This window comes from Ahaetulla prasina, chromosome 5 (assembly GCF_028640845.1).
Source record: "Ahaetulla prasina isolate Xishuangbanna chromosome 5, ASM2864084v1, whole genome shotgun sequence".
In the NCBI taxonomy this organism is placed as follows: Eukaryota; Metazoa; Chordata; class Lepidosauria; order Squamata; family Colubridae; genus Ahaetulla; species Ahaetulla prasina.
Window position 1 is genome coordinate 71,490,671 of NC_080543.1, and position 144,179 is coordinate 71,634,849.

The window sequence follows — 144,179 nt, forward strand, 5'->3', positions numbered from 1 at the left end:
CCGGGTTCGACACATGTGAGGGGGGGAGAGTGGAAGAAGCTTTTGGCAATGGCTTGTGTCAGCTTGCGATGATGTCCAGATGCCCTGGAGAGCCGAGCAACAGTGGGAAATACAACAGCCGGCAGCAAACAGCTGATGGGAGGTTAGATTAAAGCACCTGATGCTGGTTAAGCAGGGCCAATAAATAAAAAGTGCAGAGAGGCAATTGCTCTCAATGCTGACTTTGACCCAACCACTCACTTTGTTCTGCCTTCAGCTGTGTGTGACAAATAAATCTCTGAGACCAGTGTCAGCCTCTGCTCTCTACAAGTTTATTGTTTTATTGCTTTGAGTAGTCTGTCTCCTGATTTATGCATTTACTACTTTGCTTGCCACCACTGTCATGGTAACGGGGGAGGGTTAAGGAGTGCTGGAGGAGAAATGGTGAGTGTTCTTCAGATGTGTTTGGCAGTTGGAAGGCGGGCTGATAATAGTCAAGGTTAACAGCCCGAGCATGCCAGAGGGATGAAACCATCTGAAGATGCATCCCATGTGCCACCTAGGGGGAACGTGGATTGGACAAGACTGACTAGACTACAGGGAGGAGGGCTTGAGGCATATTTCTTATATGTGTATTCTGTGCCAAATAGCTCAGAGCTTGCTTTCATTTTGTTTGCTTCAGTTCTTACTCAGTAAAAGTACCTTTCTCTACAAAAAATGGAGTTGGTTTTTTTTTGTTTTTTTTTTTTTACATTTATACCCCGCCCTTCTCCGAAGACTCAGGGCGGCTTACAGTGTATAAGGCAATAGTCTCATTCTATTTGTATATTTTTACAAAGTCAACTTATTGCCCCCCCAACAATCTGGGTCCTCATTTTACCTACCTTATAAAGGATGGAAGGCTGAGTCAACCTTGGGCCGGGCTCGAACCTGCAGTAATTGCAGGCTACTGTGTTCTTAATAAGCCTTAATAACAGGCTTTACCAGCGTGAGCTAAACCGGCCCGGGTTTTTTGTTTCTTGAGTATTGAAAGGAGGCATTCCTGACATTAAGTAAGCTCTTAGGACTTCAGCCATCCTGGAAACACACCGTGGGGGTTGAGAAAAGGATGTCTGACCAAGGCAGCAACCAGGAAGATATGGAAGCTGCTGGATCCACTCTCCCTCAGGCACAACCCAGCTGGGATGCTTTAGAATGGTTGGCTAAATTATAGCTTGAAGAAAAGTTGGAAGAGACCCATATGGTCACTTGGAGTGGGGAGGCTACTGGACCCGGGGGAAACCCCCTCTCCAGAGTGACAACTATCAGACACCGAGGGGAGTGCTAGCCTGGCAGGAAGATTAGAAGGAAGACCTCCTGATTGCCCAAGCAGTACAGCTACTGAGAGAGGCTTGTGAGAGTCGAAAAGCTTGTGAAAGGTATGAATTGCATGCCCAGGAATTGTCTGTCGGGGAGGAAATGAATGTGCCCAGGGGGAAGCTGAAACTTCTACATGCTTGGAAGAAACAGCTGGAACCTGGGAAGACACAGCCCAGACCCCAGGGACCCTAACATCTGCTGCAGGCCAGGCCCCCCTACTGGGCAGGCATTGCCACAAAGGCAGAAAAAAACCAAAATCCCCCCTTTACCTGGAAAATATGGAGGGGATCCCAAAGGACTGGAGTGCTTCCTAACTCAAGTATGGAACCACATACAAGACTGGGGAGAGGATTTTCTTTCCGACGCAGCCCATGTGAGCTTTAGAGGGGGTGGTGTCTGATTGGATGGTGGGCCTTCACAATGAAAATTCCCCCATGCTAAGAAATTATGACCAGTTTATGGCAGCCCTCAGAGCATGATTCAAAGACACCCTGGCAGAGCGAAGGGCCAGAATCCAGATAAAATCCATCCAACAGGTGCGGAAATTGGTGGTAGAGTATGCCCAGGAGTTTTGTGAGCTAGTGCCTTACATGAGAAGGTGATCAGAAGTAGCTCTGCTGGAAAATTACAAAGATGGCCTCAATGAAGATATAAGGATAAGGATTGCCGTTTGCATGGGGCCCCACGCGATCTGCAGGGCTGGTATGTGCTGGCTGTGGATGTGGAGATTGATTTGGCCAGAGATCATATCCGTGGTGGTTGCACTTGGAGCAAGGCCCCCTCCTCGCCCTACAAGGGAGCTCCAAAAGGCACTGGAGACCCACCAGCTTGAAGCCGAAGTCCACCATGTTCTTTAGATGTGGAAAAGATGGTCACCGCGCAGCTGAATGCATCGCAAATCTGGGACCCAAGGCGGTGGGTGGGAAGAGAGCTGGTGGTGGGAAGAGAGCTGACATACTGCCCACCAAGGTTCGCGAGGTCGCCCTAAAAGGAGTGGAAGTTGTTGAGTTCGCTCCCCCAAAACAGGGTGAGCTGGGAGCTCCAACCGGCACAGATGACAGCGAATCCGAAACTGATTCCAACGAGGACCTCATGGTAAGTCTGAGGGGGGGACCCTTGACCATCCCAGTGGAACTACAAGTCCCTTCTACCGGGACCATGGGAAGATGCTAGCCCTTTTGGACTCGGGTTGAACAAGGTGTGTTATCAGCCCCATTATTGTGGAAAAGATGGGCCTAAGACTAAGATCATTGAGCAGACCCATCGCATTCTGCCAGTTAGACAGGTCGGTAGCAGGGGGTGTCCCATCCATTTCATAACCGAACCAATAGAGATGAGCATGAGCGATCACCGAGAGACCCTGAGCTTTATCGTGGTTCCGGGCATGAAACAACCCCTCCTCCTCGGTCTGCCATGGCTCCAGAAATGGAATCCATGAATAAATTGGAGAATGGGCGTGCTGCGCATTTGCTCTAAACAGCGTAGGATAGAGAGGGAGAACCCCTATTGTGTGGCCAAACTGCCAAACGAAGTGGCTGCAGCTGCAACGGAGCACTTAGAAGGGGAGGAAAGAATTCCTAAAGAATACTGGGACCTTTGGGAGGTGTTTAGTGAAAAGGCCTCTGATATGCTGCCTCCGCATAGGCCTACAGACTGTAGCATAGAAATCCTTCCGGGGGTAAAGCTTTAAAAGCCAAAAATCTACCCCATGACCTCCTGGGAGCTTGAGGAGCTACAGAACTTTATTGATAAGAACCTAAAACTGGCTAGGCAGTGAGTAGCTGCCCCTGTGATGTTTAGAGAAAAGAAGGATGGGTCATTTCTCCTGGCGGTGGACTATAAAAATTTGAATGCAATTTGCGTGGAAAATGTTTGCGTGTTACCACTCATTAAAGACATGTTAGCCCATCTGTCCAAAGGGAAGATTTTTACTAAATTGGACTTGCGGGAGGCTTATTATAGAGTGCATATTACTTTTTTAAGTAAAAATGTATAAATTACTTTTTCTACAAGTGGTAATTTGACACCGCATGGACCTGGAGGTGACAAGGCTGAGAGAAAGTCAGTGTTCCCTTTGAAATCCTATCTCTACAGCTGGTGGTAAGACCCAAAATCCACCAGAAAAGGAGTGTGGGAGGCCCTGAGACTAGCCACCCATGCCAAAGGCCAACGAATGGACAGACAGCCATAGGAGAATGGTGGCATAGTTCAGCTCTCACAGGCAGTGTAGGATGCCAATGCCCCCTCATGGAGAAATCTCTTTTCAAGGGTGGAGGGAGAGACATTGGACAGAAGATGAGGAGGGTGAGTGGAGCTATTCCACAGGCCCTGGCCCCAGCACAATGGATATTCTGCAGGAACAGTTCGGAGTAGCAAGCTTCCGGGATGCTCTATCTTGGCAGCCATGGGCTACTGGGTTGGAACCTCCACCATCTTGGCAAGGAGCGGCAGGACCCAGCTCAGAAACTCAATTCCATCTAGCCAGTCCAAAGTTCCGAATGGACCAAGGAAACGGTCAGCCTCCTGAACGTTCGGTGTCCTGGGATCAGGGTTTGTCAATGGAGGGGGTTGTCAGGGCCATTGAGCAAGTACCACGTAAGACGGTGGTGTTCTTCCCCCCCCCCACCTCACCTAAAAAAACACACATGCCGAAGAAAGTCTGCCAGCAATTTATTCACAAGTTGGCCTGGTTTCCTTTGGCAGAGGAAAGTTCTGGCAGCTATTCTCTAAGTGCCTGCCAAGTTTCTTATCAAGAGTCAGCGTATTTACAGTCCGTTGCCGGAGCAACCAGGAGTCTAAAGAATGGTCAAGAGTTACTCACGAAAATCCAAGCCTTGAATCCAAAAACTGTCTGAAGCTCATGCAATGCAGTTCACCCTTAGTAGCTTTTGTCCGTCACAAGGGCCAGATGGCAACCTCACCCGCTTTTATCCCCTGTGAGGTGTGTCTCAGTGACTCAGCACTCTCTGGGCCTGCCACACCTCTTCCTCTGCTGTGCACGCCTCTCTTGCCGATGCTGCCTAGGGTCAATCCAGGATTGATCCTCCTCGTCCTCTATCTGTGGGGGCTCTGACACACCTTCTTCCTGGCCTTCCGCCAGCACTTGAGGCATTGCCAGGAAGGAAGGACCTGGAGAGGGAGGCCTTGTCGGCTCCTCTCCCTCACTCTCTGAGTCCTCCTCCTCCATGAGGACAGGCTCGGGGGCCGGAGTCACAACAGATAGTGGAGCAGGAGCACAGCAAGATGCCACAGGGTAGCCACCAGGATGGTGCTAGGGGGAGTAGCAAATATGGGAAGAACACCAGAAGAAGCCACTGGGAATGGGGCCTCAGCAGGCAATTTGGGGTCCACCAGCGATTCAGGCCACATTCAATGGAAGCCCAGACCGGGTGGCCCTTTTTCTCAGTCAGGTCATTATCCACATGGACTTGTATGGACAATATTACCCATCACAGTAGGCTAAGGTGGTGGCTATTACAGCAATCCTGACGGGGGAGGCAGCAGATTGGGTAGCTGCCCTGCATAGCGACCATGCACGAGAACTTGTGCATGTGGGTCTTTTCCTGGAGGCTCTTCGATCTATGTTTGAGAATGAGTCTAGTGCCCAGGTGGCAGAGGGGGAGCTCATAGCACTTAGACAGTAGGGTTGATCTGCCAAAGAATATGTCAGAGAATTTCAGAAGATGGCCGCCCAACTGCGAGGGTAGCCAGAGCGCCTTCTGGTTCACCACTTACAGATGGGTTTGGACCGGGACATTCGGCAGACCTGTGTATATCGTGGCTTGCCTCCTCAATTGACTGACTGGTTTTGTGTGGAGATAGATCTGAACGTGGGGCTGTGTGAGCTTAGAGTATGTGGAGAAGGGACTCTGGGACAGCAAAAATGTCATGTAGAGACCTCTGGTCCCGAGGGGAGTAAGGACTGTTGGAATTGCTCCCAATTCTGACTGGGCTCGGAGGCCATCTTTAGGTGCAACCAGATGGGGCACCAAGTAGCTAAGTGCCCTATGCCCATACCCCGAACACCGGCTCCGAAACCACCTCCAAGAGGGGATAGCATGAGGGGAAGACCACGAGCAACATCTGAGCGGTCCCAGGTGACTCAGACCCTACCGGCAGATGCTGAGACAACAACCAGAGATGTTGGGGTTACACCGAGTCCAGGTCGGTTCCCAGTAGTATCGGGGGATAGCGATGATGAGGAACCCGATGACCTGATGGTGAGCAACCCCATTCAACCCTTTGTAATTCCTGTTGTCCTCTCTCAAACTTCTATGAGGATCAACTATGGGGCTTTGGTAGATTCTGGATGCACACGGTGTTTGATCTGACGTGCTGTGGTGACTGAACTGGGGGTTCACATGGTACAGATGAAAACCCCTATTAAGTTTGAACAGATGGATGGGTCTTTACTGGGGGGGAGTACTGGCTACTCATGTAACTGAACAACTCCAGTTAGAGATTGGTGAACATCATGAAAGTATTCGGTTCATTGTAGTCGAAACAATGATTGAGCCAATCATATTGGGTCTAGCCTGGCTACATAAATGGGAACCCACAATATGGTGGGAAGGGGGTCTCCGGAAGCTGAGGTTGCCACTCGGCCCGGAACCACCTGTGACTAACCGAGTTAAAGAGAAAATAGAGGAAAGGGAGAAGTCAAGGTTAGCTCTAACAGAACCGGGATTCCTAAGTATATACGAGGATTTGGCTGCTGTGTTCAGTGAGGAGGAGTGTGAACAGTTACCCCCCCACAGGTCGACCGATTGTGCTATTGAGTTAATCCCAGGGGCAAAGCTGCCGAAACCTTGTATGTACTCAATGACTCCTAAAGAACTAGAGGAGTTAAGACGATACATAGATTAAAATCTAGCATGAGGTTTTATTAAGCCCAGCAGATCCTGAATGGCAGCACCCATTCTTTTCAGAGAGAAGAAAGATGGGGCTTTATATTTGTGTGTTGACTTCCGTGGTCTTAACGATGTTTGCATGGAGTGTCTGTACCCATTGCCATTGATGAAAGACCTGCTGGCTACTCTGGCAACAGGCCGCATTTTCATCAAGCTTGACCTACAAGAAGTTTATTATAGGGTATGGATCAGGCCCGGGGACGAGTGGAAAACCATATTCAGCTGTCACCTAGGGAGCTACCAGTTTCAGATTATGCCGTTCGGGTTGCACTTATATCGCAGGGTCCTTATGTATAACATTTTGTATAACATTTGTATAAAATGTATAACATTTTAAACTACACGCAAAATATGGAAGAGCATACCCATTTGGTTCGCCAAGTACTGGAGAAACTATTAGCAGCCAAACTATTCATGAAACTCTCAACATGTGAGTTTCACCAAATGAAAATAAACTATCTGGGTTATAGACTCTTAGGGGAAGGGGTGGAAATGGATCCCCGAAAAGTCTAGACAATATTGGAATTGGCAAGCCCCAAGGACCCGGAAACAATTACTGAGCTTCCTCAGGTTTGCCAATTTCTTTTTCTTTTTTTTATTAAAAAGTTTTACAAAAAATTTTACCCATACATCCCCTCCTCCTCCCACCAACTCTCACCCTTCCCCTCCCCCCTCCCACCCTCACCCAATCCGCTCACCCACCCCAGACTTCCCAGAGCAATATACAGGGTATAATATCTAACAATCATAAGCTAGAATACACTAACTATCCATAGATTCCCATCCATCCCCTAGAACCTCAACTCCCCTTCTCCATAGTAAAGAAAAAGGAGAAAAGAAAAAAGAGAGAAAAAAGAAAATATACAGTACATTCTATTCATTCATAGGCTATTTGATAGTTCTTAATCCAATATTTGTTTTAAAAATAGTTGATCCATTTTCTCCTTTCCAATATGCATCTTTCTTGTGAATAGTCTTTCTGGTACGCTGAAATTTCTGCCATCTCCAGTAAGTTCACTGCTTTTAGTGTCCAGTCTTCAATGATAAGCAAATATTCCATCTTCCAATATTGCACTGCCGGTAATCTAGCTACTAATATTTAATTTAAAATCAATTTACGCCCTTAAATGTTATCTTCTTCTTCAAAGTATTTTGTATAATCCACCAAATTTATATATCCACCATATATAATAATAAATAGTATCAGCCCAACCAGATCTCCAACATTTAAATTATAAATTCAAATACGTACATGCCAGTGTTTAGAATTTAGATACCATCTCTAAGACATTTTACAAAATTTTCCTCTTAAATTTTTAACTTATATAAATTTAACATTTAACCCAATCCCCTTTTATCATACAATCCTTAACTAATTCCATTTCTTATTCTATTTTTATCAACACCTTAAATTACCCTTCAGTTTTTATCCAGAATAACTTAATTTTTAACAAATCCACCATATATAATCAAATATCATTGCATTTAAATTCCAGATACCATCTACAAAATGTTTTATAAAACTTAACTAGTTCCATTCCTTATTCTATTTTTACCAACACTTTATGTTCCCAAAATCAATTTTTAACTTATTTTCTAACAGATCCACCACTTATAGTCAAATAACATTACTACAAATTCTTCTTCAAGATTTAAACACATACACAGTACTTTTTAAATATATTCAAAAAATTCAGTTATGATTTACCCTTTCCCATAAAAAGAAACACTTTTTGCTTGATATTGCTGCTTCTTTACTCTTTGTTCTTTTTGTTTAACATCTATTCGAGTCAATCTTTGCTCATTTAAATCCCCTACTTTTTCCAGTGTTTTTTCTTCAGCAATTGCCATCCCAACTTTAAGTTGTGTGTGCTTTACTTCCTTCTCCCGCTTTTTTCACTTCCCATCTTAGCTTCTAGCAGTGGTGGACTTCCAGCCTTTAATATATTAGTATAAAAATCTCTTGCTTTAAAAACTGTGTTAAGACGATATTTTCTTCCTTTATAATATACTGTTAGTCCAGCTGGAACATCCCATCTAAACTGCATCTGACGATTTCTAAGTTCATCCACCAAGAAAGTAAACTCCTTTCTAGATCTTAACATTTTAGGAGGAACTTCTCTGAACACTAATATCTCTTGTCCTGATATTTGAATTTTATTTTTATAAGATACTTGTAAAATTTCATTCCAAATCCTCCTAGTTGTAAAATAGATAACAACATCTCTTGGTGGCTGTCTCTGTCTGGCAACCCAGGAATTAACACGATAATTTTTTTCAATTGAGTTACAAATTCTGCTAGTTGTTCTCCAAATATATGTGCAAAAGCATCTGCAAAAATATATTTTAGATTCTCGTGCTTATTTTCTTTGAGACCTCTCACTCTCAGGGCAAACTCCATTGATCCATATTGCAGCAAAACCAACTCTTCATCTGCCCTGTTCATCTTGGTTTGGACCTCCTCTATTTTATTTTACAAGTTCACATTAGCTTGATTAATTTCTTCCACTCTTCCATCCAACTGAACCATGTATTCAAACAATCTTTGAAATATTTCCACCACATCTTCCTTTATATCCTTATTCCTAATTTCGATAATATCTTTTATTTGAGATATTTCCTCTTCAAGCTCCATAAATTTTTGGTCTATAACAGAGGTTTGAAAGTCTAGAGCTTCTTCTAAAAGACCTTCCAAAAATTCCTTCAAATCTTCTTGTAGCTTTTGCATTTGAGCTGGCAAAATTCCAACATCCTTAATAACATCAAGCTTTGTTTGCTTAGAAGCCATTTTTCACTTTAATTTTATACCTTATAGCCGTCTCAATAAGTTCAATAAATCTTTTCATAAACTCTGTATTTGGGTTAGGTAAATCAATTCTATAATCCTTCCACTTTTCACTTAATCTCTTCATGTAAATGTAAAATCCAGCAAATTTAAAGAGGACCGAGAGGGCAACAAAGTTAACAAAGGCTTTCTTAAGTTTCACTTTAACTTTATACTTTGCAAGAAAGTAAAATCCGTTCATAAACTCCTTATTTGGATTGGGTAAATCAATTCTGCAGTCCTTCAACTTTTCTCTTTAACATTTCTTCACATAGGTATAAAATCCAACAAGTTAAGGGCGCTAACGATGCTAGCAAGGACTTTCTTAACTCTTGTTTTCACGCCCTATTAAGCAGAGGCGTCATTTCCTTTCTTCTCACGTACCGTTCAAAGATCGAGTTGAGGTCTGGTGTTTACATCAGCCTGTCCTCTTGCCTTTGCTCCGTCTGCTTAAAGTAAATTAAGATTGATGTTCATCTTGATAGCAGAGATGGTTGCGGCATTTTGTTCTGCATTAATAAATTAATGCAGAGGGTACCGGATCCGGAGCTTTCACCAGGCTTAAATAGGGAGCTCTCATCCTTTTTGCCCCTAGAATTTTTTCTGGGGCTCTCAGGGAGCTCTACCTCCACCTGGCAGCTCACCTTTCCCTCTTCCCACTGATGAGAGCTGTCTGAATGACTTTAATGAGATCACGGGGCTGACGGTCCAAAAGGACCGTCTCCAACACCTGTGGCACCACCCGGAAGCCCAGGTTTGCCAATTTCTACAGGCAGTTTATTCCTTCCTTTGCTAGAATAGCCTTGCCTTTAATGGAGTTACTAAAAACTAAACCCGCAAAGGAAAAACCTTGGCCAGGACAATCACTACGGTGGACCCCTGAGTGTCCAAGGGCATTTGAGGAACTGAAGGGGCTTTTCGCTCGTGAGCCAGTCCTCAAACACCCTGATCCCACACAGTCCTTTATAGTGCAGGCAGATGCCAGTGATGTGGCTGTGGGGGCCATTCTATTACAGAGAAATGATTAAGGCCATTTGCAACCCTGTGCTTACATTTCTCAGAAACTAACCCCAATTGAACAAGGGTGGGCAATCTGGGAAAAGGAAGCGTTTGCTGTAAGGTGGGCACTTCTGACATGGAGACATCTTCTTGAGGGAGCTCCACACCCATTTGAGGTGTAGACAGACCATAAGAACTTGCAAGCATTCCAAACTCCAAGGAAGTTGTCCCCAAAACAGGTTAGGTGGGCGCAATATTTCCAGAGGTTCTTGTTTTATCTGAGGTATGTTCCAGCTGGAAGAAACTTCCTAGATGATGCCTCATCATGAATGCCTCAGTATAACAGCAAATGAGAGGAGATAGTAGAAGCTCTCATACCACCAGGTCAACAGGTGACCGGAGTAATGGTAGATGAGGTGCCATAGAACCTATTACAGGACGAGATAAGAGTGGCATTATAACTGATCCATGACTAGCCAGTAATCAGAACAGAATGGATCTTAAGGATGGGTTAGCTTGATGGGGTGAGAAAATGTATATCCCCAGCAGTTTACAGACTACCATATTGAAACGTTGCCACACTGCCAAGCCAGCTGGCCATTTCGGTTTCTTGAAGACATTGCATCTAGTACGATGACAATTCTGGTGGCCCCCAAGGTGGATAGACATTGAAGAATATGTGAAGGGGTGTCCTGTATGTACAATGGTCAAACCATGAATGGGAAACCCCTTGGTCTGCTACAACCCATGGCTAATCCTCAACGTCCATGGGAGGAGATCACTATGGATTTTATAGTTGACCTCCCAATGAGAAGCAGCTATACTGTTATCTGGATGGTAGTGGATTTGTTTTTGAAACAGGCCCATTTCATGCCATGCAAAGGAGTACCATCTGCGCAGCGACTAACAGGCCTGTTTCTCCAACATATCTACCACATTCATGTGGTCCCAAAGCGCATAATATCTGATGGGGTGTACAGTTCACCAAAAAATTCTGGAGGGGTTTCGTACATATGATAGGATCCACCCAAGGGCTGAGCTCAGCTTTCCATCCCAGCACTAATGGGGCAGCTGAACGAACCAATGTCATGGTGGAATGGTATCTGCAGTGCTACGTATCATACCAGCAGTCAGACTGGTCATCCCTCCTACCATTCGTGGAAGTAGCCTATAACAATATGGTGCACCGCAGCACTAACTTGTCTCCATTCCAGGTGTTGTATGGAATAGAATTTCCAGCGATCCCGGAATTAGAACAAAGATTGACAACAGAAGAGACCCCAGAAGGGTGGGGGGGAAATTTGCATAGTGCGGCCTCAAGTGAGGGCAGCCTTAATGAAGGCTGCAAAAGAATTCAAAGTACAGGCAGACAAGAAAAGGACAGGCACAAATGTATAAAAAATAAAAGGAGAAAGAATTAGACTCAGTACAGAGTCTTTGTCCTTGGATCCAGTGTCCTTGGATCAAGTGGCGTATTCTCTCCTTCCTTTTAGTGGAGGGAATACCCCACTTGATCCAAGGACACTCTCCAGGCTGGTGGAGAAAAAGACAGCCATACCTGTGTGGTCTGTCCAAAGCTGTGACAGCAGAAAAGGAAAGCACGATTGAAGACTTGTGGACAGCATGTTAGATCTAGGTGAGATCGTATCCTTGGTCATTTATTCCAAAAAAAAAAAGAGATAATTTTTGAAGCAAGGAAACTCTTTGAAGGCAAGAGGAAGGGACTTTTATTCCATCCTCTAAAAGGAAGCAGCAACCCAAATACTTAAAGAGATACAGAGAAAAAAAGAATAGAAAATTAAATGTAAGAATATTAAACACAAAGAAGTGGATTGGATTGGCATAATATAGCAACTTAGAAAATAATCAAATAACTGAGCTATGCATTCTTATAAAGCAAGAGTTGCAATGGCAGGGGGAAAAACAATACAACTATACAATAAAGACACGTATTCATAATTCCTAGCTGTTAAATTTGGATATGAAGAGTTGGACTTAATACTGGTAAATGTGTACATCCCTCCAAATACATCCCTGTATTATAACTCTGAATACTGGATGGACTTGGAAGTCATCCTAGATGATATCTTTGTTGATATATCCATAGTGATATTACTAGGAGATTTGAATGGTAGGTTGGGTCCCTCTCTCAGCCTTGTCAACTCCAGGTCCGTGAGGTGTCAAATTACTACTTGTAGAAAAAGCTGGTCTCAGAGATTTATTTGTCACACACAGCCAAAGGCAGAACAAAGTGAGTGGTTGATCAAAGTCAGCGTTGAAAGCGATTGCCTCTCTGCGCTTTTTATCTATTGGCCCTGCTTAGCCAGCATCAGGTGCTTTAATCTAACCCCCCATCAGCTGTTCACTGCCGGGTTTTGTTTTTCCCACTATTGCTCAACTCTCCAGGGCATCTGGACATCATCACAAGCCATTGCTGAAAGCTTCTCTCCTTCTCCCCCTCTTCACATGTGCTGAACCCGGCCACAAAACCAACAATCAATGAAGACCTGGACGGAGGAGGCAAAGTTAAAGCTATAGGCCTGCCTTGACTGCGCTGTTTGGAATGTTTTTGAAAGTACCTCTGCAGACCTGGATGAACTCACAGAGACTGTAACATCATAAGTCAGCTTCTGTGAAGACCTATGTGTACCCACCAGGAACTTGTGAATATACAGTAACAAAAAAACCTTAGTTCAGAGCTAAATGTAAGCAGCTACGTTATTTCAAAGAGGAAGTCTACAGAAAATATGATAAAATGCTGTACAATCAGGCCAGAAATGTATTAACAAGGGAGATCAGAGCAGCAAAAAGAAGCAACTCTGAAAAGCTAAAGAATCAGTTCTCAACAAATGAACCAGGAAACATGTGAAAACTCTTAAAAATATCACCGGCTATAGCAAACCTCCTTCCCAGGCCGAAGGAAATCAGCAACTGGCAGATGACTTGAATGTGTTTTACTGCAGGTTTGAAAAGAAACTACAGCCACCTATCTCCACAAACCCAATTTCAGACACACCAACAACAGCCAAGCCTCCTACAACTGACCCCATCCCATTGGGTTCACAACCCCTAGTGATCACAGAAAAGGAAGTGCAAAACCTATTTCAGAGACAAAAGCCAGGAAAAGCTCCAGGCCCAGACAAGATAACTCCTGCTTGCTTAAAAGTCTGTGCTGACCAGTTGGCCCCCATCTTCACCTGTATCCTCAATAAATCAATAGAGATGTGCTATGTTCCTTCTTACTTCAAATGCTCTACTATCATCCCAGTGCCAAAGAAGCCCACCATTAAGGAACTGAATGACTACAGTCCAGTTTGTCAGCCTCCACTAGCTACTACTTTATTACTCAGTTTACTCTCAACTGAGTTATGCATTTATTGCTCTGCTTGCTACGGCTGTCATGGAAATGGGGGGAGGGGTTCAGACAGAGGGGTTCAGTTCACCTCCCATTTCTGGAAGCAGTTCCTAGGGTTGTTAGGTTCTGCCCAGGGGTTAAGCTCTGCCCACCATCCTCAGACCAATGGGGTTTGTGAAAGAACCAATTCAATGTTGGAACAATACCTTAGATGTTACATAAATTATCAGCAAGACAACTGGGGGGACCTGCTGCCTTTCACAGAGGTCGCCTATAACAATTATATCCATAGTAGTACTGGTTTCACCCTGTTCAATGTAGCCTCAGGTCAGGATTTTGTACCCATCCCGGAATTACCTGGAGAGAAACTGCAAATACCTTCATTAGCTGATTGGATCAAACAGCTACGGAGTACCTGGTCGGTAACATGTAAGGCCCTAGATGAAGCACACTGCGCGCATAAGAAACAAGCTGATAAGAAAAGAACTCAGGCTAGAGATTACAAAGTAGGGGATAAGGTATTCCTATCCACCAAGCACCTACAAACTATCCAAAAGTCAAAAAAAACCTTGGACCTAAATATGTGGGTCCTTTCCCTATTGTATGTATAGTGAACCCTGTTACAATACAATTGGAATAACCAAAAACCTTGAGGAGGATTCACCCTGTGTTTCATGTTAGTTTACTGAAGCCCGAGCATATTTCCTCCCTCCATCCAGAACATAAATCCCCATTGGTCTCTATACTCATAGAAGGAGAGCAGCACTTTGAAGTTAAGGAAATATTGGATTCTATGAAACATAGGGGGAAAGTGCAGTATTTGGTGGCCTGGAAACTCTTCCCATTGGCTCAAGCTGAATAGGTAAATAAGCACGATGAAAGAACTCTGAAGTAACTGAAATTGTTTTATTCTAAATACCGTGATAAACCTTAGTTTACCTTTTAAAAATTTTTTTGTAGGACTAAAGTCTCTTCTGCAGTAGGGCCAAATGTCAGCCTTCACTTGCTACTACATTATTACTCTGTTTACTTTCGACTGATTTATGCATTTATTGCTCTGCTTGCTATGGCTGTCAAGGAAATGGGGGGGAGGAGTTTTCTTGGTTATGAGTAGTGGGGGGGGAAGCATGCTGGTGGATAAGAGGATTAGAAGAAGTTTCCCTTTGCATGTCTCAACAGTTGAGAGGTGTGCTGATAATGGTCAAAGCCAACCATCCATGCATACAACCTCTCATCTCTTGACTGGCAAAATTTGTTCTCAACCTGTATCACTGCCGAAGACTACTACAGAGTTTTCCTACTTGAAATCAATACAATCATCAAACTATACGTACCACAACTCACCACCAAAAAAAAAACAAAAACAAATTACCCATATCAATAAAAAAACTTCAATCCAAAAAAAAAATCCCTCTGGAGAAAAAACAAAAAGGGCCATGTAACAAACTTCAAAAACCGCTACAGAAATATTTGCAACCAAATAAAAACTGAATGCACCATTTACCATACAAACAAAAAGAAGACCTTCTGTGTACAAATTCCAATCGTGCTTTTTATAATTTTGTGAACAATAAACTTAAAGAATCAAGATCCATCCCACCACTAAAGGAATCTAACGGCAAAGAATGTAATGATGAAACAGTTAAAGCAAACCTCTTTAACACATTCTTTGGCTCAGTCTTCGTTAATAGTGATGGCACATATCTGACATTCCCCAATGGTACCAACAATGATCACAACGACTTAACACATATAGACTTCACAGAAGATAATGTTGAAAAAGCTCTTCGCAACCTGAAACCACCTTTATCTATTGGGCCTAATGGACTATGCCCATACTTCTTAAAAAAACTTTCAATTAATATAGCAGAACCACTAAGCATAATCTTTGATAAAGCTTTCACAACTGGTTCCCTTCCCAAACTTTGGTCTCTAGCCACAGTCATCCCTATCTTCAAAAAAGGAGATCCCAGCCTTGTTGAAAACTATAGACCAATCTCACTATGCTGTGTCATCTGCAAAATAATGGAATCTAGTCTCAACCAATCCATTATCCTCCACCTTGAAACAAACAACCTACTCTCTAATAAACAATTTGGTTTCAGGAAAAAAATATCATGTAACTTACAACTTTTCCACTGCAAAAACATATGGACTACTAATCTTGATCAAGGCAAAGCAATAGATGCAATCTACATAGACTTCTGCAAAGTTTTTGACTCAGTAGTACACGATAAACTTCTCTTAAGACTAAAATCCTATGGCATTTCAGGACCTCTTCACAATTGGATAATTGCTTTCCTATGAAATAGACAACAAGTGGTCAAAATTGGCAACGCTCTATCAAATCCTGTTCCTGTCAAAAGTGGCGTTCCTCAAAGCAGCGTTCTCGGACCAACACTCTTCATACTATACATAAATGATCTCTGCGACCATATCTCAAGTTATTGTGTTCTCTTTGCTGATTATGTCAAACTATTTAACACCACCAACAATACTACTACCCTTCAAAAAGACCTTGACTTTGTATCCGATTGGTCTAAAACTTGGCAACTCCAAATCTCAACCAGCAAATGCTCAGTCTTACATATTGGAAAAAAGAACCCAAACACTAAGTACAAGCTTGATGGACATTACCTTACTGATGACCCCCGCGCTATAAAAGACCTTGGAGTTTTCATATCAAATGATCTAAGTGCCAAAGCTCATTGCAGCTACATAGCAAAAAAGGCTCTAAGAGTTGTAAACCTAATTTTGCGTAGATTCTTTTCCAAAAACACTACACTACTAACCAGAGCATACAAAACATTTGCAAGACCCATTCTTGAATACAGCTCACCTCTCTGGAACCCATACCACATCTCTGACATTAATACAATTGAACGAGTCCAGAAATATTTTACAAGAAGAGTTCTCCGCTCCTCTGTAAACAACAAAATACCTTATACCTCCAGACTTGAAATCCTGGGATTAGAAAACTTAGAACTCCGCCGACTCCGACATGACCTATGTTTAACACACAGAATCATCTATTGCAATGTCCTTCCTGTTAAAGACTACTTCAGCTTCAATCGCAATAATACAAGAGCAAACAATAGATTCAAACTTAATGTTAACCGCTTCAATATTGATTGCAGAAAATATGACTTTTGTAACAGAGTTGTTAACGCTTGGAACTCACTACCTGACTCTGTGGTCTCTTCTCAAACTCCCAAAAGCTTTAACCAAAAACTATCTACCATTGACCTCACCCCATTCCTAAGAGGACTATAAGGGGTGTGCATAACTGCACAAAAGTGCCTACCATTTCTGTCCTATTGTTTTCCTTCATTATATGTGCTTGACAAATAAAAATAAAATAAAAAAATACCAGGGGGATGGAGCCAACTGAAGATGCACACCACATGTCCATCTGAAGGAACGTGGATTGGGCAATACTGAACGGAACCAAGGGAAGAGGGCTCTGGGGATATTTCCTATATGTGAATCTTGCGCCTAATGTCTCAGATCTTGCTTTACTTTGATTGCATGCAGTTCTAATCCCAGGATTTCAGTACTTTCAGTAAAAGTACCTTCTCTATGAAAATGGAGTTGGAGTTTTTCTTTCTTGAGTACTGAAAGGAGGCACACCTGACACCAGTTGCTCTAGCATCTGTAGTCATGAAAACCTTTGAAAGGCTAGTGCTGTCTCACTTGAAAACCATCATGGATCCGCTGTTAGACCCCTTGCAATTTGCATACCGAGCAAATAGATCAACAGATGATGCTGTTAATATGGCTCTGCACTACATCCTACAACATCTTGAATCTCCAAAGACCTACGCAAGGGTCCTCTTTGTAGACTTTAGTTCAGCATTCAATACCATCATTCCAGACACTCTTCTAACTAAGTTTAACCAGCTACAGGTACCTGAACACACTTGTAAGTGGATCATAAGCTTCCTAACAAAAGCAGAAGGAAGCATCAGGTGAAGATAAGCAGAATCACATCAGATTTTTCAGAGTTACAATTAGCAATACAATTACAATAGAATACAATTACAATACAATTACAATACAGTTACAATAGCAATACAATTACAATTACAATAGAATACAATTAGCACTTGGCTCCCCCAAGACTGTGTAATCTCCCCACTTCTCTTCTCTCTGTATACTGCAGACTGCATCTCTAATGATCCATCTGTTAAACTACTAAAGTTCACAGATGACACAACAGTGATCAGTCTTGTTTGAGACAATGATGAATCTCCATACAGATGGGAGGTTGAACAACTAGCCTCGTGGTGTGATCAGAACAATTTGGAACTGAACACACTCAAAACTGTAGAAATGGTGGTAGACTTTAGGAGAAACCCTTCCATACTTCCACCTCTCACAATACTAGACAACACAGTATCAACAGTAGAGATCTTCAAATTTCTAGGTTCTACCATATCGCAAGATCTAAAATGGACAGCTAACATCAAAAACATCATCAAAAAGGCACAACAAAGAATGTTCTTTCTGCGCCAATCCGGAAAGCTCAAACTGCCGAAGGAGCTGCTGATCCAGTTCTAAGAGGAATTTTTTTTAATTTTTTTTATTGAAAAAGTTTTACAAATTTTTTTTTTCAACAATTATCCCCCCCACCTCCCTCTGCCCTCCTCCCTCTGCACTCCCCCCTCCCCTCTACCATCCCCCCCTCCCTCAGTTCTCAGAGCAAAATACAGGGTACTACATCTAACAATCATAAGCTAAAATACAACAAGAAGCCATCACCCATAACTTCTCCTTTCCCCTTTGCAACCTTAACTCCCCTTTCCCATTTAAACAAATACACTAATACAATATAATTCCTACAATCACTCATAAGATATTTGATACTTTTTAGTCTGATATTTGTTTTGAATATAATCAACTTCTCCATTCCAATATATATCTTTCTTGTGAATAGTCTTTCAAATATGCTGAATTTTTGCCATTTCTGCTAAGTTTGATACTTTAAGTGTCCATTCTTCAATTGTAGGCAAATCTTCTTTCATCCAATATTGCACAACCAATAATTTCACTGCTGATATTAAATTTAAAATAAGTTTAGTCTCTATTACTGTACAGTCCATAATTATACCGAATAAAAATAACTGTGGTGTAAACTTTATCTTCTTTTTAAAGATATTCTGCATAATCCACCAAATCCTTATCCAAAATGCTTTGATTTTTTTACAAGTCCACCATATATGATAATAAGTAGCATCATCACAATCACACCTCCAACATTTAGCTTGCATATTCGGATACATACATGCCAGTTTTTTAGGATCTAAATGCCATCTATAAAATATTTTATAAAAGTTTTCGCTTAAACTTTGTGCTTGGATAAAGACTTCCGTTGGCTCCGTGGGTGATAGCGATGGTCTTTTAGACCGCCAGCCTCTGGATCACATAGAACCACTAAGACAGCGCAAATCAGCTGTCTAGCGGCTCGGAAACCTTTCCCTCGGGAAAAGAGGGAAAGGTGAGCAAAAGGGTGGAGGTAGAGCTCCCCAAAAATCCCTGGGACGATTCCAGGAGTTTGGAGGGTAGAGCCTCCCTGTGGAAAGCCTGAAGACCTCCGGATCTGAGGCTTTTTTGCTTTTTAGCAGAATTAATCACCGCGACCATCTCTGGGACCAATATTGGATTATAAATTGATTTCACACCAGACGGAGCAGAGACAGGAACACCAGCAATAGCAAGTAACAAGTCTTAACTCCCTAGACATTTTGTTTCCTTTTGAAGATAAGAACGAAAATGGCGCCATTGACTTAATAGGCTCAGAAAACAAAAGTGAGAAAGCTGCTACTGTTTAACGCGTAGAGCTGCCAGAGACTGGTGGAAGTTATACTTAAATGAATAACAAAAGGAAAAAAGGGAAAAGATCTTAAGACTGTGTTTGTGAAAGATTTAAAAAGAACTTTTATTGACTTTAATTATACTAAAGTATAAGTTTAAGAGAAGATGGCAGCTAAACAAATAAAAGCAAGTGCTAGTAAGAGTGCTGGAGTATCCCCAGCTCATACAGCTGACTCAAAAGCACTAAACTTAGAAGCATTACAAGAAAATTTGAAGGACTTTGTGAAAGATTCCCTGAATGATGCTATAAATTTGTAAACTTCTCTCATTGAGGAGAAATTTAAAGAGATGTCAGAAATCAAAGAAGGAAATAAGGAAATTAGAGAAGGAATTATGATAGCAGTTCAAAGTTTGGCATCAAATCTGATTCAGTTGGAGGAAAGTGTGGAGGAAATTAAGCAATCTAATTTAAATCTGGAAAAAAAATGGACGAGGTTCAGATTAAGGCGGAGAAAACAGATGATGAAATTATTTTGGTACAATATAGAGCCATGGAATTTGCTTTAAGAATCAGAGGGTTGAAGGAAAATAAACAAGAGAATTTAAGAGAAATATTTTCTGAGGCTTTTGCACAGATATTGGGGCAGCAACCAGCAGATCTGGCATTTCAAATTGATAAAATCTACCATGTGAATTTTTGGATTGCCAGACAAAAACAGCTACCAAGAGATGTTTTCATTTATTTTACAACTAGGAGAGTTAGAAATGAAATTTTACAAGCATCTTACAAAGAAAAAATTCAAGTAGCTGGTCAAGAAATCTTAATATTGAAAGAAATCCCTTCTAAAATGCTGAGAAGCAGAAAAGGGTTTGCATTTTTGGTAAATGAACTTAAAAAATGACAGATAGAGTATAGATGGGATATTCCTGCTGGAATAATAGTGTTCCAAGCAGGAAAAGTACATCGTCTCAATACAGTCTGGAAAGCAAGAGATTATTATGTTAATGTGTTTAAAGCTGGAAGTCCACCATCACCAGAAGCCAGGAGAGGAAGGGATATGGAGGAGGCAAGCAAGAAGGGAAAAGAGGCGAAGCAGGTACAAGATCAAGTTGGGGCTATAGTTATGGAGGAAGAGTTGTTGCAAGTGTCAAATACTGCTAAAGTTTCAGGGTTAGAAAGTGCAAAAGAACAAAGGCAGACTAGAGCAGCCACCAAACGGATGGATCAAGAAGCAAAAATTCAACAAATTCAAGTGGTAACTCAAGATATTTCCAAAACAGAAGCAGTGGGAGGAGCTAGGCCGAAAACTAAAATCCAGGAGAATTTGCAGCTGATGTTCCAAAAGCTTCCAATTGCCAAAAATGGCAACTAGATTTTTATCCTGGAATGTCAATGGTTTAAATTCACCACAGAAAAGAAGGAAGATATTTCATTACTTGAAACAATTTAGAAATGATGTAAATTGTCTACAGGAAACATATATTAGAACATCAGACCCAAAATATTTGATAAACTCAAGACTTGGCATACATTTTGTTGCATCGGCTCCAGAGAAAAAGAATGGTCTAATTATATATTTAAAGAAGGGGCTAATAGCACAGTTAATTGAGTCGGACATTCGAGGAAGATATATTGCAATTGAACTTTTAATGGAAGGGAAGAAGATACTTTTAATTGGAATGTATGCACCTAACCAACAACAAGAATTTTTTAAAAAATTTTTACATAATAGAATAATACACTGGGATTACAAATCGTATATATTAATGGGTGATTGGAATGGAGTATTGGATACTCAAAAAGATAAAAAAAGGTGTATCTCAAAACATTTCAAGCCGTGCAAAATTGCCTAGAGCCTTTTTTGATATAGAATAGAATAGAATAGAATAGAATTTTTTATTGGCCAAGTGTGATTGGACACACAAGGAATTTGTCTTGGTGCATATGTTCTCAGTGTACATAAAAGAAAAGATACGTTCATCAAGGTACAACATTTACAACACAATTGATGATCAATATATCAATATAAATCATAAGGATTGCCAGCAACAAGTTATAGTCATACAGTCATAAGTGGAAAGAGATTGGTGATGGGAACTATGAAACGATTAATAGTAGTGCAGATTCAGTAAATAGTCTGACAGTGTTGAGGGAATTATTTGTTTAGCAGAGTGATGGCCTTCGGGAAAAAACTGTTCTTGTGTCTAGTTGTTCTGGTGTGCAGTGCTCTATAGCGTCGTTTTGAGGGTAGGAGTTGAAACAGTTTATGTCCAGGATGTGAGGGATCTGCAAATATTTTCACGGCCTCTTCTTGATTCGTGCAGTATACAGGTCCTCAATGGAAGGCAGGTTGGTAGCAATTATTTTTTCTGCAGTTCTAATTATCCTCTGAAGTCTGTGTTTTTCTTGTTGGGTTGCAGAACTGAACCAGACAGTTATAGAGGTGCAAATGACAGACTCAATAATTCCTCTGTAGAATTGGATCAGCAGCTCCTTGGGCAGTTTGAGCTTACTGAGTTGGCAGAAAGAACATTCTTTGTTGTCCTTTTTAATGATGTGTTTGATGTTAGCTGTCCATTTGAGATCTTGCGATATGATAGAACCCAGAAATTTGAAGGTTTCTACTGTTGATACTGTGTTGTCAAGTATTGTGAGAGGTGGAAGTATGGAAGGGTTTTTCCTAAAGTCTACCACCATTTCTACGGTTTTGAGTGTGTTCAGTTCCAGATTGTTTTGGTTGCACCACAAGGCTAGTCGTTCGACCTCTCGTCTATATGCGGATTCGTCCTTGTCTCGAATGAGACCAATCACTGTTGTGTCATCTGCAAACTTCAGTAGCTTAACAAATGGATCATTGGAGATGCAGTCATTGGTATACAGAGAGAAGAGAAGTGGGGAGAGCACACAGCCTTGGGGGGCCCCTGTGCTAATTGTACAGGTATTTGATGTGATCTTGCTTAGCTTCACCTGCTGCTTCCTGTTTGTTAGGAAGCTTGTGATCCACTTACAAGTCTGTTCCGTTACCTGTAGCTGGTTTAGCTTAGTTAGAAGAATGACTGGAATGATGGTATTGAATGCTGAACTAAAGTCTACAAAAAGGATCCTTGCATAGGTCTTTGGAGACTCAAGATGTTGTAGGATGTAGTGCAGAGCCATATTAACAGCATCATCTGTTGATCTATTTGCTCGGTATGCAAATTGCAAGGGGTCTAAGAGCGGATTCGTGATGGTTTTCAGGTAGGAAAGCACAAGCCTTTCAAAGGTTTTCATGACTACAGATGTTAGAGCAACTGGTCTATGTTTGATGAAGACTTAGAATTAAGAGATATTTGGTGAGAACGGAATACTGAAGAAAAAGATTTTACTTTTTTCTCTGACAGACATCAATCTTTTTCTAGGATTAATTTTATATTAATTACTAATGATTTGTTTTCTAGGGTGAAGAAGACCAAGATATGTCCAAGAACTTTGACTGATCATAGTCCAGTTTGGATAGAACTTGATCAGGAAAAGGGACTTAGGAGATCATGGAGGTTGAATGAAAATTTGCTTAGATATGAAAAAAATGTAAAATAATGCAAAAAACAAATGAAAGAATTTTTTGTTATGAATATGCATAAGGGCACACCTATAGAGATGGTTTGGGATGCAAGTAAAGCTTATATGAGGGGAGTTTTTATACACATGAATAATAAACAGAAATAGACTGCAGAAAAAGAGAATGGAACTAGAGGAGGAAATTAAAAAGAGAGAGCAACTACTTATAAATAATCCAGGAGATAAGAAAATAAAAGAATCAATAAATTTACTACGAGGGCAGTTTAATATGATGATGGCAGACCAGGTGGCAACTAACTTACAATATGTTAAGCATAACACATTCAGCAATGCTAATAAACCTGGAAGGTGGCTAGTTTACGTAATAAGGAAAAAACAGAAATTACATACTATTGGTAAGGTAGAATATAAAGGTAAAGATGTATATCAACAGAATCTGATTAAGAAAGCCTTTTTAGAATTTTACACAAAGTTATATGTTAAAGAATCAATTAAAGATACAGATATAGATAGATATTTACAGGAGGGAGGCATTTGTGAACTTACATTAGAGCAAAGGGAAGAGTTGAATCAACTTATAACTTCAGAGGAAATAATTTTAGCAATTAAACAGATGAAAATGGGTAAAACACCAGGAACAGATGGCTTAACGGCTGTTTACTATAAAAAATTACAAGCTGAAATGGTAGATCCGCTTAAGGAACTATTTAATAGAATTCAATCTGGAGGAGAAATGCCCTCTTCATGGAGAACAGCTTTTATTTCGCTGATACCAAAGGAAGAACAAGATTGTAGTAAATCAGAAAATTATAGGCCAATATCGCTTTTAAATACTGATTATAAGATTTTTGCTAAGATATTAGCAAATAGACTAATGCCAGTAATGAGCTAAATGATTCATAGTGATCAGTCAGGATTTATTAGAGGGAGACAAATGAGATACAATATGAGACAAATTGTAAATTTATTGGAATATTTGGAAAGAAACAACCAAGTCCCAGCAGCGCTTTTCTTTCTGGATGCTGAGAAGGCCTTTGATAGACTGAATTGGCAATTTTTATTTAAAATAATAGAAAAGATGCAGTTTGGAGACTATTTTATACAAGCAATTAAAGCGATATATCAGGGACAAACAGCATAAATAATAGTTAATGGTAGTTCAACAGAATCTTTTAGAATTGAAAAAGGGACAAGACAAGGATGTCCCTTGTCTCCATTACTGTTTATATTGACTTTAGAAATTTTATTGAATTGAGTATTGAGACGATGTACTTTCCCTGCATAATATACTATTATACCAGTTGGAATATCCCATCTATATTCAATCTGATGTTTTTTAAGTTCATTCACCAGGAAGGCAAATTCCTTCCTAGCCCTTAACATTTTTGGTGGAATTTCCTTTAATATCAAAATATCTTGACCAGCAATCTGAATCTTCTCCCCCTTATATGAAGCTTGCAAAATCTGATTTCTCACTGTTCTGTTTGTAAAATAAATAACAACATCCCTTGGCAACTTTTTTTGCCTTGCTATCCAAGAATTCACACGATATATTTTATCAATTTGATAAGCCACATCTGCTGGACGAGCTGCTAATATCTCAGCAAATACTTCAGAAAAAATTTCCCTTAAATTCTCTTCCTTATTTTCTTTCAAACCTCGAATTCTAAGAGCAAATTCCATATTTCTATATTGTGTCAAAACTATTTCATCCTCTGTTTTTTCCATTTTACTTTGAAATTCATCCATTTTATTTTCTAATTTTAAATTATGTTGCTTAATTTCTTCAACCTCCTCTTCTAATAAAATCACATTCGTTGCCAAACTTCGTACTGCCATTACAAATCCTTCTTTAACTTCTTTATTTCCCACTTGAATTTCTGATATCTGCTCTTTCATTTCAGACATCTCATCAGTTATTACTTTAAATTTTTCTTCTATAAAGCCTTTTAAGTTCTCTTGTAAAGCCTCTAAATTCAATGTTCTAGTCTCTGCTGTATGAGCTGGAGAGGCACCAGCTGATAAAGTTCCAGAGCTCTTTGTTACAGTAGACTTTAATTGTTTGGCTGCCATCTTCTATAAAATTATTTATTTATTTATTTCCAACTTAATATTCACTTTAAATCTTTTTAATCTCTGAGAAACAGTCTTTTAAAGCAGTATTTAAAAATCTCCCCTAGATTCTATCAGCAGGCAGCAAAGAGTTAAAGAGTTAAAGCAGCAAGTAACATGCAAATTACCAACTGCAGACGGCAAACGCTGAAAGTATCACTTTCGCTTTCCACTCGTTAGCTTGTTAACAATTCGCCTCCATTTTCTTGCTGTTTTCAAGCTTGTTACAAAGTAACGGGGAATCGGCTTGGCTACTTGCATAAAGTTCTCCCACTTTCGTTCTGTCCGGTATAATCCTTTATTGTCCAAAATAAATCTCGGCGTTTGGTCGTGGTGATTGGTTCCGCCAAAGCAGAAGAATCCTCGGATCTGGAGCACTTCGGGTTACTGGAGGGAACTTAACCCTTCAAACCCCTTTTTTCTCAGGGGCTTTAGGGAAATTCAACCTCTGCCCTCAGCTCACCACCTTCTCCTTCTCCCGAAGAGGGGGTTTTCCGAACCGCTGGACAGCAGATTTAAGCTGTCCTAGCGATTCCACATAATCCAGAGGTTGGTGATCATAAAGATCACCACCATCACCTACGGTTCCATAATCCTAAAAACTTTAACCGAAAACTTTCTACTATTGACCTCACCCCATTCCTAAGAGGACCATAAGGGGCGTGCATAAGAGCACAAACGTGCCTACTGTTCCTGTCCTATTGTTTTTCTTTTCTTCTTTCTATATATATGCTTATACCTCCTAATATTTATTCATATATATGTTTATATATATAATATAAGCTTTTGTACGATGCTTATATATATTGTTGTGACAAAATAAATAAATAAAATAAAATAAATAAAATAATTCCCTTAACACTGTCAAACTATTTACTAACTCTGCACTACTAATTAATTGTTCCCATCACCCATCTCCTTTCACTTATGACTGTATGACTGTAACTTTGTTGCTTGTATCCTTATGATTTATACTGATATTGATTGTTTCCGGATTGCTTATTTGTACCCTATGACTATCATTAAGTGTTGTACCTTAGAATTCTTGATTAAGGTATCTTTTCTTTTATGTACACTAAGAGCATATGCACCAAGACAAATTCCTTGTGTCTCCAATCACACTTGGCCAATAAAAAATTCTATTCTATTCTATACATCAGATGCTATGTGGATTACCAGCAAGAGAACTGGGCAGACTTATTGCCATTTGCATAAGTGGCGTACAACAATTCTGGCATTCTAGCACTGGACACACTCCTTTTCAAGTCACCAACGGCATGGAATTTGTCCCCATTTGTGCCCGAACTGCTAAGAGAACCCCCCCCCATCCATGTCGTTGAGTGAATGGATAGAGTCGTTGAAAAGGGGGTGGGAGAATACCAAAAAGGTACTCTCCGAAGCAGCAGCCAAATATAAAAAAAACCAAGCAGATATCCCTTCCTGACTCCATTATCTCAAACAAAGAATATCAAGTTCATCGATCAGATCGTGAAAACCGAAGAGGTGGTGGAGTGGCTATCTTTTACAAAAAGTCACTGAATCTAAAAAATATCCAAGTAGCACATAAACTCTCTCTTCCTGAAACTATTGTATGCGACCTACCCCTTGACACTACTCTTCGATTCTTACTATGCTACAGAGCCCCTGACTATGACATTACCCATGCAAATATGCTAACCTCAATGCTAACATGGGCTACCTCTTGCCCATATCCTCTCATCTTCCTGGGTGACCTAAATCTACCTCTCATTAACTGGACAACTAATGAATGTTCAACTGACCCAATCCATACTACACTATACAACGCTGTTACAAACCTAGGTCTTGAACAACTTGTAACTAACAATACAAGACTCAACAACTGCCTTGATCTCATCTTCTGCAACAATTCAAACTCAATTTATGGACTAGAAATTAAAGAACCTTTTTCCAACAGTGACCACTGCATGATTGATTTTCGTCTCATTATACGTCCATACTTAAATCGTCATAACAACAGTACTCCCAACTACAACTTCAAAAAAGCCAATTATGACCTTATAAACAACGATCTTTCATTTCTGGACTGGCAAAATTTGTTTGCAACCTGCATATCCGCTGAAGACCACTATAGAGTCTTCCTACTTGAAATCAATAGAGTCATTAAACTATATGTACCACAAATGACTACCATGATCAAGAAAAACAAACTACCCATATCAATAAAAAAGCTTCAATCAAAAAAAAAATCCCTCTGGAAAAGAAACAAAAAAGGCTATGTTACAAATTTCAAAAACCGCTACAGAAACATATGCAACCAAATAAAAACTGAATGCACAAATTACCACACCAAGCAAGAAGAGAATCTTCTGCGCACAAATTCCAATCGTGCCTTTTATAATTTTGTTAACAATAAACTTAATGACTCTAGATCAGGGGTGTCCAAAGTTTTTTGAGTGAGGGCCAAATACAGAAAAATAAGCAAAGGCCATGGGGGGGAGGGGGGGGGCTAAATTTTTTGTACCAGTTCTGTGGGCGTGGCTTATTTTGAGGTGTGGCTTGGTGGTCATGTGACTGGTGGGCGTGGCTAACTCCTCATGTGACTGAGTGGATGTGGCTATGGGCATAGAAACTACTCAGAGGGCTAAAAAAAGTAATTTTTGACCAGTCCTCACACTTATGACCATCCTCACATTTATGCCCATTGCAGCATTTTTAACAACCATATCACTCATTTCACAACTGCTTCTCTTCACCACGGTTACAAGATAGGGTGCAAAATGTAAAGATAGTTGTAGGTGTGAGGACCAGTCAAAAGTGTGAGGACAGGTCAAAAATAACTTTTTCAGCCCTCTGAGTAGTCCCTATGCACAAAATGCTGCAACAGGCATAAATGATGACCGGTCATAAGTGTGAGGACTGGTCAAAAGTGCGATATAGTTTTTGTCTGGAGACATTCTGCACACTTCCCCCCACCAACGCTGTTCGGCCCCTCGCCACCTTCACCTGTTTCTCGATGCCGGTCTTCTTCTTTTCCACCAGGGGAGTCCCAGCTGCTTTCTATCAGTCTGCAGGGTGCAAAACTGTCACGCTGGGAGATTCTGCAGCATGCAAAGAAGCCCCCAAGGGTCCCTCGGTTTGGGCACAGGTTTGGGAGCAGAGCCCCCAAAGGGCTTTGAAGCTGCTCCGAGGGGCAGCTGGAGCCCATGTACAGAGTGCACACAATAGCCTCAAGCCACAAGAGTTTTGCAGCCAGCCAGTCCTTCTCAGAGGCAGACAAAATGAAACAGAAACAAGCCAAGCGGGTGAGAGACACCTTCAAAGGCAAACAAACAAAAAAACTTCCCTTTTGGGAAGAGGCAGCACTGTGCTAGGAAGGCCGGCTGTTCTCCCCCTCCGAGGGCCTTGTGGGTCAGCCAGGAGGCTTTGGCCCCTTGGAGGAACGACCCTGGCAATGCCCCATGGGGCACAGGGGCCACCAGCCGGCCAAGCTGCCTTGGGCCCAAAAGACTCTTTGCAAGGAAGGGCTTCATCCCCTTGGGCATCCCGCATCCCAGGATGTTGCCATCTTCCCCAGCTGTGGCAACACTGCGGGGTGGGTGGGTGGGTCTCTTCGGCTCTCTCCCAGAGCCTCCTTGGTCACTCAGCTTCCCGGACAAGGCCCCAACTCAGTTGCGCCCCCCCTCACCAGGCGTCGAGGGATTCCCACCAACTGAGCTGCATTGCCGGGGGAGGGGGGGAGGCGGTGGCTGGAGAGGGACAACCCGCCTTCGCCGCCCCCCACCCAGAGGTTCTCCGGGGAGCAGAAGCGTCCCGTTCCCGCCAGGACCCTCGGCAGCCCCGGCAGCGGGGCCCACTCAGCAGCTCAACCCTCCCATCCTCCTCCGCTCCGCTCCCCCGCCCGTCCAGCCCTGCTCTGCCGACCTGCCCGGAGAGCCTACCTGCGCGGCGCCGTGAGCCGAGGGCGCCCAGAGCAGCGCCGGAAGCTCTGCCGCCCGCCTGCCTCCTCCTCTGTCTGGTGGGCCGGGCTGGAGCCGTGGGCGTCCCGGGCGCCCCCTACAGCCCAGTGGCGGAATGGCCGGCCCACAGCCCCGGGTGGGCGGGGGTAGCCTCAGCGGAGCCTCCCCGCATCTGCAACTGGGCGAGCGGCGGCTTCCTTGGGGGCCAGGATGGGGGCCGCACCCCACTGTCCACCGAGAATTTGCTGCGGGCCAATAAAAACTGACCCGCGGGTCGCAGTTGGCCCGCGGGCCATAGTTTGGACACCCCTGCTCTAGATCCATCCCACCACTAAAAGATTCTAATGACAAAGAATGCAATGACAAAACAGTTAAAGCAAACCTCTTCAACATTTTCTTTGGCTCAGTTTTTGTTAACTCCGATAACACATATCCAACTTTCCACAAACGTACCAGCAATGATTATGATGATTTAACTCATATAGATTTCACAGAAGACAACGTTGGAAAAGCTCTTCACAACTTAAAACCATCGCTATCTATTGGACCCGATGGACTGTGCGCATACTTCTTAAAAAAACTTTCCATTAATATAGCAGAACCCCTAAGTATTATCTTTGAAAAAGCTTTCACTACCAGTTCTCTTCCCAAACTTTGGTCACTAGCCACAGTCATCCCTATCTTCAAAAAAGGAGACCCCAGCTTAGTTGAAAACTACAGACTGATCTCCCTTTGCTGTGTCACCTGCAAAGTCATGGAATCTATCATCAACCAATCCATTACCTCATACTTAGAAACAAACAACCTACTCTCCAACAAACAATTTGGTTTCAGAAAAAAATTATCATGTAACTTACAACTTCTGCACTGCAAGAACATATGGACTTCAAATCTTGATCAAGGCAAAACAATAGATGCAATCTACATAGACTTCTGCAAAGCTTTCGACTCAGTAGTACACGATAAACTTCTCCTAAAACTAATATCCTATGGCATCTCAGGACCCCTCCACAAATAGATATCTGCTTTTCTGTCTAACAGACAACAAGTGGTCAAAATTGGCAATGCTCTATCAAATCCTGTTCCTGTCAAGAGTGGCATTCCTCAAGGCAGCGTTCTTGGACCAACACTCTTTATACTATACATTAATGATCTTTGTGACCATATCTCAAGTAATTGTGTTCTCTTTGCTGATGATGTCAAACTATTTAACATCACAGACAATACTTCTATCATTCAAAACGACCTTGATCATCTAACCGCTTGGTCTAAAAATTGGCAGCTCCAAATTTCAACCAGCAAATGCTCAGTCTTACATATAGGAAAAAAGAACCCAAAAACTAAGTACATACTAGATGGACATTACCTTACAGATGACCCCCATCCCGTTAAAGACCTTGGAGTTTTCATGTCAAATGATTTAAGTGCCAAAGCCCACTGCAATTACATAGCAAAAAAAGCTCTAAGAGTTGTAAACCTAATCTTGCATAGTTTCTTTTCCAAAAACACCACACTATTAACCAGAGCATATAAAACATTTGCTAGACCAATTCTAGAATACAGCTCGCCTGTTTGGAACCCTCACCACATCTCTGACATCAATACAATTGAGCGAGTCCAGAAATACTTTACAAGAAGAGTTCTCCATTCCTCTGAAAACAATAGAATACCCTATCCCACCAGACTTGAAATCCTAGGCTTAGAAAACTTGGAACTCCGTCGCCTTCGACAAGACCTAAGCTTAACTCACAGAATCATCTATTGTAATGTCCTTCCGGTTAAAGACTACTTCAGCTTTAATTGCAATAATACTAGAGCAACTAATAGATTTAAACTTAATGTCAACCGCTTTAATCTAGATTGCAGAAAATATGACTTCTGTAACAGAATCATCAGTGCTTGGAACACTTTACCTGACTCTGTGGTCTCTTCCCATAATCCTAAAAGCTTTATCCAAAAACTTTCTACTATTGACCTCACCCCATTCCTAAGAGGACCATAAGGGGCGTGCATAAGCGCACAAACGTGCCTACTGTTCCTGTCCTATTGTTTTTCTTTTCTTCTTTCTATATATATATGCTTATACCTCCTTATATTTACCCATATATGTTTATATACTATATAATCTTTTGTATGATTCCTACATATATTTTTGTGACAAAATAAATAAAATAAAAATAAAATAAATAAAATAAATAAAAATAAATATACACCATGAAAGCTTTAGAAACCATACTAGGCCGAAGTTTTCCACACGCTGCCACTTTCTCCTGTGTGGGAAAGTAGGGGAGGGGGGTGGTAGTACAAGGGATTGTTAGACATAACAACATTCTTCCTGCTGGTTAAGGTTAGGCTGAGCTCGCATCTGGAGAAGGAGTAGCCAGACTGATGTCTTGAGATGGGACGGTTGAAGATTGGAGCATGTGATCGGCAGAGGGGTCATGAGGGTGGGGATTTTGGAGTTTGTATTACTGAAGGAGGAACCCGGATTCCCAGATTCAGATTTCCACCAACTGTGCCAGATTGCCTATGCTAGTAAAAGAACTTTGAAAGATGTTTGCCCCAGAGTCTTTTCTGCAAGGAGGTTTTCTGGAATGCTGACATACCACTCACTTCAACCCCACTTTCGAATGGGAGATACAGTTTCTCTCTCCACAAAATACATAAAGTTGAGACTGCCTAGCAGGAAATGGGGACCAAAATTCCTAGGTCCATTCCCAATAGTTAAAATAATTAACCCTGTGATGGTGCAATTAAGCCTCCTTTGTATATTAGGGAAAATACTGGGTATTTCATTGTAGCTTACTCAAATGGTCTGTTGGGTCTAGTATAAGACCCCAAACCCAACCACCTCCTCCTCCTATGGTGGTAGGAGAGACTCATTATGAGATCAAGAAAATATTAGATTCCAGAATATATAGGGGTCAATTGCAATACCCAAGACACTGGAAAGGGTACCCTTTGTCTAAGGCCACCTGTGTAAAAAGCTGGAATGTCAAAGCAAATAGGCTAATTAAACAATTCCATGATAAATACCTGGACAAGCCAAAGGGTCCACCTGAGGGTGAGGGCTGGTTAACTGTAGATTACCTCCCCTTATTATTTTATTTATAGGACACATATCTCTTCTGAGGGGGGGCGCCGGTCATGCCTGGAAGCCATATTACCTTTGCGCCTTCAGGGTCCAGGCCTGCCACAATCCTATCATGGGAAGTTGGGAGGCAAAGCAAGAATGAAGTAGATTTAGCCATAACAAAATTCTCTATATGACATATCTAATAAGTTAGCTTTGAGGAACTTCAAGCCTTGGAGTTTGATTTCACTGGGGTGTTACTTGGAACCCTGACACACCCGGTGAATTAAGCAACCCACATAATTCTAGTTTATAAGTCTTAGTCTGAAAGATTGTTCAAACCAGAATTGTCTACTTCTGTTCTAAGAGAAATCCCTGGCATTATAAAGATGGAAAACACTTGTTAAAGTATCTTAAACTATATATAAAATAAAGACCACAATAGGACATGGGAATGAGCAAGTCTAGAACTCACAAACTATGGTCAAATGGTTTGGATGATTTTCTGACAGTAGTCAGTGGCTTCAGCATACACATATATTCAGATTGGATTTCACTATATAAAATTGACCTTTCCAATCCAAACTTTATTGAAATCTTTGTTTTAATTGTTGCTCAAGAAAAATGGGATTTACTATCCTCAACTGTCTATATTCTTTTGAACTACATACCTATTACATGGAAACTAATGGCTGAACACTGAAAACAGATTCTCTATAACCTTATTATTGTTAAGAGATTAGTCTTTCAACACTGAAAAGATAAAGTTAGTTAATCAATGAACTGAAAATCTGAAGTTATTTGAGACATGAAACGAATTATTTACAGATACATATTCTGAATGATTGATTACAATGGTTATCTTTGATTTAAAATTTTGTGTACAACTTTAATTCATATATACATATATTAGTATTTCTTGTTTTCCTGTGTGTGTGTGTGTGAATACAAATGTTACTTTGCTTTTTTCTTCTTTATGTTTTTATTTTAACCCTTTTTCTTAATAAGTCAAGTAAAAAGCCCTTATCTCCCTAAGTATAAAGGATATTTTAATGGATTATAGCTTAAACCAAGGGCACTCAACCTTTTTAAAGTACTGTAGTTTCACAACTGCACAGCAACAAAGCCTATTGTTTTCCCATGCAAAAAAATTGAATAGGATTTTTGTTGAGTTAATAGAAGCTCTGTCTCAGGATCTAGATCAGGGGTGTCAAACTTGCATAGTCACATCATCGCCAGTGACATATTGTGACTTTTTCCCCTTCAGTAAACTGGGGGTGGGAATGGCCAGCGTGTGACAAATCTGGCCCATGAGTTTGACACCCCTGATATGGATGAAATGTGCTAAGAACTCTGCACAGATTTACTTGGAATTAGCATGGTGCAGGCAGCTATGGTATCATAAGGTCTACCTGTATAATATTAATTAGAGACTTCCAGCAGTGGTGTCACACCATTGTGGGGTGAACGAGTGGGGCTCCACTTGTTTTCACCTGATTTTTTGTGTTTTGATGCCTCCATGGGCAAGTGTGATCCTGGAGGGATCGACAAAGTAGAAGGGTACCCTTGGAGCCTGAATGGAGAGTGTTCAGCAAGAGGAACTCTCCGCTTAGACACAGAAGAAATTGGCCTGGTATGGCAAATCCAAAGGCATGATGATCTGATGATTTGAGTAGGAAGAGAAGAGTGAAAAGCAGCTTGAAGGACCAGCAAGAAGAGCAATAATAGAGAAAGAAAGGAAAAACTCAGTGATTGTGAAACAGTGTCAGATACTAGTGGTGAAGTGAATCTTCACGACGGTGAAATAAGCGGTGATCTGGCAGTGGGAGCGGAGACTACGAACTGTCAAATATTGGAAAGGAAAGTAACGTGTGAGAAGTATGAGTGAATGAGTGGATTTGGGCTTTATTCTTTTTATTTTTGAAAGACCAACTGACTTTTGAGAATGGTATTTGAAAAGAGAAAGTACTGTGCATGCTAGAAAATAAACTTTGCCAGAGAGAGTGGTGGTGACTGTGCACTTTTGAATCGAGAAGACATCTTGGAGGGGGGGAAAATCTTCATATACAGGACTTAAAGAGAAAAAAGAAATAAACCAAAAGACATTACGAACCCTGACATGGATTTATTGTATTCATTTAGAAGAACTTTCAGAACTTTCTCTCTCTTAAAGAGTTTCCTCTTAAAGACGAAAAGGATTAAATATTTTTTAAAAAATAAAAATAATCCTTTTGGAACGAACAGAGGCTTGCTATTTACAAACCAGCAAGAACTACCAGTGAAACAACATGAAATATTTATTCCATGATGTAAAAAAGATGTTGAGACTCTAGAAAGAGTGCAGAGAAGAGCAACAAAGATGATTAGGGGACTGGAGGCTAAAACATATGAAGAACGGTTGCAGGAACTTGGTATGTCTAGTTTAATGAAAAGAAGGACTAGGGGAGACATGATAGCAGTGTTCCAATATCTCAGGGGTTGCCACAAAGAAGAGGGAGTCAAACTATTCTCCAAAGCACCTGAGGGTAGAACAAAAAGCAATGGGTGGAAACTAATCAAGGAGAGAAGCAGCTTAGAACTAAGGAGAAATTTCCTGACAGTTAGAACAATTAATAAGTGGAACAACTTGCCTGCAGAAATTGTGAATGCTCCAACACTGGAAATTTTTAAGAAAATGTTGGATAACCATCTGACTGAGATGGTATAGGGTTTCCTGCCTGGGCAGGGGGTTGGACTAGAAGGCCTCCAAGGTCCCTTCCAACTCTGCTGCTGTTGTTGTTGTTGTTGTTGTTGTTATTGTTATTATTATTATATTTATATTTATATCTATATATCATCTATTTATATTTGTATATCTATATTTATTTATTTATCCTATAGACAATAAGTATCGTTTGTGTATTTAATGCTAAGTATATTATTGGATATAAGTTACACTTGAGTGCAAGTGTTTAATTATGCTAAAGATAGTATTGTAAGTCAATGAACAGAAGGATATAATATATATATAACATATTATTTGTTTTCTGAGGTTTTTGCGGGTGTTTGTATGTAGGTCTTTGGTTATTCGGGTTTTCTCCCACGTAAAATATTATTTTATATATTATTTTAACATATTATTTTATATATATATATATATATATATATATATATATATATATATATATATATATATATATATATATATATATATATATATATATATATGGTAGATAGTTTTATTTGATCTTTAAGAAAGAAGGAATTTATTTAATGATTATTAATCAAGAAACAACTCAATTAAGTAATTGTATTAAGTTTAGTTAATTTGGATGTAAAGTTAAAGCAAGTAATATAGAAGAAACATAGAAGTTGTTGGTTGACTGGTGAATTATGGAATGCTAATGACATTGAGGAAATTAGATAGATTGCTAGAAAGATTGCCTTATAGGAAGTGACTACTGGGGGGTATTATAACATTTACGTGGAAAAGAACTTTGAGGAATTAAGGAAGGATAGAGATTAAAAGCAGGAAAGAGAAGAATAGGGGTGGATATAATAATAATAATATTTTAATTTGTATACCGTCCTTCTCCCGAAGGACTATAAGGTACTGTGGCAAAACATTTTTAAAAATATCCAAATGATAAGCATGACTACCACAGTTACAAAAATAGGAGGGGAAGCAACCTTGATAATAGTTTCCCCCTCAGATTATGGTCAGTGGAAACTATTTTGGGAAGCGAGAAATCTGGTTCCATTGTGAATTTACAGAGTCAACTTTGATGGCAATACAAGAGACAATGGTGAAAATGCAGGAGGCAATGACAAAAAATCATGAAGACATCAAGAATGATATTGGAGAAGTAAAAGGCGAGATACGCAAATTAGATGACAAAATTGGTAGAATGCAGGAAATGATAACAAAAAATGAACAAAAGATAAAATCAGTAGAGTTAGTCTTGTTAACAGAACAAATGGGGAAAAAATTAGATACAACAGAAAACAGAATGGTGGCAGAAAATAGAGTTAGAAGAAGCCATAATAAATTTAGAGATGGAAAAATCAATGTTTTATCTCTGATTCCAAAATATTGTGGAAAGTAAGGAAGGAGAACTTCCTAAATTGATGGCCGAACTTCTAGTGGAACCCCTGCAAAAAAGTAAACAAGAACTTGAAACTGAAATAGATGAATTATACAGGATTCATACAAATTATGCGCACAGACACAAACTCCTTAGATAGGTACAAGTCAATTTCATGAGAAAGAAAACTAGAGATGAAGTATAGAGTAGAACAAGAGAGGATCCCCTGGCTTACAAAGGAAAAGAGATTATAGTATTAAAACAGACACCGAAAAGAATAAGGGAACAACAACAAAACTATCACTTTCTCTCTACCCAATTGCTAAAATATAAAGTCATGTTTAGATGGCTTATCCCTGAGGGGATGCTAATAACTTGGCAAGAAAAGAAATTTCCAATTAACTCTTTGGAAAAAGCACAAGAATTCTACAATTGCATAAGTGGGGAGGATGAACAAGACAGCAGAGAGGAAGAAGAAAGCAAAAGCCAGGAGGACCAGGTATCAGAGGAAAAAATCACAGAACAAGACATAAGAGAAGGAGCCAGAACTAGAGCACAAACTGAGACAAGAGCAAGGAAAGGACCAAAACTTACATATAAATAACAGGCCGTGTGGGTCTGGATGGGGAGGAACAGGCTCCAGCTCAAACCCTCCAAGACAGAATGGCTGTGGGTTCCGGCATCCCGGTACAGTCAGCTTACGTCATCGCTGACTGTTGAGGGTGAAGTACTGGCCCCCAGGGGGAGAGTGCGCAACTTGGGCGTTCTCCTGGACGATTGGTTGTCCTTAGAGGAACATCTGACGGCCATCGCCAGGGGAGCATTTTATCAGGTTCGCCTGATTCGCCATTTGCGCCCCTTCCTAGACCAAGACTCCTTACACAGGGTCACTCACACCCTCATTACTTCCCGCCTGGACTATTGCAATGCTCTCTACATAGGGCTCCCCTTGAAGAGCACCAGGAGGCTCCAGCTAGTCCAGAATGCGGCTGCGTGGGTGATAGAGGGAGCACCTTGTTGCTCCCATATAACACCTATCCTGCGCGGCCTGCACAGGATGCTGGTAGCCTTCCCGGTGCAATTCAAGGTGCTGGTCATCACCTTTAAAGCACTCCATGGCTTAGGACTGGGCTATTTACGAGACCGCCTTCTGCCACCGATAGCCTCCCAATGACCTGTGCGCTCCCACAGGGTGGGCCTTCTCAGGGTGCCGTCAACCAAACAATGTCGGTTGGCAGCCCCCAGGGGGAGAGCCTTCTCGGTGGTGGCACCGGCCCTTTGGAATGAGCTGCCTCCGGGGTTGCGTCAACTCCCCGACCTCCGAACCTTCAAACATGAACTTAAGACTTTATTATTTCATCGTGCGGGACTGGCCTAAGCATAATTTTAAATTGAAATTTTTAAATGGGTTTCATGTCGGTCTATGACCGTTTTAGTTTGATTTGGCCTATTAAATATTTGGTTTTAATTCTGTTTTAAATATGCTGTTTGTATTCTGTGTTTTTAAATATGGCTGTAAACCGCCCTGAGTCCTTCGGGAGAAGGGCGGTATAGAAATTAAATTATAAAATAAGGATGGAAGATGAAATAAGGATGCTATCACTATACATCAATGGCGTCAATTCACCTACTAACATAAACAAACATGAACAAGATTCCAAAGAGAAAATATGGCTATCACCTGCCTGCAGGCGGTCCACATTGAAGGTAAATCACAGTGACTTTTTAAATGCCCCAAACTAGGGAAACTGCATCTGGCCTTGGCACAGAACAAAAAAAGAGGGATCGCAGTATACATAAAAGACTGGTTAAATTTGAGGAAAATATTTAGTAATGAAGAAGGCAGAATCTTGATAACGGAAATAACAACAAATTATAAACAAATTATTTTAGTGACAATTTATGCACCAAATACAAAAAAAAAAAAAAAATCTGCAATAAACTACGTAGGAAAATAACTGAATTAGACTGTGAAAATATCTGTACAATAGGCAACTTCAACGCGGTGATTACAGGACTACAAAGAAAAATAAACAGAAAAGACAAAAATTACCAAGTATGTTTTCTGAAATGGCGCAAGAACTAAATCTAAGAGATGCGTGGAGACAATTAAACCCAGGAAAAAACCTATATACCTTCTTCTCCCACCCTCATAGTTCATAGTTACGCATAGATATGGCTTGGATGAATCCAGAAGTGATTAATAATTTAGAAGATATAGAGATATTACCATATACCTGGGCTGGCCACAGCCCCTTAAAGTCGGGGGGGGAAGAAGATGGACTCTAAACCAAAGAATTGTTGTTGTGCCTCGTCCTCCCTCCTCTCCCCAGCCGGGCCCCTCCTGTCGCCTCCTGGGCCTGCTATCAGATTCAGAGTCTGATAATGAAGAGGAACGGCCTGGCATGCCTCCAGCTTCCAGCCCTGGCCCCATGCCCAGACAGAATGTCAGGAATGAACAAACAAACCTCACTCCTACAGTGTGTGAGCAGGGAGCCAACCACATACTAGAATTACTGGCAGCAGATCCAGAGGAAGAGAATTCACAGTGGATGGATCCCTGCTTCCGGAGATCTGAGAGGCATCAGCAGAAGAAAGGGAGGGGCAGGCCTGGATAAGTGCTGAGTCATGAAGTCACACCCCACAGCCTATATAAAGGATCAGCTTGAGTCAAGCAACTTTGAGTCAAGCAAAGTCTCCTTTCATTTGCTGAAGTCACAACTTGGATTCCTGCCTGCCCTGAGAAATCTGAAAGGAATTTGGCAAAGCTGCAGAGGCTTCATGGCCACGCTTGATACGGACTTCCTAGACCCGGTCATCGGAGGGGGAGGGGGACACGACAATTGTAAAATTGCTACATAAAAGCAATGGAAAAGGAATTGAATACCTTCTTCAAGGAGAATAGGAAAGAACAAACAGCACTACAGAACCTATGAGACACCACTAAGACATATATGAGGGGAATAACAATAGCTTATGTTGCGAGGAGAAATAAAGAGAAAAGGGAACAACAAATGTTACTATTGGAGAAACAAAAAAATGGAAATAGCCCTGCAAAAAGAGCCTAAGAATGATAGAAATAAGGAAGAAAGAGACTTAATGAAACATAAAATTAATCTAATACAACAGGAAGCAATGATACGGAATATAAAAATGGTAAAACAAAATTATTTCAAAACAGTGAATAAACCTGGAAGATGGCTGGCCCATAAATTGAAGAAGGAAAAAACTAAAAAGTTGATACAGCACCTACAAGATGAACAAGGGAATCTGCATTACAAGATTGATGGGGGAAAAAAATTATTCAAAATTACTTTCAAGCACTATACCGTCAAGAAAGTTTTGCAGAAGAAAATATTATAAAGTATCTACAAGAGAGAAACCTGCCAAATATATCAGAGGAAGGTAAAGAAATGTTAAATGATAAAATTACCTTAATAGAGATGAAGGAGGCAATTAAGAAACAAAAAAACAAAAAAACACCTGGGCCTAATGGGATTCTTGTGGAAATATTAAAAAAAAAAAAGTTTCAAAGAACCTTTAGAGGAAAATATGTTAGAAATGTATAATGATGTATTAGAGTGAGCTAAAATGCCAAACTCATGGACAGAGGCATTTATAACATTAATCCCAAAAGAAAATACAGATAATCAATTTATCCATAACTATAGGCCAATCTCACTACTAAATGCCGACTATATAATCTTGGTGATGATTATAGTGAAAAGACTCAAAAAGTTACTAAACAATATTATTCACTCGGACCAAAATGGGTTTTTATCCAAATGACAAATAAGAAACAATACAAGAATTATAATAAACATATTAGAGTATTATGAGGCCCACCCTGAAAAATAATTAGTGTTTATACTGGTGGATGCACAAAAGGCTTTTGATAATTTAAATTGGCAGTTCCTAATCATACAATTAACCACTATGAAATTTATCAGAATGATTAAGGCAATATATTCAAATCAAACAATGAAAATAATGGTAAACAGCCATGTAACAGAGAAAGTCATCATAAATAAAGGGGTTAGGCAAGAATGTCCACTATCCCCCCAATTATTTATTCTTTTGCTAGAAGTTTTACTGATACAGGTTAGGGAAAATCAGGAAATAAAAGGATTAAAAATTATAAAAGAAACTTCCGGTGGCGCCATTTTCCTCGCCGGGCACCTAAACAAGGCGCTCCGTGCTGAAACCTCGTAAATCCGGCGAAACAGCGAAAATCAGCTGTTCACCAGCTTCAAGCTCTCTCCCTGGGAGAAAGGGAGAGACCAGAGCAGCGGGAGAGTGGTAGATCTCCCCAGGGGCTTGGCTTTGTGAAGCAGAGCCCCGGAGGGTTGAGTCCCACTGAACCCCGCCGAGCTCCGAATTTCAGTGCGCTCCTGCAGAAGCAGGAAAAGAAGAAAGTGTCCATCTCTGCCTAATTGATTTTCTTTGTGGATTTCTATATGCAGACGGAATGAGCGTGAGTGAACAATTACTGGATTGCAAGTATTTCTGACTTCCTGACTTCTACCCTTTAAAAAGAGAAACTTTTTTTTGCTTTAATTGACTGTTTAAAATGGCATCTGAGAGGAAGTGAAAGTGGAAGCTGGCTGTGTAACTACGAAACGTTATTTGTGGATTGTAACAAATTGAGCTCTCCTATACTCAAAGGGAAAAGAAAAGTTTTAAAGTAAAATTTTCTGACTTTTAAAATTGAAATGGCTACTAAACCACCTAAGACTGCTGGCAGAAGGGGATCTGAAGTAGCTTTGGAAGATATGCTTAAGGAGCAAGGGAAAATGTTTGAAGAGAGGTTTAAGGAGATGATGGAAAATAATGAGAAAATAAGAGAAGAAATAAAAGAGAATAATAAAAAAATAAGAGATTTTGATGGCTTTTCAAGGTTTGGCAAAAAGACTGAAGAGGTTGGAGGAGGAGGTGCAAGAAATTGCTCAGTCAAACCAACAATTAGAAAATAAAATGGGAGGAATGCAAATAAAATTGGACAAAAATGAAGATCAAATGGTGGTGATGCAGTATAGGATGATGGAAGGAGCTCTGATAATTAGGGGATTACAGGAGGAAAAAGATGAAGATTTAAAGAAAATTTTATCAGAAGCCTTGGCTGAATTTATTGAATCTGATCCACAAGAGGTTGCTTATCAAATTGATAAAATTTACAGAGTTAATTCCTGGATTGCTAGGCAGAAGAAACTTCCTAGAGATACTGTGGTTTATTTTGTGAAAAGAACAATGAGAAATCAGATCTTGCAAGTTGCATATCAGAAAAAGTTGAAAATAGGAGAACAGGAGTTGAAGGTTTTGAAAGAGAATCCTCCCAAGATGTTAAGGGATAGGAAAGACTTTATATTTTTTACACAAGAACTTAAAAAGTACCAGATTCAATTTAGATGGGAGGTAACAGTTGGTTTGACAGCGTATTATCAATGAAGAAGATTTCGTATTGATACTGTTCTTAAGGCCAAAGATTTTCTTTCTACTGTGTTGAAAGTTGAAATAGAAGTAATAGAAAAAAGAATTCAAGGGAGTCAAATGAGTGTGGAAGCTGAGGTGACCCCAGTCATGTTATCATCTGAGGAACAACCACAAGAACAAAGAGTGAAAAGGGGAGCCCTCAAGCATAAAGAAAAGGAGCAACAAATCCAAAGTAAAGGTCAGGATTTTACTACAGAAGTGGTGGGAGGAGCAAGGCCGAAGATACGGGAGGAGGATCTTCAGCTGATTAATGGTTTGAATTCAGCTCAGAAAAGAAGAAAAATATTTCATTATTTGAAACAATTTAAAAATGATGTGATTTGTTTACAAGAGATACATATTAAACTATCAGATCAAAAATACTTAACAAACTCAAAATTAGGTAAACATTTTGCTGCTTCAGCTTTGGATAAGAAAAATGGCATAGTGGTATATTTGAGAAAGGATATACCAGCTAAGTTAATAGAAGCAGATATTCATGGAAGATACATTGCTATTGAATTTACATTAGAAACAAAAAAGATTCTTCTGCTTGGTATATATGCACCTAATCAGCAACAAGAAAAATACTACAGAATGTTTTATGATAAGTTGATTCTATGGGATTATAGATCATATATTATATTAGGAGATTGGAATGGAGTAATTGATACACGAAAGGACAAGAGAATTTCTTCTAAGAAGATACCTGCACATGCAAAGCTCCCTAAATCCTTTTTTGAGATGATAGAAGATTTTGAGTTGAGAGATGTATGGAGATTGCAGAACTTGGAGGAAAGAGACTATACTTTTTTCTCTGATAGGCATCAATCTTTTTCATGTATTGATTTTATATTAACTCCTAATGATTTGCTTTCTAGGGTAAAGAAAATTAAGATGTTTATCTGATCATAGTCCAGTTTGAATGGAATTGCAGTATGAAAAAGAAGGCAGAAGAACATGGAGATTAAATGAAAACTTGTTTAGATATCAGGATAATGTAAATCAATGTAAAAAGCAGATGAAAGAATTTTTTGATTATAATCTGAATAAGGGAACATTGATAGAAATGGTTTGGGATGCCAGTAAGGTAAAGAGCGATATCAACAGGATAAAATTAAAAATATTGAATATGGATATTGATAATTATTTGAAAGATTATAAGGTTAAAAGCTTAACTTCAGAACAAAGGGAAGAATTGAATCGGCCTATAACTTCTGAAGAAATTATTTTGGTAATTAAACAATTAAAAATGGGGAAAATTCCTGGTACGGATGGGTTGTCAGCAAGTTATTATAGGAACTTACAGGATGAGATGTTAGGTCCACTTAAGGAATTATTTAATCAGATACAATTAGGAGGGGGAATTCCCCCTTCATGGAGAACTTCTTTTATTTCACTGATACCAAAAGAGGAACAGGATTATTCTAAACCTGGGAATTATAGGTATAAGATTTTTGTTAAATTAATAGCAAACAGATTAATGTTAGTTTTACAACGAAGAATTCATACTGATCAGTCGGGATTTATTTATTTATTTTGATTTTTGATTTTTATAAAAGGGAGACAGATGAGAAATAATGTTAGGCAGATTGTAAATTTATTGGAATATTTAGAAAAGAAAAATTTTATTCTAGCAGCATTTATCTTTTTGGATGCAGAGAAAGCTTTTGATCGATTGCATTGGGATTTTTTATTTAAATTAATAGATAAAATGCAATTTGGAGATGGTTTTGTAAGAATAATTAGAGCGATTTATGGAGAGCAAACAGCCCAGATAATAATTAATGGTAATTTAACAGTTTTAATATGTTATAAATTAACATATTAATTTATTAATATGTTAATAATTAATAATAATATTATTAATAATAATAATAAATAATAAATTAAAACATTAAAATGGTAATTTAATGTTTTAATATGCCTGTGAACCGCCCTGAGTCCTACGGGAGATGGTGCGGTATATAAGTTCGATTAATAAAATAAATAAAATAAACAGAAGCTTTTAAGATTGCGAAAGGAACAAGACAGGGATGTCCTTTATCACCACTATTGTTTATTTTAACTCTGGAGCCATTATTGGATAAAATACGAGAATCAAAGGAGACAAAGGGGATTAAAGTTAGACAACATGAATATAAACTAAGAGCCTTTGCAGATGACTTGGTGATTACTCTAACAAATCCTATAAATTCAAGTGTATCACTGTTGGAAATAATTGATCTGTACAGAAAGGTTTCGGAGTTTAAGGTAAATCAGAATAAGACAAAAGTGATAATAAAAAATATGACCAGACAACAGAAAGAAAAATTAGAGGAAATAACAGGATTTGAAATTGTAAAAAAGGTTAAATATTTAGTGGTTTATATTACACCATCAAATGTGAAATTGTACAAGAATAATTATGAGGTGTTATGGCAAAAAGTTCAGAGTTGACTGTCTGGAAAAAATTGCAGTTATCGTTGTTGGGGAGAATAGCTGCTATTAAAATGAATGTGTTACCTAGATTTTTATTCCTGTTTCAGATGATACCAATAATTAAGAAAGATAAAAATTTGGAGGAATGGCAGACTGGTATTAATAAATTTATATGGGAAGGTAAAAAAGCGAGATAAAATGAAAATAATTCAAGACTCATGAGAAAGGGGATGCCCAATTTTAAATTATATTATGAAGCAGCTGCTCTCTCTGCAATAACTGATTGGTTTAATCTAACGGAGGAGAGAATCCTGAATATAGAAGGTTATGATTTACTATATGGATGGCATGCATATTTAATTTATGATAAAAAAATGAATAAGGCTTTTAAAAATCATGTGTTAAGAACTGCTCTCTTGCGTGTCTGGAAAAAATACTCTTACAAACTAAATTATAAGGTTCCTATGTGGGCAAGTCCCAGACATACAATAGAAAATATAAATATAGAACAGAATCAGGAAATGATTACATATAAAGATCTTTTGTATACTGAAAGAGGTAGTTTGCAATTAAAATCTCTGCACGTATTAAAAGAAGAAGGGAAAAATTATACTTGGTTTCAATATGGGCAACTACGTGCTAGATGGAAGGAAGATCAGAAAATTGGTATAGTGCAGAATGAGGAAAATTTGGTAAAGCAAATTAGAAACCAATCTCAGGAGCATATAGAGAGATTGTATAATGTGTTACTTGAAATAGATTCTGAAAGGGATTTGGTAAAGGACTGTATGATAAAGTGGGCACAAAATTTTCAGGAGCCAATACTATTGGAAACTTGGGAAAGAATTTGGGTTAGAAATGTTAAATTTACGCAGGCACAGAATTTAAGGGAAAATTTTTATAAAATGTTTTATAGATGGCATTTAGATCCTAAGAAACTATTGTGTATGTATCCAGATATGCAAGCAAAATTGTGATGATGCTACATATTTTCATATTTGGTGGACTTGCAAGAATATTAAGGCTTTTTGGATAAGAATTTGGTGAATTTTACAAAATGTTTTGAAAAAGAAGATAAAGTTCCTGCCGCATTTTTTTTACTGGGTATTATCACGGACTGTACAGTAATTGAGACTAAATTGATTTTAAATCTAATAACAGCGGCAAGATTACTGATAGGACAGTATTGGAAGAAAAAAGAACTACCTACAATAGAAGAATGGATATTGAAAGTTGCTAATTTGGCTGAGATGGCAAAAATCTCAGCCTTTTTGAAAGACAATACACAAGAAAGATACTTAAATGAATGGAAAAAATGGATTGACTATATCCAAAACAGATATTAGATTAAGAGATATCAGACTGCCTTTGAATGATTAGGATGTATTATTTCTGTTTGCTATGGGGGAGGTTAGGATTTGATGAGAATTGAAGGAGTATAACTGAGTTGGGAGGGAAAATTTTTAGCATATGTTTGTTTTATTTGTAAACTATACCTCGTGTTTGTTCTGGGAAGTTGGAGGGGGGAGGGGGGTTTTGAAGGGAGGGGGGAGGGAGAGTAGAGGGGGGAGGGGGGAGGGGGGAAAAGCTTTTTTTTGTAAAAACTTTTTTAATAATAAAATAAAATTATAAAAGAAGAGTGCAAAACACAAGCATTCGCAGACAATATGGCTTTCATTTTTTCCCCCAGTGTTGGAGCATTCACAACTTCTGCAGGCAAGTCGTTCCACTTATTAATTGTTCTAACTGTCAGGAAATTTCTCCTTAGTTCTAAGTTGCTTTTTTCTTTGATCAGTTTCCACCCATTGCTTCTTGTTCTACCCTCAGGTGCTTTGGAGAACAGCCCGACTCCCACTTCTCTGTGGCAGCCCCTGAGATATTGGAACACTGCTATCATGTCTCCCCTAGTCCTTCTTTTCATTAAACTAGACATACCCAGTTCCTGAAATCGTTCTTCATATGTTTTAGCCTCCAGTCCCCTAATTTTATTTATTTATTTATTTATTTATTAAACTTTTATACCGCCCTTCTTCCGAGGGACTCAGGGCGGTGTACAGCCAAGATAAAAAACAATAAATATACACAGTTAAAAATCAATTTAAAATACCTATTCAATAGTGGCCGAATTAAAACTGTCGAATTGACCAACCTAAAATACCCCATATAAAATTACAGAAAATATAAAAAATTTAAAATTTTAAAATTTAGAAATTTAAAAAATCTAAAAAATCAGTCCAGTCCCGCTTGGATGAATAAATAAGTTTTTAATTCCCGACGAAAGGTCCGAAGGTCAGATATTTGGCGCAAACCGGGGGGAAGGTCGTTCCAGAGAGTAGGAGCTCCAACAGAGAAGGCCCTTCCCCTGGGGGCCGCCAGCCGGCATTGCTTGGCGGACGGCACCCTGAGAAGACCCTCTCTGTGAGAGCGTACGGGTCGATGGGAGGCATAAGGTAACAGCAGGCGGTCCCGTAAGTACCCGGGCCCTAAGCCATGGAGCGCTTTAAAGGTGGTAACCAGAACCTTGAAGCGCACCCCGAAGACCACAGGTAGCCAGTGCAGACTGCGCAGGAGTGGTGTTACCCGGGAGCAACGTGGTGCTCCCTCAATCACCCGCGCAGCTGCATTCTGGACTAGCTGAAGTCTCCGGGTGCACCTCAGGGGTAGCCCCATGTAGAGAGCATTGCAATAATCCAGGCGAGAAGTGACGAGAGCATGAGTGACCGTGCATAAGGCATCCCGGTCCAGAAAGGGGCGCAACTGGCGCACCAGGCGAACCTGGTAAAAAGCTCTCCTGGAGACGGCCGCCACATGGTCTTCAAACGACAGCCGTCCATCCAGGAGAACGCCCAAGTTGTGCACCCCTTCCGTTGGGGCCAGTGACTCACCCCCAACAGTCAGCTGCGGTTGCAGCTGACTGTACCGAGATGCCGGCATCCACAGCCACTCCGTCTTGGATGGATTGAGTCTGAGTCTGTTTCTCCCCATCCAGACCCGTACGGCCTCCAAACAACGGGACAGCACTTCGACAGCTTCGCTGGGGTGGCCTGGGGTGGAGAAGTACAGCTGAGTATCATCAGCGTACAGATGATAACTCACCCCAAAGCCACTGATGACCTCGCCCAACGGCTTCATATAGATGTTGAACAGGAGAGGCGAGAGAATCGACCCCTGCAGCACCCCACAGGTGAGGTGCCTCGCGGTCTATCTCTGCCCCCCTGTCAACACCGTCTGCGACCGGTCAGAGAGGTAGGAGGAGAACCACCGATAAATGGTGCCTCCCACTCCTAACCCCTGCAACCGGCGCAGCAATATACCATGGTCGATGGTATCAAAAGCCGATGAGAGATCTAACAGGACCAAGGCAGAGGAGCAACCCCTGTCCCTGGCCCTCCAGAGGTCATCCACCAACGCGACCAAAGCTGTCTCCATGCTGTGCCCGGGTCGGAAGCCGGACTGGAACGGGTCTAGATAGACAGATAGACAGATAGATAATCATCTTTGTTGCTCTTCTCTGCACTCTTTCTAGAGTCTCAGCATCTTTTTTACATCATGATCTTGATTCTATCCCTCTGTTTATGCAGCCCAGAACTGTGTTGGCTTTTTTAGCAGCAGCTGCACACTGCTGGCTCATATCTAAATGGTTGTCCACTAGGACTCCAAGATCCTTCTCACAGGTACTACTATTGAGCAAGGTACCATATATACGGTACCTGTGCATTTTGGTTTTTTTGCCTAAATGTAGAACCTTACTTTTTTCACTGTTGAATTTCATTTTGTTAGATAGCGCCCAATGTTCAAGTCTGTCAAGATCTTTCTGTAATTTGAGCCTATCTTCTGGAGTGTTGGCTATTCCTGCCAGCTTGGTGTCATCAGCAAATTTGATGAGTTCCCCATCTATCCCCTCGTCCAAGTCATTGATGAAGATGTTGAAGAGTACTGGGCCTAAAACAGAGCCTTGGGGTACTCCACTGCATACTTCCCTCCATGTGGATGTAGTTCCATTGAGGACTACACGTTGAGTGCGGTTGGTCAGCCAGTTACGAATCCATCTGGTGGTGGTGCTGTCTAACCCACATTTTTCTACTTTATCTAGTAGTAGGTTATGGTCTACTTTATCAAATGCTTTACTGAAGTCCAAATAAATTATATCGACAGCATTCCTCTGGTCTACTAATTTTGTCACTTTGTCAAAGAATGCAATAAGATTAGTCTGGCATGATCTGTTTTTGACAAACCCATGTTGGCTTTTGGTCATTACATTGTTTGCTTCTAGGTGTTCGGTGATTTGTTGCTTGATTATCTTTTCCAGAATCTTCCCAGGTATTGAGGTCAGGCTGATAGGTCTGTAGTTTCCTGGATCTGGTTTTTTCCCTTTTTTGAAGATGGGAACTACATCAGCTCTTTTCCAGTCCTCTGGCAGCTCCCCTGTGCTCCAGGATCTTTGAAAAATATAGTTCAGTGGTTCTGAGATCACGTCTGCCAGTTCCTTCAGAACCTTGGGATGTAATCCATCCGGTCCTGGTGATTTGAACTCGTCTAGGGTAGACAGGTGTTCACTTACCATTTTCTTCCCTATTTTAACTTGTGTTTCTAATCTGTTTTTTGTGGTGCTGTTTTTGATAGGTTGGATTGTTTTTTCCTTTTGTGTAAAGACAGATGCAAAAAATGAGTTAAGTAGATCTGCTTTCTTCCTGTTCCTTGTCATCTTCTTGCCACTTTCTCCCAGCAATGGGCCAATTGTTTCCTTGACTTTTTTCTTGTTTTTAACATGTTGGAAGAAGCTTTTTTTGTTATTTTTTACTTTTGTCGCTAGCCTTTGTTCATTGTGAGCCTTAGCTTTCCTCACTTTATCTTTATAGGCTCGGGCTATTTGCTGATATTCTGCCTTAGTTATTTGCCCCTCTTTCCACTTTTTATATTTGTCCTTTTTGTCTTTCAATTTGTCAGATAGTTCTTTATGCATCCATGCTGGTTTCTTTTGAGATCTATTATTTTCCTTCTTCATTAGTATTGTGCTAGACTGCGCTTTTATAATCTCACTTTTCAAAATTTCCCAAGCTTCTTGAGATGTTTTCCCCCTGAGGATTCTTATCCATGGAATCCTTCTCAAGCTCTGTTTAAGTTTATTGAAATCAGCTCTCTTAAAGTCCAAGACTCTAGTTTGACTTTGTTCTACTACTTGTATTTGCTTAATGTCGAATTCCAATATTGCGTGGTCACTTGCCCCCAAGGTTCCTGTAGCTTCAACACCTTCTATCATTTCATCTCTGTTACTGAGAATTAAGTCCAGTATGGCTGATCCTCTTGTTGCCTTCTCTACTTTTTGGGAAACAAAGTTGTCTGCTAGGTTTGTTAGGAACCTGTTGGATCTACCGCTTGGTGCAGAGTTTGTCTCCCAGTTGATGTCAGGGTAGTTAAAATCCCCCATTACTACTGTGTTTCCTACATACCTTAGTCAGCTGACTAGCAAAAAGTTCATCTACTTCTTCTGTTTGGTTGGGTGGCCTATAATATAGACCTATGGCAATATCGTTTTTCACCCCTTTTATATTGACCCAAATACATTCAAGATGATTTTCATCATTGTTGTGCTCTATTTCTGTAGAAATGTAGTTATTTCTTATATATAATAATAGAGGATATTTATTATATATATATATCATAATATATTATGATATATTATATCTTATATATCATAATAGAGGATCTTCTTGAAACGGGAGAATTATTAATGCAGAAAATAGAGAAAGTTGGTAGGGTGGCCGGTTTAAAAATAAATAAAAATAAAACAAAGATTATAACCAAAAGTGTTACACCAGGCCAAAATAAGGAATTAGAGAGAATATTGGAAATTCAAGTATTGAAAAAAGTAAAATATTTCGACATTTGGTTAACAGCAAAAATTTCTTCTATAAAAGAAGATAACTATTTAAAATTACTACAACAAATTCAAAAGGATTTAGCGATTTGGGTGAAACTACAATTATCTTTGATAGGAAGAATTGCAACCATAAAAATGAACATTTTACCAAAAATTTTATACTTATTCCAAACAGTACCCATAAAATTAGGAAAAAAGTTTTTTGAAAAATTGAATAAAATAACTCCTAAAATTTATCTGCCTGGGGAAAAAACCTAGAATTAAATAAAACTCTTACAAGATTCTAGAATTAAAGGACGTTTTGGCCTTCCAGATTGGGAACTCTACTATCAGGCGGCAGCAGTGATAGTAGAGATACTATCAAAGAAAGATAAATTTAAAAAATAGAAGAATATTACTGATAGAGGGACATGATCTTCAGTGGAGCTGGCACACCTTCATTTGGGAGGGAAAGAACAAAGCTCACAAATATTTCCAGAGACACCAGGTGAGAGATGCTTTATTAGAGATTTGGATGAAAATTAAAAGAATTTTTTATACAAAACCCCCCAGATGGATATCAACCGTGGAAGCAATGATCTACCCTAATTTAATTGATTTAAATAAAATAGTAACTTATAAAGAGTTTCTAGATGGGCAAGGGAAACTTAAATTTAATCAGGAATTAACAACACAGGGAATTAAAATAGACTGGTGGCCTTACCTACAGATTCAAACAAGATATAAAAAAGATTCAGAACAATACAGGTTTCAAAATGAGCAACAAGAAATGGATAAAATATTAACAGGGACTGATGAAAAAATGATCACCAAAACGTATAACTTTCTTCTCAAATTTAAATTGGAGGAAACTCTGAAAGAAACAATGATAATTTGGGAGAAAAATTTTGGGTATAATATAGAAATAGAACATTGGGAAAAAGTATGGGGAAGAAATTATAAAATGACATTGTTGGCCGCTTACAGGGAGAACGTATATAAAATGTTTTATAGATAGCATTTACCCCCTGCAAGATTGGCCAAGATGTTTCCTAATAGCCCACCAAATTGCTGGAAATGTAACCACCTACAAGGGACATACTACCACATGATTGGAGGAAATTATTGAACTAAAAATTGATATGAAATCTGAATTATTTCTTTTTTTTAATTCTTTTTTTTTACATTTATATCCTGCCCTTCTCTGAAGACTCAGGGCAGCTTACAGTGTGTAAGGCAATAGTCTCATTCTATTTGTATATTTAAAAAGTCAACTTATTGCCCCCCCAACAATCTGGGTCCTCATTTTACCTACCTTATAAAGGATGGAAGGCTGAGTCAAACTTGGGCCTGGTGGGACTCGAGCCTGCAGTAATTGCAGGCTGCTGTATTTTAATAACAGGCTATCTTACAGCCTGAGCCACCACGGCCCGTTATAATACCCTTTTGGGTATTATAAAAGGAAAGATGAGTAAAGAAATTCAATATCTCATGCTCCATATAATCACCACAGCTAGAATTTCATTTGCCCAAAATTGGAAACAACAACATTCTCCATCAATGATTATAAAAAAGGTGCTAGAATGCACAGAAATGGACAAATTAATGATGGAATTAAGGGACAGAGAGGAAACAGTATACTATGAGACATGGAATAGGTGGTATAATTGGCTAGAAAAGAAGTCTAAAATTAATGTATAGTGAATGTTAAGAGAAGATAATATAATGAAAAAATATATTTTTAGTGTGTAGTAGATATGTATAGTATATATTATATAAATAAGTACTTAAGAAATAAGAATGTACATGTACACAATTAGCCGAAAGATAAGTTGAAATTAAGAAAAAATTCCAATAACGGAAAGCTGTAAAAGTGTAATTGTGATTTTAAAGGAGAAAAATGTTGAATAATTATTTTTTTAAAAAAATAGTCAATTAGAGGTACTAGAGTAGCAAAGTACTAAGAAGTCCTGTGATAAAAACTAGTTACATTTATTAGAAGAAACTCATCTCATTACATTGCAGAATGAACTAACTTGAAAAACTTTGTATTGATTTATTTTCATTGGAAATTTTTGCTTATTTTTTTTCTTAGTGACCATTTTATCTTCCTCTTTATAGTGATGAGAGGAAACAGGAGAAAGGTCATTTGCATAAGAAACACTACCAGAATGAATGCTAGAAAATCGCCACCTACTACTGTATGAGTGAAAACATTGATCTTGCATATTGACCATCCTGTATGTGAAACTTCATTTTGGACAAACCTTATTATATGTTTTTAAAGTAGCCTCTTGACTTTAAGTGTTGCATATAGTCTGGAAATTCTTGTAATTGATTCTATCCATTATAACTTGAAATATTCTAACAATGTGTAACTTTTCTCAATAGATGGCTACACTTAAATTTTGAGTGGCAATGGAAGGATAGAGCTAACTAAACAGAATTTTACTGTATTTCTATTTAGATTTAATTAAATATTACATGTTAATATTTATACATCTGAAGTTTCTAAAGCCCTGTATAAATATAGTGATGTGGCATTGGGGTATAGGATTGTCTACTTTTGTTCTAACTGGCTAATAGTGATTCATTAAAGTGGTAAAGAGCTTTGAATATCTAGAAACATACCAGTTTGCCTCTTAGAATATTGGCAGGCAAGCAGAGATGGAAGGGCTTTTTGTTTAGGTTTGAATTTACATGACATGATAAAATATATACAATTCTGCACAGCATGGAAATAATAGATATAGAAAGCTTTTCTATCGTGCTTGTTACAGAAACTCTGCGCCATTCACTAAAAATAAATGTACGGACTGTAAGCTCTGATTTAAAAGGTGTTTCTGTATAGTGCACAGTTAAATCTACTGCCATGGGATCTAGGCAGTCTTCTGCCACCAGTCTAGGCAGTTTTAAGAAGGAACAGGGAAAATTAATAAAGAAATAGGTATTCTTGGTGGTATTTATTGATAGTATATCATGCATATGATATTTATGTTAACCATAAAGTTACTATTTGCTATAGTCCATCATTTAACTATCACTCATAGTCAAGGCAAAAGACTATGACAAAAGAATTCTCCTCTTAAAATTCCAAGTCCAACAATAACACTTAAATCATTACAAATTAGTCTTCTGAACTAGCTTCTGACTTGCAGACTTCAAATCTTAAATGCCGCTTGTGATAGAATTGTAGTGGAAGAAGGCTTTCTTTTTGAAATCATAGTGGAAGACTATGTGGAAGACTTCCACATAGTGGAAAAAGGCCTATGTTCTTTTTTAAAACATCTGGGTGAGATTCTGGAGTAGATAGGTTTTTGAGCTGAATAAGCAAACCTCAAATGATCATTTAAACTTGTGTGACTGAAAAATCCTGATATTTGATTTTGATGAATTGCCTAGATATGGATAATATTTAATTTGCCCCTGGAAATTAGCTTTGAAACTAAGAGAAAAGGGAAAAGTATCTGAAATGTTTTCCTGAATAAACCAACTGAATTACTGTACTAAATAGGAAACTTTTAGAAAAATATTGGCTTTTCAATACCTTTTAATATATATTCTTTTTATCTAAAATATATTTTGTTCACTCATTTTAACAATTATAAAAACATGTAATAAGTTTTGGAGCCTTTTCCTTAGATACTAAATATTGTACTAACTATGGGTTGTATACAAGTTGCTAAGTTGGAAAAAAATAAATCAGAGTCTTAGAGCCTTTGAGTAGGGAAAAAGGGTTCTGGCCTTGAAATTTAGAATTACAAAGATTACATATAAATGAAGACTTATATGGCCATGTATTGTTATGATCATTCTGAATTGTCACACTTTGAGTGAAAACAGATTTAACAAAGAAAAAAAATTGTGCAAAGTGAGAATTGTAAAAGCAGAGCTGCTATTGTTTGTCACTATTGAAAGCAGCATAATAAACCTTTCCTACCTGGCAAAGGATTTTCTTTCTACAGTTTTGAAAGTCAAAATAGAAGTGATAGAAAAACTTCAAGAGATTCAAGAAGGCGTGGTGATCCAAGAGTCTTCATTGCTGCCAGTATCAGAGGAACCACAAGAGCAAAGGGTGACAAGAGGAGCTCTTAAGCGTAAAGAAGAGCAACAGTCTCAAAGTAAAAGTCAGGATCTCAGTATGGAAGCTGTGGGAGGAGCTAGACGGAAGATACCGGAGGAGGAGCTTCCGTTGTCTGCTTCAAAGCTTCAGGAGGCCAGTAATGGCAAATAGAATTTTGTCATGGAATGTTAATGGCTTGAATTCAGCTCAGAAAAGAAGGAAAATATTTCACTACTTGAAACAATTTAAAAATGATGTGATTTGTTTGCAAGAGACACATATAAAATTATCAGACCAAAAATATTTAATTAACTCAAAATTGGGTAAACATTTTGTTGCATCAGCTTTGGAAAAGAAGCATGGAATTGTTGTATATATCAGGAAGGATATACCAGCTAAGTTAATTGAGGCAGATATTCAAGGAAGATTTATTGCTATTGAACTGGTGATAGATGCAAAAAAGACTTTGTTGATAGGTATTTATGCACCTAATCAGCAACAAGAAAAGTTTTACAAAATGTTACACGAGAGGTTGACCCTCTGGGATTATAGTTCGTTTATTTTATTAGGAGACTGGAATGGAGTAATTGATACAAGAAGTGATAAGAGAACCTCCTCCAAGAAGATACCTATACATGCAAAACTACCAAAATCCTTTTTTGAAATGATGGAAGACTTTGAGTTTAGAGATATATGGAGGTTACGGAATCCAGATGAGAGAGATTTTACTTTTTTTTCTGATAGGCATCAATCTTTCTCACGTATTGATTTTATTTTAATTTCTAATGACTTGCTTTCTAGGGTGAAGAAAATGAAGATATTTCCGAGGTGTTTAACTGACCATAGCCCAGTATGGATGGAATTATTACAAGGGAAAAAAGGTGGTAGAACATGGAAGTTGAATGAAAATCTGTTTAGATATGAGGATAATGTAAATCATTGTAAGAAACAGTTAAAGAATTTTTTGATTTTAATATGTACAAAGGGACACCTATAGGAACTGTGTGGGAGGCGAGCAAAGCGTTTATTAGAGGGATATTGATTTATTTGGATAATAGGCAAAGGAATAATAAACAAAGGCAGCGTAGGTACTTGGAAGAAGAAATTCAAAGGAAGCAACAGTTATTAATTCAAAACCCACAAGATCACAAACTTAAAGAGGCTATAAAAATATTACAGAGTCAATTTAATATGTTAATGGCAGACCAGGTGGCAACGAATATACAATATGCTAAACATAATACCTTTTGTAATGCAAATAAACCTGGGAGATGGTTGGCATATAACTTAAGGAAAAAACAGAAAGCACGTGTCATACAAAAAATAGAATATAAAGGTAAAGAGATATCAACAGGATAAAATTAAAAAGGCATTCTCAGAATTTTACACTGCACTATATGCAAAAGACAAAATATTAAATAGGGACATTTATGATTATTTGAAAGATTATAAGGTTAATATTCTAACATTAGAACAGAGGGAGGAGCTGAATCAGCCGATAGCTACTGGAGAAATAGTGGAGGCAATTAAACAATTAAAAATGGGGAAAACCCCTGGTACAGATGGTCTTACAGCAACTTATTATAAAAAAACACAGGATGAAATATTAGGCCCACTTAAAGAATTATTTAATCAGATACAATTAGGAGTGGGAATACCCCCGTCATGGAAAACATCTTTTATTTCACTGATACCAAAAGAGGAGCAAGATTGCTCTAAACCCGGTAACTGCAGGCCGATTTCACTTTTAAATAATGATTATAAGATTTTTTAAAAAATAATAGCAAATCGATTAATGTTAGTTTTACAACAAAGAATTCATACTGATCAATTTGGTTTTATAAAAGGGAGGCAGATGAGGAATAATGTTAGACAGATTATTAATATATTGGAATATTTGGAAAAGAAGAATACTTCAGCAGCACTTATTTTTTTGGATGCAGAGAAAGCCTTTGATCGATTGCATTGGGATTTTTTATTTAAATTAATAGAGAAAATGCAATTTGGAGATTGTTTTGTTAGAATAATCAAAGCGATTTATGGAGAGCAAAGCACAGATTATAATAAATGGTAGCTTGACAGAAGTTATTAAGATTGCGAAAGGAACGAGACAGGGATGTCCCTTATCACCATGATTGTTTGTTTTGACTCTGGAACCATTATTAGATAAAATACGAGAATTAACGAAAATAGAGGGAATTAAGATTAGACAATATGAGTATAAAGTTAGAGCTTTTGCAGATGATGTAGTGGTTACTTTAACAAATCCTATAAATTCAAGTAGATTTTTGTTGGAAGTAATTGATAAATATGGAAAGGTATCAGGATTTAAAATAAATCAGAATAAAACAAAAGTGATAATTAAAAATATGTCTATACAACAGAAACAAAAATTAGAGGAAAGGATTTGAGGTAGTAAAAAAGGTTAAATACTTAGGGGTTTATATTAGCTCATCGAACAAGAAACTTTATAAGAATAATTATGATTTGCTATGGCAAAAAGTTCAGAATGATATGAGTGTCTGGAAAAAATTGCAGTTATCGCTATTGGGAAGGATTGCGGCTATTAAAATGAATGTGTTACCTAGATTTTTGTTTCTGTTCCAGATGATACCAATAATTAAAAAGGATAAAAATTTGGAAGATTGGCAGATTGGGATTAACAAATTTATATGGCAGGGTAAAAAGGCGAGGGTTAAAATGAAAATAATACAGGACTCACGGGAAAGAGGTGGTTTAAGAATGCCTAACTTTAAATTATATTATGAAGCAGTAGCCCTTTCAGTAATAAGTGACTGGTTTAACTTAACAGAGGAAAGAATTTTGAATATAGAAGGTTATGACTTGTTATATGGATGGCATGCGTATTTATTTTATGAAAAAAAAGTGGATAGGGCTTTTAAGAATCATGTGTTGAGAAGTGCTCTTTTGCGGGTCTGGAAAAAATATTCCTATAAATTAGATTACAAGATTCCTATATGGGCGAGCCCCAGACATGCAATAGAGAATATAAATATAGAACAGAAACAGGAAATGATTACTTATAAAGAACTTTTGTATGCTGAAGGAGGTAGATTGCAATTAAAATCATTACAGGTATTAAATGAAGAAGGGAGGAATTATACTTGGTTTCAATATGGGCAAATAAGTGCTAGATGGAAAGAAGATCAAAAAATTGGTATAATGCAAAGGGAGGAAAATTTAATAAAGCAAATTAGAAATCAGACCCAGGAGCATATAAAGAGATTGTATAATGTGTTGCTTGAAATAGATTCGGAAAAGGATTTGGTAAAGGATTGTATGATAAAATGGGCACAGAATATTCAGGAACCAATAATGTTGGAAACATGGGAGAAAATTTGGGTTAGAAATGTTAAGTTTACACAAGCACAGAATTTAAGGGAAAATTTTTATAAGATGTTTTATAGATGGCACTTAGATCCCAAAAAATTATCATGTATGTATCCTAATATCCAAGCGAAATGTTGGAGGTGTGATTGTGATGACGCTACATATTTTCATATTTGGTGGACTTGCAAGAAAATTAAGGTCTTTTGGATAAGAATTTGGTGGATTATTCAAAATGTACTGAAGAAGAAGATAAAGTTCCTGCCACAATTTTTCCTTTTGGGAATTATAACGGATTGTACAGGGATTGAGACTAAATTGATTCTGAATTTAATAACAGCAGTGTTGATTGGACAATACTGGAAGAAAGAAGAAATACCTACAATAGAAGAATGGATACTGAAAGTTATTAATTTGGCTGAGATGGCTAAAATCTCAGCTTTTTTAAAAGACAATATGCAGGAAAGATATTTAATTGAATGGAAAAAATGGATTGATTATCTACAAAATAGATATCAGATTAAGAAATATCAGATTGCCTTTGAATAATTAGAAAGTTATTTTATGTAATGGGGAGGGGGTCGGGAGATGAAAAGCTTTGGATGTGGTTACTTGGATTGGAAGGGAAAATTTTATTCTATGTTTGGTTTATGTACAACAATACCTTGTGATTGACCCGGGAAGCCGGGGGGGTGGGGGAGGGAGGGGGGAAGGGGGTTTTTTGGGAGGGAGGGGGGGAAAAAGGGGGAAAAATGTTTTTGTTTTTTAAAACTCTTTCAATAAAAATAAATAAATAAATAAACCTTTCCTACCCTAAAGAATTATCTGTAGATCCTTAAAGAGTTTATTTCTCATCTACTTGACTCACCTACAATATTCTACAATTCTAAAGAACACTATAATGCCCTTTATATTTCTTGAAATGCAACTGTGCCCAGATCCCAAACTATTTGCAACAGAATAATACATTCCTGTATTATAATAATATAATATTCTTTCCATATTTATTAACACTGTCAACTCAACAGCACCTATTTCCTACTGAGGAAGTGTCACTTGAAGTTATTGAGGGCTGATGTTGGAGAAGGAATAATCTTAATTTGTTGAAAAAGTAAAAGCAGCAGCCCTGAGAAAATTCTGCATGGCCTTGTCAGGTCATGCCTTATTACTACAGACATCACAACTCATGCAGTTATAAAAAATAATGTAGTATTGAGAGCTTCTGGGGTGGCGTCATAGTGGTGTGGTGTAGAAAGATGGGATTCTGTTCTTTTTGCCCGATTTTTTGTGTCTGGAGATCAGCAGTGGTAAAGTTGGACCCTGTAGAGGACAGCAAAAGAAAAGGGAACACTCAGAGGTGACGGGGTGAAGGACAATCCCCTGCCACGGAAGGTGGATTCCCTGAAATACGACACAAAAGAGACCAGCCGCTCCTTCAGCTAGGTCCAGAGGCGTGACGGCTTGAGTAAATGGTGAGGAAGTGAAAGCGTGATAAACAGCAAACAGCAGGAAGTATCAGCAGTAAAAGTTTAAGTAAAAATAGGATACCGTACTACTTCTTTAAGCTGAGGAAATTTGCCAAGAAGTATAATAATAACAACAACAACAACAACAACAACAACAACAACAGAGTTGGAAGGGACCTTGGAGGCTTTCTAGTCCAACCCCATGCCCAGGCAGGAAACCCTACACCATTTCAGACAGATGGTTATCCAACATTTTCTTAAAAATTTCCAGTGTTGGAGCATTCACAACTTCTGCAGGCAAGTCGTTCCACTTATTAATTGTTCTAACTGTCAGGAAACTTCTCCTTAGTTCCAAGTTGCTTCTTTCCTTGATCAGTTTCCACCCATTGCTTCTTGTTCTACTCTCACATGCTTTGGAGAACAGCCCAACTCTCTCTTCTTTGTGGCAACCCCTGAGATATTGGAACACTGTTATCATGTCTCCCCAGTCCTTCTTTTTATTTATTTATTATTTTATTTATTGATCGAATTTATATACCGCCCTATCTCCCGAAGGACTCAGGGCGGTGTACAGGCATTTAAAAACACATAAATACAACATAAAAACAATTAAAAAACTTATTCTAAAAAAGCCCGTTAATTTAGAATTAAAAATGTAGAATAAAACCCAATTTAAAACCGATAATTTAAAATCTAGCTCAGTCCTGCACAGTTAAATAAATATGTTTTAAGCCCGCGGCGGAAGGTCCGGAGGTCCGAAAGCTGACGAAGTCCGGGGGGTAGTTCATTCCAGAGGGTGGGGGCCCCCACAGAGAAGGCCCTTCCCCTGGGTGTCGCCAGACGACATTGCCGCGCTGACGGCACCCTGAGGAGACCCTCTCTGTGAGAGCGCACGGGTCGGTGAGAGATATTCGGTAGCAGTAGGCGGTCCTGTAAGTAACCCGGCCCAATGCCATGGAGCGCTTTAAAGGTGGTCACCAGAACCTTGAAGCGCACCTGGAAAGCCACAGGTAGCCAGTGCAGTCTGCGCAGGATGGGTGTTATACGGGAGCCACGGGGGGCTCCATCTATCACCCGCGCAGCCGCATTCTGGACTAACTGCAGCCTCCGGATGCCCTTCAAGGGGAGCCCCATGTAGAGAGCATTGCAGTAATCCAGGCGAGACGTCACGAGTGCGTGAGTGACCGTGCATAGGGCATCCCGGTCCAGAAAGGGGCGCAACTGGCGTACCAGGCGAACCTGGTAGAACGCTCTCCTGGAGACGGCCGTCAGATGATCTTCTAGAGACAGCCGTTCATCCAGGAGGACGCCTAAGTTGTGGACCCTTTCCATCGGGGCCAATGACTCGCCACCGATGGTCAGCCGCGGATTTAGCTGACTGTACCGGGATGCCGGCATCCACAGCCACTCTGTCTTGGAGGGATTGAGCTTGAGCCTATTTCTCCCCATCCAGACCCGTCGGCCTCCAGGCACCGGGACAGCACTGATAGCCGTTGGGGTGGTCCGGTGTGAAAAGTACAGCTGGGTGTCATCCGCATACAGCTGGTACTTCACACGAAACCACTGATGATCTCACCCAGCGGCTTCATGTAGATGTTAAACAGAAGGCGAGAGGATCGACCCCGCGGCACCCCACAAGTGAGGCGCCTCGGGGCCGACCTCTGCCCCCGTCAACACCGACTGCGACCGGTCGGAGAGATAGGAGGAGAACCACCGATAAACGGTGCCTCCCACTCCCAATCCTCCAACCGCGCAGCAGGATACCATGGTCGATGGTATCGAAGGCCGCTGAGAGGTCTAATAGGACCAGGGCAGAGGAGCAACCCCTATCCCTGGCCCTCCAGAGATCATCCACCAACGCGACCAAAGCCGTCTCCGTGCTGTAACCGGGCCGAAAACCGGACTGGAACGGGTCTAGATAGACAGTTTCATCCAGGTGCAAGGGAAATTGATATGCCACCATACTCTCTACAACCTTCGCCGCGAAGTGAAGGTTGGAGACCGGACAATAATTACCTAAAACAGCCGGGTCCAGGGACGGCTTCTTAAGGAGGGGCCTCACCACCGCCTCTTTCAAGGCGGCCGGGAAGACACCCTCCACCAAAGAAGCGGTCGTAATCGCCTGGAGCCAGCCTCGTGTCACCTCTCGAGTGGCCAGCACCAGCCAAGAGGGGCACGGGTCCAGTAAACACGTGGTGGCATTCAACCTACCCAACAACCTGTCCATGTCCTCGGGAGCCACAGGGTCAAACTCATCCCAAACAATGTCACCAAGACCACCCTCGAGCATCTCACCCGCGTCACTGCAATCTTGGTCCAGACCATCCCGAAGCTGAACGATTTTATCGTATAGATAACCGTTAAACTCCTCAGCACGTCCCTGCAACGGGTCATCCCGCTCCCCCTGGTGTAGGAGGGAGCGAGTCACCCGAAACAGGGCGGCTGGGCGGTTATCTGCCGATGCAATGAGGGAGGAGGCGGTGCTACGCCGCTTCCCTCAATGCCACTAGGTAAGTCCTGGTATAGGACTTCACTAGTGTCCGATCAGCTTCCGAACGGCTAGACCTCCAGAAACTCTCCAGGCGTCTTCTCCGGCGCTTCATCCCTCTCAGCTCCTCGGAGAACCAAGGAGCCGGTTGGGACCTGCACCGGGTCAGAGGCCGCAAAGGCACGACACGGTCTAAGGCCCCCGCCGCGGCCTGTTCCCAGGCCGCAACAAGTTCCTCAGCCGAGCCGTGAGCCAGACCCTCAGGAAATGGCCCAAGCTCTGTCCGGAACCCATCCGGGTCCATCAGGCGCCTGGGACGGAACCAACGTGTCGGCTCCGTCTACCTGCGGTGGTGAATGATGGTCAGAAAGTCCAGGCGAAGAAGAGAGTGATCTGACCATGACAAAGGTTCAGTGACTAATTCCTTTAAGTCCAGATCTCTCAACCACTGACCAGAGAGAAAAATCAGGTCCAGAGTGCCACCCCCAATGTGAGTAGGGCCATCAACTACTTGGGTCATGTCCAAGGCCGTCATGGAAGCCGTGAACTCCCGAGCTGCCGTCGATGACGAGCCGGACGATGGCAAGTTAAAGTCCCCCATGACTAAAAGTCTGGGGGTCTCAACTGCCACCCCAGCCAGCACCTCCAGGAGCTCGGGCAGGGCAGCTGTCACGCAGCAAGGAGCCAGGTACGTGATCAGCATACCCATCTGACACCTATGACCCCATCTCACAAAGAGGGATTCGCACCCGGCAATCTGAGGTACAGTGGTCTCCCTCGGCTCTAGGCTCTCTCTAATCACAACCGCCACCCCCCCACCCCTACCCTGGGCCCTCGGCTGATGGAATGCACGGAAACCCGGCGGGCACAACTCAACCAGGGGCACGCCCCCTTCAGTGCCCAACCAGGTCTCCGTAATGCCCATAAGGTCCGCGGAACCCCCCTGTATAAGATCACAGACAAGGGGGGCTTTGTTCACCACGGACCGGGCATTACACAACATCAGCCGGAGGCCCAAGCTCTGAGGATCCTGACCATCCGGGGAACGGGAGAAGTCCAAGGGGTCGGAGCACGTGATCGCTTTCAAACATCGAGCACGCGCTCCCGAAACTTGGTATGACCCCTCGCTTCCGCCATACCTGCCTCTCCCACTTACCGTGTCGATAGAACCACCCTCACAAATAGGAACACGCTCTCCCCCCATAACCTCTGGACCTGATAAAGAAAAACCGCCGCGAGCATGTGCAGGAACTGGCCCCCTACCCGACGGGTTACCCCCATTACCCGCCCTTACCCTCCCACCCCTTAAAAATTCCCTCTCTAAAAAACCCCACAAGCCCTTCTTTTTCGCATGCCACCTCTGTGGGTCCCAAGACCCGTCATAGAGGCCGGCCCTCGATAATGTGGCGGGCCATTCCTGCGAGGCGGGGGCACCTCGCAGGCGCAAGAGTTCCTGTGGCGAATAACGCATAGAATCGACCAACAGCTGACTATGTCCCATTTGGCAGCTAAGATGTTATACTGGGATGTTTTTCTGGGGTCCGGTAACAGATGGAAAAAAAGAGACAGGCAGTCCGTCCTGGAGAGATGTAAAGTCCATTTATATCCTGGTGGATTAGCAGACAAAAGATCGTAAACCGTCTCAACCCATCTACCAGGTAGATGTTCCGCTGGACCGGAGTGTGCCGTCTGCGGGAGAGATGTTCCAGCAGTCCAGGAAGGAGGTCCGGGGGTGGGGGTAAAGGGTAGCCACAATGTCAGCTGGAGAATACACCTTCCTGCCCCACGCCTCAACATGGTCGTCATGTCCATCACTTGCCCCCACCCTCAGTGGGAGAGATGGTCCAACAAGCTGGAAACCAGAAGCCCAAGGAGGCGTAGTCCAGGGGTGCAAACAGGGCGCAGCTGAATAAGCGCCGTCTCAACTGAAAAACATGCAGCCCCCTCCCCCCATCTCCACAAGGCCGCCTTCACCAGTCCGCCAAGCCTCAACCGCCGACGGAAAAGATGTTTTGGAAAAGCGAGGGCCAAAGTGCCGAGCCACGCAACCCGGGCGTCGCGGCGAAGCTGGCATCCGCCGCCCCCCCCACGCCTCCACATGGCCGTTCGTCTCCCACCGCTCACCCTGTAACCAACAGGGAGATGACAACAAGAGCGGGGGAGCCGAGTCCATGAGGCTTAATCCGGGGTGGGTGTCGCCTGATGAAAGCGGTAGCGGCGCTAGGAACACACGCCGCTCACTGCCAAACAGCTGAGAACAGCTGAGGGCGGCCGGCCGCCCACGCACCTCCGCAGGGCCGCCATCTTCGCCCGCCCCGTCTCCGGTTTCTCCGGCCTCCAGCGCAGCAACCGCGGGTTCAAGGAGGTCCAAAGACCCCACCCGCGATTGCTGGGGTGTAAAATTCACCGGGCCGGGGGGTGCCAGCGGCATAGGCGACAACAGAACATCGCCGTCAGCCAGGGATCTCGCCAGCCGCTGATCCGGCGTTCAGTAAGCCGCCATCTTGCGCATGCGTAGAAGTAAATTAAACTAGACATACCCTGTTCCTGCAACCATTTTTCATATGTTTTAGCCTCCAGTCCCCTAATCATCTAACAGCTCTTCTCTGCACTCTTTCTAGTCTCAGCATCTTTTTTACACTACGGCGACCAAAACTGAATGCAGTATTCCAAGTGTGGCCTTACCAAGGCATTATAAAGTGGCACTTGTCAGGAAATTGTTATTTGCCTAACTAGTTGGCCAGGCAATATATAAGCTAACTATGTATGTTTGTATAAAGGCATGATATTGCTTTAAGGCTGTGCTGCATCATGCAAGCATCCTGATTGGTTGAGCTCTGTAGCCAATGTATAAAAGGACTACTAAATTATGGCTTGTGGGGAATCTAAGGGAATCTACAGGGACGCTACAGCATTGTAAGCTGAAGACATGCTGCAACTGTATATTTGAGCTTTATGATTGTTGCTTGATCATGGCTAGTTACTGATTCCTCAAGATACTGACTGTTGTGAATTGAACTGTGTTTTGCCAAACTGAAAGAAGACCTTGCTTGTTTGTTTTGCAAGTCTACGTTGGTAAGAAGACTTGGTTTGTAACATCCCTGACTGACTGATTTTATATGTGTATGACCTGGAATTGTTTTTTGGACTATGTCTTTGCCTTTTTCCTAAAAGTAAAGGAATATCAAACCCCAGTTTGTCTGCAAGTGACTGTTATTGTATACAACCAGTCTCAGTCATTTTCATGCGTAGGGTGCTCTGCTTAACAGTCCACAACCTTGATTATGAACCCAGATTACCCTTAACATTGGTTATGGGCCCAGAACACTGAGAGTGGCCGTGACTATACAGTAATATAATGCAGATGGCTGTGTTTGATACAAATAGTCCAGGTGAAGATGACACAAGAACAGTTGTCCAGCATATCCATGATAACCCGGTTGGATGGAACAAACTATGCATCCTGGTCTGTGAAGTGTAACCTACTTCTACGCAAGGAAGGACTATGGGGCATGGTTAATAATCCACCGGATGCAAATGCATGGGATCCAAACGATGAGGAAGACGAAAAGAAAATAACCAAATTTAATAGGGATAATGAACGGGCTCTTTGCATAATTGGGCTGACACTGAATGACCAGCAGCTTGTCCATATTCGTGGTGAAGAGTCTGCTGTTAGGTGTTGGAACAATTTGAAGAGGATTTATGTTCGAGATAGTGTAGGTGCACACATACACCTTTTTTTTTTTTGTGTTTACATTTATACCCCGCCCTTCTCCGAAGACTCAGGGCGGCTTACAGTGTATAAGGCAGTGTATAAGGCAATACCTTACACGTAAACTGTTTCAAAGTCGGCTTCTGAAAGGTGGAGATATGTTGGCTCATTTGGAGTTTATGACAAAAACCTTCCAAGAGCTACATGAGAAGGAACTCATTTTTTTCTGAATTACAACAGGTGTACATTATTCTTTTCTCTTTGGACGACAGTTATGACAACTATGTTTCTTCACTGGAGGTTCTTCCCAGAGATGAATTAACATTGTCTGGCATAACCAGAAGATTGTTGGAAGAATCCAGAAGGCAGGAAAGAGAACAATTAAGAGAGAGACAACCACAGGAAGAAAAACTGTATTCATCTGCTTTTATTGTTAGAAAATGTTTTTCTTGTAGGGCTAAGGGTCATATAGCAAAATACTGTAATAAGGGTAAGAAAATGCCTACACGTACCCAAAGAAGGTCTAAAAATGACATTACTCTAGCTATATCAGGGTCTGCACCTGGAAACAATGATTTATGGGTAGTTGATAGTGGAGCATCCCAATCAATTACTAGGAGAAAAGAAATGTTTGTGAAACTGAATAATAGCAAACAATACATAACATTAGCAAATGGGTGGAAAATGAAAGTGGCTGGTGAAGGTATTGCACATTGTCCATTTATTAATGAGCAGTTGCCAATGTTATATATACCGAAACTAAAATACAACCTATTATCTGTTAAAGCTTTAGCACAAGCTGGATTTGTAATAACATTTAGGGGAGATAAATGCCTAATAGAAAAGGAAGGTAAATGTGTTACCGCAAAATTAGAAAAGGATTTATTCATACTGAAGGAGAATCCAGCTATAGTGGCTAATGCTAACTCAGTTTATGATAATAAAAAGCCACATGATGAATGTATTCATCTACTTTATCGACGCTTAGGCCATACAAATTTCAAAGCATTGAAAAAAACAGTAGCATTATCTGAGGAAATAAGGTTAAAACCATGTACTAAGTACCTCAATTTACAATTGATTGCAATTTACAATTGCAATCAAGAAAAAAGCAAACCGAATGAATGGATTCAAAACAAAACGACCACTAGAGGTAGTATTTGCAGACCTAATTGGGCCTAAAAAACCCAATTTGGGGGAGCCTGCTATATACTCAACTTAGTTGATCATTTCTCTAGGTATGGCTTCTGTTACTTAATGAAAACAAAGTCTGAAACATTTCAGCGTATGGCAAACTGGCTGAAATTTGTCGAGAGGAAACAGAAACATAAGGTAGTTTGCTTAGTAACAGACAATGGCACTGAGTTTACTAATCTTAGATTAGAGAACATGTTGCAGGAGGCAGGTATTGAGCATAAACATTCTGCCCCTTATAGACCACAATATAACACTTATGTAGAGCACAGAGGTCAAACACTGCAAGCCATGGCTAGATCTATGTTAGCAGATCCTAGTCTACCAAAATCACTTTGGAGTGAAGCCATAATGTGTGCTAGCCATGTGTTAAACAATGTAGTAAATTCATCTACTGGTGAATTACCTGTCAGCCTCCGCTTTAATTAAGTGTATTTCTCCTACTAGATTGTTTTACTGTTTTATTACCTTGTTAAAAGTTTGCTCTACTGAGTGTCTTACATGATTAGTAGAGGAGGGGGGAGGTTTTCACTGTTCCCAGCGTTCGGCTGACATTGCATGTGTGGGAGAGGGAGATAGCCTTTTTAAACAGACGTTTGAACTGTTTAGGTGCGTGAATGTAATGGCAGCTGCTTGCTACACATTCCATCCAGAAGATTGACAGAGGGAGAATATCGGAAGTGAAACTACACGTGGCCAAGGAGGAAGACGACATTGGATTATTACTATATGAGCTCTAGTAGTGGGAGGGTTCAGGAGAGGATATGACTCTGTGGTTTTGATTTACTTCCAGTTCTGGCTTTGCCTGTACCGCATTCAGACCTGCTTAGTAAAAATTACCAATTTCTTCAAAATGATGGAGTTGGGTCTTTATTTTCTTAAGTACCGATCTGAGGCTGGTTGACATTACTGTTTACACTGTGGCATGGTAGAAAACCAAATCTAAGTTAGCTATGTCATATTGGCACATCTGGGGAAACCCGACTCTAAAGTTGTCAGAGGAAAGAGTTTTATTTTGGTTACAAGCCCTTTGCTATCTCTACCTCCTCCCTCCCATTCCCACAGCTCGCCCAGTCACTGCTGTGGCAGCCCTGAATACACCAAGGAAAATGGCACAACCTACTCTCTAATAAACAATTTGGTTTCAGGAAAAAAATATCATGTAACTTACAACTTCTCCACTGTAAAAACATATGGACTACAAATCTTGATCAAGGCAAAACAATAGATTCAATCTACATAGACTTCTGCAAAGCTTTTGACTCAATAGTACATGATAAACTTATCCTAAAACTAAAATCCTATGGCATTTCAAGACCCCTTCACAAATGAATATCTGCTTTTCTGTCTAACAGAAAAGTGGTCAAAATTGGCAATGCTCTATCAAATCCTGTTCCTGTCAAAAGTGGCGTTCCTCAAGGCAGCGTTCTTGGACCAGCACTCTTCATACTATACATAAATGATCTTTGTGACCATATCTCAAGTAATTGTGTTCTTTTTGCTGACGATGTAAAACTATTTAACACCACAGACAATACATCTATCATTCAAAAAGACCTTGATCACTAACCGCTTGGTCTAAAACTTGGCAACTCCAAATCTCAACCAGCAAATGCTCAGTCTTACATACTGGAAAAAAGAACCCAAACAGTAAGTACATACTTGATGGACATTACCTTACAGATGACCCCCACCCTGTTAAAGATGACCCCCTCCCTGTTAAAGACCTTGGAGTTTTCATGTCAAATGATCTAAGTGCCAAAGCCCACTGCAACTACATCACAAAAAAGGCTCTAAGAGTTGTAAACCTAATCTTGCGTAGCTTCTTTTCCAAAAACACTACACTACTAACCAGAGCATATAAAACATTTGCTAGACGAATTCTAGAATACAGCTCGCCTGTCTGGAACCCTCACCACATTTCTGACATCAATACAATTGAACGTGTCCAGAAATATTTTACAAGAAGAGTTCTTCACTCCTCTGAAAACAACAAAATACCTTATCCCACCAGACTTGAAATCCTAGGCTTAGAAAACTTAGAACTCCGTCGCTTTCAACAAGACCTAAGTTTAACTCATAGAATCAGCTATTGTAACGTCCTTCCTGTTAAAGACTATTTCAGCTTTAATTGCAATAATAAAAGAGCAACCAATAGATTTAAACTTAATGTTAACCGTTTTAATCTAGATTGCAGAAAATATGACTTCTGTAACAGAATCATCAGTGCTTGGAACACTTTACCTGACTCTGTGGTCTCTTCCCATAATCCCAAAAGCTTTAACCGAAAACTTTCTACTATTGACCTCACCCCATTCCTAAGAGGGCCATAAGGGGCATGCATAAGAGCACAAACATGCCTACCGTTCCTGTCCTATTGTTTTTTTTTTCCTTCTTATATATATATATATGCTTATACCTCCTTATATTTCTTCATATATATGTTTATATACTATAGAATCTTTTTGTGTGATGCTTATGTATATTGTTATGACAAAATAAATAAATAAATAAAAATAAATAAAAATAAATAAACAATCACTGGACCCTGGAAAGTGAACTGAGACAAGCGTTTGATATACACTGCTTATATAAACAGAGAATTCTGCCCCCACCTCCACCCAGAAATTATAAAAGTGATTAGAGACTACAGCCTTTGGTTTAGAAATTGATAGAAGGATTAAGATGAGGTTCAATTCCAAAACTATCCATTTTCTTTTGCTTTAGGGAGGTAATAGTGAATACTACACAAAGGCTTGCTTGTGACAAAGACATGGGGGATAAGATGAGGCAAGGTCAAAGGCAGTAAAAAAAAATAGGCCCAAGCTTCAACTTGCAAAAGAGAAAACAAACAAGCATCACCCAAAACAAAAAGCAGATATGAAAAGAACAATAATATGACTGTAATTTTGATGTTTCTATCTTTACAATTTATATTGATATTGATTGTTTCCTGATTGCTTATTTGTACCCTATAACTATCATTAAATGTATCATTAAGTGTTAAGTGTCTGGCGACGCCCAGGGGAAGGGCCTTCTCTGTGGGGGCTCCCACCCTCTGGAACGAACTGCCCCCAGGACTTCGTCAGCTTCCGGACCTTCGGACCTTCCGCCGCGAGCTTAAAACACACTTATTTATTTGTCGGAACTGAGTTAGATTTTAAATTTATGGGTTTTAAATTGGGTTTTAGTTTTATATTTTTAATCATAATTTTAACTATCGGGCTTTTAGAATAAGTTTTTTAATTGTTTTTATGTTGTATTTATGTATTTATATGTTTTTTAAGTGCCTGTTAACCGCCCCGAGTCCTTCGGGAGATAGGGCGGTATATAAATATGATTAAATAAATAAATAAAAATTTGTACCCTATGACTATCATTAAGTGTTGTAAGTGTTGTATCTTGATGAAGTTATCATTTCTTTTATGTACACTGAGAGCATATGCACCAAAACAAATTCCTTTTGTGTCCAATCACACTTGGCCAATAAAAAATTCTATTCTATTCTATAATACAAAATCTGTCAATTCATTTAAACAATCTGTCATCTTAGAGAGAGGCAGGTTTGGAGCCTGATCCAGGAAACAGCACATACTCACACAATTATTGTCTGCTTATGTCATATACAGATTGTCCTAATTTATCATGGCAGTTTATCAAATAAAAAAATGAAAAAAACACCCCAAAAGATAGAATAGAATAGAATAGAATTTTTATTGGCCAAGTGTGATTGGACACACAAGGAATTTGTCTTGGTGCATATGCTCTCAGTGTACATAAAAGAAAAGATAAGTTCATCAAGGTACAACATTTACAACACAATTGATGGTCAATATATCAATATAAATCATAAAGATTGCCAGCAACAAGTTATAGTCATACAGTCATAAATGGAAAGAGATTGGTGATGGGAACTATGAGAAGATTAATAGTAGTGCAGATTCAGTAAATAGTTTGACAGTGTTGATGGAATTATTTGTTTAGTAGAGTGATGGCCTTCGGGGAAAAATTGTTCTTGTGTCTAGTTGTTCTGGTGTGCAGTGCTCTATAGCGTCGTTTTGAGGGTAGTGGTTGAAACAGTTTGTGTCCAGGATGTGAGAGGTCTGTAAATATTTTCACGGCCCTCTTCTTGATTCGTGCAGTATACAGGTCCTCAATGGAAGGCAGGTTGGTAGCAATTATTTTTTCTGCAGTTCTAGTTATCCTCTGAAGTCTGTGTTTTTCTTGTTGGGTTGCAGAACCGAACCAGACAGTTATAGAGGTGCAAATGACAGACTCAATAATTCCTCTGTAGAATTGGATCAGCAGCTCCTTGGGCAGTTTGAGCTTACTGAGTTGGCACAGCAAGAACATTCTTTGTTGTACTTTTTTAATGATGTTTTTGATGTTAGCTGTCCATTTTAGATCTTGCGATATGATAGAACCTAGAAATTTGAAGGTTTCTACTGTTGATACTGTGTTGTCAAGTATTGTGAGAGGTGGAAGTATGGAAGGGTTTCTCCTAAAGTCTACCACCATTTCTACGGTTTTGAGTGTGTTCAGTTCCAGATTGTTTTGGTTGCACCACAAGGCTAGTCGTTCGACCTCTCGTCTATATGCTGATTCGTCATTGTCTCGGATGAGACCAATCACTGTTGTGTCATCTGCGAACTTCAGTAGCTTAACAGATGGATCATTGGAGATGCAGTCATTGGTATACAGAGAGAAGAGAAGTGGGGAGAGCACACAGCCTTGGGGGGCCCCTGTGCTAATTGTACAGGTATTTGATGTGATCTTGCTTAGCTTCACCTGCTGCTTCCTGTTTGTTAGGAAGCTTGTGATCCACTTACAAGTCTGTTCCGGTACCTGTAGCTGGTTTAGCTTAGTTAGAAGAATGTCTGGAATGATGGTATTGAATGCTGAACTAAAGTCTACAAAAAGGACCCTTGCATAGGTGCACATTATTGAAAAAAAAATGACAGGAAAAAGAAATACAATCCAATAAACCAAAACATCACACAAGGTATGTTTCATCCAGTCTAGGCTGGGGGAAAAACTAGGTTTGAAGGGCTTCTTTAAATAAGGTTTACAAATTTCAGGGTTAATGTTGTTCTAGAGGGCACCATGACATAAGTATGGAAGAGGAGGGTCCATGGTGCTCTTGGAACTTAATTGGTTTCTTTCAAACATTTTATCATCCAAACAAGGTAACATCATCAGTGGTCTGATGTTTGTATTTTTAGATGATAAACAGATTGCTTGGAATATGATGATAGCCCATTCCTGATAGTAATTTTTAAGAAATATTTGTAATTGACTTTACAACCCCATCACCACTAATTTGAGAGCAGGAATTTATTCAAGATGCTTTGGTATTCTATTGTAACAAGCAACATTTAAAGAATCAAATAATAGCACCAAAGAAAGTATCTTTCACCTCCTAATATTAGGTCTAAAAATCATGTCTTTTACTTTAGGAAATCAGATCCTACTGTAGATGCCTCAAGATCTCTTATTCCAATAAATTTTTCCAAGATTTCCCATTCCTTTTTCTTATTCCACTATTGAAACCTGCTTTCCTGGTAACATATAAAACAGTTAGGAAGATCTTGCCTCCCTCCCATTTCCCTTGAGTGCTTCTGACACAGCTCCTTCATCATTGTTGCTTATGCCCTTGCTCTGCCAGCAATTGGCGTTAATTTTGTTCTAAGTACAGTTCATCTTCTATCTCTGCCTTCAAGCCATATAGGCAATCTATTGTAATTGTAGCTTTTATATCATCTTGAAGATGCCCTTCACCTTGGCTTTACCCATATTTCTTTGTTCATCCTGTTTTCCCATGTGATACCAACTTAATATCTTTCCAGCAGTGCTATGCAGTTCAAAGCTTGTGCTTTTTTCTTATCTCGGGAAGTGGGAAAGACATTTAATCTATCTCTAGTTTATATACAAGATTGACACAACACAATCCAAAATGGCTTCTTGAAACAAAGGACAGAAAATAGATAACTATTGATATATTGCTGAATAGTCCTTCATAATGGGGTGGGGGATTTTTAATCTGTGGAAAGCTACAAACTGACCCTTTCCTGTAGATAGATCTCAGAGAGAGAAACTGCTATCCATTCTATTTTTAACTTTATAGAGGGGTTTTCAAGCAATATTCATTTGTAATTAAAACAATAAATTACTGGAAAAAATAAAAAAAAGTTTTTGGCATCTAGAAGACATACACATTTATTATTGGTTAAGTTTTTGTTTATCACAATCCCTTTCACTATATAACCTGAGAAAGAAGCACTTACAATATAACCATGACCATTGTTAGCAGGAGGAAGAAAAGTTAATATGGGAATTATGAAAGAAGAGGTGATAGGCAGAATTGCTTACAGACAGTGGTTACTGGCAACCCAGAAGTTAGGTATGATATTAGATATGTTAGGTCTGGAACTCACACCTCATTTCGGACATTAATACAATTGAGCATGTCCAGAAATATTTTACAAGAAGAGTTCTCCACTCCTCTGACCACAACAAAATATCTTATGCCATCAGACTTGAAATCCTGGGTTTAGAAAATTTAGTACTTCGCCACCTTCGGAATGACCTGAGTATAACTCATAAATTCATCTGCTACAATGTCCTTCCTGTCAAAGACTACTTCAGCTTCAATCGCAACAATACACGAGCACACAACAGATTTAAACTTAAAGTGAACTGCTCCAATCTTGATTGTAGAAAATATGACTTCAGTAACAGAGTTGTTAATGGCTAGAATGCACTACTTGAGTCTGTGGTCTCTTCCCAAAATCCCCAAAACTTTAACCAAAGACTATCTACTGTTGACTTCACTCCATTCCTAAGAGGTCTGTAAGGGGCGTGCATAAGAGCACCAGTGTGCTTACCGTTCCTGTCCTAATGTTCCCTTTGATTGTATCCAATTTGTATAGTTATTTCATGCTTATACTTATATATACTGTTGTGTTTGACAAATAAATAAATAAATAAAAGTAAAAAAATACTTTCTTGCATTGATGACCTACACAGACACAGATAATACAATAAGAAATGTTATTTTCCATTTAATCCATGAAGAAAACTTGTTAAGACTTTTTATGATGCAATGAATTTATTTTTTCAATGAAATTTCTGAATTCTAGTTCAGAGATTTTGCAATTAAATTCTTTTTTTCAGAAAAATACTCAGTGTTTTGGAGAACTGAAATATTTGTCCACTGGTCTGGAGACATTGCTGTTTTCAATTTGTGTCCATTTATCTCTTATGCAGAGATTGGGCAGTTTGTCCAACCTAAAATAAAGTTTAAAGATTATAACATCAGTTACACTGGAAAATAAACAAAAAGATACCATGGTCATTTGATTTTGTGGGTAATAGTATAAGTCCTATTGCCAGGGGGACAGTGCTGGCATCCAGGTGTGTTGTAGTTTCCTTCTAGTGTTGTACCACTATCAGCTCAATTCACATATCATCACAGTACAAACATGGTGCATGATGTTTTTTAAATGAAATATCTTTATGAAATTCATTTCATCCTCAATCCATAATGGAGGCAGTGAAAATTTATTATTCAACAGTTGTAGTTTTAAAGCAGTGTTTTCTCTCTTCTCCTGATACATTTTTTTTGTAGTGACATGTTCTACAGTGATTCTGTCAACTGTCCAACTAGTGAACTCAAAATAAGGAAACACTCTTGGGAGCTTTGAATCTCCAAAAGTAAAACTTTATTGGATACACCATTTTGGTACTGAAGAATAAAAATCAGCTCTGTTTTTCCTGCGCAAATGCTTGCCTAGCTAAAGAATAACTTCCCCTTGTCTCCCCCCCAGATGATCACATTGCCCAATTATGAAACATCCTATTATTATGGGAACAGTCCATCTCTTTCTCAAGCACCTGCAGTAGTAACCTTCATGGTTGCCAGGCTCTCACAATCTACGCACACATTCTCAGCATTCTAATTCCCTCTTCCTGCCCCCCAGTTCATTGACAAATTGAAAACCATTAGGGCAGGCGTGTCAAACTCAATGCTTGATTGATGTTTTATAAAGTTTTGATCAGACATTACCCAAGCTCCTTGGATATTATTACTTTAAACAAATCATCTTCATCTTCATAAATAACCTGAGCGGCTAAAGAGCCATGGTGGTGCATTGGCTAGAATGCGGTATTGCAGGCTAACTCTGCTGACTAATTATAGTTCAGTCCTGACCAGCTTAAGGTTGACTCAGCCTTCCCTCTTTCTGAGGTGGGTAAAATGAAGACCCAGATTGTTGAGGGCAACATACTGAGTCTATAATTGCTTAGAGAAGGCTGTAAAGCACTATGAAGCAGTATATAAGTGTGTGTGTTATTGCTATATACTTATATTGAATCAGTGATTGTTATTCATGTAACTTAGGCTGTTCCAAGCACCTGTGAATTCTCATTCACACATCCAATCTATGTTAAGGAGAGTACTTTGGTTGTTTTCCTGCTACAGGTGATCGTCAGTGAAAGATAAATAAACCTGTTAATTTTGCTTGACCTCTCTGTATTAAAATAAAAAGGACAATAATGTATAGTAACCTTTTAGAACAAGAAAGTAATTGTGATTTAACATTATAATTAGAACAGAAGAGTTACCAGAATAATGTTATTCAAAAGAAAAAGAGCAAATAGAGGGATAATGATAGAGTAAACGTTTATATATATGCTAACAAAGCCACTAATATTTCCACACTAGCAATTTATAGCATAATCCTGTTATCATCATGATTGTATATTACTAATGAAGATAGGCTTTAGATTGCTACTGTGGCTTGGTGATGCAATAAATCTCTTAAAGAAAATGAGCATGATAGTCAGCTTAAAGCATTTTAATAAATGTTAAAAAAGGAAATCGTAGTAATGCTATCATAAAAGGATAAAAGAAAAGTAAAAGAAACTGCAGCAAAGTTATCAAATCATATAAGTCAGGCTAAGCAGAAGATTTGATTTTGTCACCATCAATATTATTAAACTTTTAAGGAAAGTATAGTCTTTCACCAGTTAAGATGTTGGTCAAGAATTGGGGAGACTCAGGTTGAGTCCATCTTTAGTCATAGAAATTCACTATGTGTAAGGGTCTGCCTCTCCTCTCTGTTCAAGAAAGTAAAAACTTTTGAAACAATTAACATTTCAAAAGGAGCCTTTTATTGAAGGAAAGGGATTGCAGAACAAAAGAAGCAGGATCTAAAACTTCCTGTGCAATTCAGTTAGGATAAAGCAGTTAGAAACCACTCCCCTTAGTCCGATGTTGAATAAGCCAATCCACAGGTGTGAAGTTGTTTTGAGAAGCACAGGCTGAAAAGATGATAACAAGTTGTTCCCAGGCATCTCTTGCTAGAAGCTTCAGAACTGAGACAAAACAGATGGCCCAACCTCCTTACATTCCCAAGAAGGTAAATCAAAGTACAGGATACATAGGCATCAGGAAAAAGGCTATAAATTATTGAATGCATCCAGGCCCTCTCCCCACCAGAATGGCAGCATCCCGATAGGGATCAATGGGATCTGACCAGGGGTGGGTCCCAAATTATTTTACTACTGGTTCTGTGGGCGTGGCTTATTTGGTGGGCGTGGCTTGATGGTCATATGACTGGGTGGGCGTGGCCAACTTAAACTCATTCAGGGCAAGGTGGGGCAGCATCTTTCTGTGAATGACATCAAGTTGGCCACGCCCACTCAGTCACATGACCAATGCTGCAGAGACAGGGCGATTTCTCCCAGGGGACAGCCAGAACTTCGCTGCCTCCTCTTTTCCTCAGAGGAGCTGCCTCCAAGTCCTTGTGAAGACACACACACATACACACACACCACAACAGACCCACACACAATATAAAAGCAGCTGCATTTCACCCAAAATGGCCCCTGCAACAAGCAGGAACCTCACACAGCCACAAAAAGCTGATGCAACTGATTGCAGAAGCCGAAGGAAAGCGAGCCCAAAAGGAGCTTACTTAATTATCTTAAAAAAATGGCCAACTCAACATCACTCACAGCCATGCCCACAGAACACAGTAGGATATTTTTTTTAAATTCTATTTTGCTTTTTTCCTTTTCGTGAGATGCCTGCAGCCGCAGCCTCTCTTTTTTTTGGTGCACCTGGAGGTGCTTCTTGCACTGAAAGTTGCAGCAGCTGCAGGATTCTTGCAAGCAAAAGTTACTGGAGCCACTCCCCTTCTTGAACGTGGCCTTTCCCTGGAGCCACTGCCCGCTCGCCACATGGTGCATCCTTACCTTCCTCCTGTGGCTGGCTGCCAGGGAAAGCAAGTGCCAAAAGATATAGCAGTTGTAGGCTTCTTGGAAGTGAAAGTTACCAGAGCCGCTCCCCTTCTTCAATGTGCCACCACTACTGCCACCCTGTTCCATGTGCCAGCTGTGCAAGAATGACAAATGAAATAAACAGTGTGCGCTTGTAAGAAGCCTGCAGCCACTGCATCTTTTGGCACTTGCCTTCCCTGGCAGCCAGCTGTGGGAGAAAGGTAAGGACGCGTCGTGTGGCGAAGGGAGAGCGGGTAGTGGCTCCAGGGCAAGGCTGGAGTCAGGAAATGATGCAAATACTACCTGGTCAAGGCGGGTGGCAAGCGGGCAGTGGCTCTGGGGCCTCGGGGAATGGTGCATCCCTGGGACTTGGCCCCTGACCCAAGGTGAAGGGATAGTGGGCGGAAAATGGGTGGTGGCTTTGGGGCAAAGCTGGAGTTGGGAAATGGTGCATTCCCTAATCCGGTCAAGGTGGGCAGCAAGTGGGTGGAAGCTCCGGGGCCTCAGGGAATGGCACATCCCAGGGCCCTGGGCCCCGGCCCCCAACCTAAGGTGAAGGGAGAGTGGGCAGCATGCATTGCTTACCTTTGGTGAGCTGAACGAGTGAAGCAACTGGCGAGGCGAGTAGCTGGGCCGCCTGGCAAAGAGAACTTATCAGTGGTGGGTTGCTCCTGGTTCTGTCCGGTTCTATAGAACCAGTAGTAAAAGTAGTGGGAGGCTCTGCCCACCCACCCGGATGACATAATTGATGATCTGCGCATGCGCAGAAGCTTCTGTGCATGTACAGAAGCATGTACGTGCTTCTGTTGTGAGCGCACATGCTCCTCTTGTGAACCGGTAGTAAAAGTAATTAGAATCCACCCCTGGAACTTATATAGGGTGGGGGTGGGTGACTGGGCCTAGCAGCTGGAAGCCCTGAGCATCCGGAAGCAGCAAGCAAGCTGGAAGCAGCGAGCGGGTGAACGGGCAACACGGGTAGGTGTGGGTGGGGTCACCAGGGATGATTGCTATCGTTTTGGCGAACCAATGCTAATTGTTCCAATCAGTTCTCCCGAACCAGTAGGATTTCACTCCTGCTCTAACTTGTGGGTTATTCTAATGAGAGGCAAAAAAATTCTAGTGGAAAAAACATACAATTTAAAGGGTTGTTTAATGAATGTAGAAAGATAGATATGGTGCTTATAGTGGCAATTCTTGTACTTTAATTAATACGCTATCTATCATAACTTGCATTCTGCTAAAAAATAGATTCCTAATATGTACGCTGATGTTTCCACTTTCCAAAAAGTAATGGAAAATACAATATATTAGCAGCAACATTTAACTTTGAACCAAATTTCTTGGCCACCTAATTTCAAATGACTCTGGATAATTAATATTGACAGAAACAATAAAATCAACAAGAAAACCAAATCTGGTAAATAATGTCACCTGATTAGACTAAGATAGGTTGACCAGGCTAAAAAACCAATGCTATAGAGGTCAAAGGTACAGATAATAGATATAATAATAGAATCTTGCAAGTCCGAAAGTGCTTCTCTGTTTTTTTCCCTTTATTTTTGCATGAACTGGAAAAAGACAAGTCTGACAGATTTTCTTAAGTTATTTTTTTAGCCCAAGTTCAAACCCCACTTATATCATTACTGCCTTGGTAATCACTCTTCCTTTCTTTCCTTCTATGAAAAAGAAAAGATTAAAAAAGGGTGATCAGCAGCTAGATAGAATAGAATAGAATAGAATAAAATAGAATAGAATAGAATAGAATTTTTTATTGGCCAAGTGTGATTGGACACACAAGGAATTTGTCTTGGTGCATATGCTCTCAGTATACATAAAAGAAAAGATACCTTCATCAAGGTACAACATTTACAACACAAATGATGGTCAATATTTCTTCCTGATTTGCTTCAGAGAAGCACGTGAGTAGAGTTGCTGCTTTAAGGAGGAATTGGGGGTGGGAAACTGCCTGCATTTCTTCCTGATTTGCTTCAGAGAAGCATGTGAGTAGAGTTGCTGCTTTAAGGAGGAATTGGGGGTGGGAAACTGCCTGCATTTCTTTCTCATTTTCGCAACCCATGAGCCTAACGGCGCGCAAATTTAATGTAATCACTATAAATCAAAAATAGCAATAATATATTCAGGGTTGGTCCACTAGAGATTGTGATTTTATTCTATTCAAAATGACTGGCTTAGTTCAGTGCAATACCTGTTTTGCAGCTGTCTTTCGCAGTACTCTTTTCAAATTTGGGTACTGTCCTCTTTGTAAACAAATTAGCAGTCTACGTGGACAGATTACATATCTAGAATCTCTAATCTATGCTCTCCAAGCAGAAATTAGGTACCCAATTCAGCCATTCCAGCTGCTGTGCCATCAGCCCCCTCTACCACAAAGATCCTGCAGGAAAAGGGCAGTATGGACAACCGTGGGATCTGGCAGGGTGAGAGCTGTGAACCACAAACACAAAGTTTTTGCAGTGTCCCAGTATAACAGATATAGTGCCCTTGCTGACTTAAACAGGAACACTAAAGTGACAGATCAACGTAGTTGTGATACTGATAACTCAAACAATCAAGGGATTATGGTCCGAGATGAAAAACTTACTTTGGAAAAGTGTGAACCTACTTTGGAAAAGTGTGTATCAAGTATTGCAGATCGGTCACACAACAAGAGCACGGTATCCAAAAAGAGAAGCCACCTTCTGATTGGCGATTCAATTGTAAGGGATGTAAATCTAGGAAAGGATATGGAGGTTTTGAAAGACGCCAGGTGTCTACCTGGTGCTACTGCCAGCAGAGACAAGATGCATATTCTTAAGATAGTCAAGAATGCCAGTAAGGATTCTGATGTTGATGCTATTATACATCTTGGCACAAATGATCTGTCCCAAAAGGATGTGCTTTCTGTGCAGAATGATTTCCAGAGCTTGGGGTATGAACTTAATAGCATAGGTTGTAGGCTTAACTTTTCAGAGGTTTTACCAGTACATAAGGAACAAAAAGGTAAAGGCCAGCGTGTAGTGGAGTTTAATGTGTGGCTAAAGGAGTGGTGTAAAAGGGAAGGCTTTGGTTTTATTAGTCATGATGTCTGCAACTGGTCCAATGAAAAATTGTACAAAAGAGATGGATTGCATCCATCAAAGAAAGGGACTGAGTTACTTAGCAATACATTCACAGATTTTCTGGATAAACATTTAAACTGAACAGTGGGGACAGAGAATTAACTGATATAGAAAATTTCTGTCCCCAGCAATCGAAAACTAAAAGGGTTATCAGTGCATGTAACATAGATGTCTGTATGGGTAAGACTATCAACCATGCTATCAAGCAAAACCAAGCATTTAACAGTGAGTGCCGTACCATGTGCACTAAACCAACAGGTGGCAAGAAAGTAGGGGCAGTCAACACAGGTTATGTAGACAGTAAACACAAGATCAATCCAAATGGACTCAAATGTCTATACACCAATGCACAGAGTATGAGGAATAAACAGGGTGAATTAGAAATTCAAGTAAATGAGGGTAGATATGATATTGTTGCCATTACAGAAACTTGGTGGGATGAAACTGACAAATGGAACATACAGCTAGAGGGATATAAATTATTTAAAAGAAATAGACCAAATAAAAGAGGAGGTGGAGTTGCACTATATATAAGAAATAACTACATCTCTACAGAAATAGAGCACAACAATGATGAAAATCATCTTGAATGTATTTGGGTCAATATAAAATGGGTGAAAAACGATATTGCCATAGGTCTATACTATAGGCCATCTAACCAAACAGAGGAAGTAGATGAACTTTTTGCTAGTCAGCTAACTAAGGTATGTAGGAAGCACATCACAGTAGTAATGGGGGATTTTAACTACCCTGACATAAACTGGGAAACAAATTCTGCACCAAGTGGAAGATCCAACAGGTTCCTAACAAACCTAGCAGACAACTTTGTTTCCCAAAAAATAGAGAAGGCGACAAAGGGATCAGCCATACTGGACTTAATTCTCACTAACAGAGATGAAATGATAGAAGGTGTTGAAGCTTGGGGGCAAATGATCACGCGATACTGGAATTCAACATTAAGCAAATACAAGTAGTAGAACAAAGTCAAACTAGAGTCTTGGACTTTAAGAGAGCTAATTTCAATAAACTTAGAGAGAGCTTGAGAAGGATTCCATGGATAAGAATACTCAGGGGGGAAACGACTCAAGAAGCTTGGGAAATTTTGAAAAGTGAGATTATAAAAGCGCAGTCTAACACAATACCAATGAAGAAGAAAAATAATAGATCTCAAAAGAAACCAGCATGGATGCATAAAGAACTATCTGACAAATTGAAAGACAAAAAGGACAAATATAAAAAGTGGAAAGAGGGGCAAATAACTAAGGCAGAATATCAGCAACAGCCCGAGCCTGTAAAGATGAAGTGAGGAAAGCTAAGGCTCACAATGAACAAAGGCTAGCGACAAAAGTAAAAATAACAAAAAGCTTCTTCCAACATGTTAAAAACAAGAAAAAGTCAAGGAAACAATTGGCCCATTGCTGGGAGAAAGTGGCAAGAAGATGACAAGCAACAGGAGAAAGCAGATCTACTTAACTCATATTTTGCATCTGTCTTTACACAAAAGGAAAAACAATCCAACCTATCAAAACAGCACTACAAAAAACAGATTAGAAACACAAGTTAAAATAGGCAAGAAAATGGTAAGTGAACACCTGTCTACCCTAGACGAGTTCAAATCACCAGGACCGGATGGATTACACCCCAAGCTTCTGAATGAACTGTCAGTCGTGATCTCTGAACCACTGAACTATATCTTTCAAAGATCCTGGAGCACAGGGGAGCTGCCAGAGGACTGGAAAAGAGCTGATATAGTTCCCATCTTCAAAAAAGGGAAAAAAACAGATCCAGGAAACTACAGACCTATCAGTCTGACCTCAATACCGGGGAAGATTCTGGAAAAGATAATCAAGCAACGAATCATTGAACACCTAGAAGCAAACAAAGTAATAACCAAAAGCCAACATGAGTTTCTCAAAAACAGATCATGCCAGATTAGTCTCATTGCATTCTTTGACAAAGGGACAAAATTAGTGGACCAGAGGAATGCTGTCGATATAATTTACTTGGACTTCAGTAAAGCATTTGATAAAGTAGACCATAACCTACTACTAGATAAAGTAGAAAAATGTGGGTTAGACAGCACCACCACCAGATGGATTCGTAACTGGCTGACCAACCGCACTCAACGTGTAGTCCTCAATGGAACTACATCCGCATGGAGGGAAGTATGCAGTGGAGTACCCCAAGGCTCTGTTTTAGGCCCAGTACTGTTCAACATCAATGACTTGGACGAGGGGATAGATGGGGAACTCATCAAATTTGCAAATGACACCAAGCTGGCAGGAATAGCCAACACTCCAGAAGATAGGCTCAAGTTACAGAAAGATCTTGACAGACTTGAACATTGGGCGCTATCTAACAAAATGAAATTCAACAGTGAAAAAAGTAAAGTTCTACATTTAGGCCAAAAAAACAAAATGCACAGGTACCGTATATGTGGTACCTTGCTCAATAGTAGTACCTGTGAGTGGGATTTTGGAGTCCTAGTGGATAACCATTTAGATATGAGCCAACAGTGTGCAGCAGCTGTTAAAAAAGCCAACACAGTTCTGGGCTGCATAAACAGAGGGATAGAATCAAGATCACGTGAAGTGTTAGTACCACTTTATAATGCCTTGGTAAGGCCACACTTGGAATATTGCATCCAGTTTTGGTCGCCACGATGTAAAAAAGATGTTGAGACCCGAGAAAGAGTGTAGAGAAGAGCAACAAAGAGGATTAGGGGACTGGAGGCTAAAACATATGAAGAACGGTTGCAGGAACTGGGTATGTCTAGTTTAATAAAAGAAGGACTAGGGAGACATGATAGCTGTGTTCCAATATCTCAGGGGTTGCCACAAAGAAGAGGGAGTCAGGCTGTTCTCCAAAGCACCTGAGGGTAGAACAAGAAGCAATGGGTGGAAACTGATCAAAGAAAGAAGCAACTTAGAACTAAGGAGAAATTTCCTGACAGTTAGAACAATTAATAAGTGGAACGACTTGCCTTCAGAAATTGTGAATGCTCCAACACTGGAAATTTTTAAGAAAATGTTGGATAACCATCTGACTGAGATGGTATAGGGTTTCCTGCCTGGGCAGGGGGTTGGACTAGAAGGCCTCCAAGGTCCCTTCCAACTCTGTTGTTATGTTATGTTATGTTATGTTATGTTATGTTATGTTATGTTATGTTATGTTATGTTATGTTATGTTATGTTATGTTATGTTATGTTATGTTATGTTATGTTATGTTATGTTATGTTATGTTATGTTAATATATCAATATAAATCATAAGGATTACCAGCAACAAAGTTACAGTCATACAGTCATAAGTAGAAAGAGTTTGGTGATGGGAATGATGAGAAGATTAATAGTAGTGCAGATTTAGTAAATAGCTTGACAGTGTTGAGGGAATTATTTGTTTAGCAGAGTGATGGCCTTCGGGAAAAAACTGTTCTTGTGTCTAGTTGTTCTGGTGTACAGTGCTCTATAGTGTTGTTTTGAGGGTAGGAGTTGAAACAGTTTATGTCCAGGATGTGAGGGATCTGTAAATATTTTCACGGCCCTCTTCTTGAGTCATGCAGTATACAGATCCTCAATGGAAGGCAGGTTGGTAGCAATTATTTTTTCTGCAGTTCTAATTATTCTCTGAAGTCTGTGTCTTTCTTGTTGGGTTGCAGAACCGAATCAGACAGTTATAGAGGTGCAAATGACAGACTCAATAATTCCTCTGTAGAACTGAATCAGCAGCTCCTTGGGAAGTTTGAGCTTACTGAGTTGGCGCAGAAAGAACATTGAAGAAGTCAATTAAACAGCAAAGATATATATTTATTTATTTGTAAAATTTATTGACAGCCCATCTTATCACAGGGTAACTATGGGCAGATACCTCAACCCATAGTAATGGATGATGTCATCTAGCGATTTCATGTAGATGTTAAAAAGGAATGGAAAGAATACCGAGAATGCCTCAAGATAGTGACTGAGGGCTGGATCTCTCACTTCCTATCAGCACAGATTGGGACTGAACTTGGGCAAAGGAGATGAACCAGTACAAAACTGTACCATCTAGTCCCAGCCCCCATAGCCGGCCCCAAAGGATACATGGTCAATGGTAATAAAGACCACTGAGTGGAGGGAAACCAGGAGTGGGTGTTGCTCTCTCTCTTCTGCCTGTAGACTGAGCCTGTCATCATTTTTGGTGATGCCTCCCTTGCCAGGTGGTACCCCAGTTTGGCGAAGGTGTAGCAATGATGAGGCCTGCAACCTGTGAAAACAGTAAAAAAAACTCTGGACAGTGGACCAAACAGCTGCAGGGTGGGACTGGATTCTCTCCACCAGCGCCATAAGAAGAAGTTAGGCAGGATCAATTCCTGGGCCCGATGGAACCAGGAATTCATCTGGGGTATGAAGGAGGGGTCCAACTGAAGAACCACCCTGTCTGGGTGGAATATGCATAAGTCTTTCCTCACAGAAAGGGCTGCCAGTTCCAAAATTCATCTGGCTGTTGTAATGGCCACAAGGAAGGCCACCTTACATGTGAGGAAACACAGGCTGATCGATCTAATTGGCTTGAAGGGTTCCCCAGTAAGGGCAGTTAAAACCTTTGTCAGATCCCAGATAGGGTATCTGTGAACCACAGGGGGCTGCAAATTGGTAGCACCCCTGAGAAACCTGAACACAGTAGGATGCTTAGTGAGAGACTAGACTCCCACATGACAAAACGGAAGACATTGCTGACACCTGTCTCTGTTTAATATTGGGTGTTAACCCTTTGTCCATTCTGGAGAAACTCCAGGACGTGAGCCACTGACACTGAGGATGGACCAGTGCTCAACCTGGAGCACCAGGTATAAAAAAAACCCACCAGGTAGCATCATATACCATGTTGTTGGATGGTCTGGATGACCCTGGAAGAAAGGTTGTCTTGACTCAGGACCTTCTACTCAATTGCCAGGCAGTCAGCTGGAGCCACTGTGGCTGAGGTTATCCTGTCCCAAGGAATCCTCCAGGGCCTGCCCACTGACAGGTTGACCAGATCAGTAAAACATGGTCTCCTGGGCCAGTGGGGGGCTAAGAGTAATAACTCTGCCTTCTCTGTCAACATCCCGCTGATCACCACTGGAATTAGCAGGAGGGAAGGAAAGGTGCACAGAAGCCCCTGGGGCCAGGAAGTGCAGAGGACATCGACCCCCTCTGCCCCCAGTGATGCATACCTGCTGGAAAACTGCAGCAGTTGAGAGTTGTCCGGTGTCGCAAACATGTCTAGGACTGGTACGTTGAAGTGCTCCAACAATTCCAGAAATGGGGTGGGATGCAGGCACTATTCTTTATGGTCCACTCTCACTCTGCTGAGGCAGTCCGCCTGCCCATTCCGCACTTACAATTACATAAAATAATACATCCTAATTATTCAAAGGCAATCTGATATCTCTTAATCTGATATCTGTTTTGTAAATAATCAATCCATTTTTTCCATTCAATTAAATATCTTTTCTGCGTATTGACTTTCAAAAAGGCTGAGATTTTTGCCATCTGAGCCAAGTTAGCAACTTTCAATATCCATTCTTCTATTGTAGGTAACTCTTTTTTCTTCCAATATTGTCCAATCAGCAGCCTTGTTGCTGTTATTAAGTTCAAAATCAATTTAATCTCAGTCACTGTACAGTCTGTTATAATTCCCAAAAGGAAAAATTGCAGTAGGAATTTTATCTTCTTCTTCAGGACATTTGGAATAATCCACCAAATTCTTATCCAAAAGGCCTTAATTTTCTTGCAAGTCCACCAAATATGAAAATATGTAGCGTCATCACAGTCACATCTCCAGCATTTCACTTGGATATCAGGATACATACATGATAATTTTTTGGGATCTAAATGCCATCTATAAAACATCTTATAAAAATTTTCCCTTAGATTCTGTGCTCATGTAAACTTAACATTTCTAACCCAGATTTTCTCCCATGTTTCCAACATTATTGGTTCCTGAATATTCTGTGCCCATTTTATCATACAGTCCTTTACCTAATCCTTTTCCGAATCTATTTCAAGCAACACATTATCAGTAAAATCTTTTTTGCATCTATCACCAGTTCAATAGCAATAAATCTTCCTTAAATATCTGCCTCAATTAACTTAGCTGTTATATCCTTCCTGATATATACAACGATACCATTTTGCTTCTTATCCAAAGCTGATGCAACAAAATGTTTACCTAATTTTGAGTTTATTAAGTATTTTTGGTCTGATAATTTGATATGTGTCTCTTGCAGGCAAATCACATCATTTTTAAATTGTTTCAAATAGTGAAATATTTTCCTTCTTTTCTGAGCTGAATTCAAGCCATTAACATTCCATGACAAAATTCTATTTGCCATTACTGGCCTCCTGAAGCTTTGAAGCAGACAACAGAAGATCCTCCTCCGGTATCTTCCGTCTAGCTCCTCCCACAGCTTCCATTCTGGGGTCCTGACTTTTACTTTGAAGGTGTTGCTCTTCTTTACGCTTAAGAGTTCCTCTTGTCACCCTTTGCTCTTGTGGCTCCTCTGGTGCTGGCAGCAATGAGGCCTCCTGGGTCACCATGCCTTCTTGGATCTCTTGAAGTTTTTCTATCACTTCTATTTCAACTTTCAAGACTGTAGAAAGAAAATCCTTTGCCTTTAAGACAGTGACAATTCTGTATCTCCTTCCTTGATAAAATACTGTCAGACCAACTGGCACCTCCCATCTAAATTGAATCTGGTGTTTTTTAAGTTTTTGTGTAAAAAACAGTTGCTTTTCAAATGGCTGAGGAATGACAGCTCCTCCCAGGGAATGTTCCCAGCTCTCTGCAATTTAGCTGACATTTTAGCCTTGGGAGCCAGGTGATTAATTTAGCCCCCCTCCACTGATGCAGGAATGGCAGGGACCTTGGCTGGTCACTGGCTGGAGTTTCGACTTTCTGGTGGACCAGAAAGCCAGAAAGTGGATCACACTTCTGCGATCAAGGGTATTTCCTTAGCTTACTATTAAGATGTTATTTGAGGGAATCCAGAAATTAAACTCGGAGAAAGTTGTTGTGCGTCTCTTCTGGCTGAAGACTGAGCCGAACTGGGGTGCCACCAGGCAAGGGAGGCTTCACCAAAAATGATGACGGGCTCAGTCTCCAGGGAGAAGAGAGAGAGCAACACACACTCCTGGATTCCCTCCACCCAGCACCATGGAGAACAAGAATGGTCGTACTACTCCCATCCTGCTCTTGCCAGAGATCATCAACAAGTGTGACCAATGTTGTGTTGGACAATGTTGAAAAGAGATGAACAACAGAAACTGGAGTAATATTCTTTTATAACTGTCACCATAATGGATCACTTAAGGGCAATAAAAGTGGCAAACACAGCATTTTAAAAAATAAATGGGTACCTGCGGCTTTGAAGTAATGTATGATTTTATATATGGAGAACATTTGATAGAGAAGTTATTGCCAGGGAAGGATAAGACATGAAGTTGGTAAGGTCAGACACAGAGCTTTCAAGATGAGGCAGAACTATTGTATAAACAATGAGCACATGCCTCCCTAACTCAAGGCCATGAAGGAAGCAGCCAATTTGTCTTCCAAAAGAGAATCCTTTTGGAAAAAGTGTAAAAAAATGCTTAGAATCTAAACCTTGGAGCACACACTATGCTGCACGTAGGCCTTGAGTTGTGTGAATTGCAGTAGGCAGATCTTTGAACTTCATTATTTTCTGTAATGTACAGCAACTAAGCTAACCATATTGAGCATTTGAGCTTCTGCTAAAAGCAAGCTCCTAAATTAGAGAATAAGTGTCTGGGGAGTTGAGATGCACTGTTGAAACTGGTGAGAGGTATGACAATAAAAACTGTCTACTCTTACTCCCAGCACAAGCATAGTGTGTACTCCAAGGTTTAGATTCTAAGCATTTTTCTTACACTTTTGCCAAAAGGATTCTCTTTTGGAAGACAAATTGGCTGCTTTCTTCATGGCCTTGAGTGCAATTCAAGACCAAGATCAAACAATGACTATAAATCTTGCAGATTGCTAACAGTTGATCAATTTGCCAGTTGATTTTTTCCTCATTATCAGAATCAAATTGTGACCTATATGGATTGGTAAACCAACAAGGAGGAATATAATCCTTCACAACCTGCAATTTTCATATCGGTTTCAAGTGAGAATACTTGAATTCAGTAAAGAAGTAGTAATTTTACTACTTCTTTACTGAATATCCAAGAATACCCTTTTTGACAAATAATGTAATATAGGAATTTTAGTAAATTTATAACTTGACTCAGTATGAGTTAAAAAGTGACTTGAGGATTTTCATTCTGACCAATTTCAAATAGTGTTTATGATTGGACTGGTGTTTGGAAGAGACTATTCAGTCCCAACCTCTAAGTCATTAAATGTCAAGGCATCTACAGAAAAATTAAGTAGAGCTTAATTAAGTCATTCTTATTATTTTTCAGACTTAGATAGGTTCTGAAACACAAATTCAGGCTCTGACACATTCACATTAATCACATGTAAATATGGTCTTCCCACATCTAACTCGCTCTCTGGGTTATTGTGAGAATCCCTTATAGAATAGATGTATGCTGCACCATTTCAACTCACTATTGACAGACATCAGTCTTTGCAACTTTGCTTAATCTTTCTACTTTGGAAGGGACTGACTGCAAGTTCACAATCCACATCCATGAGACTAGAATAACATTTCCTTTAATCATTAATGTGGAAATTCATAACCCAAAGACTTTATATCTCAGTGTTCATCACCCTGTAGCAGGATCTCAAATCTTACTTGCTAAATAAGTAAACTAAGCTGAGTATGAAAAAAACGCAGATCCTGCCTCATTAATTCCATAACCACATTATCATCTTAGCCTAACAACATTCTGTTATTCAATACTGAATTTAGAAGAATTTGTTTATCCACTTACTTTTTTTGACAGAAATGCTCCTAATCTTTTTTGTTAAATTGACTTTTATTTAGCCAATGAATTCAAGCTCCTGAATCTGCACCCATTAAGAATCATTATTCTCTCTTGACCTCTTTTAACAGCTGAAGAAGGCACATATGTTTATCAATTTAAATCTGAGATGGATGGAAGTATATATTCATTTGCATAAATATGATGATAATTAGTTTTTTATTCTTGTTGGGAAACATGAACAAACAATTATAACTATTCTAATTATTGGAACTGGAATGGGGAATGTGTTTGACAATGAAAGTAAAACCCTTATAAATGCCAACACCTTTCTGCTATCTATCTGCATCTCTAATGATCCATCTGTTAAACTACTGAAGTTCGCAGATGACACAACTGTCAGGCCTGGAAACCATACTAGACTTTAGGGTTCCAGATGCTGCCACATTTTTCCCCTGAGGGGAAGAAGGGGGGCTGAGGGGTATGGTAACATTCTTCAAGCAGTCAAGGTCGGATGGTGTTCACATCTGCAGGAAGAGTGGCAAGAAGATATTCGAATGAACTGGGAGAACGTGGGACCATGTGACCATCAAAGGGGTCAGGGGGGTGGGACTCTTGGGGTTTGTATAACTGGGAAAAGAATCCGGAAATTCAGTTTTGGAATTTCACTCATCGTGTGCCAGTTTCCTCATGCTAATAAAGAACTCTGAAAAACAATGGCTTCTGAGTTTTTTTATGCAGAAGAGGTTTTTCTGGAACCTTGACAACAACAGTGATTGGTCTCATTCGAGACAATGATGAATCCGCATACAGACGGGACATTGAACAACTAGCCTCGTGATGCGACTGGAACAATCTGGAACTGAACACACTCAAAACCGTAGAAATGGTGGTAGACTTTAGGAGAAACCCTTCCATACTTCCACCTCTCACAATACTAGAGGTGATGCTAGAAGTTGATACTCTACTGTATCAACAGTAGAGACCTTCAAATTTCTAGGTTCTACCATATCGCAAGATCTAAAATGGACAACTAATATCAAAAATGTCATTAAAAAAGCACAACAAAGAATGTTCTTTCTGCGCCAACTCAGAAAGCTCAAATTGCCCAAGAAGCTGCTGATACAGTTCTACAGTGGAATTATTGAGTCTGTTATCTACACCTCTATAACTGTCTGGTTTGGTTCTGCAACCCAACAAGCCAGACACAGACTTCAGAGGATAATTAGAATTGCAGAAAAAATAATTGCTACTAACCTGCCTTCCATTGACGGCCTGTATACTGCACAAGTCAAAAAGAGGGCTGTGAATATATTTACAGACCCCTCACATCCTAGACATAAACTATTTCAACTCCTACCCTCAAAATGACGCCACAGAGCACTGCACACCAGAACAACTAGACACAAGAACAGTTTCTTCCTGAACACCACAACTCTGATAAACAAATAATTCCCTCAACACTGTCAAACTATTACTAAATCTGCACTACTACTTATCTTCTCATCATTCCCATTACCCATGTCCTCCCACTTATAACTGTATGACTGTAACTTTGTTGCTTGTAACCTTATGATTTATATTGATATTGATTATTTCCTGATTGCTTATTTGTACTCTATGACTATCATTAAGTGTTGTACCTTAGAATTCTTGATGAATGTATCTTTTCTTTTATGTACACTGAGAGCATATGCACCAAGACAAATCCCTTGTGTGTCCAATCACACTCGGCCAATAAAAATTCTATATCTAACTATCTATCTATCTATCTATCTATCTATCTATCTATCTATCTATCTATCTATCTATCATCTATCTATCTATCTATCTATCTATCTATCTATCTATCTATCTATCTATCTATCTATCTATCTATCTGGTATCAGAAAGAGGCAAAGATAAAGAAGGCAAAAGATAAAGAGATCAGAAAGGGAGGATATCTCACCAGGAGGAGATAAAGGGAGGAGATAAAGATCTACTCTTCCCGCCATCCTCATTCCATAGATAGTAAAAATTATCAGTTCCAGCTGATGAAGAAATGACCTTTAGTCAGTCAAACCAAAAGTGGGGAGAGGAAATCATCTGACACTTCCAAGCATAGAAAGGAAGGAAGAGAGAGAGAGAGATGGTACAATACATGTTCTCAGGTGAGACAGAAATGTTACAAAGAATAAGGAGGTGTCTTCCAACACCAGGTTATTGACTGAAGCCTGGTCTAAGGAGGAAAAGAGCTAAACTTTAAACCTTAAAGAAGACATAATTTTAATTGTGTGTATTGCAGCTCCTGAATGTCTATACGTATTGCTCTAGTTGGCAAAAGATTGGACTAGAAAGGGATGGTTACCCTGTTGTTTGAACTTCCAAGCATATCCTCTACATCTTGCTTTGCTCCCCTGTAATCATATATCCAATCCAATTGAGGTTTTTAACTCCTACAATTTAAGGAGTTATTGAGAACATAATGACCAGTGGTGAAATGTAAAATTTGTTACTACCCATTCTGTGGGTGTGGCTTGGTGGAGGGGGGGTAATGTGATTGGTTGGGTGTGGCCAACTTTTTTTTTAACTTTTAAATTTTTTCTACAAACTCTTTGTCTGAAGTGGTTGTAGAAAAAATACTTTTAAAAGGCTCTGATGATCCCAGCCAGGGGTGAAATGTTCCCAGTGTGGACCAGATCGCCCGATCTGGTAGCGATCGCAGCAGATGGTTCAGAGAATCAGTAGCAAAATTCCATGCCCCCCCCCATGCCCAGCTGAGCCGTGTGATCATCAGGCAAAAAAAATGCTTTTAAAAGAAAAGAAAAGCCTTTGACGATTAGGCAAATAAGCTGGGATCGTCAGAGGAGCCTTTTAAAACCATTTTTTTTACAACCTCTTCAGCCAAAGAGGTTGTAAAAAAATGCATTTAAAAGCCTCTGACAATCCCAACTGAGCCGTGCGATCATCAGAGGCTTTTTTTTTTACTGTTAAAAGCATTTTTTTGGCTCATCTGGGCTTGAGAGAGGCAGGGATTTTTGCTACTGGTTCTCCAAACCACCTGCCGCCATCACTACCAGATCGGGCGATCCAATCCAAACCAAGAGCATTTCACCCCTAATAATGACATAATAATTACCTTAAAAAATTTAAAAAATTGGAATTGTTTCAACAAAATTAGTGGATATTTGCAACATGTTTGTCATTTCAAGTGGGAATTGCAAAAGAGATCTATTTCTGAGGCAAGAAATACAAAAATTATGTTGTTAAACTTAAAATAGATTTGGCATACAGAAAAAGGCAAAGGACCCTCCATCCCTCTCCCCAAAATTAAGAAAAACATAAAAATCTGAGTACAAGGACAAAAAGACAAAGATCAAGATCTGTATTTTTGCATTAAAAAGGCCATTGTCAATTTTCATCCTGGGGGGGAAAACATTATATATAGTAGTAAAACTTGAGGGAAAAAACTGATACAACTTCTCTCCAGCACAAGGAATGTCAATTTATGTCACCAATTTATAAACAAGATGAAAGAAGTCTAAGATAAAAAGAATCTACATGCTTTACAAATGTAAGAAAGTTACTATCATTTTGACCTTTGAAAAAACCTATGGTCAGCTACCCTAGTACATTATGTAGTTCAGTACAGTGGAAAACAGTTCAACATTTTTATCATATTATAGATAACATATTATAGTCTGTAGCCTTGACCAGATCATTCATAAAGAATGTGACAAAGAAGATTGAGGGCCTGTCATCCTTGCATTCTTTATTTCACATTGTTCTTCCATCAAACCAGTCTTATAAATGTATATTATGAAGACTAAAGAGGTAAAAATTCATTTCTCATGAATTATTTTATTCAGGCTGAAAAGGCAAAATACTTTTGATTAAAATAGCTAGCATGAATAAATGTATATCTATAACATGCTTGGAAACCTGCACTCTTGTGGAGTACGCTGTTATCAGAAACATGAAAAAGTTTCACTGATATTTACCATTTAATGTCATTTCTAATTACAGATTTAAGTACCTAAATATGTAGCTAGGTAATCACATGTTAGCAGAAGTTAATAAACTACTTTCCAACATGGCCCATTTACCCAACTCCAGCATAATACATGTAACCTCCACTCCAATCAATACATCATTCAATCAGTAAATATTCTTAAGAAAATTATACTCCTAGGCAGTGGTGGAATTCAAATTTTCCTACTACCAGTTCTGTGGGTGTGGCTTGGTGGGTATGGCAGGGGAAGGATACTGCAAAATCTCCATTCCCACCCCACTCCTGGGGAAAGGATATTGCAAAATATCCATTCCCACCCCACTCTGGGGCCAGCCAGAGGTGGTATTTGCCGGTTCTCCAAACTACTCAAAATTTCCACTACTGGTTCTCCAGAACCTGCTGAATAGCACCCCTGCTCCTGGGCATTGGATGTGTACATAGATGTGAGGATCATATAAAGTGGACCAAATAGATTACACAGTCAATTTAGATTTTCATTTCGTCAGTATCTCATATTATACTACTGATATTAATAAATTGTTAAGAATCAAAGCAGGCCAACAATTTAAAAAACATATTTTTTTAAAAAACCAGCAATGTTTCAAACAAATGTAGGAAGTTAGCACCCACCCCACTCCTAGAAGAATGAAATATTTTAGAAAATATTAAAAAGGGCAGAATATTATATTTCCCTGGATGAGAAATGGAAAAACATGTTTAAGGACAAAGCAGCTCCCTGCAGCTTCCTGCCTCCCCCCACCTTTGTCAATGGGCCAGACGCAGAAACGCATTCTCCCCACCTTTGTTAATGGACCATCATCGGCAACACAATAGGACCCATCTAGCAACAGAAACTCACCACATGGCACCTGGGAAGATTACATCAGCCAGCAAGGCTTGCTAAGACCCCCACCCCCTGGGAGTCTGACAACCAATCAGGGTACTCTTCCTGTGCCCCAGGAAGTTCAAAGCTCAGAGGGGGCATAAAACCAAGGCATGCTCAGAATCTGATCCTTTTTCTGTTCAGGAACTCAAGCCATGAGATCCTGTCCACCATTAAACCATCTTTCCAAGCAGTCTCCATGTTTCCAGTGTCTTTTTTCCCACTTGGAACTGAACCCAGATGGACATTTCTTCCAACAATTTGGCACCCCGGATGTGACTCCAAGCTAAGCTAACCAATTGACCTGGCCCAGGTAAGACTCCCTTGCTAGCAGCAGACCCATTGAGTCTGTGCGTAAGTTGTCCTGGACCTTGGCCATTTGGAACTAGGTTTTAAAGGGGTTTTGAGTGTTGAGCTTGGAAAGAAGGTGAGTACCTCTAAATTTTAATTTTAAAGCATGGAAAAGCAAGGAAAATATGTGTACGCCTGCATGTGTGTGAGTGAGAGGGCCCTTCTCCCGATCACAGCTGGATCTTGCTACCTCTGTGCCTTTCCTAACCGCAGAAAGACCAACAGCCTGGAGAGCATGGGACTTTTGCCAGAGCACAGGACCTTCTGTTACGGAAGGAGAAAGTGTGTGGGATTCCACCTGGACAACAGTCTGATTCCGCCTCTTTAAGCGACCTCTAGCCACACCTCTGCCTATTGCTAGCTCCACCGAGCCGTGACCAGTAGGATAGAGAAAGCGGGGGGGGGGTGTCGCCAAATGTGGAACCTTGTGTTTAAAGGCAATGGAAGCCAAGCGAATGTTAAGTAAAAGTGAGAGGGTAATAAAAGAGAAAAAGGGAAACTCCCAGTGTATCTCAAGGAAGCATAGCCTTGATGCATGTGTGAGCAGGGAGGTGTTAGTACCGGCTGGTAGGGCAGCAGGTCCTCCGGGATTACCTTTTTTGATCTGCAAAACAGAGAATTCACTTATCAGGAAGGGGCCTGTACTTCATGAAGGGAATCAAAGTCCTTCCCAGAATCTTTTTTTTCCTGAAAACTGATGGTGGGTCACCCAGCTAAGCCAAAGTGAGCCTTACATTTCAAGTATCATGGGAAGCAGTAGCTCGCGGGTGGCAGAAAATCCCCTGGAAGACATGCTTGGGGCCTGGGATGCCAGGCAGGTGCCAGTCTTAACTAGCATGAGTAAAAAGAAATTGAGAAAATTGTGTGAAAAATGGGCTTTGCTAAGAGATAACACCAGGAAGACAAATTTGGCTAAATAAAGATACTTAAAAGAAAAGGGAAATATATAAATAGGAATGTTGGGTTTTTTTGTTTGTTTTATTTGTTTGTCTCGTTTTCTGTCTTCTATGGAACCACATGGCATGTTTGTTAAGATTTGTGCCTTCCCTAATTTAACTGAGATTTCTGGCGGGAATGATCAGTCTGTGTGTAAATCTCAGAGTTCTGTTTTCCTTTCTTTGTCCTCCTTGTTTTTTATGTGTGTATGTCTAAGTCTTTGTGTGCCCTCAAGGTAATTGTAACTGTAAAATGTATCTGATCTCTAGAGACAACAATTTTAAATTGTTAGGGAAAAAAAGTTGAAGTAATGAACATGGGGAAGAGAGAGAGAGAGAAAAGAAAGAGCCTTTGCCCTGTGTTTGTCTGGCCAAACAAGTAAAGAGTAAAGAGTAAAGAGAACTTTTCATTTTATTTCTATTTTTTTTCTCCTTCCCTCTCTGTATCTTAAAGTAACAACTCTTTTCAATCCCCAGAAGATAGCTGGAAAGACTATGGGGGAGGGTGAAAATTCATTGTAAGGTTTTCTTTCTTGTCTCCTTTATATTGTAATCAGTCTAAAACACTCATGTAAGGATTGTATTTGAGAGTAGCTACCGCAGCAAGTTCTGAACACCTTAGATTTCTGTCTGATGATAGGGAAATTTGTCCAGCATGTTTGTATTGTTTGTATTGCCTGTATTGTAAAAGTAGCTGCATACGCATGCACACAGAGAGAGACACACCATTCAGAATTAGACTTAACTATTTCCTTCACTTATTGCCACACAAGTCTTCTCCTAAGTTGATTTTTGCTCTGTGGCACTAAAAGCCCAAGGAGTACAGTTAAGGAAAGCAATCCCTCTAATTTCATGGGGGTGGGGCATCCCCCTCAGGCAATTCCCTCACTTGAAGAGATAGCAGAAAAAGTGATATCCAAAACCCTGACTGTGACTCACAAATGATACTGCCCAGTTGCCCAGTAAAGGAAGATATGTTGCGCTGGTAGTCTCATGAATAGAAGTCCCAGGGCTCATTGTGTGTAATAAAAAAAAAAAGCCTGAATTGCACACTGATTAACCTTAATTTGGACTCACAAATTCTGGATACACTAAAGTAAGAGCTAGGGCAGTTCAGTAACCAACCCTTGGAAATGGGCACCATGTAGTTTAAAGGAAAACCATGACTGTGAAAAGTTTTGGGATATGTGCTTGCTTGAAACCTGACTGGAAGCTTACAGAAAGTGATATCTGATTCTGAAATTAATTGGTATAGAAAATTGGATACTGTAAATTTATTTCCAGAATTTTGCCCTCGCTGCTAGACCTCTAGCTCCTTTTGGAAGCCACTGAAGCAGTGGTGGGATTCAGCCAGTTCACACCACTTTGGGAGAATAGGTTGTTAAATTATTTGAATCCCATTACAGCACTGAAGGAATCCTTTTCTGTTGCCTCTATCAATGCCTTCCCCTTCACACCAGAAAAAAAAATTAAAAGCACCCACCAAGCCTCTCTGATCTGATCAGTTTTAATCTTTTGCCGAGAACTTGTTTCAAAACTCACATGTTTTGAAAAAAAAAAGTAGGGATTGTAGGAAGTTAGCACCCACCCCTCTCCTAGAAGAATGAAATATTTTAGGCTTCCAGTGACGTCACCGCTCCTGTTGGGCGCTCGAACAGGGTGCTCTGCATTAGAAGATCGTAAAAGCCGGCAAAACAGCAGAAATCAGCTGTTCGTCGGCCTCAGCATAACTCCTGGGCGAAAAGGGGTTTGCAGAGCTGCGGAGGAGTGGTAGATCTCCCCAGGGGCTTTGCTCTGAAGAGGGAAATTCCTGGGTTTGAGGTCCCATCGAGTCCCGCTGTCCTCCAACTTCAAACGCGCTCCTGCTTTGTCAGGAAAAGGGAGTAGGGACCACTTCTGCTCAAAAGGACTTGTCAAATGAACTGATTTCTTAAGCAGACGGGGAGAATAACAAGTGTTCGATCTTTGAAGTAGAAACAGCATGCAAGTATCCTGACTTTTCCCCTTTTGAAATTGGAAACCCTTCTTTGTCTCTGCTTAATTGACTCTTTAAAATGGCATCTGAAAGCGAAAGTGTGAAGTTCTCAGTCTAACAAAGTAGCACTATTTGTGGATTGTTACAAATGGAGCTCTCCTATACTGAAGGGGGCAAAGAAAAGCTTTTAAGTTTAAATTCTTGACTTTATTGAAGATTTAAATGGCTGCTAAGCCATCAAAACCCTCTGGAAGAAGGGGATCTGAAGCAAATCTTGAGGATATACTTAAAGAACAATTAAAACTCTCTGAAGAGAGGCAAAAGGAGTTTATGGAAAAATTTAATAGTGAAATAAGGGAAGAAATGAAGGAGAATAATGAAAAAATAAGAGAAGATATTATGCTGGCTTTTCAATGCTTGTCTAAAAAAGTTGAGGGAATGGAAGAAGAGATGCAACAGATTTCTCAGTCAAATAAGCACTTAGAAGATAAAATGCAAGGTATTCAGACAAAAGTGGATGAAAACAAAGATCAGGTTGTGATATTGCACTACAAGCTTATGGAAGGAGCTCTTAGAATTCGCGGTTTGCAGGAAGAGAGAGGAGAGGACCTAAGAAAAATCATATCAGAAGCACTGGCTGAATTTATTGAAGTGGAACCCCAAGAGGTAGCTTATCAAATTGATAACATATATAGAGTTAATTCTTGGATCGCAAGACAGAGAAAGCTACCTCAGGACATTGTGGTTTATTTTGTGAAAAGAACTGTGAGAAATCAGATTTTGCAAGTTGCATATCAGAAAATTTTGAAAATTGGAGAACAGGAGTTGAAGGTCCTGAAAGAGATTCCTTCCAAGATGTTAAGAGACAGGAAGGATTTTGTCTTTTTTACACAAGAACTTAAAAAACACCAGATTCAATTTAGATGGGAGGTGCCAGTTGGTCTGACAGTATTTTATCAAGGAAGGAGATACAGAATTGACACTGTCTTAAAGGCAAAGGATTTTCTTTCTACAGTCTTGAAAGTTGAAATAGAAGTGATAGAAAAACTTCAAGAGATCCAAGAAGGCATGGTGACCTAGGAGGCTTCATTGCTGCCAGCACCAGAGGAGCCACAAGAGCAAAGGGTGACAAGAGGAACTCTTAAGCGTAAAGAAGAGCAACATCTTCAAAGTAAAAGTCAGGACCCCAGAATGGAAGCTGTGGGAGGAGCTAGACGGAAGATACCGGAGGAGGATCTTCTGTTGTCTGCTTCAAAGCTTCAGGAGGCCAGTAATGGCAAATAGAATTTTGTCATGGAATGTTAATGGCTTGAATTCAGCTCAGAAAAGAAGGAAAATATTTCACTATTTGAAACAATTTAAAAATGATGTGATTTGCCTGCAAGAGACACATATCAAATTATCAGACCAAAAATACTTAATAAACTCAAAATTAGGTAAACATTTTGTTGCATCAGCTTTGGATAAGAAGCAAAATGGTATCGTTGTATATATCAGGAAGGATATAACAGCTAAGTTAATTGAGGCAGATATTTAAGGAAGATTTTTTGCTATTGAACTGGTGATAGGTGCAAAAAAGACATTACTGATAGGTATTTATGCACCTAATCAGCAACAAGAAAAGTTTTATAAAATTTTAAATGAGAGGTTGATTCGCTGAGATTACAGTTCGTTTATTTTATTAGGAGACTGGAATGGAGTAATTGATCACAAGAAATTATAAGAGAATCTCTTCTAAGAAGATACCTATACATGCAAAACTACCAAAACCCCTTTTTGAAATGATGGAAGACTTTGAGTTTAGAGATATATGGAGGTTGTGGAATCCAGATGAGAGAGATTTTACTTTTTTTCCCGATAGGCATCAATCTTTTTCACGTATTGATTTTATTTTAATTTCTAATGACTTGCTTTCTAGGGTGAAGAAAATGAAGATATTTCCGAGGTGTTTAACTGACCATAGCCCAGTTTGGATGGAATTACTACAAGGAAAAAAAGGTGGTAGAACATGGAGGCTAAATGAAAATTTGTTTAAATATGAGGATAATGTAAATCAATGTAAGAAACAGATGAAGGAATTTTTTGATTTTAATATGAACAAGGGGACGCCGATAGGAACTGTGTGGGAGGCAAGTAAAGCTTTTATTAGAGGGATATTGATATATGTGGACAATAGGCAGAGGAATAAGAAACAAAGGCAGCGTAGGTACTTGGAAGAAGAAATTCAAAAGAAACAACAATTATTAATACAAAACCCACAAGACCAGAAACTTAAAGAGGCTATAAGGATATTACAGAGTCAATTTAATATGTTAATGGCAGACCAGGTGGCAACAAATATACAATATGCTAAACATAATACCTTTTGTAGTGCAAATAAACCTGGGAGGTGGCTGGCATATAACTTAAGGAAAAAACAGAAAGCACGTATCATAGAAAAAATAGAATATAAAGGTAAAGAGATATCAACAGGACAAAATTAAAAAGGCCTTCTCAGAATTTTACACTACTTTATATGCCAAAGATAAAATACTGAATAGGGACATTTATGATTATTTGAACAATTACAAGGTTAATACTCTAACCTTAGAACAAAGGGAAGAGTTGAATCAGCCGATAGCTACTGGAGAAATAGTGGAGGCACTTAAACAATTAAAAATGGGGAAAACCCCTGGTACAGATGGACTTACAGCAAATTATTATAAAAAGTTACAGGATGAAATACTGGGCCCACTTAAAGAATTATTTAATCAGATACAATTAGGAGGGGGAATACCCCCATCATGGAAAACATCCTTTATTTCATTGATACCAAAAGAGGAACCCGATTGCTCTAAACCCAGGAATTATAGGCCGATCTCACTTTTAAATAATGATTATAAGATTTTTGTTAAAATAATAGCAAATAGATTAATGTTAGTTTTACCACAAAGAATTCATACTGATCAATCTGGATTTATAAAAGGAAGGCAGATGAGGAATAATGTTAGACAGATTATTAATATATTGTAATATTTGGAAAAGAAGAATACTTCAGCAGCACTTATTTTTTTGGATGTGGAGAAGGCCTTTGATCGATTGCATTGGGATTTTTTATTTAAATTAATAGAGAAAATGCAAAATGGAGACTGCTTTGTTAGAATAATTAAAGCGATTTATGGAGAGCAAACAGCTCAGATTATAATAAATGGTAGTCTGACAGAAGTTATTAAGATTGTGAAAGGAATGGAGACGACTTCCGGTATCCAGCGGCAACGGACGTCTGGAAGGCTTCTCCTGCCTCCAGCGCCCGAATCCGGCCGCCGCCGAGGCCCCCAGGGGCCAGGTGTTCCGAAAAGGACACCTGCCGCAGACGGCTCGCCAGGGTCTCCCAGCCGACATACAGGACTGTGGGGACCGATGCTGGCGCGTCCTAGGCTCGCGGGTTGAGGCCACAGGCGCGGCCATTATTTTGGTCGTCGCCTGGGCGCTGTCGTGACACGGGGCATTGGATTTATAACTGCAGCAGCCTGGTGGTGAACAGGAGCGGAGAAGAATTGAGGAGGAGAAGGAAGGAATATCGGTCTGAGTGGACTGCTCCGGTGCGGATTTTCTCCCCTGCGGTGGAAGAAAGTTATTCTGGAGAGGAGAACTTAAAATAAGAAGATTACCGGTTTTGTGGAGCTCTGGAGAGAAGAGGTGATGGAGAAATTTAGGAGGAAGGTTTGAGGCCCCTCCTTCTGGGGAACAGTGGTGGCGTCAGCTTCCGCCTTCACTATGAGAATTTTGATGACATCACTTCCTTGACTTCCTGGTTGACTAACTGTACTCTGGACTCGTTGCTCCTGTGAGTGCCCCTGGTGGATCGGAGGAAATTACAAGGATACTGTGCTTGCCTGAGGATTTTGATTTTTTTTCAAATGGCAAGGTCAGAAACCAACTGCTGGAGAGATGGAGAGAATTCTGGAAAAGTTATCCAACATGGACAAGAAACTGGATGATTTGCAAAGAGGCCAACGGAAATAAGAGTAGAAATTGTGACTATCCAAAAGGATTTAAAGGATACTCAACAAGTCTCAGCAGAAAACAAGCAGAAAGTGGAAGGTCTGAGGAGAGATCAGTGCAGAAAAGAGAGGAGGCGACAGGCAATGCTGTGCTTGGACTACAGATGGATAAAATGTCTTATTTCCTTGGTTTCAAAATTTGGAAGAAGTGGACCAAGAAGACTTGAGAGATGTTGTGACTAAATTGTTGGGAGAATTTCTTGGGAGAGGTGTTGATTTCATGAATTGGGATGTGGATCGAGTTTATAGAGTTAATTCATAATATGCATACATGCAGTTCCCAGAGAGGTTCATGTCAAATTTGTGAGAAGAGACAGAGATGAAATTCTTAGAAAACATAGGAGTGGGGCACTGATTTACAGGGCAGGAGATAGCCATTCTGAGGCAGATTCCCAGACAGGTACGTGAAAAAGAAAGAAATATTATTTTGTCAAGCAAATTGTACCAGAAGGAGTGGGCTTCAGATGGCTGATGCCAGAGGATTGATGATTTTCGGGAGGGCATTACGAAAAAATCAGTACAATTGCAGGCTACGGCCTATGTGGAGGAACACAAAGCCTTCCTGGAATCAGATGACCCAGGAATTGAAGAAGGAGGTTATAGATCATGGGGCTGAAGCGGCTGCCGTTTATGGAGTTGGTCAGGCTGAACCCAGAGTTCTGAGATCCAAAACTAGGAAGTGATAAAGATATTTGGGATTGTGTTGGTTTTCCTTATTCTCTTTTGTACGATATTCTGTTTATTCTTGACTCTTCTTTATTACGTATTTAAAATTTGCAAACTTTGCTACTTCGTGTCACCTGCTTGCCTTATGGCTGTTGTATGTGTTAAAAAATTTGAGTAAAATTCTTATTTTAGATAAGAAAAATGAAAATTTACCATACCTGATATGTATTTGTATAAACCTTTTTTGACTAATAAAAACTTTTTGAACAGAAAAAGATTGTGAAAGGAATGAGACAGGGATGTCCTTTATTACCACTATAGTTTGTTTTAACTCTGGAACCATTATTGGATAAAATACGAGAGTTAAAGAAGATAGAGCAGCGGTTCTCAACATGTGGGTCGGGACCCCATTGGGGGTCGAATGACAATTTGCCAGGGATCACCTAAGACCATCGGAAAGATAGGAAGTAAACTTGCGAATCGAAAAATCACGCTCCAATGATTGACTCCACAAGCCAGCTGGTTATTCAAATCTAGCCGAGGGAGGTCACGCGATGAATTAAAAAAGAGAGAAATCTTTGCTCTGATGTCTCCCTCTCAAGCCAGCTGCAATCACTCCCAATCACTAGCCTAATCTGGCTTCAGGCATGATAAACTTAATAGGGGGAGGAGTCTCCGCTTTAATACCTCCATCCTCAAGGCAATCGCAAGCAATTGAGATCGCTAGACAATATGGTTTCAGGCGCGATAAATTCAAAACGAAAATAATTTTATGGTTGGGGTCGCCACATCGTGGGGAATTGTATTAAAGGGGTCTTAGTGGTTACTTTAACAAATCCTATAAATTCAAGTATATCTCTATTGGAAACAATTGATAAATACGGAAAGGTATCGGGATTTAAAATAAATTAGAATAAAACAAAAGTGATAATTAAAAATATGTCTAAACAACAGAAACAAAAATTAGAGGAAATAACAGGATTTGAGGTGGTAAAAAGGTTAAATGCTTAGGGGTTTATATTAGTTCATCGAACAGGAAACTGTATAAGAATAGTTATGAGTTGCTATGGCAAAAAGTTCAGAAAGACATGAATGTTTGGAAAAAACTGCAGCTATCATTACTGGGGAGGATAGTGGCTATTAAAATGAATGTGTTACCTAGATTTTTGTTTCTGTTCCAGATAATACCAATAATCAAGAAAGATAAAAATTTGGAGGAATGGCAGATTGGGATTAATAAATTTATATAGCAAGGTAAAAAGGCGAGAGTTAAAATGAAAATAATTCAGGACTCACGGGAAAGAGGAGGCCTAAAAATGCCTAATTTTAAACTATATTATGAAGCAGTAGCCCTTTCAGTAATAAGTGACTGGTTTAATTTAACGGAGGAAAGAATTTTGAATATAGAAGGTTATGACTTATTATATGGATGGCATGCGTATTTATTTTATGAAATAAAAGTGGACAGGGCTTTTAAGAATCATGTGTTGAGAAGTGCTCTCTTGCATGTCTGGAAAAAATATTCCTACAAACTAGACTATAAGAGCAAGCCCCAGACATGCAATAGAGAATATAAATATAGAACAGAAACAGGAAATGATTACTTATAAAGAACTTTTGTATGCTGAAAGAGGTAGCTTGCAATTAAAATCTTTACAGGTATTAAATGAAGAAGGGAGGAAATATACTTGGTTTCAATATGGGCAACTAAGTGCTAGATGGAAAGAAGATCAAAAAATTGTATAATGCAAAGGGAGGAAAATTTAATAAAGCAAATTAGAAATCAGACCCAGGAGCATATAAAGAGATTGTATAATGTGTTGCTTGAAATAGATTCGGAAAAGGATTTGGTAAAGGACTGTATGATAAAATGGGCACAGAATATTCAGGAACCAATAATGTTGGAAACATGGGAGAAAATCTGGGTTAGAAATGTTAAGTTTACACAAGCACAGAATCTAAGGGAAAATTGGTTTTTTTTTTTTTTTTTTGCAAAATTTTTTTATTTTTCCATAATAATTCCCACAATTTGACCAGTGTACAATACAATCACTTATCCAACAATCAGTCCTATACTCAAATTATACTCAGTCAGGGCTGCTCGACTGCCACTCCCCCCTTTAATCCTTTCTTCCCTTCTCATCCTTCTTAAACTTCCCCCACCACCTTCTCCTCGCTTTCCTACTTCCCCTCCTCTTTCCCACTTCTCACTACCATCCTTTCTAACCCTCTATCTCCTTCTTCTCCTCCTCCTATCCTTTCTTCTCCCTTCCTTCTTTCCTCCCTACCCACCTACCTACCTACTTTCTTCCTTCTTTACTCCTCTTTCCTTACCCTTTCCCTTCGGGAGTGTTTGCCGAGCAGTCCCGACATTACACCATTCCAACTTGTTTAATTCTACCATTATTCCTGTACAATGGCAACCAATCAATTTATAGTCTTCCCTTCCCGCCTCCTTCCCCGAGACTTCCCAGAACAGAATACAGGGTATTGTAACTAACAAACATAATCTAAAATATAACATAAAACATATTCCATTTCACACCATCACACTATCAATTCCCTTCTTTCTTAAACTAATACATAATAATTCCTAACTTCACTCAAAAACTAATTGATATTTTTTAATCTGATACTTATTTTGAATATAATCAATCCACTTCCTCCATTCCAATATATATTTTTCTTGTGTACAGTCTTTCAAGTAGGCAGAAATTTTGCCATTTCTGCTAAATTTGATACTTTACTAATCCATTCTCCAATTGTAGGTAAGTCTTCTTTCTTCCAATATTGTGCAATCAATAATCTTGCAGCAGTTATTAAATTCAGAATCAGTTTTGTCTCTATAACAGTGCAATCTGAGATTATTCCTAATAACAAGAACTGTGGAACAAACTTGATCTTCTTTTTCAAAATGTTCTGCATAATCCACCATATTTTAATCCAAAAGGCTTTAACTTTTTTGCAAGTCCACCATATATGATAATAGGTAGCATCCTCACAATCACATCTCCAACATTTTGCTTTCACATTTGGATACATACATGACAGTTTTTTAGGATCTAAATGCCATCTATAAAACATTTTATAAAAATTTTCTCTTAAATTTTGTGCTTGCGTGAATTTAACATTCCTCACCCAAATTTTTTCCCATGTTTCTAACATTATAGGTTGTTGAAAATTTTGTGCCCATTTTACCATACAATCTTTAACCAACTCCATTTCTGAATCAATTTCAACCAATACATTATATAATCTCTTTATATGCTGTTGACCTTGATCTTTTATTTGTTTTACCAAATTATCATCACTTTGCCTTATACCAATTTTCTGATCTATTTTCCATCTAGATTGCAATTGTCCATACTGGAACCATGTATAATTTCTTCCTTCATCCCTCAATTTCTCCCTAGATTTTAACTGTAATTTCTCTTTTTCCATAGTCAAAAGCTCTTTGTAAGTGATAACTTCCATTTTTTGTAATATATTTATATTCTCTATCATATGTCTGGGGATGGTCCATATTGGTATCTTTCCATCTAACTTATATTGATATTTTTTCCAAATCCTCAACAACGCACTTCTGACCATATTATTCTTAAATGTCTTATCAGTTTTCTTATCATATAATACATATGCATGCCAACCATATAACAAACCATAACCTTCTATGTTCAAAATCCTTTCCTCTGTTAAATTAATCCAATCAGAAATTAAAGTTAAAACAACTGCATCATAGTACAATTTCAAGTTAGGCATTTTTAAACCCCTCTTTCCTAACGTCTTGCATTATTTTTAACTTTATCCTCGGTTTTTACCCTTCCATACAAATTATTAATCCCTTTTGCCATTCTTGTAAATTTGCATCTTTCTTCAATATTGGAATCATTTGAAACAAAAATAAAATCTAGGCAAAACATTCATTTTATAGCTGCCACTCTTCCCAACAATGATAATTGTAACTTCTTCCATTTCTCCATTTCTTTAATTACTTTTCCCCACAATACCTCATAATTGTTTTTATATAATTTTACATTCGATGCTGTAATGTATACTCCTAAGTATTTAACCTTTTTAACTACTTCATATCCAGTTATTCTTTCTAATTCTTCCTCTGATGTGTATTCATATTTTTAATTATCATTTTGTCTTCTGTTGATTCACTTTAAACCCAGATACCTTACTATACTGATCAATTGTCTCCATCAAATATACAGCTGAATGTATTGGTTGAGATAAAGAAACAACCAAATCATCTGCAAACGCTCTTAATTTATAATCTTGATTTTTAATTCTAATTCCTTTTATTCGATCTAAACCACGTATCTTACTCAATAATATTTCCAAAGTTAGAATGAATAATAATGGTGACAAGGGACATCCTTGTCTAGTCCCTTTCTCAATCTTGAAAGATTCTGTTAATCCACCATTTACTATTATTTGAGCTGTTTGCTTTTGATATATAGCCTTAATTGCTTGAATAAAATAATCCCCAAATTGCATTTTTTCTATTACTTTAAACAAAAACTGCCAATCCAATCTATCAAAAGCTTTTTCGCATCCAAAAGAGGAATGCTGCTGAAACCTGGCTGTTTCTTTCCAAATATTCAAGTAAATTTACAATTTGTCTCATATTATATCTCATCTGTCTCCCCTTAATAAATCCTGATTGGTCATTATGAATTAATTGATTCATCAGTGGCATCAATCTATTCGCTAGTATCTTAGCAAATATCTTATAATCAGTATTTAAAAGCGATATTGGCCTATAATTCTCTGGTTTAACACCATCTCGATCTTCTTTAGGTATTAATGAAATAAAAGCTGTCCTCCATGAAGGAGGAGCTTCTCCTCCCCTTTGTATTCTGTTAAATAACTCCTTAAGTGGTACAATCATCTCATTTTGTAAATATTGATAATAAGTAGTTGTCAAGCCATCTGTACCTGGTGCTTTATTCGCTTTAAGCTGCTTAATTGCAAACACTATTTCCTCTGAAGAAATTAATTGATTCAACTCTTCCCTTTGATCTACTGTAATTTCTAAAATACCGTGGTCCTGTAAATATCTATCTATATCTTTATCACTAATCACATCTCTAGAATATAACTTAGTATAATATTCTAAAAAAGCTTTTTTAATCAAATTTTGCTGATATACTTCCTTACCTCTATATTCTATTTTATCAATTATACGTCATTTCTGTTTCTTTCTTAATAAATATGCTAACCACCTTCCAGGTTTATTAGAATTATTAAACAAATTATGTCTTACATATTGTAAATTAGTTGCCACCTGATCTGCCATTAACATATTAAATTGACCTCTTAATATATTTATTGACTCTTTTATTTTACTATCTCCTGGATTACATACCAATAACTGCTCCTTCCTTTTAATTTCCTCTTCTAGTTCTTTTCGCCTTTTGTGCAGTCTATTTCTATATTTATTATTCATCTCTAATAAAATTCCCCTCATATAAGCTTTGCTGGTGTCCCAAACTATCTCTATAGGTGTCCCTTTATCCATGTTCAAAGAAAAAAATTCCTTCATTAGAGTTTTACATTCATTTACATTTTGTTCATATTTAAACAAATTCTCATTCATCCTCCACGACCTCCTGGCCTCTTTTTCCCGATCTAACTCAATCCATACCGGGCTATGATCAGACAAGGTTCTAGAACAAATTTTTGTCTTCTTCACTCTGAAAAACAAATCATTAGTAATTAAAATGAAATCAATCCTAGAAAAAGATTGATGTCTGTCAGAAAAAAATGTAAAATCTCTCTCTTTTTCATTGCGTTCTCGCCATACATCTCTCAATTCTAAATCTTCCATCAAATCAAAGAATGCCTTTGGCAGTTTTACACGATTGGAAATATTTCTAAGACTTCTTTTATCTTTCTGGGTATCCATCACTCCATTCCAATCACCCATTAATATATAAGTTTTATAATCCCAAGATGTTATTCTTTTATGTAAAAACTTATAAAATTTTTCTTGTTGTTGATTTGGTGCATAAACTCCTATTAAAAGTATTTTTCTCCCTTCCAATAAAAGTTCAATAGCAATATATCTTCCTTGATTATCCGCTTCAATTAATGTTGCAGATAAATTACTCTTTATATAAACAACTAGTCCATTCTTCTTTTCTGTAGCAGATGCAACAAAATGTATTCCCAATTTGAATTTATCAAATATTTCTGGTCTAATGTTCTAATATGTGTTTCTTGTAAACATACAATGTCATTTTAAATTGCTTCAAATAATGAAATATCTTTCTTCTCTTTTGTGGTGAGTTTAATCCATTGACATTCCAAGATAAAAGTCTAATTGCCATTATCAGCAATCGAAACTTTTGAAGCACCAGCCGCAAATCATATCTTCCTTTGGGCCTTGCTCCTCCCACTGTTTCCGTCTTGGTAATAGCAGATTGAGCCTGTTGAGCCTTTTCTTCTTGTTCCTTGCGTTTGACAGCTGCTCTTGTCATCCTTGGCTCTTTTGGAATCTCTGATCCCATCTTAGACACATCCAACGCTTGTAAAGGTCTTCTTCCATTACTATCACTTCTTTTCTTTAATTTCACCTTCCTTTCTCCTACCATCCGAGATGGTGGACTTCAGCCTTAAGCACATAAGCATAAAACTCTTGTGCTTTACTGACTGTATTAAGACGATGTGCTTTCCTTCATAGTAAACTATTATACCAATTGGGATGTCCCATCTATACTCAATCTGACGTTTTTAAGTTCGTTCACCAAAAAGCAAACTCCTTCCTACCTCTCAACATTTTGGGGAATTTCCTTTAGTATTAAAATATCTTGGCCGCTTGAATCTTGTCTCCTTTAAAAAGCTTGTAAAATCTCATTTCTCACTGTTCTAGTAGTAAAATAAATAACAATGTCTCTGGGAAGATTTCTTTGTCTTGCTATCCAGGAATTCACACGATAAATTTTATCAATATAAAGCCACATCTGCTGGCGAACTGCCAAAATCTCTGCAAAGGCCTCCGAAAAATTTGCTTCAAATTCTCATTTTTACATTCTTTAAGTCCACGGATTCGTAAAGCAAGTTCCATAGCTCTATATTGTACCAAAACAATTTCATCATCAACTTTATCCATTTTACATTGAACTGCCTCAATCTTATTTTCCAATTTTAAATTAACTTTCTTTATTTCTTCTACTTCCTGCTCCAATAAAATCACATTTGATGCCAGACCCTGTACTGCTGACACCAAACCTTCTTTAACTTCTTTATTTCCAGTTTGAATTTCTAACATCTGTTTTTCATCTCTGACATTTCTTCTGTAATTAATTTAAACTTATCCTCTATCTGGGAAGTTTGCCAATTCATAGCATCTTTAAGAGATTCTTTCATAAATTCTTTCAGGTTATCCTGAAGTGCTTCCAAATTTAATGATTTTGTATCTGCTGTATGTGCTGGAGAGACTCCCGGTGTTAATGTTCCTGGGGTTTTTGTAACAGTTGACTTTAATTGTTTTGCTGCCATCTCTTAAAATTTCTCTTTAACTTAATATTACGTATAAACCTTTTAAGTCTTTTTTTTTTTCCAGTCTCAGTATCTCTTCTCCCTTCTCATTACAATGTTTAAAAAAAAAAATTTTCCAGCTGGCCTCAGCTATAAACAACAGACAGTGAGACTTGTAACACTTTCGTTTTCAACTGTGTAGCTCATTAAAGAACGATCGGCATTTTCACTTTGAAATCAGATCCAAAACTTAAAAAAAAAAAATAACAGGGAATTGATTGATTACTTGCTTTTATAATTAGAGCTCTCCTGTTTCTGTTCAGTCCGGTATTATCTTCTTTAAGTTAAAATTGGTCCCGGCTAATATTACGTATAAACCTTTTAAGTCTTTTTTTTTTTTTAAATCAGTCTCAATATCTCGATTTCTTCTCCCTTCTCATTACAATGTTTTTAAAAAAATTTCCAGCTGGCCTTCAGCAATAAACAGTAGACAGAGAATTGTAACACTTTCGTTTTCAACTGCGTAGCTCGTTGGGCAACTAAGTGCTAGATGGAAAGAAGATCAAAAAATTGTATAATGCAAAGGGAGGAAAATTTAATAAAGCAAATTAGAAATCAGACCCAGGAGCATATAAAGAGATTGTATAATGTGTTGCTTGAAATAGATTCGGAAAAGGATTTGGTAAAGGACTGTATGATAAAATGGGCACAGAATATTCAGGAACCAATAATGTTGGAAACATGGGAGAAAATCTGGGTTAGAAATGTTAAGTTTACACAAGCACAGAATCTAAGGGAAAATTGTTATAAGATGTTTTATAGATGGCATTTAGATCCCAAAAAATGATCATGTATGTATCCTGATATCCAAGCGAAATGTTGGAGATGTGAGTGTGATGATGCTACATATTTTCATATTTGGTGGACTTGCAAGAAAATTAAGGCCTTTTGGATAAGAATAAGGTGGATTATTCAAAATGTCTTGAAGAAGAAGATAAAGTTCCTGCCGCAATTTTTCCTTTTGGGAAATATAACAGACTGTACAGTGACTGAGACTAAATTGATCTTGAACTTAATAACAGCAGCAAGGCTGCTGATTGGACAATGTGGGAAGAAAAAATAATTACCTACAATAGAAGAATGGATATTGAAAGTTACTAACTTGGCTGAGATGTCAAAAATCTCAGTCTTTTTGAAAGTCAATACGCAGTCCATTTAATTGAATGGAAAAAATGGATTATTTACAAAACAGATATCAGATTAAGAGATATCAGATTGCCTTTGAATAATTAGGATGTATTATTTTAGAATGTAATGGGGGTGGTTAGGAAATGAAAAGACTCAGATGAGGCTAATTGGATTAGAAGGGAAAATCTTACTCTGTGTTTGGTTTATGTATAACAATACCTTGTGATTGACCCGGGAAGCCGGGGGGTGGTGGTGGTGAAGGGAGGGGAGAAGGGGATTTTGAGGGGGGAGGGGGGGAAAAAGGGGGAAAATGTTTTTGTTTTTTAAATCTTTTTCAATAAAAAAAAGAATGAAATATTTTAGGAAATATTAAAAAGGGCAGAATATTATATTTCTGTGGATGAGAAATGGAAAAACATGTTTTAAGGACAAAGCAGCTCCCTGCAGCTTCCTGCCTCCCCACACCTTTGTCAATGGGTCAGAGGCAGAAACTCATTCTCCCCACCTTTGTTAATCGACCTTCATCGGCAACACAATAGGACCCATCTAGCAACAGAAACTCACCACATGGCACCTGGGAAGATTACATCAACCAGCAAGGCTTGCTAAGACCCCCACCCCCTGGGAGTCTGACAACCAATCAGGGTACTCTTCCTGTGTCCCAGGAAGTTCAAAACTCAGAGGGGGGCACAAAACCAAAATCAGTATCTCATCCATTTTCTGTTCAGGAACTCAAACCATGCGATCCTGTCCACCATTAAACCATCTTTCCAAGCAGTCTCCATGTTTCTGGTGTCTTTTTTCCCACTTGGAACTGAACCCAGATGGACATTCCTTCCAACACAAGTTAGAACAAATCTAAATGTCTAAGGAGATTCTTAGATCATGGTTGTCCGAAAGGTGCTTTTTCCAAAAGGCAATTGTATTTTCTTGGCTTTTTTGCCTTCAAAAATGTTTCACCTCATCCAAGAAGCTTCTTTAGTTCTAACTGACTGTTGGGGAATGGGCCATTCTCCTATTCTACCATTTGTAATATCTTTTCTTCACTCATAGATGTTACACTTAAATTTATTTAGTTGCTTTGTTAGATGCTCGGGTTTATGATTAAAAGTAGACAATATGTGACCTGAAAAATCAATATTTCCTTACCCATACATAGAAACAGAATGTCGAAGGGCAAAAAATCATTGGTATCAAGAGTTACCTATAACTTCTGAGTTGGCCCTTGCCTTGGCCTTGCCCGGCCTTGCCTTCTATTTACAGTTTATGATTTGTACGTTTTTTGATCTATATGGTGTCTGAGGACTGTAGAATGGTACTAACACAGTTTCTGTGTTATTCTGTAGGAATAACAAAATTTCTGAACAAATTTTAGATATCAGTAATATCAGAACTGGTGAAATGAAAATCTAAATTGACTGCAATCTATTTGGTCCACTGAAAATTACATCCCAATATGAAATTCATGTTTTATTAAAATAAATGATTAAATGTAAATTAGATTCAGTGGTATGAATTTGCATTTTACGTGTTCAGAGATTTAGAACCACTATGGAATAATTAGTATAGTGTGAAAGTGATGTACAACTTTACACACACTATTTCAAAATCTATCAGTTGTAAAGTTAAGCATATCTTCTAAATCAGGGGTCCCAAACCCTTGGACCAGGGCTCACTCCTGGGCCTTGAGCTATTCAGAATTGGGCCATGGAAGGGGCAAACACATGCACATCCCCACTTGAGTGAGAAGTGGGCAAGTGTGTGCTTCATTTGGTGAGCAGCGGGCACACGTGCCTGCTGCTCATGCAAATGAAGCTGCATGCATGTGGATGCTTGCCCACTGCTTGTGCAGAATCATCCCCTCTTCACCCCTGGCTGGTCCACAAAGCCAGAAAGGTTGGGGAACTCTGTTCTATATGTCACAGCAGGATGGAAATATATTTTCATTCCCTTTATGATAATTATAGTTATGCGAGCAAACATGTAAACATTTACACTTTAAAAGTTAATACGAGTAAAATATTTATCTGAGAAGAGTATTTTGCAATATTCTTGTTCCAGAATTAAAAATCTATATTTATTTTTTAGGATATTAAATATTATGGATGTACTATTACTTTTTATTTTACTGGTAAGAGTATATGAAGTGACCACTTTAGAATAAGAAATGTACATGTTCACTAACAATCTGGCAAATTGCCACAATTGTACTTCTGTATAGCAATGTATGTTTCATTACATAACCACTAGTGTCCAGTAAATTTACTGCAAAACCTCAAATGTGTCAGTTTTGTTTGAAAGTTATTCAGACAATAATAATGTAGACATAGTTTTTTTTTTATAGAATAGAATTTTTTATTGGTCAAGTGTGATTGGACACACAAGGAATTTGTCTTGGTGCATATGCTCTCAGTGTACATAAAAGAAAAGATATTGTCAGTCTGCCTCTGATTATATCTAGGAAAGAATACACCTTGACTTCATTTGCAAATAAAGAAAAGTACTTTTACTAGGTACATCCGGACTGCAGCAGTATAAAGTTGGATCTGAGACAAAACATGGCTAACATTCCATATCCCCCCTGTTACTCCCTCCTCTCCCCCAAGAGGTCATCAGGTCTGGTCCAATGCCAGCTCCTTCTTGGGGCCCTGTGGTAATCTTCTTCCGCAAGTCTCTTGTTGTCAATCATATCAGGAATGCAATGTCCATTGAAAGTTCGCGCTCTAGCATTCCTGTTGAATTCAAAGCATCAATCTCCCCTCCCCCCTTAATTATGTCAGACCAACACTCTTAAAGGGCCCTCTCTACTTAACCTGAATCCAAGAGCTATTTACATTACACATAAAACCCCATGCAATCTAACAACTGAATATAAAGAGTACAAAAAGATGTGAGGATTGGAGTGGAGGCTGACATTCGGCCCTCCTGCAACAAGGACGTCAGTCCTAGAAAGAAAAGAGAAAAGTTAGGGTTTGTCAGGCTATTTTTTATAGAATTGTGCTATCTTTTCTGAAGCACGAACATCTTCCTTGTTCACCCATTCAGCTTGGGACAAAGGGAAGTGCTTCCAAGCAATCAGATATTGAATTTTATTTCTATGTTTTCTTGAATCCAAGATTTCTTTTACTTCAAAATGTTGTTCGCCCTCTATGAGAATTGATATAGGAGGGGGTGTATGGTTTGCACGGAAAGTAAATGTGTGTTCTGGTTTGAGCAAGCTCACATGAAAAATGGGGTGAATTCTTCTAAGTGTTTTTGGTAATTCTAGCTGTACAGTCACGGGGTTGATGATTTTCACTATGGGGAAAGGTCGCACATACTTAGGTCCCAGTTTTTTAGATTTTTGAGTGGTTTGTAAATATTTGGTGGAGAGATAAACTCTATCTCCAACTTGGTATTTGTTCTCAGGGGATCTTTTTTTATCCGCTTGTTTTTTATGTGCACGGTGGACGTCATCAATCGCCTTGCGAGTCATTTTCCATGTGCTTTGTATTTGATCTATCCATTCTGACAAGGATGAAACTGTGGTTTTTTCCTTTGGAAGTTCCGAGATGGGAACAAAGTCTTGGCCTGAAGCTACTTTAAAAGGAGTAAATCCCATGCTACTATGAATTGAATTATTGTAGGCTACTTCTGCAAAAGGTAGTAGGTCTGCCCAATTGTCTTGTTGATAGTTAATGTAACAACGTAAATATTGTTCTAGTACCGAGTTTGAGCGTTCACAACTTCCATTAATCTGGGGATGACGGGAGGAGCTTAATCCTTGGGCGGAGCCAATCAGTCGCAAAAATTCTTTCCAAAATTGAGAAGTAAATTGAACTCCTCGATCTGAGATAATGTGTTCAGGAACTCCCTGGAGTCTATAAATGTGTTGCACAAACAATTTTACCAGAGTCTTTGAAGAGGGTATTTTGGAACATGGAATAAAATGGACTTGTTTGGAGAAAAGGTCTGTGCCTACCCACATTACAGTATTGCCTGCACTTTCGGGTAGCTCCACTATGAAATTCATGGATATTTCCTTCCATGGGGCTCCTGGCCAGGCTACTGTTTGAAGTAATCCAGGAGGTTTTCCTGGAGGCCTTTTAGATGATGCGCAAACAGGGCAACTTGCTATATACGATTGAATGTCCTTTTTAAGACTTGGCCACCAAAATTGTCTTTTAAGAAGATGCAAGGTTTTCATAAATCCAAAATGTCCTGCCATTTTGGCATCATGGCATCGTTGTAGGATGGTTTCTCTGAGTGATAGAGGAACATATAGTTTTGCTTCAATCCAGGCTAGTCCATCACGGAGCGTGCATTTGTGTGAATGCGCCAAGAACCAGTCATCGGAGTTCAAAGCTTCTTTAAACAATTTAGTTAATTCATCTGGCAGTGATGTCTCGGTTTTGGTATGGCTTCGAGTTATAGCCGGAGCTGCTAATTGCTGAATGGGAAGTATTGGGCAAACCACCTTGGAGCATGTACCATTGTATTGGGGCAGGCGTGAAAGAGCATCTGCCAAAAAGTTCTTTCCCCTAGGAATGTAATGTAAGGTGAAATTAAAATGGTTAAAATATTGAGCCCAGCGGGCTTGTTTAGGCGAAAGTTTTCTAGGAGTTTTTAGCGCCTCCAGATTTTTGTGATCAGTCCAAACTTCAAAAGGATGATTAGAACCTTCTAAGAATTGTCTCCATGTGCAAAGAGCCCAATGAACTGCAAAGGTTTAAGGTTTTGGTCATTACCTTTAAAGCGCTCCATGGCTTAGGGCCTGGGTACTTACGGGACCGCCTACTGCTACTGCATGCCTCCCACCGACCCGTACACTCACACAGAGAGGGACTTCTCAGGGTGCCATCCGCCAAACAATGTCGGCTGGCGGCCCCCAGGGGAAGATCCTTCTCTGTGGGGGCTCCTACCCTCTGGAACGAACTTCCCCCTGGTTTACGCCAAATACCTGACCTTCGGACCTTTCGCCGCAAATTGAAAACACATCTATTCATTCGCGTGGGGCTGGCTTAAATTTTATTGGGTTTTTTATTGGGTTTTTAAATTTTTATTATGAATTTTAATGGGGTTTTTAGTTTAATATGTTTTAAAATTTTAGGCCAATGGTATAAGAAGTTTTTTAATTCCGGTTTTAATGTATTGTATATTGTATTGTTTGTTTTATATTGGCTGTATACCGCCCTGAGTCCTTTGGGAGAAGGGCAGTATAAAAATCGAATTAATAATAATAATAATAATAATAATAATAATAATAATAATAATAATAATAATAATAATAATAATAATAATAATAATAATAATATGCTTCTTTCTCCCAAATAGCCCACCTTCTTTCAGTTTCAGTCAATTTCGAGAAGTGAAAGCACAAGGTTGTAGTTTACCATCGGCATTATTTTGGAGCAAAACGGCTCCGACTGCTACATCACTAGCATCTGCTTGTACCACAAAAGGAACTTCCATGTTGGGGTGTTTTAAAATAGGTTCAGCAGCAAATAGTCGTTTCAATTTTTCAAATGCTGCTTGACATTCCATAGACCATTCGAGAGGTAATGATGGTTTGGGTTTTGTATCTCCTTTAATTTTTAAGAGGTTGGTGATTGGCAAAGCAATTTGAGCAAAGGAGGAGATGAATTGACAATAAAAGTTCGCAAATCCCAAGAAACTTTGCAGCTGTTTGCGTGTGCATGGGGGGGGGGCATTCCAAGACAGCTTTCACTTTTTCTGGGTCCATTTCTAATCCATCCGCCGATATGCGGTACCCTAAGTAGTCTATTTTTGTTTGATGGAAATCACATTTGGATAGCTTGCAATAAAGTTCTGCAGATAATAACTTTTTGAGAACTGCTCTTACTAGTTTAATATGTTCTTCCATTGTTTCTGTATAGATAAGTATATCGTCAAGGTAGACAAGAACCCCTTTAAACAAATGTTGATGGAGTATTTCATTTATTAGTTGCATGAAAACTGCGGGGGCCCCCTGCAGTCCAAATGGCAGTACTCGAAACTGGAAGCATCCTAGAGGGCAGTTGAAAGCGGTTTTCCATTCATCCCCCTCCTTTATATGAACTCTGTAGTAAGCCTCTCGTAGGTCTAATTTGGTGAAAATCTTTCCTTTCGCTAGATGCGCTAACATATCTTTCATGAGCGGCATGGGGTATACGTTTTCAGCGCATATTGCGTTAAGGTTTCTATAGTCAACAATAAGACGAAAAGAGCCATCTTTCTTTTCTCGGAACATCACTGGTGCAGTCACACGAGGCCTAGCCGGTTGAATAAACCCCTGCTCTAAGTTTTTGTCTATAAATTTACGTAGCTCCCCCAATTCTTTTTGGGTCATGGGATAAGCTTTTGGTTTTGGAAGCTTTACCCCTAGAAGTATGTCTATTGCGCAGTCAGTAGGCCTATGGGGAGGTAGAACATCTGATGCTTTCTCCCCTATGGGGAGGTAGAACATCTGATGCTTTCTCGCAAGTCCCAGTATTCCTCTCCTCCCCTTCTATCCGTTCTGTCATTGCCCCCATCACGTCATGGGGCACGGCCACGGTAGATCCCTCCTTGGTTTCTCTTTTCTCCCTTCTTAGTGTCTTAGAGCGAAAACATAAGACTCCCGTCTTCCAGTTAATATGGGGGTTCCACTTCCGCAGCCATGACAACCCTAGCAACAGGGGTTGGTTCGTCCCCGGGGCTACTATGAAGTTTAGGACCTCACGATGGTCTCCCATTATCATTTCTATGGGTTCTGTTACAAAATGGGCGGGCCCTCCCCCTGCCACAGAGCCATCCAACTGGGCAAAGGCTATGGGCCTACGTAGGGTTCTCAGTTTTAGTTCCATTTTCTCTACTACTGATGATGCACCTAGTACACCCAGAGTCTAGAAGTGCTAGCATTTCCCCCTTATTATCCGAAGAGGGGACATGCAGTTTGACCGGGATGTTTAAGGGACCCCGTGTCCAACTCACCAGAAGATCTTCATCGGATTCTGACATGGTTTCGCTGTCATCAGATTCGGTCGGTGTTTCATGCTCCTCCCTGATGGGAGTGGCCTTCTTGACTACGCCTTATTCCACTTTTGCCGGCTTTCGCGCCTTAGCAGCTGGTTTCACCGGTTCCTTTTCACCACTAGGGGTCGTCTTAGGCACCAGCTTCACCCAACAGTCGGCTGCTCGGTGGCCTTCTTTTCCACATCTGTAGCACGCAGTCGAGCGTTGCCTCCCACTCTCCAATGTAAGAGGGCCTCTAGGAAAATGGGCAGGGTATGGCCTTCCAGTGCGCTCTCTTCTGCCACTATCCTTCGCTAGCTCGATTTCCATCTCCGCTGCCAGGGTGTACCAGCCGTACAACGTGGTTGGAGAGGCCTGTGCCCGGCACAATTCATAGAAATCTCCATTCAGGCCATCTTTGTGTCAGGCCTGGAAACCATACTAGACTTTAGGGTTCCAGACGCTGCCACATTTTTCCCCTGTGGGGAAGAATGGGGGCTGAGGGGTATGGTAATTTTCTTCAAGCGGTCAAGGTCGGATGGTGTTCACATCTGCAGGAAGAGTGGCAAGAAGATATTCGAATGAACTGGGAGAACGTGGGACCATGTGACCATCAAAGGGGTCAGGGGGGTGGGACTCTTGGGGTTTGTATAATTGGGAAAAGAATCCGGAAGTTCAGTTTTGGAATTTCACTCATCGTGTGCCAGTTTCCTCATGCTAGTAAAGAACTCTGAAAAACAATGGCTTCTGAGTTTTTTTATGCAGAAGAAGTTTTTCTGGAACCTTGACATTTTGTAAATGTCCACAAGGGTCACCTCCGACCATCCTCTCATCAGGGGAACCAAATCACTGAACTCCTGGCTGTAATCAGCCACCGGTCTCCTCCCTTGCCTGATGGTTTTCATCCGGCCTTTGGCCTTCTGCTCTGCCAGGGGGTCCTCGAATCTCCTCCTCAGTGCAGTCATAAAATGCTCATGGTTTTGCAGTAAAGGGGAGTGGTTGGTATATAGTGACACAAACCATGCAGCTGCTCTCCCTGTTAGGTTTTGGGTCATAGCTCTAACTTGTGCTGCCTGTGACCAATAATCTTCCCCCAAGTCCATCATATGGTTATTCACTAATGCCAGGAACAGTCCTAGCTCCTTGGCATTCCCATCAAATTTCCCAGATATGGGGGGGATTTTAGGCTTTTTCCTTCCTCTGCACGGCCTTGCTTGGCCAATAGGTGGCGTTCACCCTCCATCCGACTCATCTGCCTCTGGGAAGGGGATTTCTGGCTCTGGTTGTTCCAAAATTTCTACGCATTGGGAATCTTCCCCAGTTGCTCCCCTGGTAATTTCTTCTTCCTCTTCTCCCTCCCCCCTGGAGAACCGAACAGGAGATTCATACCTTTGGCGTGCTGCTTGCCTTACTTTCACCTCACGGTAAAGACGCAATGCCTCGTCCAACTGGAGCTTGTCTCTGATCTCCTGTTCTTCCTTCCAATCTGAAAGACTTACTCTCCCTTTTTTTTTTCTTTTAGTCACTCCAGAAGGAAGCTCTTCAGGATCTGGTTTCCACCCTTTTTCTTCCAGCTGTAATTGCTCCATCCACCGGGCTCTGCAATCCTCCAGTTCAGGGTTAAAACTGACAGAAGGAAATCCTCCAGACGCCTCCCCCAGTTCAGCAGTTGGCTGGCTTCCCATCAAATTTTTTCTGTCGACCCCCCTTGGTATTTTGGTTAAACTCCTGGTTGGTCGACATGCTGTTAGATCCAACTTAATGTCAGTCTGCCTCTGATTATATCTAGGAAAGAATACACCTTGACTTCATTTGCAAATAAAGAAAAGTACTTTTACTAGGTACATCCGGACTGCAGCAGTATAAAGTTAGATCTGAGACAAAACATGGCTAACATTCCATATCCCCCCTGTTACTCCCTCCTCTCCCCCAAGAGGTCATCAGGTCTGGTCCAATGCCAGCTCCTTCTCGGGGCCCCGTGGTAATCTTCTTCCGCAGGTCTCTTGCTGTCAATCATATCAGGAATGCAATGTCCATTGAAAGTTCGCGCTCTAGCATTCCTGTTGAATTCAAAGCATCAATCTCCCCTCCCCCCTTAATTATGTCAGACCAACACTCTTAAAGGGCCCTCTCTACTTAACCTGAATCCAAGAGCTATTTACATTACACATAAAACCCCATGCAATTTAACAACTGAATATAAAGAGTACAAAAAGATGTGAGGATTGGAGTGGAGGCTGACAGATACGTTCATCAAGGTACAACATTTACAACACAATTGATGATCAGTATATCAATATAAATCATAAGGATTGCCAGCAACAAGTTATAGTCATACAGTCATAAGTGGAAAGAGATTGGTGATGGGAACGATGAGAAGATTAATAGTAGTGCAGATTTAGTAAATAGTTTGACAGTGTTGATGGAATTATTTGTTTAGTAGAGTGATGGCCTTTGGGAAAAAACTGTTCTTGTGTCTAGTTGTTCTGGTGTGCAGTGCTCTATAGCGTCATTTTGAGGGTAGGAGTTGAAACAGTTTATGTCCAGGATGCGAGGGGTCTGTAAATATTTTCACAGCCCTCTTCTTGATTCGTGCAGTATACAGGTCCTCAATGGAAGGCAGGTTGATAGCAATTATTTTTTCTGCAGTTCTAATTCTAATGGAATGCAAATAAGAAATTTTTCTTTCCAAAACTATATGAAGAAGGAACTTGAAAAAAGGCAATGTATAATCATGATCACTTTTTCTATGAAAATATTTTATTTTTTTCCAACCAGTTTATATCCAAAAAGATACCTTTTCTCTAGCTTTACATTATGTGTAAAGGCTCACATGCAAGCCTAAATCAGATCGTGGCTAATCAGAAGTATGGTAATTGCCAAGAGATTATAAACCCAATGACAGAGACTAGATGACTCAGACCCCACTGATAAAGACATAAAAGATACTTTGTCTACTTTGCTATATGAACATCACATGGAATTCTGAGAAAGCGCAATTCTCATTATATAAGCATATTTGCACAACTGCTTTGAAAGAATACTCTAGATAATCTAGCAAAAATGACGTGCTCCAAATAGCCACAATTTATAAAATTTTCTCATTCCTAAAGCAGATTTTCAGGATTCCAAGCTGGAAAAAAAGATACAATGGCTTTTTTTCTTTAAAAAAAAAAGGACTAGGAGATGACTGATGTCTTCAAGGGATGGAAATATGCAAAAATAGAAGGTAGCTAGACTGATAGGGCAAACTTCAACTCTGCTTTAGTGATTGGTCTTTATCAGGAACAAAAAAGAAGTGAAGGTTGGTTTATTGGCAAATATAATCATTGCATTCTGCAAAAGGAATGCATACACAGATGAGTTCTCATCCCTGACCATTTTCTATAATGCTGGCCAGAGTGAGGGAGAACAGTGGAAGAGAAGTTCTTCCTATAGCACCCAACAAATATGTGGAAAACTAGTGAAAACAACAAAATGTCTCTAGTTCATGAGATTTCTGTTCCCATTAGTACTTTCCAGTTATGATTTTATCCTTTTTCTTCACGAACAATGCCTGGTGATTAGGTAGTTTGCCTTGAACAAAAGTAGCAGAGTTTATAAAGCATATTTTTGCTTTTAAACAACTGTTAAACAAGAGTCAAGGGTGTTGGATAGGAATAGAGGTTAGGTCCACATAGTAATGATGTTAAACTTTAGTTACTCATTCTCAGGCAATCTTATTTCACTGAGTTGTGAGGATAAATAATGTATTATTTCATGTGGATAAATAACTAGGATAGCTAGTATAAACTAATCTGCCTCAAGTTAGTCTCTGGAATATTAACTGTATTGCCTTTAAATTTTACATTCAGCATAAATTTAGGAATCAACCATATAAAATTAAAAAGAATGTTAAACAGTTATATTAGGTAAGTAGCTTTTTTTATAAAACAAAACAAACTAAAATTAATTTATGTTCTTTATTTCTTCAGCTGGGTGTTGAGGTGGGGGAGAAAAGAATGACTGAATTTAAGATCACCAACAGAAGACAACACCTGATGTTAAAGCTATGCTAATTTACAATCAAACTGAAAGTATTGACTTCATATGAACATGAAAAATATACCCTAGCCTAGAGAGTTTACTGACTTTATATATATGAGTAACAAAATGGTGACCCGACATAAATTTCTGCTTGCAATGGGGTTTTAATCTGTTTATGTGCAACTGATTGAATGATAAGAATATGCATCCCAGTATTTATTATTTTATTTTATTTATTTATTTATTTTATTTATTCAAATTTATATACCGCCCTATCTCCCGAAGGACTCAGGGCAGTTCACAGGCACATAAAACATGTATATATAATTAAAATAACTATTAAAAAACTTATTCTAATGCCAAATATTAAAAATATAAATATCAATCTTAAAACCAAATTTAAAACCCCTATAAATTTAAAATCTACGAATTTAAAATCTAAGCCAGTCCTGCACAGATGAATAAATGCGTCTTGAGCTCGCGACGGAAGGTTCGGAGGTCCGGAAGTTGTGAGTCCTGGGGAGTTCGTTCCAGAGGGTGGGAGCCCCCACAGAGAAGGCCCTTCCCCTGGGCGTCGCCAGACGACACTGCCTAGCTGACGGCACCCTGAGGAGTCCCTCTCTGTGAGAGCGCATGGGTCGGTGAGAGGTATTTGGTAGCAGTAGGTGGTCCCGTAGATAACCCGGCCCTATGCCATGGAGCGCTTTAAAGGTGGTTACCAACACCTTGAAGCGCACCCGGAAGGCCACAGGTAGCCAGTGCAGTCTGCGCAGGATAGGTGTCATACGGGAGCCCCGAGGGGCTCCCTCTATAACCCGCGCAGCCGCATTCTGAAATAACTGCAGTCTCCGGATGCCCTTCAAGGGGAGCCCCATGTAGAAAGCATTGCAGTAATCCAGGCGAGACGTCACGAGGGCGTGAGTGACCGTGCATAGGGCATCCCGGTCTAGAAAGGGGCGCAACTGGCGCACCAGGCGAACCTGGTAAAAAGCTCTCCTGGAGACGGCCGTCAAATGATCTTCAAAAGACAGCCGTGCATCCAGGAGGATGCCCAAGTTGCGCACCCCTTCCATTGGGGCCAATGACTCGCCCCCAACAGTCAGCCGAGGACTCAGCTGACTGTACCGGGATGCCGGCATCCACAGCCACTCTGTCTTGGAGGGATTGAGCTTGAACCTGTTTCTCCCCATCCAGACCCGTACGGCCTCCAAACACCGGGACAACACTTCGATAGCTTCGTTAGGGTGGCCCGGTGTGGAAAAGTACAGCTGGATGTCATCAGCGTACAGCTGGTACCTCACACCATAAAAGAGGTATAAAAGAGCTATATTTGATTAGGAAGTAGATAAGCCAAAATTACTTCATTATTTAGTCATTTAAAGAAAATTAATTGTTAAAACATAACTGGTAACAAAACCAGCCTCCAGGCATATCAGGGACACAAACAATTACAATACTAAAAAAATAAGTTTCTTCTTCACAAATTTATAATTCCTCTATGTGAAAAATGTATTCTAAATATGTGTGCTTAGGACTGTAGAAATGTCACCAAATGGGAATATTTGTGTAAAAGAAAATGAATACTTTGTAGCAATAGACAATGAAATTTGAAATTTATGTGTATAGGAATCCACTGGACTGATAGCAAGAGAAGGTTTGCTTCAGGAGTGAAATCTAAAATTTTTCCCTACCGGTTCTGTGGGCGTGGCTTAATTGGTGGGTGTGGCTTGGTGGTCAGATGACTGGGTGGGCATGGCCAATAACAATAAATAATAAAAATAATAAAGTATACAAAACAATAAGAGGTACCAAAAACCAACTTTCACACTTTACACACACACAATACAACACAACTGACTCACACACAACATAAAAGCAGGTGCACTTCACCCAAAATGGCCCCTGCAACAAGCAGGAACCTCACACTTTCACACAATACAACTGACTCACACATACACACACACACAAAATGCCACATACAGCTTTGTGAAATTCTGTGTGTTTGTGTAGTTAGACTGCAACACCAAATCTCAGAAAGCTGCACAAATATTTTATTTTATTATTTTATTTATTTATTTTTTTAGATCAGGGGTCTCCAACCTTAGTAACTTTAAGGTTTGTGGACTTCAACTCCCAGAGTTCTTCAGTCAGCAAAGCAGGCAGTCAAAGCAGGCTGTAATCAGTAGCTGAAGTAAAGCATGGTGTTGCCAGCCTGAAAGGAGCAGTAATTATAGGTAAGTGGGGAGGGGGCATTGGGTGGGCATGGGTGGGGGCTCTTGTAAGTGGGGCTGTTAAAAAATGATTTTAAAAGCCTGTGAGGATCAGGCAAGTCATCTGGAATCGCCAGAGGAAAAAAAGATTTTAAAAGCTCCTCTGATGATCTCAGCTGAAGTTCCCTCATAGCAGCCCAGAATCTCTTACAATAATTGTTTTAACAAGCTCTTCGGCCAAGAGCTTGTAGAAAACATGTTTTTAAAGGTTCTGGTGATGAGAAACTCAGGTGAGATTGCCAGAGGAGCCTTTTAAAACTTTTTTTAAAAAGTTTTTTTAAAAAGAGTTTAAAGGCTCTGCCGATCTCAGCTGAGCCGCGGGATCCTCAAAGGCTTTTTTTTTTACTTTTAAAGGCATGTTTTCAGCTGAAGAATAACTGCTTTTAAAAGTAAAAAAAAACCCGCTGCTGATGGTCCGGCTCAGCAGAGGCAGGGGTCGGGGCCAGGGATTTTTGCTACCGGTCCTCCGAACCAGCAGCCGCCATCGCTACTGGATTGGGCGAGCCGGTCCGAACCGGGAGGATTTCACCCCTGGTTTGCTACCTGAGCAAATATAATCACTGAGTCCATTTCCTATTATTTTTCCACATAAAGAAGAAAATCTCATAAGCATATCCCTCCCTCCCTTTTCCCTGCTTCTTTTTCTTCTTCTTAGTTTCAGGCACTAAGTTTAGATCATTACTCTCAGCCAAATCTATCTGACAGGGATGTTGTTGTAAGGAATAATAGAAGAAGGGAACTCTGTCCTCAGCCCTTTTATTTTTAAAAAAGCATGTAAGTCTAATAAACAGATAAACTTAAATCTGAAACTTATAGTTTATTGAATAAATTTGTTCTATAAAGTATATATTACTAATATAATTCAAGTTAAATTATGCCAAAACAGTTTTATTCACAGTAATAAAGAGTAACAAACTGTAAGTTTAAAACTTGCATAGATCTCTCATGTAGTTATTGATTCACAGAACTTGGTCCTAAATTGTCCATTTTAAAATTGATCAATTGCTAGTGACTATTATGTCTCTTGCCCCAAATGCAGTCTGCAGCACTTTGATTCTTGAAAATCTTCTTTCTGTATTTATTTTCTTGATAGATGTTCACAGTGGGAAATGCATGTATGTTGTTGAAAACTTTTGGTGGACTTCCTGAAAATAAATGTTACTTTGCTTTACTGACTTTGCCCACAAAATGCTACAAAATGTTAATAGACCTTGATAGTGAAAGGTATATGTTACTTCTTTTTCTGGTATTGGAAGTAGAGCTATGATTTCTGGAAATACATTTAATGAGTACTAAAGTTTTTTTTAAAAATAATCTTTTTTAGATTTTTGTCCTCAAATGAAGAAGTGAGCTGATTCAGTGTCATGTCTCTTGTAAAGCCTGCTCTCTGTTTATCTTCAACAGCAAATGAAAACCTGGTTTTCAGAGATATTAGAAATATGTTGGTATGTGTTTGTTTTTGTTGAGGTAATAATATTTAAAGTAAATAAAATAACAGAACAATAATGTAATAATTATTGGAGGAGGTATTATATTTTCTGGGAACCAAACTAAAATGTTTGCAGTAGGTCAATCTATAGCAAGTATGACAAATTTTATGCTTTTAATTCAAAATAGGTCATTTTAAATTGAAACATTGATGGCAATATTTCTTGACCAACTAAAATACATCCATAATATTAAATAGAAGCTGAAAAAGAATGCTTATATTTTTAGTTGCAGAAAGTTAACTATCATTACAACAAATTATGCTTATAAGACTGGTCTAAAATATTTGAAAACATTGTTATCTGAAAAAAATAGGGTAAATCTGCAGCTTTGAGACAGGAGTAATTGAATTTTGAAATAATTTAGCAATTTCTATTTATCTTTCCATGAGCTACATATTTTTTTACTTTTTCCTCTCAAGTACCTGGAGGAAAGATGGAATAGCGAACAGACTGATTTATATATTTATTTTTAAAAAGCCCTGTAAAAAACTCGGAAAAAGAAAAAAATGTTAAGTTTCTAAGCAGAATACTTCTGTACGTTAGAAGTGTTAGAATTACTATATTGTTATAGCCCTATTATTAAAATTAGATCGAGAAGATTTTAGAGTTCATTATAATCCTGGATTCCACCAAGAAAACAAATTGTACGTAATTTCTCTTAATACTGTAGTGACTTAAAGAAGGTATTCCCTAATAGGATTTTGAAGTTTTATATAGCATATTTAATGTTGAGTTCCAGTGAATCACATATTATTAACTATTGTAGCAATTATCACCATGATGATAAAAAATCATTTCACCAAAAAGTACCAAGCATCATTCTAACTGTCATGGCTGCTTATTGAAAGAAGTCCCATTAAGGGACCTTTCTGTGAGACAAGCAGAACAGAACAGAATAACAGAGTTGGAAGTGACCTTGGAGCTCTTCTAGACCAACCCCCTGCTCTGGCAGGAAACCCTATACTATTTCAGACAAATGATTGTCCAATCTTTTAAAACTTCCAGTGTTGGAGTATCCACAACTTCTGGAGGCAAGTTGTTCCACTGACAAGTTGTTCTAGCTGTCAGAAAATTTCTCCTTAGTTCTAGGTTGTTTCTCTCCTTGATTAGTTTTCATCTATTGCTTCTTGTCCTACCTTCAGGTGCTTTAGAAAAAGGTTGACTACCTCTTCTTTGTGGCAACCCTTTCTCATAGGAAGTGTGGGGCATAGATCTTGATAACAGTCCTCATACTTTGGAATTCACTTTTCTTGAAAATTATTGGCTCCAACTCTCCTGATATTTATGAAAATCTGAATACTGTATTATTTCAACAAGACTTAGGTTTGGACATCTACTGGGTCATTGACAATATTATTAATGTATTATTTCTGAACTTTTGCTGTTTCTATATGTTATGTATTCTTGTATATACCTTTAAATATTTGGGCGGGAAATCAGCACGTTGCTGATTGGACGAAGCCGCCAGTAGAACTGTATAAAAGGAGAGGTTTTTCCCCCAGCCTGTTGCTGGGTTCACCCTATATTAAAGAGCTGTTGTCACTACCCTGGTCTCCAGCCTCGTTACTTCCAGAACTTAACACTGGCGACGAGGATGGGATTTCGAGGCTAAGGAGAACCAGAACCGAGCTGAAGCACGATAGACCCGAACCCAGCAAACACAGGGCAGAAAAGCGGAGATGGCTAGTTACACTCCGCCCGCACCGTTTGACCCGGCTAAAGAGAAATGGGGAACGTATATGACCCGTTTCGAAAGCTTTCTAGAAGCCAACGAACTGCAAGGAGTTCCAGATAACCGCAAAAGGGCTTATTTCTTAAGCCACTGTGGTCCGGAGGTCATTGATATCGCGGAAGCCCTGGCAGAGCCAACGCCGTTACAATCGGTGTCGTGGCCAACTCTACAGACTTTACTAAAGAACCACTTCGCACCAACGCCGTCCAAATACGTGCGGCGGTTTGAATTTGGAGAGCGAAGGCAGATGGAGGGCGAATCCATCGGTGACTACATGGCCGCCCTCAGGAAAGCGTCCAAGGACTGCGGATACCGCGACCTAGACGAGGTGCTCCTCGAGCAACTCATCCGAGGGGTCCGAGACATCCGTTTGCGGCGGCGGCTGCTAGCAAAGAGCAACCTAACGCTGGCCAACGCTCTGGACGAAGCCAGAGCACATGAAATGTCCACCCAAGCGGCGGAGACACTGCAAAAGCCTGTCCCACCTAAGGCGAGCGCGAAGCCAACCCCAGTGCACCAGGAGGAGGTTCAGACCGAATCCGACGGTGAAGATGAGGAAGGGGTCTGCCAAACCGAGAAACGCAACAAAGGGGACCGAGACGAATGCGGAAGCTGCGGTGGTCAACACCAGCGCCAACGCTGCAAGTTTAAGGACGCGACATGTCGGCGGTGCGGGAAGAAAGGGCACCTAGCTCAAGTTTGTCGAGCGGCCCAACCTTCCCGCCGAAAATTCAAATCGGCCAATCAGGCGCGGAATCGGCAAGGCGACCGCGATTGGCTCAAACAAAAAGGCGGGATTCAAACCAAGCGACTGTGGTCATAGGCGCGCCTCGACCCAGTGGAGAAGAAGATCTTCACCAAACCAAAATAGAGGGAGTACGGTGCCGGCTCGAAGTAGACACGGGATCAGCGATCACCATCATGTCCTGGGACACTTTGGCGAAGTCACTGCCGTCAGTCGCGGCGCCACCTGCAAGCACAACGGCTACGAGTCCACGACTACCAAGGGAATCGCATCCCTGTTCGAGGACCACCTCCGTCCGAGTCGAGCACGGACCACACAAGAAGACCCTGCCCATCACGATCGTCGAAGGACCCTGCCCAGTCTGTTGGGACTAGACTGGTTTCGTGCCCTGGGCATGGGAGTGACTGGCATCTACAGAAGTGACTGTAACCTGAAAGACATTCTCTTTAACGAGTTCAAGATGTCTTCAAGGACTGCCTGGGCAAGTACAAGGGGACCCCTATTTCCTTCAACTTAGACCCCAGGTAGCTCCCATTAGGCTTAAGGCGAGGAGAGTCCTTTGCCCTAAAACCAAAATTGACAAGGAGCTAGATAAGCTCATAAATCAGGGATTTTGGTGCCAGTCGATCACGCAAAGTGGAGACGCCAATCGTCACCCCAATAAAACCAGACGGGTCAATTAGAATTTGCGCTGACTACAAGGCGACGCTTAACAAAGCCTTACAGAAAAGCGCTTACCGGTTCCGTGGTGCAACACTTACTGCACTCTTTGGGGCAAGGGCAAGTCTTTGCAAAGTTAGACTTGGCCCAAGCCTACCAACAACTGCCCGTGAGCGCCCGCTGGCGAAGCCCAAACGATTGTAACGCACAGGGGGGCCTTCAAGTGCACCCGATTGCAATTTGGGGTGAGTGTGGCACCAGGGCTGTTCCAAAACCTAATGGAACGACTTCTGCAAGGGCTCCCCGGGGTAGTTCCCTACTTCGATGATGTCCTAATTTCTGGGGAAAACGTAGAGGAATTGGGGGAGCGTTTGAGAAAGGTTCTGGGCATTTTCCGGACAGCCGGATTGAAAGTCAAGGTAAACAAATGCCAGATAGGGGTCGAATCCGTCGAATTCTTGGGCTACCGGATAGACAAGAAAGGAATTCACCCCACTGAGAGCAAGGTCAAGGCAATTAGAAAGGCTCCAGCGCCCAAAAACAAAGCAGAGCTACAGGCATTCCTGGGGCTAGTGAATTTTCTGCGGTTTTAAAAAACAAAGCGACCGTTGCTGAACCGCTGCATAGGCTTTTAGGAAAAAATACTGTTTGGTCTTGGGAAAGTCGGAAAATAGGGCTTTCGAAGCAGTAAAAAACCTGCTCTCAAGTGACAGCCTGCTCATCCAATATCATAACTCATTGCCCCTAGTGCTGGTTTGCGATGCCTCCCCTTACGGGGTGGGGGCTGTACTCAGCCATAGACTTCCAAACGGCACAGAAGCCCCTATAGCTTTTTACTCTAGAACGATGTCCTCCCCAGAGAGGAACTACAGCCAATTAGATAAAGAAGCACTAGCCATTGTGTCAGGGGTGAAAAAATTCCACGAATATGTTTTTGGGCGGGATTTTGAAATCGTGACTGACCACAGACCGCTACTAGGGATACTGGCTGGCGACCGCCCAACGCCTGTGGCACTTTCGCCACGCTTGACCCGATGGACTATTTTCTTAGCCGCTTATTCGTACAAGCTGCAGCATCGACCAGGAAAAGAAGTGGGGCATGCAGACGCGTTAAGCAGATGCCCACTACCAGGGGCCATCGAAGACCCTACGCCGGGGGCGCCCATCCTGCTTATTGACTCTTTGGACTCTGGCCCAGTCACATCTAAGGAAGTGGCTCGGGCATCATACCGGGACATTATGTTAAGGACTGTACTCGGTTGGGTACAAAGAGGGTGGCCCGCTGCGCCGGGCGAACGCTTTAAGGAGTTTGTTAAAAAACGGGATGAGCTCTCGGCTCAAGGGGGGTGCCTGTTATGGGGTGATCGTGTGGTAATCCCCGATAAGTTAAGGGGAAAGGTACTGGACCTCCTCCACGAGGGCCACCCAGGGATCGTCCGGATGAAGGGGCTAGCGAGAAGCTATGTGTGGTGGCCACTCATGGACTCAGAGATTGCTGAGAGGGTGGGGAAATGCCAGGCTTGCCAAGAGTCCAGACCCCTACCCCCAACAGCCCCAGTCAGGGAATGGGAAAAACCCCAAGGGCCCTGGTCAAGAATCCACATTGATTTTGCTGGCCCTTTCCATGGCCAAACTTTCCTAGTGGTTGTCGACGCATTCTCTAAATGGTTGGAGATCATACTCATGAAATCCACTACGGCCGAGGCAGTAATCGCAGCCCTGCGCCACTTATTCGCAACCCACGGGTTGCCTGACACTCTGGTGTCCGACAACGGGCCGCAATTCACGGCAGCCCAGTTCGAAGAATACTTGGCAGAGGAGGGCATCCGACATGCCCTCTCTGCGCCTTTCCACCCTGCGTCGAATGGCCTTGCAGAGCGTTCCGTCCGGAGCGCTAAGGAGGCATTGTCCAGGCTCAAGCCAGGTGACTGGCAAACAAAGATAGACTTTTTTCTGGCCGTTCAGCACAGAACCCCAAGCACTGCTACAGGCAGAAGCCCAGCCGAACTATTGATGGGACGGAAACTCCGGTGCCCACTTGACCGTTTGAGTCCCCATTACACACCAGAGGGTTACAAGGGGGAAATAGACAAAACAAGGGAACTGGGCATAGGCGACCGAGTGTGGGCCCGCAACTACGGGGACGGCCCGAGTTGGCTCGCAGGGCAAATAATAAAAGCAACCGGCCCAAAGTCATACTTGGTCGAATTACAAGACAACCGAGTATGGAGGCGCCACATAGATCAGATAAGGAGACGAATAACTGAACAAACTAAGCCACAGGAAACAATTTATGACCCCTCCTTATTTGAACCCACAGCTGACCATGACCCGGGGGAAGCGCAAGACTTAGCTGAGGTCCCAGAGGTCCAGCGACGCCATCAGGTTCGAGGAAACGACAGGAAAATTACAAAGTAACCCAGGGCTGGATGGCCAAGAAAAAGAATCTGCCAATAATCCAGGGCCCGATGGCCTAGAGAAAGAGCTGGGAGGAGAAAACAGACCCTCCGAACAGCTCAAAACACCACCCAGGACTGAACCGTGCAGGTCTGAAAGAACTAGGAGACGCCCAGGTTATTTGCGTGACTACGTCGAAAAATAACATGTAAATAAAATGCAAATAGAGGCAAAGTGTTTTCTGGGAGGGGAGGAGTGTTATGTATTCTTGTATATACCTTTAAATATTTGGGCGGGAAATCAGCACGTTGCTGATTGGACGAAGCCGCCAGTAGAACTGTATAAAAGGAGAGGTTTTTCCCCCAGCCTGTTGCTGGGTTCACCCTATATTAAAGAGCTGTTGTCACTACCCTGGTCTCCAGCCTCGTTACTTCCAGAACTTAACACTATATTTGCTGGGCACAAACAGAATCAGATGATTTGGGCAGGATAGAATAATGGTCAAATAGACAAACAAATCTACTAAAGGCTAGTCCCAATCAATTCAGAATTCGACATTGTTCCTTTGCTCATTAATGAAGGTTATTACTCTCTTTAGTAATGTTACATTACCTGGATTTTTTTAAGAATTCACAAAAGTTTGTCCAGAATTTTGAAAAGTAATTGGAACCATCAAAAATAATGTAATCAGTATGCTATCTTTGCCAAATCTATTCTAATCATTATCAGTGGTGCACGTTGTTAGTGTATTATATATATATATAGGCTGAATCTCATAGTATTGGAATGGAAAGTTTAATATCTTATGAACAATAGAAATGTCATGAAAAAATAATTGAATGATAAACATATTGTACTGTACATATAATCTCACATTTGTGTTCACATTATGAGTTATTTGAAAATATGTGCAATAATAAACAACACGGCTATGTTTAAAATATGTTTTAAAAATACACCAGTGTCAGTCTTTTCACTACTATATGAGGGAAAACAAAATCATATTCAATTCACCACAATAATGTTTTATTTTAGGATAGCAAAGTGATACTTTGGACTAGGTGGATTTTAAAATATGAATTGGGTTGAGAATGCTTCCAATGACATTTGCTAAAATTACAACAGAGGAAACTGTTGAGTGAATGGCGGGGAGAAAAAGGCAGCTGAAATGGAACAGAAAAAGAGGAAAGGGCTTTAAAGGGTGTGCTCTCCTCTTGTCATCCTATACAGATAGAAAATTATGTGAGTGAAATGGAAAATGATCGACAGATAGGGGCAGCCATCTGGGAGTCAAGGGGACAAATGATAAAGATCATGTGACAAAAGCTCTGCTCAGGAAAACTGGTTCTTAAGATTTCAATAAGTTTCCAGCTGTCATTAAGTTTCTACTATATCAGACCTTGAGTGTCAAGTGGAAGAGATGGGGCAGGCTGCCACATCGTACACTTCTCAGCTTGAAGAAGATTCAGCAGTTTGGCTGGAGAAATTGAGAATAGAGGACACACGTGAGAAACCCAAATGGTCAATTGGAGTTGGCAGATTACCAGAACTGGGGGAGCTTCCTTCTAGCATTACAAAAAGAAAAAAAAGGGAGGACTTTCCACCTGGCAGCAGGAAGAGAGAATCAAGGAGGAGTTACAGATTGTGGAGGCTGTTAAACTTTACAGAGATGCAGTCGAGAAGTGACAAGCTCATGAAAGGTATGAGATCTTCACTCAGATCACCTCCGGGCTGGGGGAGGAAGAGCCAGACCTAGGAGCCATGGGAGGGTCAACTTATGGCGAAGAGATTCCAGGAGACCGGGAGCAAGAAATACAATCCCCTGGGCCCCCAGATTCCGATAGAGGCCGGAGGCCCTCTGCTGATGAAATGTTGCCACACAGGAGGAAGAAGTCAAAAATCCCCCCCTTACCTGGGAAATTTAATGGAGACCCTAAGGAACTTGGGCATTTTTTGGCCCTGGTGTGTAACCACATGGAGGACTGGGGTGAGGAATGTGACTCAAGTTTTGGGAGGAATGGTTTGTGTCCCTACACAATGAGAACTCTCCACTACTGACAAATATGACCATTTCATGGCCGCCATAAGAGCAAGATTTGAAGACCCTTTGGCTGAGCAGAAAGCCAGGATCCAGATGAAATCCATCAAGCAAGGGAGAAGACCAGTGGCCAAATATAAGAGTTTTGGGATCTGGTGCCTCACATGAGAGGGTGATCGGAAGTGGCTTTACTGGATTATTACAAGGATGGCCTAAATAGAGAGGTATATGCATTATGCCAGGCGCGAGCATCCCCTGCTACCCTTTATGGTTGGTTTACCCTGGCAGCGGAGATGGAGATTGAGTTGGTTAAGGATCGCAACCTAGGTGGCCGTACCTGGAAGCAGACCCCATCCCAGTCCCAGAAAGGGCCCCCTGCAGCTGTAGGCAGGAAGCAGAGATCCACAGTGTGCTTCAAATGTGGAAAGGAAGGCCATAGAACAGCAGACTGTGGCCAAGATGGTCCCAAAGGTGACCCCTGGTGGTGGAAAAGGAGCTGTGAAGCAGCAGCCAAGACTCGAGAGGTCGCAAAAAGGGGAGCGGACGTCATCAAGACCGCTCCTCCCACCGAGGAGGAGTTGGGGACTCCGACCAGTTCTTTTTTTTTTTTTTTTAAAGTTTTATTCTTACAATCATATCAAATAGTTCATCCAATGTACAGTTATATACAATTAGTCGGGCTTGCCCAGTCACCACCCCCCTTTTTAACACTCTTCCCTCTTCTACCTTCTTCTACTTTCCAGACCTTCCTCTCCTTCTCTTATCTACATCCTCTCCTCCCTCCACCCTACACCTTCCTTCTCCCTCTTCTACCCCTCATTCTTCCTCTTCTCCTCTTTCCTACCTCCTACTCTCTCTTTTCTCCCTCCCCACCGTTCTAAAATGGTAACTGGGCAGACCCGACCCTGCATTAATTATATTTATACATCTTCAATAAACCCTGTACATTAACCATCACTCCATCCTCTACCCTCAACCCCCCCATTTCCCCTCTCCCCTCCCCCCCACCCCCACCCCGACTTCCCAGAACAAAATGCAGGGTACCAAAACTAACAATCATAATCTAAAATAAATCCTAAATTATAATCTCTAGTCACACCACACTTAGTCACACTCTCAATTCCCTCTCCTTCAAAACTATATCTAATACAAAATATTTCCTAAATTTACTCATATGCTATTCGATATTTTTTTATCTGATACTTATTTTGAATATAATCAATCCACATTTTCCATTCTAAAATATATTTTTCTAGTGTATAGTCTTTCAAGTAAGCGGAGATTTTTGCCATCTCTGCCAGATTTGATACTTTGAGTGTCCATTCTTCAATTGTAGGTAATTCTTCTTTCTTCCAATACTGAGCAATCAAAAGTCTTGCGGCTGTTATTAAGTTCAAAATCAATTTAGTCTCTATAGCTGTACAGTCCATAATAATTCCTAGTAGAAAGAACTGCGGAGTAAACTTAATCTTCTTTTTCAAAATATTCTGCATGATCCACCATACTTTAATCCAAAATGCTTTAACTTTTTTACAAGTCCACCATATATGGTAATAAGTGGCATCTTCACAATCGCATCTCCAACATTTAGCCTGTACATTAGGATACATACATGACAACTTTTGGGGTCTAAATGCCATCTATAAAACATCTTTTAAAATTTTCTCTCATATTTTGCGCTTGTGTAAATTTAACATTCCTCACCCAAATTCTTTCCCAAGTTTCCAACATTATTGGTTGCTGAAAATTTTGTGCCCACTTAATCATACAATCCTTAACTAGTTCGGACTCTGAGTCTATTTCTACTAATACATTATACAACCTCTTAATATGCTGTTGGCCTTGATCTCTCATTTGTTTTAACAAATTATCCTCAGTTTGCTTAACACCTATTTTTTGATCTAATTTCCATCTAGCTTGTAATTGTCCATATTGGAACCATGTATAATTTTTCCCTTCTTCCCCCATCTTTTCTCTGGATTTTAATTGTAATTCCCCCTTTTCCATACAAAGAAGTTCTTTATAGGTAACTACCTCCATCTTTTGATATATATTTATATTTTCTATCATGTGTCTCGGGATTGCCCATATTGGAATCTTTCCATCTAATTTATATTGATATTTCCTCCAAACCCTCAATAATGCATTTCTAATTATATTATTTTTAAATATTTTATCTACTTTCTTATCATATAATATATAGGCGTGCCACCCATATAACAAACCATACCCTTCTATATTCAAAACTCTTTCCTCAGTGTGCTCGCTTCGGCAGCACATATACTAAAATTGGAACGATACAGAGAAGATTAGCATGGCCCCTGCGCAAGGATGACACGCAAATTCGTGAAGCGTTCCATATTTTTTAAAGCACCAGGCACAGATGGCTTGACAACTACTTATTATAAAAATTTACAAAATGAGATGATTGTACCACTTAAGGAGTTATTTAACAGAATACAAAGGGGAGGAGAAGCTCCTCCTTCATGGAGGACAGCTTTTATTTCATTAATACCTAAAGAAGATCGAGATGGTGTTAAACCAGAGAATTATAGGCCAATATCGCTTTTAAATACTGATTATAAGATATTTGCTAAGATACTAGCGAATAGATTGATGCCACTGATGAATCAATTAATTCATAATGACCAATCAGGATTTATTAAGGGGAGACAGATGAGATATAATATGAGACAAATTGTAAATTTACTTGAATATTTGGAAGGAAACAGCCAGGTTTCAGCAGCATTCCTCTTTTGGATGCGAAAAAGCTTTTGATAGATTGGATTGGCAGTTTTTGTTTAAAGTAATAGAAAAAAATGCAATTTGGGATTATTTTATTCAAGCAATTAAGGCTATATATCAAAAGCAAACAGCTCAAATAATAGTAAATGGTGGATTAACAGAATCTTTCAAGATTGAGAAAGCGACTAGACAAGGATGTCCCTTGTCACCATTATTATTCATTCTAACTTTGGAAATATTATTGAGTAAGATCTGGTTTAGATCGAATAAAGGAATTAGAATTAAAAATCAAGATTATAAATTAAGGCGTTTGCAGATGATTTGGTTGTTTCTTTATCTCAACCAATACATTCAGCTGTATATTTGATGGAGACAATTGATCAGTATAGTAAGGTGTCTGGGTTTAAAGTGAATCAACAGAAGACAAAAAAGATAATTAAAAATATGAATACACATCAGAGGAAGAATTAGAAAGAATAACTGGATATGAAGTAGTTAAAAGGTTAAATACTTAGGAGTATACATTACAGCATCAAATGTAAAATTATATAAAACAATTATGAGGTATTGTGGGAAAAGTAATTAAAGAAATGGAGAAATGGAAGAAGTTACAATTATCATTGTTGGGAAGTGTGGCAGCTATAAAAATGAATGTTTTGCCTAGATTTTATTTTGTTTCAAATGATTCCAATTTTGAAGAAAGATGCAAATTTACAAGAATGGCAAAAGGATTAATAAATTTGTATGGAAGGGTAAAAACCGAGGATAAAGTTAAAAATAATGCAAGACGTTAGGAAAGAGGGGTTTAAAATGCCTAATTTGAAATTGTACTATGATGCAGTTGTTTTAACTTTAATTTCTGATTGGATTAATTTAACAGAGGAAAGGATTTTGAATATAGAAGGTTATGGTTTGTTATATGGATGGCATATGTAATATATGACAAGAAAATTGATAAGACATTTAAGAATAATATGGTCAGAAGTGCGTTGTTGAGGATTTGGAAAAAATATCAATATAAGTTAGATAGAAAGATACCAATATGGACCATCCCCAGACATATGATAGAGAATATAAATATATTACAAAAAATGGAAGTTATCACTTACAAGAGCTTTTGACTATGGAAAAGAATTACAGTTGAAATCTAGGAGAAATTGAGGATGAAGGAAGAAATTATACATGGTTCCAGTATGGACAATTGCAATCTAGATGGAAAATAGATCAGAAAATTGGTATAAGGCAAAGTGATGATAATCTGGTAAAACAAATAAAAGATCAAGGTCAACAGCATATAAAGAGATTATATAATGTATTGGTTGAAATTGATTCAGAAATGGAGTTGGTTAAAATTGTATGGTAAAATGGGCACAAAATTTTCAACAACCTATAATGTTAGAAACATGGGAAAAAATTTGGGTGAGGAATGTTAAATTCACAAGCACAAAATTTAAGAAAATTTTATAAAATGTTTTATAGATGGCATTTAGATCCTAAAAAACTGTCATGTATGTATCCAAATGTGAAAGCAAAATGTTGGAGATGTGATTGTGAGGATGCTACCTATTATTATATATGGTGGACTTGCAAAAAAGTTAAAGCCTTTTGGATTAAAATATGGTGGATTATGCAGAACATTTTGAAAAAGAAGATCAAGTTTGTTCCACAGTTCTTTTATTAGAATAATCTCAGATTGCACTGTTATAGAGACAAAACTGATTCTGAATTTAATAACTGCTGCAAGATTATTGATTGCACAATATTGGAAGAAAAGACTTACCACAATTGGAGAATGGATTAGTAAAGTATCAAATTTAGCAGAAATGGCAAAATTTCTGCCTACTTGAAAGACTGTACACAAGAAAATATATATTGGAATGGAGGAAGTGGATTGATTATATTCAAAATAAGTATCAGATTAAAAATATCAATTAGTTTTGAGTGAAGTTAGGAATTATTATGTATTAGTTTAAGAAAGAAGGAATTGATAGTGTGATGGTGTGAAATGGAATATGTTTTATGTTATATTTTAGATTATGTTTGTTAGTTACAATACCCTGTATTCTGTTCTGGGAAGTCTCGGGAAGGAGGCGGGGAAGGGAAGACTATAAATTGATTGGTTGCCATTGTACAGGAATAATGGTAGAATTAAACAAGTTGGAATGGTGTAATGTCGGGACTGCTCGCAAACACTCCCGAAGGAAAGGGTAAGGAAAGAGGAGTAAAGAAGGAAGAAAGTAGGTAGGTAGGTGGGTAGGGAGGAAAGAAGGAAGGGAGAAGAAAGGATAGGAGGAGGAGAAGAAGGAGATAGAGGGTTAGAAAGGATGGTAGTGAGAAGTGGGAAAGAGGAGGGGAAGTAGGAAAGCGAGGAGAAGGTGGTAGGGGAAGTTTAAGAAGGATGAGAAGGGAAGAAAGGATTAAAGGGGGGAATGGCAGTCGAGCAGCCCTGACTGAGTATAATTTGAGTATAGGACTGATTGTTGGATAAGTGATCGTATTGTACACTGGTCAAATTGTGGGAATTATTATGGAAAAATAAAAAATTTTTGCAAAAAAAAAAAAAAAAAACTCTTTCCTCAGTTAAATTAATCCAATCAGTAATTAATGATAAAACAACTGCTTCATAATACAATTTCAAGTTAGGCATTTTAAGACCCCCCCTTTCCCTTGTATCCTGCATTATTTTTAATTTTATTCTTGGTTTTTTGCCCATCCATACAAAGTATTAACCCCCTTTTGCCATTCCTGTAATTTGATATCATTCTTAAGCACCGGTATCATTTGAAATAAAAATAGAAACCTGGGCAAAACATTCATTTTTATAGCCGCTATTCTTCCCAACAAGGATAGTTGTAACTTCTTCCAACTCTCCATTTCTTTCCATACCTTCTGCCACAATACCTCATAATTATTTTTATATAATTTGACGTTTGAAGCTGTAATATATATTCCTAAATATTTAACCTTTTTAACGATTTCAAAACCTGTAGTTCTTTCTAACTCTTCTTTTTGTTGTATATTCATATTTTTAGTTATCATCTTTGTCTTTTGCTGATTCACCTTAAATCCAGATACTTTACCATACTGACCAATTATATCTTTTAAACCAGTAGCTGAGTATATTGGTTGAGATACAGTAACAACCAAGTCATCTGCGAAAGCTCTTAATCTGTAATCTTGATGTTTAACTCTAATTCCCTTTATTTGATCGGAGCTACGTATTTTATTCAAAAGAATTTCTAAAGTTAAAATAAAAAGCAATGGAGACAGGGGACATCCCTGTTTCGTCCCTTTCCCAATTTTAAAAGTTTCTGTTAACCCACCATTTACTATTATTTGTGCTGTTTGCTTCTGATATATTGCCTTAATTGCGTGGATAAAATAATCCCCAAATTGCATTTTTTCTATTACTTTAAACAGAAACTGCCAGTCCAATCTATCAAAAGCTTTTTCAGCATCCAAAAAATAAAAAGCCGCTGAAATTTGGTTGTTTCTTTCCAAATATTCAAGTAAATTTACAATTTGCCTCACATTATATCTCATCTGCCTACCCTTAATAAATCCTGACTGATCATTATGAATTATTTGATTCATCACTGGCATTAATCTATTAGCAAGTATCTTGGCAAATATCTTATAATCAGTATTTAAAAGTGATATAGGCCTATAATTCTCTGCTTTAATACCATCTCGATCTTCCTTCGGTATTAGCGAAATAAAGGCTGTCCTCCATGAAGGGGGAACATCTCCTCCCATTTGAATTTTATTAAATAACTCTTTAAGTGGTTCAACCATCTCATTTTGTAAATTTTTATAATAAACAGCTGTTAAGCCATCTGTACCTGGTGCTTTACCAATTTTAAGTTGCTTAATTGCTAACAAAATTTCCTCTGAAGTAATTAATTGATTCAGTTCTTCTCTTTGATTTTCTGTAAGCTCACAAATATTTTGTTGTTGTAGATATCTTTCTATCTCTATATCATCAATCATATCCCTAGTATACAACTTACTATAATACTCTAGAAATGCTTTTTTAATCAAATTCTTTTGATAAACTTCCTTACCCCTATATTCTATTTTATCAATCATTCATGATTTCTGTTTTTTCCTTATTAAATAGGCAAGCCATCTTCCTGGCTTATTGGCATTATTAAACGTATCATGTTTTACATATTGTAAATTAATTGCTACTTGATCTGCCATCAACATGTTAAACTGACCTCTTAATATATTTATTGATTCTTTTATTTTACTATTTCCTGGGCTATTTATCAATAACTGTTCTTTCTTTTAATTTCCTCTTCCAATTCCTTTTCTTTTCTGCAATTTATTTTTGTATTTAATATTCATTTGTATAAGATTTCCTCTCATATAGGCCTTGCTAGCGTCCCAAATCATCTCTATAGATGTTTCTTTTTTCATATTCATAATAAAAAATTCCTTCATTTGCTTTTTACATTCATTTACATTTTGTTCATATTTAAACAAATTCTCATTCAACCTCCATGATCTCCTAGCCTCCTTTTCGATCAATTTCAATCCAAACGGACTATGATCAGATAGAGTTCTTGAACAAATCTTAGTCTTCTTCACTCTAGAATACAAATCATTAGAAATCAAAATAAAATCAATCCTCGAAAATGATTGATGCCTGTCAGAAAAGAAGGTAAAATCCCTCTCTTCTGTATTATGTTCTCTCCAAATATCTCTTAATTCCAAGTCCTCCATTATTTCAAAAAAAACCTTTGGTAATTTCGCCCTACTTGACATCTTCCTTAAACTTTTTTTATCTTTTTGAGTATCCAACACACCATTCCAATCACCCATTAATATATATGATTTATAATCCCAAAACACTATTCTTTTATGTAAAGACTTGAAAAATTTTTCTTGTTGTTGATTCGGAGCATAAACTCCTATTAATAATACCTTCTTTCCCTCCAACAAAAGTTCAATAGCAATGTATCTTCCTTGCTTATCCACCTCAATTAATTTTGCTGATATATCCTTTTTATATATATAACTAAACCATTTTTTTTCCAAAGAGGCAACAAAATGTACCCCCAGTTTTGAGTTTATCAAATATTTCTGGTCTAAAGATCTAATATGTGTTTCTTGTAAACAGGTAATGTCATTTTTAAATTGTTTCAAATAATGAAATACTTTCCTTCTCTTCTGCGGTGAATTCAGGCCATTAACATTCCAAGATAATAGTTTAATTGCCATTATCGGCCAAAGGAAACTTTTGGAACACCAGCCGCAGATCACATTTTACTTTAGGCCTTGCTCCTCCCACTGTTTCCGTTGTAGTAGTTGCCAGTTGTTGTTGTGCCTTCATCTCTTGTTCCTTGCGTTTAGCAGCAGCTCTTGTCAGCCTTTGTTCTTTTGAATCTAAACCCGTCGTAGGTATTTCCAATACTTGTAATAAATCTTCTTCCATCACAATCTGTTCTTGTACCTGCTTCACTTCTCTTTCCTTCACTTCAGCCTCCCTTCTTCTAGCTTCCAATGGAGGAAGACTTCCAACTTTTAATACCTCAACATAAAATTCTCTTGCTTTTCCAACTGTATTGAGACGATGTACTTTCCCTGAGGTGGTGGAGAAAATGAAGCTAAAATTAAAAACTCTAAGTAAGCCCATAGCCTTTTGCCAGTTAGATTTATTTATTTATTTATTTATTTATTTATTTATTTATTTATTTATTTATTTATTTATTTATTATTTACATTTTTATACCACCCTTCTCTGAAGACTCAGGGCGGTGTACAGTAGATAAAACAACAATAAACCAGAAAAATTTTAAAATACAGTACCAAATTTAAAAATCTAATTTAAACGCCATATGTTAAAAATAGTTAAATAAAAATTACAGAAAGATAAAAAACCCCTGTTAAAAGCCCACTAAAAAACCCACAATATTTAAAATCAAACAGGCCAGCCCCGCTTAGTGAAAAAAGAAGGTCTTGAGCTCGTGCTTAAAGGTCCGATCAGGGAGAAGACGGAGTCCCACCGGCAGCTTGTTCCAGATGGGTCAGCGGCAGGGGGAGGCCCTGCCCATTTTATAATGGAACCAATAGAGATGATCGTAGGAGACCACCGAGAGACCCTGAACTTTATCATGTTCAGGGATGGACCAGCCTGTCCTGCTGGGATTGTCTTGGTTCCGGAAATGGAACCCACGAATAAACTGGAAAACGGGGGTACTACGATTCCGGTCCAAGTCACAGAGGGTGGAGAAAAGGATAGGTGCCTGTATCCGCCAAACTACTGGGGTCAGTGACAGAGTGGCTGGATGGGGAGGAAAAGATTCCCAAGGAGTGCTGGGACCTTCAGGAGGTCTTTAGTGAGAAGGCCTCTGATGTGCTACCCCTCCATAGGCCTATAGACTGTGCTATTGAAATCCTTCCGGGAGTAAAGCTCCCGAAACTGAAAGCTTACCCCATGACACAGAAGGAATTGGGAGAATTGCGGAACCTTATAAAGAATTTAGAGCGAGGATTCATTCAACTGGCCAGGCCTCGGGTAGCGGCTCCGGTGATTTTCCGGGAAAAGAAAGATGGGACTTTTCATCTCATAGTGGACTATAGAAACCTGAACGTGGTGTGTGTAGAAAATGTATATCCTATGCCACTTATGAAGGATATGCTGGCCCATTTGTCAAAGGGGAAGTTTTTCACCAAATTGGACTTACAAGAGGCTTACTACAGAGAGCACATTAAGGAAGGAGATGAGTGGAAAACTGCTTTCAATTGTCCCCTGGGCTGTTTCCAATTTCGAGTACTCTCATTTGGACTGCAAGGAACCCCTGCGGTGTTCATGCAATTGATAAATGAAGTGCTCCATGAACACTTGTTTAACGGGGTTTTGGTTTATCTTAATGACATCCTTATCTACCGTGGACGAGCCTATGAAACTAGTAAGAGTGGTACTCAAAAAACTGTTGGCTGCAGAACTATATGCAAAACTGTTTAAATGTGAATTTCATCAAACAAAAATTCACTATTTGGGATACTGTATATCTCCTGAGGGATTGGAAATGGATCCAAGGAAGGTCCGAGCCATACTGGAATGGGCACCCCCGCGCACTAGCAAACAATTGCAGAGTTTCTTGGGATTTGCTAATTTTCATCACCGGTTCATCCCCTCATTTGCAAAGATTGCCCTGCCAATCACAAATCTCTTGAAAACAAAAAGAAATGAAAAGCCTAAACCGTCCTTGCCACTAGAATGGTCGATGGAGTGCCAAGCGGCTTTTGAAAAACTGAAACAGCTGTTTGCGGCTGAACCAGTCCTCAAGTACCCTGACATGGAGGCCCCATTTGTGGTTCAAGCAGATTCTAGTGACGTAGCGGTGGGGGCCGTCTTGCTCCAAAACAATGCTGAAGGGAAGCTACAACTCTGTGCTGACACCTCTCGGAAACTGACTGAAACTGAGAGGAGGTGGGCTATCTGGGAGAAGGAAGTGTTCGTTGTTCACTGGGCTCTCTTAACTAAGAGACAGTTTCTGGAAGGAGCTAAACACTCTTTTGAGGTCTGGACTGATCACAAGAAGTTAGAGGCCCTAAAAACACCCAGGAAACTGTCGCCAAAAAAGCTCAATGGGCCCAATACTTTAACTGTTTTAACTTCTCCTTGTGTTACATTCCGGGAGGAAGGAACTTCCTGGCAGATGCTCTTTCTCGGTTGCCTCAATACAATAGCGCTCGCAAGGATGTAGCTCGCCCAATCATCCCGGTGCAGCAATTTGTAGCCCTGGCTGTGACCCAAACCCAATTAAAGACTGATGCATCACTGCCTGATGACCTAACCAAACTGTTGAAGGAGGCCTTAAATACAGATGACTGGTTTTTAGCCCATTCACATAAATGTACTCTCCGCGATGGTCTGGCTCGGGTGGGGGCGAATTTGTATGTCCCAGCGTGTGCAAGGGAGACCATACTTCAGCGTTGCCATGATGCCAAAATGGCTGGACATTTTGGTTTTGTAAAAACCTTGCACCTCTTGAAAAGGCAGTTTTGGTGGCCGGGCCTAAAGAAGGACATTGAATCTTACATATCAAGTTGTCCTGTGTGTGCAACAGCTAAAAGACCGCCGAGAAAACCACCAGGACTACTTCAAACAGTTTCTCACTCTGGAGCCCCATGAAAAGAAATGTCCATGGACTTTATAGTAGAATTGCTCGAGAGTGGAGGAAATACAGTAATTTGGGTTGTAACCGACTTGTTCTCCAAACAAGTGCATTTCATCCCGTGTTCTAAAATACCCTCAGCAAAAACCTTGGCCAAGCTGTTTGTCCAACACATCTACAGATTACATGCTGTCCCAGAACGAATAATTTCGGACTGGGGGGGTCCAATTCACTTCCCAATTCTGGAAGGAATTTTTACGACTCTTAGGCTCCGCCCAGGGATTAAGCTCCTCCCATCATCCTCAGACTAATGGATCTTGTGAGAGATAAAATTCTGTACTGGAACAATATTTGAGGTGTTACATTAATTATCAACAAGATAATTGGGCGGACCTACTACCTTTTGTGGAGGTGGCCTACAATAACTCTATACATAGCAGCACCGGTTTCACTCCGTTCAAGGTGGCTTCTGGTCAGGACTTTGTCCCAATCCCAGAACTGCCTGAAGAGAAACCATCTATTCCATTGCTGGCTGATTGGATAGTACAATTACAAAGTACCTGGAAGATAACTTGCAGGGCTTTAGATGATGCACATCGATCACATAAGAAGCAGGCGGATAAGAAAAGAGCTCTGGAGAGAAAATTCCAAGTGGAAGATAAAGTTTACTTTTCCACCAAATATTTACAAACAACTCAAAAATCAAAGAAACTTGGACCTGAATATGTTGGGCCTTTCCCCATTGTGAGAGTGATCAATCCAGTTACTGTCCAACTGGAACTACCAAAAACATTTCAAAGAATTCACCCTGTCTTCCATGTTAGTTTAGTGAAACCTGAACACACATCCCCTGTTAGATCTATACCTCCTCCTCCTCCAGTGCCTATTCCCATTGAAGGAGAGCAACACTTCGAAGTTAAAGAGATCCTAGACTCTAGAAAACACAGGAATAAAGTCCAATACCTAGCAGCATGGAAACATTTCCCTTTGTCCCAGGCAGAATGGGTGAACAAGGAGGATGTTCAGGCCCCTAGGAAGATAGAACGATTCTATGAGAAGTATCCCGATAAACCTTAACTAATCTCTTTTTTTTTTCTCCTCTTAGGACTAACGTTCTTTCTGCAGGAGGGCCGAATG

At 39.8% G+C, this 144,179-nt stretch overlaps 1 non-coding gene across 1 annotated transcript; it reads left to right on the plus strand.

The window, feature by feature from the left end:
- The first annotated feature begins 134,427 nt into the window (after positions 1 to 134,427).
- LOC131200303 (U6 spliceosomal RNA) lies at positions 134,428 to 134,534 on the plus strand. The gene has a single exon (XR_009155572.1). It is a non-coding gene; the product is annotated as a U6 spliceosomal RNA (small nuclear RNA).
- The last annotated feature ends 9,645 nt before the right edge of the window (positions 134,535 to 144,179 follow it).